Source organism: Palaemon carinicauda, chromosome 18 (assembly GCF_036898095.1).
Source record: "Palaemon carinicauda isolate YSFRI2023 chromosome 18, ASM3689809v2, whole genome shotgun sequence".
NCBI classification, from domain to species: Eukaryota; Metazoa; Arthropoda; class Malacostraca; order Decapoda; family Palaemonidae; genus Palaemon; species Palaemon carinicauda.
Window position 1 is genome coordinate 23,998,676 of NC_090742.1, and position 117,500 is coordinate 24,116,175.

The window sequence follows — 117,500 nt, forward strand, 5'->3', positions numbered from 1 at the left end:
TAATCCACCTCAGCATTCTCAGCTCTGTTCTCTCAAGCCCACATTTCAGATCCAGTCATTAACACTGGCCTTATTACTGTTCTATATATCTTAGAATTTTAGCTTCATTGGCATTTTCTTATCATATACAACTCTACCATTCTAATAAACTTCTCTATGAATTTCCTCTTCCTCAAGCACCAAAACATCACATATAGTATCATTATTATTATTATTATTGCAAGTTAAGCTACAGCCCTAGTTGGAAAAGTGGGATGCAATAAGACCAAGGGCTCCAACATGGAATATAGCCCAGTGAGGAAACAAAATAAGGAATCAGATAGAAAAGTGTGCATGAGTGTACCTTTGGGAAAGAGACCTCTAACCCAAGAAAATGAAAGACCATGGTACAGAGGCTATGGTCCTACCATAGACTGAAGAACAATAGTTTGATTTTGGAGTGTCCTTCTCCTAGAGGAGCTGGTTACTATAGCTAAAGAGTCTCTTCTACCCTTACCAAGAGGTAAGTAGCCACTGAACAATTACAGTACAGAAGAACTTTTTGGCTATCTTAGTATTAGCAGGTGTATGATGAAAGAGGAATGTGTAAAGAATAAGCCAGACTATTCGGTGTATGTGTAGCAAATAAACAATAAGCCGTAACCAGAGAGAGATCCGGCGTAGTACTAGCTGACAAGTCAAAGGCCCCACTAACTCTCTAGATCTACAAAAGAACAGGAGAGCTTCTGATTTCTATCTAGTCTCTTTTCATTTAGTTGCCTTACTATAAAGATGACATCCATAGTCCCCCTCTCCCCTCATTAATCCATACTGCTGTTTCCCAACTTTTACCATCTTTCTTCTAGTACCCTCTCTAAAATATTCAACCCTAAAATTGCTGCAATTAGACATTTGATCATATCTCTCATATAAACACAATGGTAATTTTAGTTAATATTTTCTAAGTTCTAAAATCTAGATTACAATATCTCTCTTTGTCCCAACCATGACTTCATACTACGACTGCCCTTACTTTATTAAAGAATATCATAAAAATATATTCACCATATTCTTAGTATTTTTTTAGTTAGCTTTAAACAAATTCAGTACTAAGAGTGTATGTCATCTTGATGATCTTAATGATGTAACTTTCATCAGTGCTTTAGGAATGCATGCTTATCGAAATTTCTAAACTGTTGAAATTATAGGATATCCCCAAATCCCCATCACCCTATTTATAACCAGTTCAGTTTCAATTCCACTTTGAGCTACATCTTTTAAGATTCATTCTGTGTTCTTTAAGTTTCAAAGCTAATATTTTATGGACATATAAGCTTTCTTAACTGAAGAGAAAAAAGCAAATGCAAAGGTTTCTCTAAATTCTGCAAAGTTATAACCTCCGCACCTCCATACTACAGAGAAAAGATGAACTTTAAAAACCTTACACTGTTATCTTGATGTATGTTAGATTATGGTACATGAGCTACATACATAAATCGTACAATTATGGTGAAGTAGCCTAATGATCTAGGCCTATTATGATGCTATTCTTTTATCTTTTCCAAACAGTTATGAAATCATTTGGTTTTCTGGTATATTAACTTCTTTTCAGGACTACCAAGGGTCAGCTACATTTACCCCCTTTGCCTATGCTACACTGATTGAGTTTCAGCATCATTAGATACAAACTATTAGTGGAGCATAATGAAGACACTTGGGGAAAACTAGCTAAAGAAAAAACTTAAATAAAGAAATACATACAGTATACTGTATTTTACTTTACATAAATCGAGTACTGTATATACATTTTAAATACTTTTGGTAATTACAGTACTAAACACATTAATTTTTGGCTAACTTCAAGAACCAATTTCTCCTGACAGTTTATTTAATGTTTTAGGCTTTTAGCCACTACTGTTAGAGATAACCACTCTATTTTCATAACCATATTTACAACAGTTATGGTGGGGTTGAAGCTTCAGCATGGACCCAATTTTTGGATGGTAAAAAAAAAAATAATTGTACCAACAGGAATAGTACAGAATTTATTTATCATAAAACTGTAAAAGTAAACAGAAAACATATTGTTCCATTACAGTCGGCTCTCTGGCACGAAAATCGAGAATCCGCAAATGCTTGCTCCCCTAGGGATGGGTCAACGCATAACCTAACTCACTGCCCATTGCTTAAGCGCGGTCGACTAAAACACTCAGTAATCCACTATTCTGCACTATATTGTATTTACATTGTTGCTATTGCAGTAAAAGTATTGTAATACTGTATGAACACACTTCAGTAACTGAACGTACAATACTGTGCACCGTACGACTACACAGAACAAGAGCCATCGCCACATTCATACGTGGATACTGTAACAACAAAACACTATTGTTCTTAGCTAACAACACTCGCTAATTCTATAGTGTACAGTACATTACTGTAATATATGTACAATACACCTTAATTAGCTAAGGTAACATTCATGAGTTATCTCTGTTTTCGGCTGGTCGATTTGTACCGTTCCAACTTACCATAAACATGGCCTATGGGCTATCTACATTACAACTGTAAAGTACAGTATAGTATTTTGTATACAGTATTGTACTGTAATTAATATAACAATAACACTAATACACAATGAATACGCTAACATAATAAAACTTAAAAAGAAAAAAGTATCAGTACTGTACAACACCACTAATTGTTTACATATGGAGTTCTAAGCAGTATATCCGAAGCAAGATGCAACTCTTGAGGCATCGACTGTTTTTCGTGTGGGGGATTGTAATGTATGTACCACACTTTAAACTAAAGTCATTATAAACACATTGGATATGTACAGTGGAGGCTTTTTACTTCACAGCGTGATTCTGAACAAAGTGGACTGAAGTGGGAGATACATATGCTAGGAGAGAGGATGTAAGAGTGAGATTGAGCCAGCGAGAGATGGGTTTGTGCTATGTGTTGAGAGGAAAAAAGCGCTAAGCAAGCCGAGTACAAAGGAGAGCAGTCAGCTAGAAATCATTGGGCCGCAAGAGTACTTATCGTGAAACTGTGAATGAATGAATCTTTATTTAATAGGCTATACGGTTCTCTGTATAACGAGAACAGAATCTGGGATGATAAAACCCACAAATATAGAGGGCTGACTGTACATCTACATGCGGCAAGGTTAATTTCAAGGTTACATTCTAACATAAATTTTCCCTGGTCTATGAAACTTGGTCCTATTAGGTAAGAGACCTTGCCACTTCCAAGCACCTATCTTAACTTAACCTGACCTAGAATGCTAATACTGTATATCATCAATATACCATAAATTACTGTAGCCTAATACTGTATGAGGATGCAACGTAACCCAGGGTACCAAATTTAACCTGGCCCAAATCCAATCTGAAACACCTCTAAAAAATAAATGACTTTGAGTATCAAAAACCTAAAATGCTTACCTTAATTTTCATGGGAATATCTTTGATGCTATTTAAGCTTTCAGAAATCCTGCTCACAGGAAACTTTAGCTCACGCACAGGAGTAAATTTCCTTCTTAAGAATTTCTTACAATATCAGTATAGCACTAAATTGTTTGGTGAGAAGTTGTACCTAACAAAATGTTATAGTACCGTAATGTGCAGTTCAGTATTAGTATATGTAATTGAAAATCAATTATAATGTCATTAAGATTTGATTATGAAGTGCAAAGATTTGCTTATTTTCACTAATTATGCTGTAACAAGGAAATCTACTTTTGTACTGAACACCAGCAAGGAATGATAACCAAGACTCTGTGTCTGGTGGAGAATAGAAGAAATCAAAGACTTTACTACTAAAAATGAAATGCCTCAGGAGGGTTACACATTCTATTTACTTAGTCAAGAAAAGGAAAATAGAGGTTTTAAATAACCAGGGCAAATTAAATTCAGTGGTGTATTCTAATTTGACACAACCTGAGGCATCAAATCCTCCCTGACTAAAGAAGAAGTGGGACACTTTGCATTGACCAACAGAATCCTGACCTAACCAAGGGAACCATAAATTATAGTAAAATATAGGTATACACCTTAACTTAACATAGGATAACACCTTAACTTAACATAGGATACCCCTTACTACATAACCTTAACTAAAAGAGTTTACTGCTGCCCTCTTAGAACCCAACACCCCCATCCCCTAGGTAACCTGAAGTTGGAAATCATAGGTAATTTAGCAACAAACCTACTGCCACTGTCATCCCATTTTTCAATATTCCCAAAGGAAATGGACATCCAATGTCTTTCCACATCCTAACCTGGTATTAGTTCTTATTTTCAGCATTTTCTATTACGAGTACCCAACATACCATTGGAAAAAAAAAAAAAGGAAGAGTAATTCAATAAAAAAAATAAGCTTGCAAGTACCCTCAAGCAAATGAACTCTACTCTAAGACAAGGAAAGGGCATTATACAGAGCCAATAACACTATTCAAAACTAAAGAATATCGATTTAATTTTTCGGTGTCATTCTCCGACAAGATATACTTATCATAGTTGAAGGCTCTCCTAAACCATCACCATGTGCATAATAAGCCATTGAACAGTTACAGTACCTAACCAACTGAGTGAGAGTGTAATGTGTAGTGTGCTTAGTGTTGTTGTTGTTGTTATTATTATTATCATTATTATTATTATTATTATTATTATCATCATCACTTGCTAAGCTACAACCCTAGTTGGAACAGCAGGATGCTATAAGCCCAGGGGCTCCAACAAGGAAAATAGCTCAGTGAGGAAAGGAAACAAAGAAAAATAAAATATTTTAAGAACAACAACAAGATTAAAATAAATAACTCCTATATAAACTATAACAAACTTTAACAAACCAAGAGGAAGAGAAATAAGATAGAATACAGTAGTGTGCCCGAGTGTACCCTCAAGCAAGAGAACTCAGTCTAGACATATTACCCCTAGATGTGTGAGGAAAGAGGAGAATGTGTAAGAAATATGCCTAACTATTTAGCATAGGTTTAAGCAATGACAAGAGGCCATTCAACACCCAAGGGCAATTTTTGAGAAAACCCCGCAGTTACACTATGAAGTAAAAGTTAAATGTGGTTTGAGAGCAAGATGGGAAAAAGGCAGCAGGAACAAAGGTAAAGTAGAATGATATAGCGTAAATGCAGTTAGTTGCCAAAGGAATGCCGAGAAGTCCCTTTAATAATACCTACAATGCACCAGGTGATGTATGACAAGAATCCAATACTGTACTAAACTCTATAACTAGCCTTTGAAGGAACCTATTTCTCAAGTGGTAGTAACTCCATGGGTGGCTGCTGTGTTGACTAACCTGCTACATTACACCTTTTGTTTACTCAATAATTTGGTTCCCCAATTGCATATTATGATTGATCGATTTAGAGTTCTCTGGCAACCTGACATCGAAGGTCATTGACGCCAGATGCATATCATGACCTAAGCTTTAAAATCTAGGCTATATGTACTTTTGACATCAGAATTTAACTTGACATCAGAATTCAATCGTTCAATATAATCCATCTGCTGGAATAACGGTGTAACTTTTTTCATGTGCTGTTCAGAGATACTTAGGTATAATATGAGTAAAGGCATTGCGCCCTAGGTTGGGTTAGGGAGGACATGGCAGACTTCAATATCTATGATACTAGTGATGGCGCACTGATGAAGACTTAGCAAAATAATGAGGGTATTAACCAATTCAACTCTCAGAGGTATCGCGTAGAATGTATAATGTAGGGATAGTCATAAAACTTTCTTAATGAATAGTGTAGGGTAGGTCAGTTAGGATTAAGTTTTTACTTATCTTAAGAACTGTGACCCACCTCCTACAAATGATACAAGGTACCCATATATCTGAATAGTATTACATACTGTAATCCTCTAAATCTAATAGGCATAAGGATACCGTAAGCAATGTTATAACTCATCCATCTAATAATAAGGTACAAAACCTGACAACCTAATTAAAGAATTACTATTGGCCTGTTACAGGGAGGTTATTAATTTCCATAGATAACACAAGTATAAATACAATATTATAATAAGAAAGTTTTCCGCCTGATATGTTACTTATACAGTATATCGTATAGTACATAAAATCTAAGAGGCACTACTTGCAATAGACATCGGTTTTATAAGTTAATCCGGAGACTTTGTATGTCAGCGACCAGTTCCTCACACGTTCATAAAAAATGGACATCAACTAACCTAAACTTTCCTCCCTAACCTAACCTACAAGCCCTGTCCTTACCTACTTACCTAACGGGGGGGAGGGGGGGGGGGGAGCTAACGCTCCCCTGCGAACCCCCTTACACTACCGTATTCTAAGTTAGACATAATAATACATACAGGTGGCAGCTATCATACATACACCCAGTTAATGAAGGAGCCTCTGCCGTTTATGGGGACAGCCCTTTGACCGGCCGAAAATCGAGGTAAAAAAGTCCGAAATCGGCTCTTTTTTACGGGAATGATTTGTTAAATAATGTAGATTGACGGGACAGTATTAAATTGTAAAACCGAATGTTTCTTGAAATCGAGTAAAAAAAAGTCCGAAATCGGCTTTTTTTACGGGAATGATTACATGACGTGTCCTTAAAAACTACAAACTTAACGAAGGGGTAAATATGTAGATTGACGGGACAGTATTAAATTGTAAAACCAGTATTAAATTGTAAAACCGAAGGTTTCTTAGACTGGGATGACACGGGCTCTATCTATCGGGAAAGTTGGAAACTAAGTAGGAAAATCTGCTCTTTTTCGCGGGAATGATCACGGAATGAAATATTAAATTCACTGGTTTTGTAAATGCTTGTCCCAACAATCTACATACTAGGAACCCTCTGGTCATGGATGTCGGAAATGTGCGAGAAAAATGGACAACTAACCCAAAATTCCCCTCCTAACCTGACCTACAAGCCATGTCCTTACCTTCATCGTGAACTAAACGGGGGGGCTGACGCCCCCCTGCGACCCCCCAAACACTGTTGCTAACATACAAACCCCACAAACCAAACCTAACCAATCCTAGTAGTTCCCAGGTCACTACCCCTACCCGGGGGCAAGCCCCCGGACCCCCTTCGTAAGTCTCTCTCCTACAGAAAAGAAGTTCCATGTCCTTACCTTCATCGTGAACTAAAAAGGGGGGGCTGACGCCCCCCTGCGACCCCCCAAACACTGTTGCTAACATACAAACCCCACAAACCAAACCTAACCAATCCTAGTAGTTCCCAGGTCACTACCCCTACCCGGGGGCAAGCCCCCGGACCCCCTTCGTAAGTCTCTCTCCTACAGAAAAGAAGTTCCATGTCCTTACCTTCATCGTGAACTAAACGGGGGGGCTGACGCCCCCCTGCGACCCCCCAAACACTGTTGCTAACATACAAACCCCACAAACCAAACCTAACCAATCCTAGTAGTTCCCAGGTCACTACCCCTACCCGGGGGCAAGCCCCCGGACCCCCTTCGTAAGTCTCTCTCCTACAGAAAAGAAGCTTTGGGCAGCACTCAAAATTATATCTTATCCACATGATCATATTATAGGTTACTCAGGCTTACCTTAAATTTCGTAGTCGCTAAAACCACATCAGGGCCACATCACCTGTTTTACACTTTTTACATGTACCTCTAAAATCCCTTAAGAGGCCTTCTCGAAATAAATAATGAAAGAATTCGGGGGTAACACGAGTGAAATCACGTAGATGTATATATCTGAGGGTCTTAATTGCATCAATCTGATCAATACGGGAGATAAACTCGAAAATATCACTCACAGAGAAACTATACGGAACAGGTCTATCCATCACGGCGGTTAGAGTTGGAAAGGGTCGGCTGTAGGTCAATCTCGGGTCATGGGGGGGATTAAAAATTTAAAATCACGCGGCCCACGAAAGGGTTAGTTCGATTGCTTTGTTTGACACTGGCTTTATCTGACGAAATATCTTAACTAGATGCTGGATAACCTAACCTTTGTTTGTATATAAAACAAAATAGTATTCGGCATAATTTTAGAACGATTTCGAAAGAAATAACAATCTTAACAAGAGATTAAAATGAAAATTGTTGAAATTAGCGAAAACATACGTACGAACATCGAAAACTGTTCATGCTTGCGCGACCAGCTGATATGCGAATCGAGCGCCGCCAAACGGGTGTTATTATAATCAGGCAGGAAACAATGATTGCGGGAAATTTTACGACCGAGTAAGTTGGCCGTGGCTTCAGCGTACGACGCATTGTAACGGCCTTTTTCTAACATAACATTTCATGATAAATATCCCAGCAGTATCAAATGTCACTAAACATGACGTGTCCTTAAAAACTACATACTTAACTAAGGGGTAAATATGTAGATTGACGGGACAGTATTAATTTGTAAAACCGAACGTTTCTTAGACTGGGATGACACGGGCTCTGTCTATCGGGAAAGTTGGAAACTATGCAGGAGCTACCCGTGACTTGCGTACGGACCATGCTGAACTTAGAAAATATTGCCGTGGTAAAGGTAAATTGTGTTATTAGTCAAAACGATAAATTAACATCATATTATGGTAAGTTAGAAAATTGTAAAGAACATCAACCCCATAATGAAATACGATTTGGCTAGTAATAAGAAAGATATCCCTGTCCCCATAAACGGCAGACACCCCCCATAATAATACATACAGGTGGCAGCTATCATACATACACCCAGTTAATTCTTACATAGTTTCATTAAAAATTTACCAAGATTTTACAAGGCCGTTAACTTTACACGGTTAAGAAAACACTAACATAATTGGAACCCCAATACACAGCAAACTAGCCTGGCCTCGTTAGGTTAGTCTGGTCTTCCCATAATTACCGTATAGATATATAATTTATTCATCTTATGTGGTTCTTAATATTCTAAATTACATTTCTTCATTATAAAAATAACTTTCTTACCTGAATTAAGCTAGTTTCCGTTTATAGCTCTCGTTATATTATTTGACACCTTTGTTAGTTCCTAGATGATGTAAACAAACAACAAAATACTAATATGCTCTATATTGAACATATTAGATTCTACTACATGGAACTAGAGTAAGTTTTAGTAGAGGTTCGTTATAAAAATTCTAAACAGAAAATAAATTAACATAACTACAGTTGTTTTTTTCAAAATCTCTAATAAAAAAAGATAATTTAAAAAAGGAAGTTTAATAGTAGACATTAGTCTTTTGTATTTTCACTATACGGTAATAATCGATTCAATATGAAGCATCACTATCGGAGTAAAATTCTGCAGTAAGGTAAAGTTCCAGAAACCAATTGTAATCATTGAGGAACTGAAACCATAATAAAAGATCTACTGTACTACTTACAGTGAAGAGGAGAGGAATTGGTTAATACATTCACAGACGGAAAATGTACTTAAAGTCTACCTGTAAAGTATATGAAAAGATGCACGAGTTATTTCATATTTCAGAAACTTACTGTGTGTAGGACTGCTTGTGCCATTCTAATCAGTGATCATGAAATTCGGAAAGGAATTCATAATAATGGAAATGAAATTGTGTAATGATAGGACACCTATGACATACGTAATACATATTATGCGTTACCTTGCTTCTACAAAAATTCATGGATTTGTGGCTATATTGAGAAAGAACATAAGGTTAAAAAAGTGATGGGAGAGTCTGTGGTAATTGTGCAATAAACCACGCAATAAAATAATGTATTTGTATTTTATAAAATGTGTTTACTTTTTAATACAGAATTAATAACATTATAAAAACAATCCGAATTAGAAGTGTGGCAAAACTTTGGATGTGGAAATATAGTCGCCACAAATACCGAACGTACACACACACACACACATATATATATATATATATATATATATATATATATATATATATATATATATATATATATATATATATATATATATATATATATATGATAATTTTTGCACATTTTTACGTGTTTTTCATATTCAATTAAGCCATATATATTTTGATATATTAATGTCTAGATTCTCTTAACGACCTCGGGATCAGAGCCCCAGGCGAAATCACACAAAGACAAGAGCTTGGCTCCGGCCGGGAATCGAACCCTGGTCGGCAAGCTTATATAGACAGTGACTAACCCATTCGGCCACGAAGAAAGATAAAAGTCAATGACAATTCTACTGTACTAATACCTGTCGAATTCAGGTATTTTGTACTTAGAATTGAAATCAACCCATCTTCACCATCGTAGCTAATTGGTAGTTTGTTACTTGGCATTCAATTAATGATAAATTTTGCACATTTTTACGTGTTTTTCATATTCAATTAAGCCATATATATTTTAATATATCAAAATATATATGGCTTAATTGAATATATATATATATATATATATATATATATATATATATATATATATATATATATATATATACAATTATTGATTTAAGCTGTCCCGGTTAGGAATAGTGATTATAAATGAAAAGAATTTTATACATTAATATTCTGTGTGATTATGGTAACCCAGAATTAATCGCTTAAAGCGCCGAATACTGATTTCTTACGGTTACAGATTTTCAATTAGAAACAGTATTCTCTTTGACGATGTCCAGGGCCCTGGGACATATTTTTGTTGTTGTTATAAATATAGATTACCAGAACCTTCAGGCCAGACACATATTCCTGCAATCCTGTAGCCCGTAGAAAACTACTACTGATAATATAAGTTTTGCAGGTTCTCTGTTGCTTTGTCAAACCATGTGGTCATAATGCGGTAATATTGTCTTCAGACTCAACCAAGAGTTGGCTGCTCATCTTTTCTCCTTATATGGAAGTTCGTGCAATATTGATGTGTTCATCCTCGTATTTAATTATCATACAAGTAGACTGGGCTATACAACTCTTCCTGTTTCTTTATAAGGTCTGACTAAACATTAACATACTTATTATAAGGTATATCTCTGTTGATATATGGTAAAACTACCGTTTTAATGGAAATACCTTTTTCTTTTATTAAGAAAATAAATTTACAGTTCTCACAATAAATGTTATAATTAACATATATTCACAATTTCACCTTTCACTATTCATCTAAATATGTACTGTATTCAAATTACATTCATATCGACTCGTGAATAGATTTTGAACAGAAGTTTTAGATCCTATTCCACTTAAATTAAAAGTATTTATCAAACTACTTTTTATTCATTTAAGTAATTTCGGACCAGTACTTAAAAATCCCAAGCACCTTCCCACGTATATTCCTGCAATAGAATCCGCTATTATTTTTTTTTTTAAATCTGCGTCAAAATCTAACTTTAAAATCCTTAATCTTTTACTAGTTTCCAGTTTACAACATTTAGGGTTTCAGACCGCTCATGAATGGCAGAGGAAAGGGATAGTGACAGGACAACGCCCTAGAAACTTAACAAAGTCCCCTCTCCACACAAGCTAGGACCAAGGAGGGCCAGGTAATGGGTGTTGATGACTCAGCAAGTAGAAATATATAGGTTCCCCCAAACACATCCTTAGCTTACAAGGATGGTGAGGTTGCAGACACCAAAGAAACTAACGAGTTAGCGCGGGAGTCGAACCCCAGTCTGGCAATTACCAGGCAGGGTCGTTGCCAGTAGAACACCACAACCCCAAGTTAAGAAGCAAAAAATGAAAATAATTAGGGGACAGAAATATACCATATGCATAATAGTTTCTAGTTTTTTAGTTTTTGAGGATAGCTTCGACTTCAAATACACTTCAAAGACCCATGCCTACATGACTGAGGACTATGAAATATGAAGTAGCAGATGAAGAATGGGGAAGTATTGAATTAAAAGTTCAAGCTTGACACGACTGGCGAAATCTAACCGATGTCCTTGCGGCGTAGGAGGAGATGATGATGATGATGATGATTAGTTTCTATGCATCCATCCTACAGGCATTTTATCTGTATAGAACCCGTGTATGATCTTAAAGGCCAGGCAATCTTGAAAGATGATCTGTCCAGCATCTAGATATATTCTTTCAGATGCCAAATTCGAGTATTTCTATGGGGGAAATCTAAAGGATGATCTTTGCTACGTTCCTTTGTGAGGATATATTATGCTGGATCTCTATCGTGTCACTTCGTGTGGACAAATGGTCTTATACTCTAATAGCTAGATGTATTCTTCTGGATCTTTATTTTCCATGCATTGTGTACACTTGCTAATTCTTAATTCCTCATATAGGAAATTCTTTTATGTTCACAAAGTAGTAAGTATGCTGTTGAATATTATAAATAGCATACTTGAATTGTGCTTTCTTATTCTTCTTCTTTCAACCTTATTAGTCCCGCTGTATAGCAGGGTCGATTGGTAGATTCAACTTTATTTATTTCTGCTCTTGATATCAACTCATAAATTCATGAAGACTTATTTCAAATTTGGCATTTGTGTTCCAAATGCTAAAATATGTAATTTTTCAGCCTCCAATGATTTACCTGGAAAGGTGAATATCAGTTTGGATAATTAATGAACCTACAATATATGAATTTTTGCTATATCCGGATATGATTTACTTCTAAATTATTCATGTCCCACTGGGATTGCTAATACAGTTCTTGAGCATTCAAGAGATGACCTGTTTGAAAGAGAATACTGTTTACACATGGTAGATTCTTGCAATTGAATGATAGGGTTACAAAGACGAGCTCGCTGGTATTATTATTCTGTATTTAAACGATTCGTTTTCGAATTCGATTTAGGCTACATACAACATGTCTTGGGTTAGAGTTCTGTTGCTTGAGGGTACACTCGGGCACATTGTTCTGTCTAGTTTCTCTTCCTCTTGTTTTGTTAGATTTTTTTATAGTTTATATAGGAAATATTTATTTCAATGTTTTTACCGTTCTTGAAATATTTTATTTTTCCTTGTTTCCTTTCCTCACTGGGCTATTTTCCCTGTTGGGGCCCCTGGGCTTATAGCATCCTGCTTTTCCTACTAGGGTTGTAGCTTAGCATTTGATAATGATAATAATAATAATATGCATCGTAAAAGATGTAAATGAGAAACTAAACAATGTTCCTGCGTAAGTTATGGTATTTATTCAACTAAAACAAAATAAGTTTAAGTCTAAAAATATGCTGGTTGGAAAGAATATTAAGATACTAAGATGATCGGGTGAATATCAGCCAATTAAGACGCAGGTCCGATCAGCTGATGAAGCTCATGACTTAAGTGTACTGATCGACTGTGATTTGTCTCTTGGTGTCTAATTAAATAATTATTTAAATGTGCCAGAATATCATATTTAAAATATCTTATTGGGAAGTATCTTAACGAGTGTTCTATTCGAAATTAGTAACCTAGTGCGTCATTAAAAATTGGACTATTGCACTCGACCAATTATGTATATTTCTAACATATCATATGAAGTTAAAAACTAAAAATACTTGACAGGAGGCAATGTACTTCAGAATGGGATTGCCCCTGCATTGTTTGAACTATTAATGACTTGTTAATATTTAATATATTTGTTTTATCACACCAAGCTGCCAACGCTTGGGTGTCTACTGAAATCAAGAGACAAACTTTGCATGATACGACAGAGCGGGCAGACAAATGATGTCAACATTCTCCCATATCAAAAAGGGTTTCAAGTCATCAGAGCTAAGATATAAGTTTTGGAGCATTCAAGTTACCTGCTGAAGGACAGTAGAGTAAAAAGAAAAAAAAAATACATTCCCACTCGGTATCAGGAGGACTTTCAAGAATTTTTTCTTTCTTTCTTTTTTTGGACATATAGCTCTAGGAGTCTAGGCCGAGGCCTACAGGTAGCAGAACCATTAACCAAACTCTCAACAGCGATTATAGCGAGTCAGCATTACTTGTTTATGATAGTTTTATTCAGTGAAATTTTAATATGTGAACGTTTATTGTGTATTCTTCACTGACTTGTTTTAGTTTTACCAATATTTCCTTGGTTGTTTAAATGAAAAAAAGAAAAACCCAATTAATTACTATTTCCTGTCTTTATATTGATCTACTTCCGCTCTTATCATGATAACAGAGTTAAAATGTGACAGAGAAACATAAAAGATACGATTTGCGTGGATAAAAAGCACCATGAAATTAAATAAAGATAAATCGTTTATACTGACATATGCTTCTGAATTTAATAATTACACCAAAGTCCTTGTACTGTCTGTCCAAGATTATCATTTTGAGTAAGCAAGGACAGTGCTATATAAAGCTCAGGTTATCCAACCTTGTAACCTTGGTGAAGATGACACTTTGAAGAACTTCCGTCTTCATTTACGCCTAACTCATTTCAGTTGTATAAATATATGAAGTAAACTAATATATATATATATATATATATATATATATATATATATATATATATATATATATATATATATGTATATATATATATATATATATATATATATATATATATATATATATATATATATATATATCAAGTCAATATAAATACCAGAATCAGTATGTCCCAGCTACCAAATTACACCAAAACCAATACACCAATTTCTTAATATCGCAAGAGGGTCTGCCCCTCTCTATTATTCTTCTCCTGTACTTCTCTTTCTCCCTATTTCCTTAATCTTTCCCATCCTGAGTACCTGCCTTTGAGCTATAAACTGGATTGTATCCAGGGGTACTCTTCCTTTCCCCATATTCCCCACTTCCCTATTCTTATTATTGTTGGTTGGTTGATCTATTAATTTAACATAAAATATCATCGTAATGAACATTTAAAAAAGTATACTTAACTCTGCTCATCCTAATGGTGATTCAGAAAAAAAAAATTACCTTAAGGATTTTTCTTTTTCATCTGAACTATTGAACATTTGTGAAACAACGTAAAAAATAAAGAGTCAGTACTAGTTAATGTCAAAACTTATTTCAAACAGTGGAATATGTACCTCTCCAGAACGTCGCTGAAGGACTGAAGTGTGATGCCTGAGGCATAATCATACGCAATGACCCACTTCCTGATTGCACGGCGTCCGTATTCTGTACGTCTTAGTATTTTAAGAAATGTTACATGTATTTCTGGTATAAAGCCCTTTTAAAATGCTTGATTTTAACGTAGAGACATATTTACTGGTCCTTCTTGGCCATCTATCTGTAATTAGTTTCCCAAATTGCAAGTAGCTCGGTAACTTTATTTTCTGAATATATGGCGTACTTCTATAGGCTTAGATTTTACTCGAAGACTGCGTTTAAGACCTCTTTCTTAAATAATTTTAGTTAACCTCTCTTGTTTTAACCATTTCATAACTGGAACGCATATTTTGCGAAAATGTCTCAACTTTTAGGTGCCATTACTTGTCATCCAGTATTGGTTTTTTTTTTTCACTTAAATTAGGCCTAACATCAAAATAAACGAACAAACACTGAGACCGTAGTTAATTTGACCTCGCCTTCATTATTTTTCTAGATAAAAACACTTTACGAAAAAAAACACGACCATTTTTAAATATACGGTAATGTTTCTCTAAAATTGATTAATACCTTGATTTAACATATGGTGAGAATATGCTACAGTACCATTTGACCCCAGATGGTTGCCGTCCGTCGCCTGCCGCTACAGTACTACACATGGGGATATATCATACAGATATGATGCAGGAACTCTAATTCATGTGTGATGAAGTAGAGGTAAACTAATTTTGAAATATTAATACTCTCTCTCTCTCTCTCTCTCTCTCTCTCTCTCTCTCTCTCTCTCTCTCTCTCTCTCTCTCTCATATGGGATGGCACTCGGCATGCCTTCAAGTCTACTTGTAAAATTATTCTAATTTTTCTGATGATATAGCAACACAGTAAACCATGAAGGGAAAGCACATGCAGTCTCAATGGAAACAAAAAAGTTTATATATTAAAAAAGAAGAGAGAAAAAAAACGTTACATTACATCTTAGTTTCACATATCTGAACCAAAGCTCGGTACACGAAGATTGTATCATCGTATCAGTGAATTGATTATCCCAGTTATCCCATGAGAGAGAGAGAGAGAGAGAGAGAGAGAGAGAGAGAGAGAGAGAGAGAGAGAGAGAGAGAGAGAGAGAGAGACGGGGGTCGGTTGCATTTGAAGATAATAATGATACATTTTATTTGGGAATCTGTAGAATTATGAGTATTTTATCATACTTCTCTCAAAAAATAAAAGCCATACTTAAAAAAACATAGGTTGGTATTTTGTTAAATATAAAAAGATATAGAATAATCATACATGATATGCAGACTGCATATTTCATAATACGTCTTTGCTTATTGGTATTAAATGTAGAGTAGACTAAATACAATACTGTTTTATACAGTGTGGTATTATATTTTGGGAGTCTTTCATTCCTCTCATATTCATTCATTTTGATTTTTCGTGATGTTGGAGAACCGACTTCTTTTTTATAATAGGGTTAGCGGGGAGAACTAGTTACACCGACAAACAGCTGTTATTTCGCCCTTTCCGTTTGTCATATTCCAGGAGGAAGATTAGCGAAGAACTTGAGACTACACTCGACAGTGGAGTTCAAAAATCCGGAGAGCCATGAGGCCATGAACAGGGAGATGTGACAGCAAGACCTGGAACTGTTGAAGCCGAAATCAAAGGATCGTTCGTTATCTGGAGGATGGCCATCGAAAGAGAGATAGGAACACGCCTTCGAGGAAGGACGACGCCCTTGGTAAAGTTGTAGCGTTAATTATGATTTCTTTGACCCTACCCCTGACTTACTGAGGGCACGCGAAAGAGAACGTTCTGGGCGCTCATGTGCAAGACAAAGCCTCTCCTCCAGGACACCAGAGAGGATAAAAACCATCCTTGCCTCCAGCCTCACCCGCAACGGCCCCAGACTGTTCAATACACTGCCGAGTAATGTCAGAGACACCACAGGCTGCTCGGTCACCAAATTCAAGAAAGCACTTGACACCTTCCTGCAGACGCTGCCAGATGAGCCTCCTGTGCCAGGCTACACAGCGTGCTGCAGGGCAGCCACAAACTCTGTGCCAGACCAGATCACCCTCATGAAGAAGGACTCACGGACTGGCGTCAGCGGTGGACCACCACAGCTGTGAGGAAGACCCTCTAAATTCACCCAAGTATACCAAGTAAGTAAGTAAGTATAAGTTTTACGTCACCTTTTCGTGTGTAGAGCTTTATTCGGCTTGTTGGGTATCTGGAGCTCGCATTGCGAGGACGTCACAAACTATAGTTTATAATTAGGCTTGTTGGTGGTGTCTGCCGGTATTTAATGCCTTGTTCCTCATTTTCTCTCGCTAGCATTCTTCACCGTAAATATGCCTTGTCAACGATATAGTTAGTTAATTTTCATACTCATTTCTGCTTGACTATATCCGAGTTTTTTTTTTTTTTTTTTTTTTTTTAACGAATTGAATATCCATTGTCAACGTTTGAACCTTAGTTAAGGTGTAAACTCCACTGAATATAGTTTTAGTGTAATTTCCCCCATTGAATTACAGAATTACATGAATTATTATTATTATTGAATGAGATATTTAAGACTCCTGCCAATGTTCATTTACAATTTACAAAATTTGTTTATATGTGCACGTACACGTTACACATGACCTACTAAATTTTAGAAAAATAAGAACGACAAACTTCGTGTTAGACAGGTTAATTTGGATTTAAGTATATATAATAGGTATTTTATTCTTTAATATATGGTAAATTATTTTACTACTGGTTTACTGGTAATATTCTATGCTTCTGAAAAGCTACAACCGAACCACTGTTTAGAACAACAAAAATCGTTTTGATCATCCTTCCCTAGTTCTCAAGGCGTTCTGGAATTGTAAAGCGTGGCATTTCTTGCGCAAATCACATTACTCAAATTTGTACAAACGGACAAATGACGTGAAGTAGAAGTATTATGGGCTCCTAGTTTCAATTGGGAAGTTTAACTTTTGCTAACGAATAAGCAGAGAAGCAATTTATTTCACGGAATTAGCGTCTTAATTGGTTTAGGTTACAATGTATTTTTCCACTAAAACTCGAGGGCTATTTTGAATTATACAATAGAAACCTTATGAAAGATGTAAAGCATATTTCAATCATTTGCCCTGCATGGATCGCCTGTTCTCTTCAAAGCACTGACTGTTTGATGGATTGAAATTACGTGTTCGCATGTTCTATGTTGATGCAGGTAAGCAGACTCGAGGTACTTCCCTTGTTTAATCTCTTCAGTAGTTTAGGGTATTGTAGAGTTTAGAGTTGTCTGGTTGCAGTTCCAGTTTCACCGGAATAGATGCTCACCAGAACGTTAACCGGGCAAGCCCAACGCCCTACTATGGTGCCCAACCACAGCAGTGGCCTCCTCAGTAAACAACTTAAACTCACGTGTCCCGGTCGGGGATGGGATCAATCTGCTACCATACGAATGCTAGGCGAACACGCTACAACTGTACTAGCCAGTTATGGGTTCCAAAAAGCCCTCCTTCCAGAGTGATATTCGAATTTGATAATAAACTATGATTAATGATGCAGTTAAGATATGGTCGTGCAATTAATCTTATTACATTCAGATATCTATTATAGAATATTAACAGGATAACAAATACTATGAAAGTGTCTGACATAACATATAAGGAATCGTTCTCTTGTCTTTTTTATTTTATAAAGCATAGTATTTCACACACATCGAATGCAATAGCTGCTATGTTTGTAACATGACCCATTGGACATTAGGAGTTATAATTTCTTTTTTAAAAACGGGATAAAAAGCAAATCTGGAGGCCTATAAATCCTGTCTTTCATGTGCCTCCCTAAGAAAAGGAAATAAAAAAAAACGTGCATGTACAATCACAATTGACTGAGTTTCTTTTTTCTTGTTAGTGAGAAAGCGTGAAATTTTTGTTCAACGGTGTAACGAGAAATTCTTAAACACAATCATGAAAAATTCCAAGTTTAATATCTCCTGTATATAATAAAGAGAAAGTGTCATATATCTGCATTCTTTCTATTTGATATAACGTGATAGGATTTAGTTCTTAGAGATATCGTTATACATACTGTCACTACCACTAACTCTATTTTCCCCCGAATGTCAATGTTTTGTTTTTTTCCTTCAAATTTCTTTTTCCATGATTCGTATTAAAAACCAGTTGTAAGTTTTTCCCAATTGTTCCATTTCACTGTCTGTTCACTTGACGAATTGTAGGTAGGAGGTTGGCCAGGGCACCAGCCACCCGTCGAGATACTTTAGCTAGAGTTACTGTGTCCTTTGACTGGCCAAACAGTACTACATTGAAAATCTCTCTCTCTCTCTCTCTCTCTCTCTCTCTCTCTCTCTCTCTCTGGTTACGGCTCATTTTGTTCTTGCCTACACTTACATCAAATAGTCTGGCCCATTCTTTCCACATTCTCCTCTGTCCTGACAACAATGAGATTACTAAATGATTCTTCTTTGTTCAATGGGTTTACGACTGCAATGTAATTGTTCAGTGGCTACTTCCCTCTTGGTAAGAGACTCCTTTAGCTATGGTAAGCAGTTCTTCTAGAAGGACACACCAAAATCAAGCAATTGTGCTCTTGTCTTGGGATAGTCATAGCCACTGTACCATGGTCTTCCACTGTCTTGGATTAGAGTTCCCTTGGTTGAGGGTGCAATTGGGCACTCTGTTTTATTTTATTTCTCTTCCTCCAGTTTCTTTTTTAATTTTAGTTTATATATGAAAGATCTAATATAATATTGCTATTTTTCTTAAAATATTCTATTTTGATTGTTTATTCTTCTCCTGTAGTTTATTTATTTCTTTGTTTCCTTCCTTCACTGGGCTATTTTTCCCTGATGAGCCCTTAGGCTTATAGCAACTTGCTTTTTCAACTAGGGTTATTTATAGCTTAGCTTGTAATGATAACGATAATGATGATTCTAATAGCAATAGTAGGCTAGTTAATTCTTACACATATAACAAAGCGTGAACTTGATACTTTTCATGCATTTCTGCTGTCCAAAATCTTTATTTTCATTTCAAAGTGCAACTGCAGGGGTTTCCGCCCCAGTTGTAGGCCTACCTATAGACACTAATTGGCGTAGGCCTACGCTTACCTGTGTCCTGGCCACAAAGGCCAAATTCCACAATTTATAAACCTCAAGAACGGGCGTGCGAACCGCATTATCTATACTATAATCTTTGATATCTTTCGACTGAGGTGTCTTTAGATATTCATCTTTAAAAGCAAAGCTCTTAACTGTCATTAAATTCACCCTTAGGCTGACATCTACAGCACGAGGCCTCTTAATCTCTTAGGTAAGAAGATTTATAAGAAGGGAGCCCAACTTTCAAAACTGATTTTGATAAATCTAGTTAAGGAGGCATTTTCCTTGGACTGTTTTTAATTGATTGCTTAGAATAAGCAATTGTAGAGTAAATATTATCATAGAAAGAAGATTGCTGTTAAAGTTATTAGCCATAAGTGACTACGTGACAAATTACTCGTGTGACAAAAACCAGATAATAAGAATTATTTACTGATTAATTCTTTGATGTTTCTAGAATCTAATCACAACAAATTATTCTCGGCCAGGGCTGTAGGTATGAAGCTTGTTGTTCATTAAGAAGTCCTATGTGAAAATGGCTCATCTAACACCACTAGAATGTGGATACTAACGAAGTAAGTATCTTTTATATATACCACCAATACCAGTGATGGTTGGGATGCTAGGTCATCCTACCATTATACCAGTGGTATATGTGTGGTAATCAGTGCTAAGGGAAACTAATTCCTCTGATAGGGCGGCTTTCGACTGATATTTTTATCTGCATTGTAGGAATAAATAGGTATTTGTTATTTACTCCGCTCAATAATGTTCATGGTCACCTGAAGTAGAGAAAAATATTTAATCCTTTATATTGATATAGCGTTTATACTAAAGTTTAACCTTATTAAAGAATCATATAGCTCTCTAACGCCAATGGAGAACTTAAAAAAGTTTCTCCTATATTTTACATTCTTTTCCGTTTTCTGTTGTCATCGTCTTGCATCGTTTTTACGCAAGTACGATAATCTTTATAAACACACGATATATTTCCCGGCGTTTCATAATTGGAGTCAATTCTTGTGTATTAAAAAGAACTCCTTATAAACCAAGTCAATCTCATCGTCAGTATATACTCATATATGCCCATATTATCATTACAGAAAATGAAAGACTATTTTATCATAGTGTATGATAGCCTACGGCATTACCAAAACATTCTTGTTAGTAGTAACTTGTAAGCCTCTGTGTGTCGTATAGTGGTTTGGTGATCAACAGTGGTCATGAAGTCACAACGTGAATCTCTCATCGTGTACAGAGTGTGATGTCTTGCCGGTTGCAAGTTCTTTCAGGAATTAGTGAGTATAGTGAAATAAAACCCAGAAGAATAGCATAAACTGTTTCGAGACCAAGCCATCTGTAGATCCCCCCCCCCTTTTTTTTTCTACACAGTCGTTAAAGAAAAGTTTTCGGTTGCCCAAACTTTCAAATGCTAGAAGTCTAGAAGTAAACCAGAATACGTGAGTAGCAGTAAAGGATCAGTTATCTGATACGGGAACTGTGAATTACGTATGACAAGCTTCTGAAACGCATTGTGTAGCGTTATCGATCAGTTTTTGAGATGGAGACGATGCCGGTCACGTGTTTCACACATGTTGAGGTTCTCTGGGGGATTTGTTGATTCCATTTACCGAGGATTCAATTGTGTGAAATATAATACTCGTTTGATAAATCATTGCATGTAGACTAGTATTGGTGTTGGATGGTGTAGAGGGAAAAGGCTAAAAGGCGTTTTGCAAACAGTGTACCCTGAGTGGTAGAACTCTTGCTGCACCCACTTTTTAGCCGTTATTCTCCATCTGTTCTAATTTTTTTCCATTAGTTGCAACTGATTTAATTTTTGTTTCACAGTTCAAACTGGTAGGATTTCTCCCCGTACCAAGGCTCTGCTCTGAATGTCCAGCCCTGTGCCATTTGGCCAAAATTCTTACATTCAAATACGGCTGGAGCTTTTAACATTTAAACTCTTTGTATGTGTGATGTGTAACTGATGCTTTACATTTTCGAAATCTATTACAAACCTTTTATTTGGATCTAAGGAGATATCTAAGAGAAATGGCTGGGACCTTGAGCAGATACGCTGGATATGGGAGAAATAACGCTTTCTATTAAACTTTCCTATCGTAAAAAGGTCGCGTGGAGAGAAATTCGCAGGGTCAGGGATTGTAAGGGCAAGATTGGGTGTTGCATGCGAAACATAGAATATAGGATGTATTTTATGGTAGAAAAATTGAGGGCTATGAAAAAAGAACTATGGTGGAAATGATGATAAAAGTAAAAAACAGAAGAGCAACATGGATACGAGAACAAATGAGAGAATATTCTAACAACATGTAAGAAAAAGAAATGTACATGGCCAGGACATATGCTAAGAGTGACATATTATAGATGGACTTAAAGAATAACATAATGGGTCCCTAGAGATTCAAAACGAAATAGGGGAAGGAACAGAAGACGATGGATTGTCGAATTAAGAAACTAGGTGGGTTTTGGCTAGCATAGAAATACTACAAACAGACAAAAGTGGAAGGATATATCTGAGGCCTTTGTTCTTCTATGGACTTTAATAACGATTGATGATGATGAACGGAAGAGTATGCGTAGATATGATGCATTAGTTGCGAGAATTGGGCAGTGACTATTGACTTTACCATTGATGAGCCATCCTAAAGACAGGATTGATGAGCCATTTGTCACGTAGGTTATTTGAGGTGTATGCATGTATATTGTATAACTGCGCTCTCGTATATTTACTTAAGGACATTGGAAACTGCCTACAGAGAGGATATGGACTAACCTTTGTATTTCATGTTCCTACAGGTACACAAACTAATAAAATGCAAGGGGTTCTCTCTCTCTCTCTCTCTCTCTCTCTCTCTCTCTCTCTCTCTCTCTCTCTCTCTCTCTCTCTCTCTCTCTCTCTCTGTTTGAGATTGTGTACAATGTATTGTTTGTTTCATGGGCATTAAGATGCCCAACCATTCGTAGAATAACATAGGCAATTACTAAGTGTCATGTGGTACCGCGGTCACTGTCTCCAAGGGCAAACAAGCTTGTTAAACTCTACGATTTCCTTATAAACCATGATCTCTTGAATGCCAAGCTGGTGTGATGTACTGATCTAAATCTACTCACGTTTTTAAGGAGATTGTTTTTAGATTTTAATAAAGGCTGATGAAAAGTCGCACTTCAAATTTCATTCAGTTTATGATAGACCCTAGCCAGTCTTTGTACCCATGGGCCCATCGTGAACTTTGCTTGGTGTTTTTTACTACATTAACCATGGCAATTAAAACTTAATTTGATATTCTTAATTATTTTATTTTTTGTTTTTGTACTAAGCACCCTGTGTATTTTGATCATTCAGTGCATTTTAGGGTATTAGTTTATTGCGGGTATTAGTAGAAAACTGATTTTAATTTGATTTTAAGAATGAAACGACCCTGCTCTAGTACATACTTGATTCTCTCTCTCTCTCTCTCTCTCTCTCTCTCTCTCTCTCTCTCTCTCTCTCTCTCTCTCTCTCTCTCTCTCTCTCTCTCTCAAGTCTAGTGTGATTCAGATTAAATTCGCACCAAGGACATATTCGATAATTTAGTAAAACTGTCATTCTCCCTATTTTCTTGTGATAGTCCACCTCAGGGATGGGGAACCTGCGGCCTATATGTACAGTATGTGTACTATATTTCTGCTTTGACACTGAATATTGTGTGTTTGAAATCATTCTACTGTATGTACACACATACAAATATGTACACACAGACAATAGGAAAGTTTTGTTCAGTAATGTACCTCCTTTAGAATGGAAGCAATTTTTCCTTGAATTCAATTAATCTTAACTGAATACAACTAGCAGTTTTTCCTTGTCAGCTGCAACAGCTGTTGTAGCTGACAAGGAAAAACTGCTAGTTGCAGTAAGTGAGTGATTTAACGTATGATGGACGAGAGAGTTCCTGTTTTGTCCATATCCTCACTGTGATCTATGTTAGTTTTAGATGAGTCAACAGGTTCCAGATTTTTGGCATATAAATATTTTATTTGTGCTTTCACTGAGTTTTGATTGTATGAAAAACAGCTTCCCTTGGGTAACATTAACACAAGTACAAGAGGAACAGACATTTTAACAACTTCAATAAGCAATGTCACAAAGGAGGACAAAATTTTACTTCCTTATTAGGACAAGTTTGCAGTGATGGTGTTCCAGCTATGATGGCTAAAAACTAGGTATTTATTGAATATCTTAAGAAAATAAATAATTTATTTGTTTTTTCAATGAAAACAGCTTAGTGTGTTTAAACAGATACAATTTTTTACTGGGATGTTGCATTTTTATGAGTGTGATTGTTTAAAAAAGTACCTACTTGCCAATATAAAATATTTGAAAAGGTTATATTGTTGATATTTATAAGCTATCTTTTCCAAAAGATTAATATTATATTATTTATCACTTCAATACAAAGAACCTACTTGCTTAACTAAAGTAATTTGAAAATGACATGCTTTCGATATTATTCATTTACTTACGGTAGTTTGAAAACTACCCAAACTTGAAATATTTTAAAATTTAGTTTTCAATGTAATTCATTTACTGATTACTTGTATAAAAAGTACTGAATTCAAATATTTGAAATTGTAAGGCTTTAAATTTTTTAAAACCTGTCACTCTTTCTTTAGATTACTAATAAATTACTTGGAGGATAAAATAACCAACAAAATTCTCTGCTGCCTTAAGGAGCATTGAGGAATTGCAAGATGGCCTTCATCCAAAAAAGGGTTCCCCACCCGAGGTCTACCTTATTCTACTATTTTCCAAGACAATTCTCTCTTGGGAAGATCCTGAATATTCTTTCGTTGTTTCTTTATTTTGCAATATTTCTCTTAATATTTAAGAAGTCTTTTCTATACTAATATTAATCATCCCATTTTTCATAAGCGCAATAAATTTTAACGAGATTTTATATCAAATTCTGAGGGTTTCTCAGACAATTTCTTTAAAGAAGTTACTATTGCAAGAATTTATTTTCCTATGCAATATAATTTTTGTTTGTTTTACTTTTTAGAAAAGCCATTAGTAACCTTAAAATCTGCTGCTTCTTCCATACAAAGTTGCGAAAATAATAACTGTCGTAATATAGCATACAAGCTTTATGAAAAATTACCTTCTTCGGCACCAGTATGACCTAACCCGATAACTATCCATTTAAATCGTTACTTCCTGCATTGTTAACTTTGATAAAATACTCTGGTTTTGTCCTCTTTGACGTCCATTTTTTTATCGCGACTATATCTTTGTTAGGAATTTTAAGTACAAGAATTGGTTAGAATTTTCATGAAATTAATATGCAAGATCATGTCTTGTTTAAAACCGTTATAATTTCATTTCCCCCGCGAGTAAACAAACTAGTACAGGGGCGAGGGGTGTTGTTTTTGATAGATTTCTTTCTTTCTTTGTTTGTTTTTAGCAACTTTACAAAAAAAAAAAAAAACTATATGACCGATCTACTTGAAATTTCGAGAAAAGATGCACTGTATTACAGAGGTACCCGGTTAAATTTTGGACCTCATAGGGTCAAGGTCACAGTGACCCGAAATGTCAGTCTCAATTTTGGACTATAACCAAATTAAATATTATCACATTTACTTGAAAAAAATAAAATTTATTCTCTATCAAAATAGCGAAAATGTATAATTTTGAAGATTGATTGATTCAGAGTTCAAGGGAATCGAATTTTCAAGGTTGCCTAATTTCAGGGCGACATAACTCCCAAACTGTATAAATACACACACTTAATATTAATGTCAGATGAAGTCGCGGCTTTAAAATGACACCATGACCTTTTACCTTCTCGGACCTTGAAAGGTCAAATTCAACATCACCTGATTTCAACAAGTTTAGATTCACGCACTCTTACTATTGCTATTATTGACGAAGGCTCTAACTCTACAAAAACGTTTAGAGCAATGGTAGTGTTTTCCTGAATGTTCAGGTGCAAGGGGCGAAGTTTGTCGTGTCTGACACCGCTTGTTACCAAGACTGTTTTTTTTTTTAATCTTTTTTTTTTCAGCTGTGATTTTTTTTCAGTTTTTTTTTATCCATCTTAAATTTTTAATCAGCTGTTAAGTGTCTGGTCTTTCCTTGCTAAGTCATTTCAAGTCTTTCCTTGCTAGGTATATTAAGTCTTTCCTTGCTCTGTAGTGCTAAGTCTTTCCCTGCTAGGTAGTGCTAAATCTTTCCCTGCTAGATAATGCTAAGTCTTTCCCTGCTAGATAATGCTAAGTCTTTCCCTGCTAGATAGTGCTAAGTCTTTCCCTGCTAGGTAATGCTAAGTCTTTCCCTGCTAGGTAATGCTAAGTCTTTCCCTGCTAGATAGTGCTAAATCTTTCCCTGCTAGGTAATGCTAAGTCTTTCCCTGCTAGGTAATGCTAAGTCTTTCCCTGCTAGGTAGTGCTAAGTCTTTCCCTGCTAAGTAATGCTAAGTCTTTCCCTGCTAGGTAATACGAAGTCTTTCCCTGCTAGGTAATGCTAAGTCTTTCCCTGCTAGGTAATGCTAAGTCTTTCCCTGCTAGGTAATGCTAAGTCTTTCCCTGCTAGGTAGTGCTAAGTCTTTCCCTGCTAGGTAGTGCTAAGTCTTTCCCTGCTAGGTAGTGCTAAGTCTTTCCCTGCTAGGTAATACGAAGTCTTTCCCTGCTAGGTAATACGAAGTCTTTCCCTGCTAGGTAATACGAAGTCTTTCCCTGCTAGGTAATGCTAAGTCTTTCCCTGCTAGGTAATGCTAAGTCTTTCCCTGCTAGGTAATACGAAGTCTTTCCCTGCTAGGTAATGCTAAGTCTTTCCCTGCTAGGTAGTGCTAAGTCTTTCCCTGCTAGGTAATGCTAAGTCTTTCCCTGCTAGGTAGTGCTAAGTCTCTCCCTGCTAGGTAGTGCTAAGTCTCTCCCTGCTAGGTAGTGCTAAGTCTTTCCCTGCTAGGTAGTGCTAAGTCTTTCCCTGCTAGGTAGTGCTAAGTCTTTCCCTGCTAGGTAGTGCTAAGTCTTTCCCTGCTAGGTAGTGCTAAGTCTTTCCCTGCTAGGTAGTGCTAAGTCTTTCCCTGCTAGGTAGTGCTAAGTCTTTCCCTGCTAGGTAGTGCTAAGTCTTTCCCTGCTAGGTAGTGCTAAGTCTTTCCCTGCTAGGTAGTGCTAAGTCTTTCTCTGCTAGGTAGTGCTAAGTCTTTCCCTGCTAGGTAGTGCTAAGTCTTTCCCTGCTAGGTAGTGCTAAGTCTTTCTCTGCTAGGTAATGCTAAGTCTTTCCCTGCTAGGTAGTGCTAAGTCTTTCCCTGCTAGGTAGTGCTAAGTCTTTCTCTGCTAGGTAATGCTAAGTCTTTCCCTGCTAGGTAGTGCTAAGTCTTTCTCTGCTAGGTAGTGCTAAGTCTTTCTCTGCTAGGTAGTGCTAAGTCTTTCCCTGCTAGGTAGTGCTAAGTCTTTCCTTGCTAGGTAGTGCTAAGTCTTTCCCTGCTAAGTAATGCTAAATCTTTCCATGCTAGGTAATGCTAAGTCTTTCCCTGCTAGTTAATGCTAAGTCTTTCCCTGCTAGTTAATGCTAAGTCTTTCCCTTCTAGGTAATGCTAAGTCTTTCCTTGCCTTGCTAGGTAATGCTAAGTCTTTCCTTGCCTTGCTAGGTAAATCTTAGTCTTTCCTTGCCTTGCTAGGTAATGCTAAGACTTTCCTTGCCCTGCTAGGTAATGCTAAGTCTTTCCCTGCTAGGTAATGCTAAGTCTTTCCCTGCTAGGTAGTGCTAAGTCTTTCCCTGCTAAGTAATGCTAAGTCTTTCCCTGCTAAGTAATGCTAAGTCTTTCCCTGCTAAGTAATGCTAAGTCTTTCCCTGCTAAGTATACTAAGTCTTTCCCTGCTAAGTATACTAAGTCTTTCCCAGCTAGTTAATGCTAAGTCTTTCCCTTCTAGGTAATGCTAAGTCTTTCCTTGCCTTGCTAGGTAATGCTAAGTCTTTCCTTGCCTTGCTAGGTAAATCTAAGTCTTTCCTTGCCTTGCTAGGTAATGCTAAGACTTTCCTTGCCCTGTTAGGTAATGCTAAGTCTTTCCCTGCTAGGCAATGCTAAGTCTTTCCCTGCTAAGTAATACTAAGTCTTTCCCTGCTAGGTAATGCTAAGTCTTTCCCTGCTAGGTAATGCTAAGTCTTTCCCTGCTAGGTAATGCTAAGTCTTTCCCTGCTAGGTAATGCTAAGTCTTTCCCTGCTAAGTAATGCTAAGTCTTTCCCTGCTAGGTAATGCTAAGACTTTCCTTGCCCTGTTAGGTAATGCTAAGTCTTTCCCTACTAAGTAATACTAAGTCTTTCCCTGCTAGGTAATGCTAAGTCTTTCCCTGCTAGGTAATGCTAAGTCTTTCCCTGCTAGGTAATGCTAAGTCTTTCCCTGCTAAGTAATGCTAAGTCTTTCCCTGCTAGGTAATGCTAAGTCTTTCCCTGCTAGGTAATGCTAAGTCTTTCCCTGCTAGGTAATGCTAAGTCTTTCCCTGCTAGGTTATGCTAAGTCTTTTCCTGCTAAGTAATGCTAAGTCTTTCCCTGCTAGGTAATGCTAAGTCTTTCCCTGCTAGGTAATGCTAAGACTTTCCTTGCCCTGTTAGGTAATGCTAAGTCTTTCCCTACTAAGTAATACTAAGTCTTTGCCTGCTAGGCAATGCTAAGTCTTTCCCTGCTAGGTAATGCTAAATCTTTCCATGATAGGTAATGCTAAATCTTTCCATGCTAGGTAATGCTAAGTCTTTCCCTGCTAGTTAATGCTAAGTCTTTCCCTGCTAGTTAATGCTAAGTCTTTCCCTGCTAGTTAATGCTAAGTCTTTCCCTGCTAGTTAATGCTAAGTCTTTCCCTGCTAGGTAATGCTAAGTCTTTCTTTCCCTGCTAGGTAATGCTAAGTCTTTCTTTCCCTGCTAGGTAATGCTAAGTCTTTCCTTGCCTTGCTAGGTAATGCTAAGTCTTTCCTTGCCTTGCTAGGTAATGCTAAGTCTTTCCTTGCCTTGCTAGGTAAATCTTAGTCTTTCCTTGCCTTGCTAGGTAATGCTAAGTCTTTCCCTGCTAAGTAATGCTAAGTCTTTCCCTGCTAAGTAATGCTAAGTCTTTCCCTGCTAAGTATACTAAGTCTTTCCCTGCTAAGTATACTAAGTCTTTCCCTGCTAGTTAATGCTAAGTCTTTCCCTGCTAGGTAATGCTAAGTCTTTCCTTGCCTTGCTAGGTAATGCTAAGTCTTTCCTTGCCCTGCTAGGTAAATCTAAGTCTTTCCTTGCCCTGCTAGGTAAATCTAAGTCTTTCCTTGCCCTGCTAGGTAAATCTAAGTCTTTCCTTGCCTTGCTAGGTAAATCTAAGTCTTTCCTTGCCTTGCTAGGTAATGCTAAGTCTTTCCCTGCTAGGTAATGCTAAGTCTTTCCCTGCTAGGTAATGCTAAGTCTTTCCCTGCTAAGTAATGCTAAGTCTTTCCCTGCTAGGTAATGCTAAGTCTTTCCCTGCTAGGTAGTGCTAAGTCTTTCCCTGCTAGGTAGTGCTAAGTCTTTCCCTGCTAGGTAGTGCTAAGTCTTTTCCTGCTAGGTAATGCTAATCTTTTCCTGCTAGGTAATGCTAAGTCTTTTCCTGCTAGGTAATGCTAAGTATTTCCCTGCTAGGTAATGCTAAGTCTTTCCCTGCTAGGTAATGCTAAGTCTTTCCCTGCTAGGTAATGCTAAGTCTTTCCCTGCTAGGTAATGCTAAGACTTTCCTTGCCCTGTTAGGTAATGCTAAGTCTTTCCCTACTAAGTAATACTAAGTCTTTGCCTGCTAGGCAATGCTAAGTCTTTGCCTGGTAAGTAATGCTAAGTCTTTCCCTGCTAGGTAATACGAAGTCTTTCCCTGCTAGGTAATGCTAAGTCTTTCCCTGCTAGGTAATGCTAAGTCTTTCCCTGCTAGGTAATGCTAAGTCTTTCCCTGCTAGGTAATGCTAAGTCTTTCCCTGCTAGGTAATGCTAAGTCTTTTCCTGCTAGGTAATGCTAAGTCTTTCCCTGCTAGGTAATGCTAAGTCTTTTCCTGCTAGGTAATGCTAAGTCTTTCCCTGCTAGGTAATGCTAAGTCTTTCCCTGCTAGGTAATACGAAGTCTTTCCCTGCTAGGTAATGCTAAGTCTTTTCCTGCTAGGTAATGCTAAGTCTTTCCCTGCTAGGTAATGCTAAGTCTTTCCCTGCTAGGTAATGCTAAGTCTTTCCCTGCTAGGTAATGCTAAGTCTTTCCCTGCTAGGTAATGCTAAGTCTTTCCCTGCTAGGTAATGCTAAGTCTTTTCCTGCTAGGTAATGCTAAGTCTTTCCCTGCTAGGTAATGCTAAGTCTTTCCCTGCTAGGTAATGCTAAGTCTTTCCCTGCTAGGTAATGCTAAGTCTTTCCCTGCTAGGTAATGCTAAGTCTTTTCCTGCTAGGTAATGCTAAGTCTTTCCCTGCTAGGTAATGCTAAGTCTTTCCCTGCTAGGTAATACGAAGTCTTTCCCTGCTAGGTAATGCTAAGTCTTTTCCTGCTAGGTAATGCTAAGTCTTTCCCTGCTAGGTAATGCTAAGTCTTTCCCTGCTAGGTAATGCTAAGTCTTTCCCTGCTAGGTAATGCTAAGTCTTTTCCTGCTAGGTAATGCTAAGTCTTTCCCTGCTAGGTAATGCTAAGTCTTTTCCTGCTAGGTAATGCTAAGTCTTTCCCTGCTAGGTAATGCTAAGTCTTTTCCTGCTAGGTAATGCTAAGACTTTCCCTGCTAGGTAATGCTAAGTCTTTCCCTGCTAGGTAATGCTAAGTCTTTCCCTGCTAGGTAATGCTAAGTCTTTTCCTGCTAGGTAATGCTAAGTCTTTCCCTGCTAGGTAATGCTAAGTCTTTCCCTGCTAGGTAATGCTAAGTCTTTCCCTGCTAGGCAAGGCTAAGTCTTTCCCTGCTAGGCAAGGCTAAGTCTTTCCCTGCTAGGCAAGGCTAAGTCTTTCCCTGCTAGGCAAGGCTAAGTCTTTCCCTGCTAGGCAAGGCTAAGTCTTTCCCTGCTAGGCAAGGCTAAGTCTTTCCCTGCTAAGTAATACTAAGTCTTTCCCTGCTAAGTAATACTAAGTCTTTCCCTGCTAAGTAATACTAAGTCTTTCCCTGCTAAGTAATACTAAGTCTTTCCCTGCTAGGTAATGCTAAGTCTTTCCCTGCTAGGTAATGCTAAGTCTTTCCCCCCTGCTAGGTAATGCTAAGTCTTTCCCCCCTGCTAGGTAATGCTAAGTCTTTCCCCCCTGCTAGGTAATGCTAAGTCTTTCCCTGCTAGGTAATGCTAAGTCTTTCCCCCCTGCTAGGTAATGCTAAGTCTTTCCCCCCTGCTAGGTAATGCTAAGTCTTTCCCCCCTGCTAGGTAATGCTAAGTCTTTCCCCCCTGCTAGGTAATGCTAAGTCTTTCCCCCCTGCTAGGTAATGCTAAGTCTTTCCCTGCTAGGTAATGCTAAGTCTTTCCCTGCTAGGCAGTGCTAAGTCTTTCCTTGCTAGGTAATACCAAGTGCTAGGCAATGCTAAGTATTTCCTTGCTAGGTAATACTAAGTCTTTCCTTGCTAGGCAGTGCTAAGTCTTTCCTTGCTAGATAATACCAAGTGCTAGGCAATGCTAAGTATTTCCTTGCTAGGCAATGCTAAGTATTTCCTTGCTAGGCAATGCTAAGTCTTTCCTTGCTAGGCAATGCTAAGTCTTTCCTTGCTAGGCAATGCTAAGTCTTTCTTTGCTAGATAATACCAAGTGCTAGGCAATGCTAAGTCTTTCCTTGCTAGGCAATGCTAAGTCTTTCCTTGCTAGGCAATGCTAAGTCTTTCCTTGCTAGGCAATGCTAAGTCTTTCCTTGCTAGGCAATGCTTAGTCTTTCCTTGCTAGGCAATGCTTAGTCTTTCCTTGCTAGGCAATGCTTAGTCTTTCCTTGCTAGGCAATGCTAAGTTTTCCTTGCTAAATAATGCTAAGTCTTTTCTTCAGTTATTAAGCTTACGAAAGTCTTCCCTCCAGTTGTGAAGTGTGATCAAACCTTTCCTTCTGCTTTAAAGTCTTATCTAGTCTTTATTTTTATGTCAATTCTTAAATCTTATCTTCAGCTATTAGGCCTTTCAAGTTTTATTCAGCTATGATATATAACTCTTTCTTTCTGTTGTAAATTTTTGTTAAGTCATTCCTTCAACTCTGAAATTTTCAAGTTCTATTCGGTTCTCCAAGTCACAAGTCTTACTTTCGGTTATTAGGTCTAATTTCCTTCAGCCATTGTCTCGTTATTCAGTTTTTTTTTTCATTCAAATAAGTCATATTAAGAGAGAGTTTATTTACTTGCCTATAACTTTTAAACTTGCTTTTCTTGTCAAAAAACGAAACAAAAAGAACCATAGGCCTACGTCGCAGTCTGTGTAATAGAAAAAGTGAAGATAAATTCGAATGAAAACTTGAAAAAATAAAAAAGTTACAAAGAGACCTTTACCCAAATTACGAAACTAAAACTTATCTTAAAAACAGGAAGTCTCTAACATATTCTAAAAAAAAAAAAAAAAAACTTTACACCATGTGTCCTAATGTGGAGTGGGAACTTGTGCAATCTTGGTGCCTCATATTTGAAAGTTATAGAACACAGTGGTGTATCTTGGCTCCAGTAACTTGAAACCAACCACAACTACTGTTGTCCCTTGTCGACAAGATTGTGTTGGCTTTGTGGTGTTTAGGAAATCTACTTATAGTAAGTATTTTAGACATCCAGTTCTGATAATTTGTTGAGTCATTGTACATAATCCTAGCATTAATAGGCAGCTAGTGCAGCTAAATCCGCGCAGGGTTATATCTTTTCTGGATTGGAACACCCCTTTTTATCTTGTTCTGCTGTTTATTGTGTTTAGTTGTACCACTTCTTGAATTGTACTATTGGTTAAGCGTAATATAGTTGGGATAGTAAATTCTGGTAATAACATATTGATATAGTTGGAATAATCAATTCTGGTAATAACGGAGACTCACAAGTTTCTTAATAGAAATTTTGCCCAAACATTTCTTTATGTAAAGTTGTAAACAGTGTTAATGAAAATATATCCTGTAATTCTTTTTTAATTGAACACTCGGATAACTTGAATTTAAGAATTTTTACGAGATATCAGGACGAGATTGTTACTTACATCACTTTATGGGCTGCTTATCTGGTCCTGTACAGTAGAGGAACCCTACACCCTACAGGACCTGTACGATCGTTTTTTTTAATGATGTTCATTCTGGAGCATTTAAAATTTCTCAATGCTTATTGTTCGCTTACTGTTTGATTATCACTGTCAAAACTCGCAGAATATGAGTCTTCAGTTCCCTCTTGAAAGCCTTAATATCTTCAGTTTCCTCTTGAAAGTCTTAATATCTTCAGTTTCCTCTTGAAAGCCTTAATATCTTTAGTTTCCTATTGAAAGCCTTAATATCTTCAGTTTCCCCTGAAAGCCTTAATATCTTCAATTATTCGGATGTCACGTCATAGCATATTGTATAGACTTGGGGCCGCATATGTTAATGTCACCGATGTTTTTTTTTTTTTTTCATATTTTTTAATGCCGTCCTTATTTCTGTTTAATTTTAATTTAGTTTCATTATTTCCTGTAAGTTTTAGTGTCTTCTACTGGTCTAATGGGAAATATGAATGAAGAAGGCTATCAGGCGGTTATAGTAACTAAGAATTAGGCGATATATTTCTAGAATTCTTTAAAAGCAATTTAGAAATTCTATTAGGGTATTTGGGTCTATTGTGGTTATTTCGAATAGGATTTGTGCTAAACCACACTTGCAAAAATATTATTGAAGAGATTTAACATTGTAACCAGTGATGTTATGTGTGTGATTAATGGGGCAATAAAAACAAATTGTGTGGTTGACTTGTTAATCCGATTCCAATCTCTGAATATGAGATAAAACTTAGCAAGTCTGACAATTTACCAACTTTTACTAGGCTGATGGATATAGTTTAAAAACTAAATACTAGTATATTCTTAAGTATTTTAAATATGAGAAAGTGGCTATAATTATACTAATCCTGAAAAATGCAAGAATTACATATTTTTACTTTTTAAGGGCTAATTTCTTACACTTGCTATGCTCGGAATAGACCAGTGGTCTGCAGAACTAAGACTTGTTAGTAAGTAATTATTGAATCATATGGAGTAGTCCGCGTTAATTGTCGTAGCCTATTCTATAGACCTTGATCATAGGCAAGGTCTATAGAATACATACATGTATTCTATAGACCTTGGTCGTAGCATTGCGAGAAACTTAAGTGTCTTAGACTAATTTTCTTGAAAGTCTCTAGAATTATCAGTCTTGATGTGTAGTGGGAGTTTGCTATATATTCTTGGGGCCGCATTTGTTCTGACGCGCATTAGAAAGCTCTAAAATCTTCTAGATACTCTAGACTAGAGTGTAGAACGCAGGCGAGGTGCATCTTGTCTCAAATATCTAGAAACCATGGGGTAACAAGTCTTCTCGACACGATTTGTTGACTGCCCAATGTGTGTTATTTCTCTTAAATATTTAGATATCTAGCATAGATATCAATGAATATTTTGGACGTCCAAATTTGATACCTTGAGTCATTGCACATATCTTTAAAATTTATTTTACCTTTTGATAGTAGTCCAGTGTATGCCAATCAGTACAGGAGTAATCCTTTCTCGGGTGGTACACCTATCAGCCTTGCCCCTCTTTTAAGTAGTACTTTGGTCAAGTTGTAATAGTTACAGTAGTTAGTTCTGACTTAGTAGAGTTACAGTAGTCAATTCTTATAATAGTTGATGACAAGTTTCTTGACAGACCATTAATTCATCCAGCTATTTCTTAACAAAAGTAATGTTTCTAACGCAATATCCAATGATTCTTACTACGCTATTCATTTGAGCACCTAGAGACAAAACACAGCCCAGTAACTACCTAGTTCACGAACTCTACTAGATATTCGGAGGAAGTTATCATTAATATCTAAAGTTTCGTAAATAAGATTTCCAGCATCATAAACTAGTTACTATAGTCAATTCTTTTTTAGTGAGGCAGATTTGGACCGAGTCGCAGGGGTGCCCTTTTAGCTGGGAAAAGTTTCCTGATCGCTGATTGGTTGGACAAGATAATTCTAACCAATCAGCGACTAGGAAACTTTTCCGAGCTAAAAGGGTACCGCTGCGAGTCGGTGCAAATGCGCCCCATTAACAACACGAGTATAGTTAGTTTCTATGCATCTATTCCCTAACACCGATAAAGAAGCAGTTTAAAATCTCCTGTTTAATACTAACAACTGTAAGGAATAACAATGTTCTTTGTAAGGATAATGACACCAGTCCAGCTTGTAATATATTCTGAGGGGTCAGGGGTTTTCAGGGTTCAGTTGTGTAATCTTATGGAAATGCTGAGCTTTTGAGAAAATACTCGAGAATCTAGACCATTGATCCCTTGCAGCCAACATGCATTATGCAAGACACCATTTGGAGTTTGCGGTGGCCTTTACCACATCTAACCAGTTATGAACATGACACCTTTAATAATGACTAGAAAAAAAATTGCGAGTCCACATTGTTTTTTTTTTTTTTTTTTGCCTTTTTTATTTTTAGGACTATGAAATTTGTAATTTGTACCAAGAAAGCATTTCAATTGATCCTCCTTTTAAGATGGTCGCGTGCAGTGGTTTGTCATAGATTTTAGAAAGGTGCCTCCTTGTGCGAGTTCTGCCGCCAGTGCACCTCACATAGTACACTGTAGGCGTTAGAAAGTTTCTTTGCAACCCCCCACTTCTTCATTTTATAATTGCCATCCAACCTAGTATAAGTTACATTTCCCCCTAGAGGCATATTATTATTATTATTATTATTATTATTATTATTATTATTATTATTATTATTATTACTTAGTGTAATTACTTTTATATTAAAATTGTTCCCATTGATTTAAATAAATGACACTTTAGATAGTCAATGAATAATCTCTTGTTTATGTATTGATTGTCATACATAAGTGCGAGAGTGTAATTTATGAACGTTTCAGATAAGGACACTGCAATTCAAGGTCTTTCCTCAAGCTGGCGAATTATAGTATAAGGTCGTGTAGATAAAAGCTAAATATAAATTTATGTTGACACACAATATATATATATATATATATATATATATATATATATATTTATATATATATATAAATATATATATATGTGTCTGTATTTATATATTTTATGTGTATATATATATATATATATATATGTATGTGTATATATTATACATATATATATATATATATATATATATATATATATATATATATATATATATATGTATATATATATGTATGTGTGTATATATTATACATATATATATATATATATATATATATATATATATATATACATATACATATATATACCAAGGCACTTTCCCCAATTTTAGGGGGTAGCCGACATCAACAAATGAAACAAAAACAAAAAAGGGGACCTCTACTCTCTACGTTCCTCCCAGCCTAACAAGGGACTCAACCGAGTTCAGCTGGTACTGCTAGGGTGCCACAGCCCACCCTCCCCCGTTATCCACCACAGATGAAGCTTCATAATGCTGAATCCCCTACTGCTGCTACCTCCGCTGTCATCTAAGGCATCGGAGGAAGCAGCAGGGCCTACCGGAACTGCATCACAATCGCTCGCCATTCATTCCTATTTCTAGCACGCTCTCTTGCCTCTCTCACATCTATCCTCCTATCGCCCAGAGCTTCCTTCACTCCATCCATCCACCCAAACCTTGGGCTTCTTCTTGTACTTCTCCCATCAACTCTTGCATTCATCACCTTCTTTAGCAGACAGCCATTTTCCATTCTCTCAATATGGCCAAACCACCTCAACACATTCATATCCACTCTAGCTACTAACTCATTTCTTACACCCGTTCTCACTCTCACCACTTCGTTCCTAACCCTATCTACTCGAGATACACCAGCCATACTCCTTAGACACTTCATCTCAAACACATTCAATTTCTGTCTCTCCATTACTTTCATTCCCCACAATTCCGATCCATACATCACAGTTGGTACAATCACTTTCTCATATAGAACTCTTTACCTTCATGCCCAACCCTCTATTTTGTACTACTCCCTTAACTGCCCTCAACACTTTGCAACCTTCATTCACTCTCTGACGTACATCTGCTTCCACTCCACCATTTGCTGCAACAACAATATATATATATATATATATATATATATATATATATATATATATATATATATATATATATGTGTGTGTGTGTGTGTGTGTATGTATATATATATATGTATGTGTGTACATATATGTATGTATATTTATATATGTATATATATATATATATATATATATATATATATATATATATATATATATATATATATATATATATATATATATATTTATACAGTATATGTATGTGTATGTATACATATATATACATACACACACAAACATATACATATATGTATGTATGTATGTAGGCTATGTATGTATTCATACACATACATATACTGTATATATATATATATATATATATATATATATATATATATATATATATAAAATGGGTGTTTCAACATAAATATATAATTATCTTTTATCTACTATAATACTATAGTGCTTGAACTTTCCCTAGCTCTATCGTATCTTGTATTACATATTGTACTAACAGGTAACATCATTTTGTATGCTGTACCAAGCAACACTGCCCTGTTTCATTGTTCTTAGTCATGGTGAGATAATGAGATACAATACCTGAGTAGAATGATTGTTTATTACTGTGTACTTTTGAAGATAAATACTTCGATAGTGTGGATTTGACAATAAACAAGCAGTCGAGTGCTTATATCTATAGACCTTGGTCAAGTGTGTGATACATAAAATACGAGTTTATACAAGAAACTGATTTTTTAGGTCCTGTAGTGCAAAGGGTTCCCTAGTGTGATAGGACCAGGCAAGCATCCCTGAAAGTAAGTAATCCTCAAGAGGATAATGGAGAGGGAAATTACATTAAACAAACAGTCTAAAGTCTGAAAATTATCTAATCAATGGGAGCTAAAATTAGCCATAGCTTATCTTGCTTGAGGGTACATTCAATTTCACTTTTCTATCTAATATCACTTCCTGTTTTGTTAAAGCTTTTATAGTTAATGTAGAAAATATTTATTTTAATGCTGTTTTTGTTTATAAATTATTTTAAATTTAACTTTTTTTTCCTTTCCTCACTGGGCTATTTTTCTGTTGGGAGCCCTGGGCTTACCATCCTGCTTTTCCAACCAGGGTTGTAGCGTAGCGAGTAATTATAATTTGATACTGATTCGAAAATTTGGGTGTTCAATTTGTCAAATTGAGGGTTTCACTGTGCTGTAAGAAAAAAAAAAGTCTTAATTTTTGTCATACGTAAGATTATACCTCAGTATATAATGATGTCAAAAGTCCGCTTTTATCAACAAAGAGAGTGCGTAGAGTTTCATTAATAAATATTTTGACGAAGAAAATGATTGCACAAGTCATGGCCGCTGGTGGTTTGAGAACATGACTGCGTTGTTTTCACCGTGTGGTGAAGTAATTGTTTCTCAAATGAATGATTTACTGTATTCTTCAACACAGGCGGCGTGATTCAGCAATTATTATAAATTATATTTCTTATTCAAGGCCATTCGAGGTTTAGTATTCTGTGAACTGATAAAACAAGATATCTCTCTCTCTCTCTCTCTCTCTCTCTCTCTCTCTCTCTCTCTCTCTCTCTCTCTCTCTCTCTCTCTGTTTTGTGTGCATATTTTAAGTAATAATTATTATAGGATTTTAGCAAAACAGATAAGCTACTATAAATATAAAAAATAGATTTACAGTTAAAATGGATATTATTTATAGGCCTAATGATTACGATTCTGTATTATACCTTATTCTTCCTGCATCAACTCTCATATTTAACTAGTTAACGAAAATAATCTTCATAATTCCAGGAACAAATTTAATGAAGTGACCTTCAATATGACTGATTCCAAGGACGCTAAGGTTGAGGGTCGGACACACTCTCTGGAGAGTGCATCGGCAGACGAACCTGGAAAATCGAATGATAGTTTGAATTCTATACAAAATGCTGATGGGGCAGAATCCTCGCAGCCGAGAGCAGACGGTGTCTCACTACTTCAGGAGCGTAAAGATGGGAATCAAGAAACCTTGCCAGTCACGAAATCTAAGGAACACAGTGGCATTGGTATGTGTATTTGATATTTACATGGATGGGCACTAGCTTTTCAATATTTATTAGTTTTTACTAACAAGGGGGGAGGGCAGGTAAAAATTAAATTTTCTGTGCCACATTTGTGATTTTCATTGCTGAATTATGAATGACCCCTCATATGTGAAAAACTTCAATTATCCACTCCATACCACTACACACAAAGTCCCAATGCTATTAAGCTGATGTCTGAATCCTTCCACTCACACATTCCTTCTGGATGTTGCAGCTTTTCCTTCATAGTACTCTTTTCATTCATTTACATTTTCCATCCATCTATCCACTGCTTTATATGTCTTCTCCTCTCTTTCCTAACTCCTGAATCAAACGATTTCCATCAAACTGTCCTCTGTCTTGTTTAAAACATTTCTGTTACACTATAACCAAGCTATCTTCTATAACCTTACACCCTTCATTTTGCCTCTATATCTGTTTCATAATAGGGGGTTTCCAGCAACATGGTGCCACAACGCTTTTTACTTTTGCTTTTAGACACCTTATAACCCATAGCAAACTCTATGTTCCACACACCCTAACTGTTCAACCCTACAACGTTCTTTTATTCATTCTTTCATCTGGCTACCTTTTTCAATCAACTTCATACAATGCATATTTCTTGGTATGTTTTATCTTGATTATGTATACATTGAATGAACACCTTCTCTGTTCACAGTAATATTAATCATTGAGTGCAATATTAACTGTTCTGATATGTTGCTAACATTTATTTTGAATAATGTTAGTGCTATTTTATTTTGTATGTAATATCTTGCAGTAAGTGCTGAAAATTTTAGATTTTAAGATTATTCTTTCATCTTTTCATGTATTAAGTGTAAACCTTAATGATTCTTCATGATTGTAGATTTTTTTTTTTTTTTAGTATACTCTATGTAAATTCTTGCTTGAGGAATGTGTGATTTCTTGCTTGAGGACTATATTCTATGATCTTTCTTCTAATATTTAACTGCTGGGGTTAATTGCACAGTTTTACTAATGCTATCTTTGCTGGGGGATTTATCAGTACACAGTTAATTTAAGTATACTTTTATTGAGTGATGATCAGCAGGTACAATGTTACATGGACTATCTTTCTTGAGGTCTTTAAGCTAAATACTCTTTTTTTTTGGTATCTACTTTCCTTAAGTCGTTGCCTTGCAAATTTAACAGCCAATTTGTGTTTTGGCAGATGATGTAAACCCATCTAAGTATGAAGGATGCCTTAGGATCTTCAAGACAGCACGTTTCCAAGTGTACCTCTCTCACTTCCTTTCATCGTGGGGAGACAGAATGTGGATGTTTGCAGGAGGTCTCTTTCTTTTTGAAGTAAGTATATAAAGGACATGTTGAATTGTGGGAAATATTATTTTATTTCTTGATGGGCAATGATAGTGGTGACACCCTTGTAATATCATTGGTGTGTGTCTGGCTAGTACTGAAACCAGACACCTTTACCTTTAGTTTTAGAAAGATGGCTGTAACATTAATTTTTAAAGGTCATAGAATTTATGCTGGTTGTGTATTTTGATACTAAAACTATGTACTACATTAATTTTAAGTGGTTGAAAATTCAGGAAATAAAATAAAATTAATAGATTCTTAACATTAAAGCATTCTTCTTGTTACTGTGTGTAGGTAACCCCAGGGTCATTACGTTTGGCAGCTATTTATGGTGCTTCTCTTGCATTAACAGTCATCGTTTTTGGATCTCCTGTGGGGCGACTAGTTGACCAAACTAATAGGCTTAAGAGTGAGTATTAAACAGCATTTGGATTACTTGTTGGCCTATTATTGAAATTTTAATTTAACATATTGCATGTTCAGTTAATGGGCACTATTATGGAATACAGAAATGTATGTATTATTTAGTGTTTATTGGGCAATCTTCATGGGCCTATACTTTTGTATTTTATAGTACTTTTTCTAAAGTACAGTATGATTGTTAGTAGTTACAGTATAGGATATCAAATCTTTCCCACCCAGCTCTTTTCATTGGTATAATTTCTTAACTATTTGGAAGCAGCTCTTTTATAATTATTAGTGCCCTTTTTATAGCAGATTCACTTTCATAAACATGTTTAGTCTGCCTACTCTTCAGTTTAAAAAAAAAAAATAGTATTCTTAGAAAGTTTTAAGAGTTTTATGTGACCTATCCTGAGGAAATTTTTAAAATACTGTACAGTACTTATACTCTGCCATGTTTTGAATATTATTTTTCTATCTGTCTTTCAGCAGACTACTCTCATTTTAACTTAGTCTAATAGTTTTCAATTCTTGATTGGGAGTTATATCTAGCAAAGAGTTCATAGAACAAGCTATAAAATATTTTTCATAATTCTGATTGTCCCTTGCATTCTATCATCCCAGACCATAATACTATTCATTTATTAATAGCATTACTAGGTGCTGTATGTAGTTTAGTTTTTAATAATTTTTTCTATCATAAAGCTCCGCACCACAGAGTATTCTAGAAGTTTTAATGAAGCAGAGTCCAAATTATAGAATAATCTTCCTAATAAAATTCTGTATGGTATTTGAATTGGTAGGGCTTCAAACTTAGAGAAAATGTTTATTTGTTGAGCAGGTTGACATGTGATTGCATAGTTTATTTTTTTTTTACCTTTTTATTATTTTTTTCTCGACTTCTTTTTGATACTAGACTGGTTTTCCTATGGGGGTTCTAGGGTTTGCAGCCTTTTGGTTCTCCAATTAAGGTTGCAGCTTCACTCTTATTGTTGTTGTAATAATGTTGGTCTTAATAATTACAATAATGAAAATGTTAATGATAGTAGTAGTAATAGTACAGAAATACATTATTGTACTGAAACAGCTATAACTATAACATTGATTGATTTTATTGTAAGCTTAAGATTGAATATTAAATATTTGGTTTACTTTGAGTGCAAGTAATTGATTTTATAAGGAGGATGCTTTTCATGACAGGTGATATAAAGAGTGAATGTTTGAGCGACAAATATGCAGTTTTTAAGTAGCCTTTATACCCCTTTTCTTTCATTTCAGTGGCACAGGTGAGCTTGTGTGTGCAGAACCTAATGGTATGTGTATGTGCTGCCATTTTGGTGGTGATGACAACTCGGCGAGACTACTTTATGGCTTGGGATGGCTGGGCTCTTATAGTTGCTGAGGTAATGTTTCAGAATATACATCAAAGTACATGGGAAATTATTTTTGTGATTTTAACCTTATTTTATGGGTTATGCATTTGCAGATTAATTTTTGGAAATTTTAAAGTTCTGTCCCAATGATTATTAGGTTCTTTTTGTTTGGATTATCATTGGACTGGTTGAAAGGTATCCACCCTGAGCTCTAGAGGCATAGTTGATAAGCATTTGTATGTAAGCTAGTGAGATTCATATCTACTGTAATGTAGTTGTTATTGACATCCAGAAAGGATTGAAACGAGTTGTCTGGTGCTTTCATGTTTTCACAGACCTTCTCAAGGCCTTTGAAGAGTGGGAAAACACAAAATGACTTAGCAACTCTCTTTGATCCTTCACCCAGTGCTATGAAAACTTGAGACATCATAGGTTTTTACTGATAGTCATCTAATGTAAGACTGTTGTGTTCACATAAAGCTGAAGATATAGTAATGTTTAACACTAGCATGTAATTGACTCTACTGTATATTATACTAGATAGACCCTGTTAAGATCTAGCATTGAATTCATTGCCTTAGAAAAACAAGTAACCATTTTGATAATTTTACCCATATGCTATCATATGGAGGTTTACAGGCCTTCCTATTTCTCTTATCTCGTCTGTAGTGTGAGCATCTTTTACAGTACACACTTGCATCGTTTGCCTTGCAATTTCAAAGGGGCTTATATTGGCTGTAATTCTTCTGTCATTTCTATTCAAGAATACAAGGGGCTTTTTACTCATGTTGCAATACAGTATTTGTATTGTTTTGTATGTAAATATCTGTAGTACAGTAATTAACTTTTCAAGGTCTGTGGGCTAAACTTTATTATGCTAAATCTATACTGGACATAATTAACTAAACAAATGGAAGCTCCACTTTATAGGGATATTTCCAGCATCTCTGATATTGATGTAAGTGAATCAAGATAGTGCCTGGTAAATCGCAAAATTTCTCTTGAAGATCACTTCTGTTTTAATGGTGCCAGAGAATATTTTCAGAAATTTTCTTCCATTTTAGTGAAGGTTTCTTCTCTTCTCTCAAGTATGACGATCTTACATTATTCTATCTGTCAGCTCTAGCAGAACAGACAAGCACCTATATTTGATTTTCTGTTGAAGAAAAGGCAAAGAGCCAATTGTCTTTTAGTTTAGCTTTTTGGCAATTACTGTGTACAGTTTTAATTTTCTGGTACGTGATTCATTCTATGGTACAAAGAGAATATCTATATGCAAGAGGATACCCATATGGCATCTGAGGAATAAATTGCCAAACTAGATTACTATTAGGGAATTTAATATTCTTTAGTTTCAATTATAGCTCCAAATTGCTGAATATACCCGTTGATATCTCGGTAAGCCAGAAGATTGTCCTGAAGGAGTATCTTTCCATGGTTACAATGCAATTTGTTTTGAAAACTAACCCGACACCTTACATGGATCAAACTATTCTCCTTTTGAAATTGTATGAATTACCTTTTGAATTGGTGATGAACAAAGTGCATTTCATTCTTATTCTTAAAATGTACTGTAGTATCAATGAAATCCTGAAATACCACATTTTGTTATTAAAATATGTAAACTTCTGCTTTTATTTTACATTTTGCAGGGATTTGTGATATTAACTGCTTGTATTGCACAAATTGGAACACTTGGATCAAAGTTAACCATTGAGAAGGACTGGATCCTTGTTATTTGTGGACAAGACCAAGCACTCCTAGCTGGTAAGCAATATTTTTTTTAAAAGATTAAAACCATAATTATAGATACGTAAGGCTATTTGTTTCATGGATTCTTTTTGAAATTTCAAAGAATTCTAATCCTAACTTAATGGTCCTGTATGAGGATGAAAATCCTTATTTGTTCCATAACTGGAATACAAACCAGGCTATTTAATAGGGGTATTACTTTCGGCGTAGCTGAAATGACGAGCCATTAAAATTTAACGAGGGTTTACTACCCACACCGCTAGTTAGCGGGGGTAGGGGAGTGTAGCTTTCTACCCCCCCCCCCCCCCCTCACACACCTGTGCTTGAGCTCACTTTACTTTTGGCCCGGAGCGAGAGCGGTTGTTTCTTCTCTCCCTCCTTGCCTATTTTGGACTGCCATTAATTTTTGTCTTTTAATTTACTTTTTCTTGTACTTGTATATATATATAAACATTCTTAATGTTTATGTATATATATGTGTATAGAAATGTGGTAAGTTTCCTTTTCAGTGTTTGTGCTGTGTGTGTGATACATATACGACAACGACACTTGCGTAGTAGCAAGGCCAGCACAGTTCCACTTCGTGGGGAACGACCTCTCCCTCTCTGGTCTATCGGTCTTCCCGTCGGCATATACTGTATCAGTTAACTCGGCCGCCACAGGGGAATCGATCTTCCGCGCGCGGGCGCCGATGGTCTCCCATGCGCGCGTCGATGATTTTCCGCGCGCGCGGGCGCCGATGATTTTCCAAGCACGCAAGCGCTAGTGCTCTTGCGCGCACGCGCCAATAGTCTTGCATGCGCGCCAATAGTCTTGCACCCGCGCGTGGCAACAGTTGTGTGCACGGGCCGACTTTCTTCCCTGCGCGTGCACCTAGGGTCTCCCGCGCGCGCCGACTTTCTTCAGCGAGCGGGCGCCGACTTTCTTCAGCGAGGTGGGCGCCGATGGTATCCTGCACGTGTGCCAACTTTCTTCAGCGAGCGGGCGCCGATGGTATCCTGCACGTGTGCCAACAGTCTACCGCGCACGCGCACCGATGGCCTTCGCGCGTGCGCGCTCCCATAATCTTGAGTGCGCGCACACAGCCTTCCGCGCGGTCCGACGGTCTTCTACATGCGGACACCGATGGTCTTCCTCACGCACGCGCCAACAGTCTCCACGTAGTACTCTCACACACGCGCCAATGCTCCCACTCTGGCGCAACCAGTCACACGCTTCGGTGCATTTTAGGGAGAACGCACAAAACTACACAGTGCCTTACTGCGCGCCAGCGCTCTTCCTCACTTTCCTGCACCCTTCTGTGCAGTTACGGTTCCGGATCCATGCGCCAGCTCTTGCCAAAGAGTCAAGGCTCACAGATCCAATGCACCAGCTCTTGTCTAAGAACCAGCGCTTGCCTGCTCTCCAGGCAGATATTAAGCACCAGCATCGTCCTGTGTGCCATCGCTCCAGACTCACCTACACACGTGCAATTGTCAGTAAAAAGGAATAAAACTTTTTGGACAGGTCACCATTGCCCCATTCCTCCCCGCAAGCACATAAACATTGCCACCGGGAAAAAAGGAATAAGGCTCCACAGAAGGATTCAAGATCCCGAAGATTCCATCCTACAAGGGAATCGAATCGGGGAATCCTTGGTCCCTGTCTCTTCTGAAGTTTCTTTTTTCCTTGACAGACCACCGGCAGCAAACAGGAAAGCTTCAACAGACTGATCTCTAGATCACGGTTTGCTGATGGCTAGTTCAGTTTACTAATCGCTAGGTCGCCGATCACCAGATCGCCAATTGCTAGCTCAATGCTGATCTTTGACCTCTAGTCCCTCCAATGACTAACGATCTCCAATTGCCAGCATTTCCAATCATCGATTGCTAGTCAATAACCAGTCATCAGCTTGCTGATCACTAGATCACCAATGGGCAGGTCATCTTTCTTCGATCATTGAACTCAGCTCGCTGATCTCTGACCAGCCCATCTTCAGCTTGCTCATCTCTGACCAAACAGGGGGGACCGTAATCAGCTTGCTGATCTCGAACTCACCATCGGCTCACAGACCACCGATTCATTGGTCATCAGTTATTTGCCAGCAGTTCGTGACTCGAACTTACTAGTCAACCGCTTCCTGTAGTTCCTAGATCAGAAGTTATACAACATACTTCTCGCTACTGGCCGTTCGCCATCACACTAAAGTGTTTGGTAAACGTTCGACAACCCCCATCAACGGCTTGCCAACAGGGAACTACTTGCGAGTACTCTCCAACTGCACAGTAACCATGATACCCAACGTTTAACCATTGAATAACATTCGCCAGATAGATTCTGTTCTAAGGAATAGCATCAATCCCATCTGGGCGCGTGGTAAGGCTAAGCGTGGCCTTCCTTTTAAAGAAATTCTCTCTCAGAGAAGAATTCTTATACTGGGTATTGCACCTGATCCTTTACGACACGAGTCAAGACTCCAGTGTTGACAATCTTCCATGCAAAAGGATCACCAAGGAGCTGTCCCTTTGGGTCGATGTCCACACCATGTTGGAGTTCGATCAAGGGTTAAGACCTACGGAAATCTTCCCTACTTCCCTCGCAGGAGACTGGTGTATCTGGGAATGATTCTAAACACCAATCTCCACAAAAACCTTCTCGAAACGAGAACGACTTCCATTCCAGGAGACTTGAGTCGGAAAAAGAAGAAAGGAGGGACCATAGTGCCGCACCACACGACCTTAGCCTTCTGGACAGAGCCCGAAGGTACCTTCACTTAAATCTCTCAGAGAGATGAAGGCCAACTTTCCGGTCCTACAACAGCCTCATCAGTTCCTAACAGACCACTCAGTGATGTGATGGACGACACACCACACACCACATAGAGACTCACATCGACAAGCAAGTAGGAACTGGCTTGTAGTCTCTTCCCATCTAATAGTATAAACACTAAGATGGGCCAAAGTCCGTTCGGTATCACTTTCAGCCCGCTTCATTCCAGACTGGAAGAACATGCTCGTCGACAATCTGTGCACAGCATCTCAGATAAGGTATACCGAATGGACTTTGGATCGCCAGGTAGCCAACAAAGTCCCGACTTTACGAGGTCCTCCATCTAGGGGGTCTGTTCGCAACACTCCTGAATCTCAGGCTACCGTTGCTCACCAGCCCTAGACCCCAAGGCTCTCTGGCAACAACGGTGGGTACAACAATGACGTTCACGTCTAGTCCCTGTTTTATCTGGAGAATGGCACTCAACAAGGCTAGAACATCGGTCAACCTCTCAAGGACTCTCTTAGCTCCGCTATGGCATTATGCAGAACGGTCTCCAAACCTTTTGCAACTCCTGATAGAGCCTCCAAGAGAACCCCCTCCGCATATCAGACAACCCACTTCGACACCTACCACAAGCTATTGCTTTGCTATGATTGTACGCCTGAAGACTACCCAATACCTCTTAGCGAAAAGGTTTTCTAGATATCTGAGGAATTCCTCAGCATCAGTCTACCAGGCAGTATCAAGTCTTGTGTGGTTGGCGTCATGTGAAAGTGTCTCTCCACTCGATACCTCGATTTCAGCAATAGCGGAATCCTCGAGTATATGCAAGAGGAAAAGACCCCCTATTCAGTTTCGACAGGTTAAGATGATCACTCAACCTTGATCCTTCACCTTCAAACTGAAAGAAAGGGACACCCTCTCATCGATAGACTTTTCCTAACTCATACAGACTTACAACTTGCCTTTCCCCAGTCGGAATTGAGACCTTCCTCTCAGAACATGGTTCAAATCTCCGATCCCTAAAGGGACCTCCTTGGGTTCCACTTCACCAGGCAACAAATTTTCTCCTTATTTAAGAACACAATGTTCCTACACACTCGGACAGCAACCATACGAGTCAAGGAACTTCATGGTCTCTCTTTCGACATCGCCCATTATTGAGAAGGGCGAAAGACAATGTTCAGTCTCGTCCCTGAGTATATCATCATATACAGTCTCCAGAGCTGACGGATCCTACACAAGTCTCAACTAGGTAACGGACGATCCAGATCATCCGTTACTGTACCCAGGGTAAGGTATGAGACTTTACCTAAAGAAAACGGCAACAGCTTGCCCGGGTCCCTCCTCTTGTCAGCACTGGGAGAGACTAGAGGAGGATCACCGAAACATCATCTCGACATGACGACTCACAGTGTCAGGGGCATAACTATTCCCCTGGTCCTTCTTAGCAGATTACTCTGTGACGCAGGTTTTACAAGAAAGGATGTGAATGCTCCAGGTGACTTTCACAACCTTTCTCCTGCAAGACGTGACCCACAGGAACTCGATACGATCTCTATCGGTCCAGTGGTGGCTGCACAACAGCTGGTTGTATACCTCAAGCTCCTTATTGGACAAGTAGCAGAAGGGTGAAGGCACTGTTACCCGGTTTTAGTCTGCGTGAATGAAAAGATTTGACTGGCTCTTATTCTTTTCTTCATCCTACACTCTCGTGGGGAAAGCAGCATCCTGGGTTCTCTGCATAGCTGACCTCAAACCACTGCAGGTAAACCATGCTTCCTTGTGTTCCTAGTACTGTATTAAGATTAATACTGTTACGTCCCCATACCTTGACGAGGTGGCATTGGGAAAGTCCTAGTTTACAAGTTTCCATCTAAAGAACTTCAGAACAACTTCCTAGGACGAGTCACACTTCTTCATACCTTCACACACAGCTTGTGTAGGCTGCAGTCCTTGCGTAGCAAGGTTCTAGCGAGGTGCAGGGACTCCTTATTTCTTGGGTGCTTACACACTCAAATAACGAGCCCCCGGGCAAAGCCAAAAAGCCAGACTGGCAGGGACGTCCACCCTTCCTAATGGCTGAGTCACCCCTATTAAATAGCGTGGTTTGTATTCCAGTTACGAAAAAAATTACAAATTCGTAGATAATTTGTATTTTTCCTAACTATACAAACCTTAGCTATTTAACCAAACTTGCCCGCCAGCCCTATCCCCCTTGAAGTCCTACCTCCAAGCAAAGTGAGCTCAAGCACAGGTGTGTGTGTGAGGGGGGGGGGGGGGGGTAGCAAGCTACCCTCCCCTACCCCCGCTAACTAGCGGTGTGGGTAGTAAACCCTCGTTAAATTTTAATGGCTCGTCATTTCAGCTACGCCGAAAGTAATACCCCATTAAATAGCTAAGGTTTGTATAGTTAGGAAAAATACAAATTATCTACGAATTTGTCCTTTTTACTTGATTGATATGAGAGCTGCAATACTGTTTTGTATTTTAGTAGCATGTTTTAGTTTTACTTACATGGTCCCTCCTATTTAGCCCTTAAGGTAAAATCAACATGTTGAAATGAATTGAAAAGAGGAATCACAAATACCAATACAGTATAATATTTCTAACATTTAAGTGTATAATAATGACAGATGGTCTTAGATTTACTTAAAATTTAATTGCTATTAAGGGTGGCTAAACCTAGTGTTAAATAATTACTAGAAAAAAAATTAGTACAGCATGTTGTATATCTTCAAAAGTGACCTTTACTGTTTAGTATTACTCATCCATCCGTTGATTCGGTTTAATCAAGAATATTTAGTTCTCTACCTCATGTCTTTGTTCTGTTTCAGGTATGAATAGTGTGTTGAGATCTTTGGACCTCAGCACTGAAGTTTTTGCACCTGTAATTGTTGGTGCAATCATGACTAATGTAGGATTTGCAGTTGGAGGTATTGTCATTGCAGCTTGGAATGTAGGATCTCTTCTTGTAGAATATGGAATGCTTCATTATCTCTATTATTCGAGTGAGGATCTGCAGAAACCAAAGCCAGCAAATAATGTAAGTAATAAAGATCTTAAAGTAAAGAGAAATGTGGTTGAGGTGAACAATTAAAATTAGCATTTTATTTACTAGTATTTTTTAAATTAAACTTTAGGCTGTAAAATAAAAAAAAATACCTTGACCATAAATTTTAAAAAGAAACGATGTAAGCAAATTTATCAATTAAAGAAAAGAGAACAATATATATGCTATTCATAATGAACTCTCTTTGGTCATCAAAGAATTATTTATTAATTTTTGTGCAAGCCTTGTACAGTATATCCAATTAATGAGATTCTTGGTTTTGTAATTCTTTGAACTATTAGATTAAAAGATTTTAGTAACTGTTTTTGGATGGATAATACACAGATTGATAAGGAAATGAAGGGGAATGATTGCGAGGTGGTAGATCCTAACAGAAATTCAAAGTGGAATGCTTTAAAAGGCCGTCTTATATCTTCATGGGGTGCTTGGCTTGCCTACATGAAGCATCCAGTTAAGGATGCTGGTCTTGGACTTGCTCTCTTGTATATGACTGTCCTTGCATTTGATAATTATTCTAGAGGTAAGTAGGTCATACAAAGCAAAATAAAACTGCTCTTTTCTTTTTTAATTTTTGGGGATAATGTGCTGTGTGATCTTGAACTCTCATGTACAAGGCTAGAACAGGGAATCCACTATGACAAAACAATACCAAAATAATGGTCTTTCCTGCTTGGACAACCGAATAACATGTCATTACAGAGAACCAGTCCTGATACTGGAGACTATACTACGTGGTTGCTTGTTTGCGCTCAACTACCATCTTTCTTATTCGTCGGATAAAACAGTTGGATATACTTTTCAGCACGCTTGTAGTACCAGGCTGTCTGGGCATCCTCCTCAATTTTTAAGTATAGTCGAATAGTTTCCAATTTTGTTATTTGTTATTCTTACTGATAGTTTAACATAATAAACGTACCAAATTGTTCTTCTCAGTGTGTTTTTACTTCGATTTTTTTGCTACTTGCTGTATGATGCCATATAGATTTGGTTTATCATAAAAGCATGGGAAGTATTTATCTTTAAAAGTTTGTCTTCTCTTTATTTCATTTTAAATATTAACATAGTTTTTATATTTTTAACCTAGTCTGAGTCTTGGTTTTGGATTATTGTAGCCTTTTTTTAGGTGTACGATGCCAGTAAATACAACTGCAGGCTTTTCTCACGTCAGTTTAATAAGGGTTTAAGTTTAGTATTGTATCACCTCTAAATTTTGAAAGTCTTTTACCAATTTCATTTATATTATTAGCCTTAATTTAAGTCTATCCTAGTGGTAAATTTTTAGGCCAAGTAATAGCCTTACAGTTATTGGCATTTACGCCTTTACTGCCAAAGTTTTTGTGAGTGCAGGGGAGTGTTTAGGTTAAAGTATTTTGTTATTTGTTACCCTCAGCTGTTTAAATGTTTTTTCACAAGAGCTTCTGTTGGAGTGATTGATAGACCTTGCCTTCGTTTAAAGAGTTTGGGGTTTGATCTCAATGTGAAGGATTGATTGTGGCTTGATCCAAATTTGATGTATAAATTGCATTAATGAAGCGCCGGAAAGTAAGTGAAACTACGGCGCTTAAAAACAAAAATACATATCTGTAATATAAGAATAATAATAAAATGAAATAAAATCTAAAAGTAGCGATAAAAATAAACATAAAATATAATGTTAAAAGCTCCGCCGCAATCGCCCTCCCCGACACTTAAAATACTAACAAATATAGGATAAAGAACGGTAACGGAACAGAGTGAAGTGTCCGAAACCGATCAAAGAAACACAACTACAGTACGCAGAAATGAATCTAAAATATCCCAACCCTCCGGGACGGGAGGATAACCATCCTCCGGGATGGGAGGATAACATCCTGGATGGATAACACGAGGGGGGGAGGGGGAGTCGGGGGAGGGGGAGTCGGGAGACGAGCGCAAACCCAGTCTCGAACGCCTGGTGGCCAACCAAAGCGAAACGAGAAGAGAGCCCTACCCGAACTGATGTAGGGAGCGTATGGCCAACCCCCCCACCTCAAGAAACTTCCTGTGTACTACCATAGAGCACGTGACCAAAGCCAACCCCCTCCGAAGAAGAGGGAGGCGAAGGCGTAAGGGGAAGGGACCCAAGAGGTGGGGAGGGGGGAGAGACCAGAACAAAATCAGGTGACCATCGTTAACGAAGGGAGGAGAGAGCCACCCACCAAAACACAAAGGAAAACCTAAACGGCGGCAAGCATGTAGCTCCCGCGATCGACTTGTATTTATTGATATATATATTTTGTATGCAATAAAACAATGACAGACGTAAATGACATGATCAAAATAAAAGCGAATACGCAAAATGAGAACGTTATGTTGAAAAAAACGGATATAAAATAAAACTAAACTTAAACCTTTGGTTATCGGGAATAAGCCGAAACGGAAAGGGGAACAGGCAAAAATAAAAAACAAAGGTCTTCCGAAATCGGGAAAAAACGATTCAGAACAACCATAACGTATACTTTCCCCGAAATGGACTCAATACAAAAAGGCTGGCAAGAAAGCTACCCACCGAGCCGCTTACGGATCGACTAAGTAGGAAATCAAACACAGCGCTAACAAACCTGAAGGGTATATCGCTAAAATGATAAAAATGAATAAAAAGATCATGCCAAAAAAAGAAATAGATGTCCAAATCATATATCAGGGTTACAAATAGTATAAGGAACTAAATGCAAACCCGATAAACAAAGAGATCACTAGTAAGCGACACCATGGCCATAGCGAACCCCGGAAAGGGAATATACATAAACAAAAGGCCAAACACGATAAAGAATAAAAAGGTGTCGCTACCAAGAAATCCCAAACAGACAAATATAATACTCAACTTGGAAGCAGGGATCTCTAAAACGTCGGACATCTTCCAAAAATAACACAAAGCACACGAGCAAAACAAAACACGTCTGACTAACGCAAGTGCTGAAGAGGAATGCAGATGGGGGGTGGGAAGATGTAGGGGTAGAGATGGGGGTATGTTGATGAACGAGAGGTCTAATTGGTTAGGGATCTATGGTCGTGGTTCAATCACGCCCCAGTTTTGTATACCGACACTCAATGAGTGAGCGAGCTAGGTTTATTCCTGGCATTCCATGCATCTCTTTTTCTCTGGTATTTTCAGCAATAATTATGCCTTAGAAATGGTGCTAGAGGAGCATTTCACTGGGCGACACAGGTTCCTCGCCCAAAAATAGATTTTTCCTTCGTCAAAATCCCTTAATTAACCTTTACAGGATACCTAGTAGGTTAACACCTGTATTACAAAAACATTTTGACACATCCTGGGTCTAGTTGTTGCCAGCATCAGTTAGGTTAAGCAATGGGTATGGAGTACTGTACAGTATTTTTGCTCTTGAACCTATGATTAACACCACACAACACTTATTATGTAGGGGAATGAACCCATGAGAAGGATACGATTGATAAGGAAATATCCCTCTTATGCATTGGTCTTTTTCTTAAATTTTATTTTATATTTACACTGTAAATGAACTAACATGATCGGGGAGGAATTGGCCTCCTCCTTCTCTAAAGCAGAATATGCTTACGTTGGGAATTTTTTTTCCCCCCACTCATGACTGGAGCCTCCACCTCTCTATATTTATTTTTGAATAGATTGCAGGGTCTGGGATGGCAACACTCTACTTGATGTTGGCATAAGCCATGATTTTATTCTTACCTACTCAAAGGTTACCAAGCCTTCGGTTTCGACTATGTGGTTAGGGAGAGAAATTACTCAATTTAGTTTTGACTTCTTTCCCTACTCTTTGACAAGTCGGAGAGTTTTGATTATCTAATGATAGTTAGGGGAAAGGGTTAGCCCTCCTAGTTTGATTTTTTCTATTGAGTTAACCTACCTCTGGATATTTTTTCCATGTTCAGATATAAAGCCTAGTGGTAGTATGGTCTCTTGGGGGTGGAGGAAAGTAAGCACCCTTCCTTCTGGGTATTACTGATAATATTTTCACTTAGAAATTTTCCATTACAGGTGAGTGAAATAAAGGTTAATTGTAATGAACTTTGGTGCAGTAACCCTACCAACCCAAGATGGTGCTATGCCCATTGGTGTTATCATAGCACCTGTTATGCCCCTTCAGGCTTGGCTTGGGACCCTGTCAATGTTTATTTCATGCAATGGTTTCATTCTTCCTGCTAAGAGTAGGGATCCATTAGCAGTAGAATTGAAGGAGCTCTATTTCTCATTTCTATGTAGGGGAATGGTTTTGCTAAAATTTTTGGTTCCTCAGTATTTACCTGGTAAGGAACTCTCCGAGATCTCTTTTACCCACCAGCATTGGATTTAGCAGTTGGGGGTTTGGTCAAGTGGTAGTGGTGGAGCAGGGGCCAAACCAAGTAGAAGAGCTTGGGTCAGAGGTTGATCTAAACCCAGATGAGGTTGCTTTACTTTAGAGGCCCTTGGAGGAGACTGGTCTCTCTTAGGTGGCAGCCATTGGATTCTAACCCCTTGGTTTAGCCAGCTAGCCAATTCAATGTAGACTTGAGCTTCCGCTAGGGAGGTTACCATACCTCAGTTCGGTCAGTCTTATGTAAATGCCTGTACAGTATTATACTGTACTGTATCTTAAATAGTTTAAGTATGAGTCTGCTCCCTCTGTGTTGGCTCCATTCAATGACCTACAGTTCTCATATGCTCAAGCATTCCTCTTTGCCCCATTAGAAGATTTTGCAGTGTCTGGACCTTTGGTTTTTCAGGCTCGGGAGACAGCTCCAGTAAGTCTTTCTTATGATTTCAAGTCTTCTGGGCTTAGTAACATGGGAAGAATCACTGGAGGCAATGTCTCCTATGGATGTTGAGGAGGGAAACCTAATGAGAAACCCTTTGCAATCTGGCCTGGTATGTTCTTTCTGGCCCCAGTTGAATAATTTTGGCACGAGAGGCTACCATATTCCCTTTAATGATGTGGAGTTTGAGAATTGTGCTTAATTTTCTGAATCACACTTGTGTATCAAGGAACCATTCCCAAGGATTTGTCCCCAGCTTACTTCCAAAGAGGTTTTACAGTCAATACACAAGTCTGCTCTTTACAATCTAACAGAAACAGTGTTAGATGCTGGGGAAAGGCCTCTTATCAGTCTTGTAGATTCATCTGTGATCGGGATGACTGTGCCAAGCCAAGGTGGTAAAGTTAGGTTTGGGGTCTATGAGGAATGTTGCTGAAGGGGATTCTTCCTTACCAAAAGAATACATCCCCTTCTTAGGAGTAGCCTTGTTTAGAGAAGGTATATATAAGTCTTATGTAGCGTAAACAAGCACCCAGGTATTATTGTCTCTTAATATCGGTATTGGATCACAGTTTGGTTGTCTGACTTATTTCAGTTTAAGAAGTACAGTTCAGTAGAACACACTTGGGTTTTCCTTATGCTCACTGAAGCCATGCTATGCATGTTAATAAAATGGCCCTGGGGCAGAAATGACAATATTCCTTTGGTATTTTTATTTTTTTCTTGTAGCTTTCTACAAGAAAGGTCTTGAGACCACAGCATCCCCAAAAAATAAATTTTGCCTTTGTCAAAACCTCTTGTTTTAAGCTTCAAATCTGTTCTAATATTCTTGCTTACAGTATTTATAACCTCTTAAATTAAGGTATCTCTTGAAGTACTCTGTATTGTCTCAGCTACTTGATGTTAGTTTTTCATAGACTGCATGTATATCATCTCTATTCCTCATCTCCTGTTTTTCTTTTTACACTTGCATGCCTTTTTATCATGAGAAATAGTATATAGTCAAGATCCAGGTGTACAGGTGGTGTTTAGATATACCATACCTTTTGTGGTACGTGGTGTGCCTTTTGCATATCTCTAGGACTTTAGATAAGTTTTGTTGGTGCAACAAAAATCTTAATTTATTTGTGGTTTCCTTTCCTAAAATTAGCGGTATTTTCTAAAACGTTCAGCATAACTGCATCAAGTATAATTTACTTTACGGCTGAAGAAAGATTGCTCTGACTTTCTGGCTAGTAACATGTGTTTGTGAGTTTCTCAAGTTTAAGAGAATTCCCCAAGGGCAAATAAATTCATTCTTACCATATATAAGTTTTAGTAAACTTAATTTTTTTACGCTCTTGTATTTACATTGTAAGTTGGTATCTTTCTAGATCTGTAGCCAAGGCAATTACACTTATGAATTTTTCAGCATAAAAAGTTGCTACAGTATATGGACAAAGGCTATTGTAGTGTAGTCATTTTCAGTTTTTACAAGTGACCTATGCGTTTTCCTTTAGTAGTTTACTTCATATGTTCATGGTAGTTTTGATTATGTTGCAAATAACAAAGGTGTCCATATTGAAGTCATATTGAATTGGAAACAATTGATTTTATAAAATTGATTTCAGGGTTTGTGTTTGAGTGTGGTGTCTCGGAAACTATACTTGGCATACTGACGGCAGTAGCTTCTCTCTTTGGAATATTTGGTGCTTTGATCTACCCTGTGTTAAGAAACAAGGTTTGTTTATTTTATATTTTATTACTTTTGAATATGTGAGTGTATGAGATTGACCCATTTTGAGTATAAAGCATGTCAAAGTAATTTGGGCCGAGTGCACCAAAGAAATTTGAGGTTTCAATTGTACAGTAGTCTCCAAATACCACAAATAAGACTGAAAAAAGGAATTTACTTGTTTTAAGGGAGAAACAGACTATCGTCATTTTAAATTAATTTTGACTTTTTCCACTGAAGAATTTTATCAAAATTTCCTATTCTTCTCTTTCAACAATGCTCAAAATTGTTACAGCCCAAAACCATCCATATATTAATGATTGATGATGTAATATTTTAAATTCTTTATATACAGTATAAGTGAAATTGCTGTTGAAATGGACACAAGATAAACACCACAATGCAGAAGAAATAGTATTTTTAAAATACATTAGTGCCTAAACTATAAATACTGAAAGCTGTTTTCAAGTAAGAATTAAAGTCAAGTACATTGATTTAAATCTCATACTAGTTTAGTAGACATATTAGATATGTTTATATTTCATAGTTTATAACTTCCTAGTTTCTTATCCATAGTCGACTGATTTACCTTTTGCAGACCCTGGGCTTTTAGCATTCTGTTTTTCCAAATATGGGTGGCATCTTGGCTAGTAATGATAATAATAGTCTAAATTTTAGGAAGTTTTTCGACACTAGTTTTCATAGTCGTTTTAGTTGATAATATATTAAGGAAAAGGAATTCCAGAAATATTACACATGTAGATGTTTGAATAATATGCCTACTGACAGAATAGCATTTAGTCATGACTCCATATGCGATACAGTACTGTAGAAAAAAATAGCTTTTTATTTGGTCATTCAAGGGTAAAATCAGATGCTGCATTACTGACTAATGATACAACTGACTTTGGTTTATACTTTTCAGACATTCTACTAATACGGAAATAATCAATTTATTTCACATTTTTGTTGTTATTGTTTATTCTCGTGTTTTTTCATCCTCCTCATTCAGTGTAAATGTTTATATGTTGGCTGTTCCCTTTATGGGATTTGATATGAAATGAGTTCTCTCGGTGCTCCTCTATCCTATGCTCTGCCTGAACTCCCGTCAGGCCTAGGTCTTCATCCCCTATTTTCTCTGATATCTTGGGCCACCCTGTTGGTCCACTTCCTGTAACTTACAAATCATCTACTCTTCAGACACTGATTCTCATTTCTTCTTACCATATGCCCAAATCATCTCTGGATACTACCATTCTCCACTACTTCCTCATTTGTGAAATCTTTCTAAACTCTGAACATGAATTTTAATTGTATTGTCTCATATTTTAAAAATATCCCCAATCTTCTTGTCGATGTTAATGTTTTTTTTTGGTGAAAAGAATATTTCAGGCCGTGTATAAATCCTAAGTCTTTTCTCCTTCTACTAATATAGTCTATCCCTAAATGTTATTCATGCTGCAGCTGCTGCTGTTTTTTTTTTTTTTTTTTTTTTCATTGCCTTCTCAACTCCTGCTCCAGTCCTGTTTTTACCAAGGTAACTGCAATGCTCTGCTTCTAAGACTTCCTCATTTATCATAGCACCTTTGCATTTCCTCTATTTTATCTGCTCTTTTATTACATTTTGTGTATTGAAAATCTTACCTAATGTATATTTCATAACACTGTGCCTTTATTGTAACAATGAATATTGTTACACCATTTATTATAATAAGTACTTGGTACATGTTTAACTCGCTAACCTGTCCTACAATACCCAAATGGCCACTTTTCTTGACATTTTTCTTCCTCTCCAATCCCCTAAGGTTCTTACTTTGATATTATTTTCTCTTTCTCCCTTCTGGCCTATTGCTTTTGAACATTTTTATAACCCTCTCCTCAGATTCTTCTACAATCCTAGGTCATTTACATCTACTGTAGTAGCTCTCATGGCTGCCTTTGCCAAGTTGTTTTGCAGCTTTGTCCAAATTATGATTATCTATAAAGGGCTCAGTACTGATCCTTAATGGACACCAATATTTCCCTCAATCAACTGATATATTTACCATTGTCTTCCCTCAAGATAGTGTTATGATAAAGTAACATTACTCTTTAATAATCTTCCTGCTACCTTTTGTTTTTTAAAATTCTATTTTATTACTTATCATGGTAGTCCGTAATTCAATTTTAATTTAGTATACCTTTCCCTTTTGGTATTTTTTGGGGAATCACTCTACAATCAGATATATAAGTGGTGATTAGTCATATTATATTGTGAATTTAGTTTCTCAATTTACTGTTTTAAAAGCTTCCTTTTACACTGACCTTCTAGCATAGGAAGTTCATGTAACGCATGTAATTTGTCTGGCTGTCAACCTCGCTATCAATTTATTTATATTTCCTTGAAATAGTATTCTATGAAGATGGAAAATTCTATCTTCGTATTCTCCTGGGACCTTCTGGGACCTTGTTGAATCATATTCACTTTCTTAGTAGAGTAGGACTTCTTTATCATCTAAAAAGTAATGAAAGGGACTAACCTCAAATTAGTTTCTCGAAGTTTATTACAAGATAATTTTCATTGGTAAGCATTTGGAATTCACTGCTCCCTCATACCATACTAGTAATGAATATTGTTTGTGATTACTTTCAAGAGTAAATTTTCTTGGTATAATGCTCTGAAGTCATTGTATATATAGTATTTATTTGATTGTCATAAGCTCATATCCTCAAGTAGCAGTGAAAGTTGATTGGATGCGTTTTAAGTTTTGCAGGTTACATTTTGTTTCCTAAATGTCCTTTAATTTTTATCTGTGCCAGAGTAGTTTTTGTTGACTTTTACTGCTGGAAATCTTGTTCAAGCGAGTTAAGTTAGGCCTGCCCCTAGGCCAAAATTTAACAATTATTGACTTGCTAATGGCTTCTCAGAACCTATTGTGTTCATAAGTTGGGTACTGCTTATGTAATTTTAAGAATATTTAAATATTTATTTTGAATGAAATCAGTTTTATACTGTTCTATTAAATTACTTGTGTAGATCAGACTAGACAATTACATAGAATCATTAATAAAATTAAGCCTGATTTAATTTCCAGTAGTGTCTTCATACCAAATAAGGAAAATAAATTCAGTCAATTTGGGTCATAATATTTGTCATTGCTCTTTTTGTCCATTTCTTCGTTGTTAAGCAAATTATTAAAATTTAAAGAAAATTTTGTCAGTAATAATCTCTCCTAATTTGAAGTCTGATTTCTTTATTACAGTTTGGTTTGGCAGCAACTGGCCTTATTGGTTTTGGTTCAGAAACAACGTGTTTGATTCTCTGCCTTGCCTCAGTGTTTGCTCCTGGCAGCCCATTTGATGCTTCTGCTTTAATATATAGCAAGTCTGCAGCTAATTCAACTGAATTTCCTGTAACTGCCAACCCAGTCATCATATATGATACAGCATCTCTTCCTAATTCAGTCAACCACTCCATTATTATTTATGATCAAAACATCACAGAAAAACCAATATTTGAGAAAGAAAATGGAACAATTGTGGAAGAAGTAGAAAATGACTTTACTTCTGTTATTCTGCTTTTAAGTGGTATAATCACATCAAGGACAGGTAGGTGCTGTTGTAAAGGCTAATCATTAAAACCATTTATATATTTTGCCCAATTGAAGTACAGTGGTACCTCTACATACGAATTTAATCCGTTCCACAACCGACTTCGGGTGTAGAAAATGTTCGGATGTAGAAACTAATTTTCCCATAAGAATACATTGAAATAGGATTAATCCAGGGTTGAGCCCAAAAACCTATGATAACTCCTTAATAAATTACTACACATAATTACACATAACAATAATGCACTCTAAATTAGATAATAGACATGTAAAAAAGAATAATTATAAAGAAATAATAAATAAGAAACAGGTTTTTAGCGTCGCTTTACCTTGGAAAGTCCAGCGCAGGTGTCGGTCTTGCTACGCAGAGAGAAGACGGATGGGCGGCGAGGAGGTAGAGAGGGTGACTACGATAAACGTACACTACCGTAAATTATTCTAACTTACACTAAGTGAACTTTAACCTAACTTAGCTTATTTATTTTTTTTTATTTTTATATTTTATATTTTTTTTTTACATTTTCTTTTTTTCTTTTTGATGATTTTTAATCACTTTCACTCTCTACACTTAAAATTGATTGAATTTTTTTCTCTTCACTCTTTGCCGTTTTCTTTGAACCACTTCCTTCCTCTTCATCACGAGTTCGCTTCGTAGTTTTTTTAAAGAAGCTATCGATAGAAAGTTGCTTGGTATGGCTTTTCAGAATGTTTCGAAAATGAGTTAGGCAAACATCATCGAACTGCGCAACTACACGACAAACCTGCAATTTTTTTGGATGGTATTTGTCGATGAAGTCGACCACGTCTTGATATTTTCCTAACACCTCTTTTATTTGCGCCGAACCTAACACATGTTCTACCTCCTCGATCCCTTCCTCGTCATCACTCATGTGCTCAGACATAGCATGGAGTTCCTTGAGCTCCTCTGTAGTAAGCACGTCGTGATGTTCGGCGACGAGTTCCGTGATGTCATCTGCATCGACCTCCAGACCCATGGACTTGCCAAGGGAGACGATTTCCTCTACGTCTTCCGCTGCACCCACCACGGGATCAGGTTCGGGGTCAAAACCTTTGAAATCTCTGGGAGAAACTGCATCAGGCCACAGCTTCTTCCAGGCAGAATTGAGGGTTCGTCGAGTTAATCCCACCCAAGCCTGATCTATGATCTTCAAGCAGTGCACGATGTTAAAGTGGCTTTTCCAAAATTCACGCAAAGTTAAGTTTGTGCTTTGCTTGACATTAAAGCACTGCTTAAATAGGTGCTTGGTGTAGAGCTTCTTGAAGTTTGAGATGACTTGCTGGTCCATGGGCTGGAGGATAGAGGTGGTATTCGGTGGAAGATACAGCACCTTTATGAACTTAAATTCTTCGAAGATATCATCTTTGAGTCCGGGGGGGTGAGCGGGTGCATTGTCAAGGCATAGCAGGCACTTTAAAGGCAATTTCTGCTCATGAAGATACTTCTTCACAGAAGGACCGAAAACTTGATTAACCCATTGGACAAAGAACTGCCTAGTGACCCAGGCCTTCGAGTTGGATCGCCAGAAAACATGAAGCTGGTCCTTATCCACATTCTGTGCCATAAAGGCCCTAGGGTTCTCCGAATGGTAAACCAGTAAGGGCTTGACTTTAAAGTCCCCGCTAGCGTTGGCATATAGGGCAAGAGTCAACTGATCCTTCATTGGCTTATGCCCAGGCAATTTCTTCTCTTCGGCAGTGATGTAGGTTCGACTGGGCATCTTCTTCCAAAACAGCCCGGTTTCATCACAATTGAACACCTGCTGCTCTACGTAGCCTTCTTCCTGCACGGTCCTTTCAAAGCTCTTCACAAAGTCAGCTGCAGCCTTTGTGTCCGCACTAGCAGCCTCTCCGTGGCGAACAACTGAATGAATCCCGGACCGTTTCTTAAATTTTTCAAACCAGCCACGAGATGCCTTGAAATCGTCTGAGGAACGTTCGGTTGAACTCTCCCCAGCATCACCCCCAGAGCTCGCCTCCTTCAAGTCAGTGAAGATGGCGTGCGCCTTCTCGCAGATGATAGTTTCGGTGATGGTGTCGCCAACAATCTCTCTGTCCTTGATCCAGATTAGCAGAAGTCATTCCATCTCTTCTATGGCAGGGCTACGACGTTTTGAAATGATGGTGATCCCCTTAAAAGGTTTCACTGTTTAAATGGCTTCTTTCTGTTTCAAGATTGTCGAGCTCGTCGACATGTTTCGGCCATAGTGTAGAGTCGAAAAATTGCTCGAATTTTACTTCTGGTGTTGGAAAATTCGGATGTAGATACGTTCGTGTGTAGAGGTTCCACTGTAGTGCTCAATGGATCTTAAATGTACATTAGTTAAGATTTTGATAGTTGAATCATTTTGCTATTAAAATTCACCACTTGTGGATTTTTTTCCTTTAGCTATCATTGTTGCAATATTTATGACATCTTTAGTCATTGTGGTAAAAGGAATGATTGTCAACATATTAGGTATAACCATTGCATTTTTATCTGAATTTAGTACTAATTTGATAAAGAAAAAGATGATAAAAAAAAGATTCCAAGAAAACCATTTTAGATTTCATGTATAGGAAGATTTAAAAAACTATATTTAGGAATTGTTGATTTTATAACTATCAGTTGTGTGATTATCTGTATGCTTATCAACTATTGATGGCTTATATAAATTATTCACTTTATATCAAGCTACAGTATGCCAGAAATATTTTTTCCATGGGAATAGTCATCAAAACATGCCTGCCAGTAAAAATACTAACGAGGCACAGCACTAGTGTCTTGTTGAAGACTACAGTAAAATTGGTTTATTAAAGAGCTTGAAACTAAGAATTAGGTTAATATGCCGTTATAGAGCATTTGATGGTGGTGAGAAGGAAGTTTTTCTTGATTGCAGTAACCAGACTGCTGAAATATTTGTCCATATGTGCCAAAACAATATTTAACATAAGCTTGCTACAGGTAATCAAAATTGAATACAGTTTCATATACAGTAGTTCTTTCTGCATTTGAGGAGCATTGGTACTCTGCCTACTTAAAAAGTTAGTTTTGTCAGGGTTCAACTTGATACCCAATAATTTGCACCATGTACTAATTTTAGCTAGATATCTATTAAGGGATTCAGTTATCCCAGATGTACATTCAAATCTACAAAGAGAGTAGCATTGTCTGCATATGCTATGAGCGAGCTTGTTTTCTAGGCAAAACTGTATATCAATTGTATATACTGTTGTATGAAAAGTAGTGGGCCAAGAACACTACCCAGAACATGAGACATTACAATCCTAAATTAGTATAGCGGCTATCAACAACTACCTTTCAATCTATTACGTAAAAATTCAGTAATGATTCTAAGAAAAAACCCACTTACTCCAAACTATTTAAGTTTGAAAAAAAAGTACCTCATGATTAACATAGTCAAAGGCAGCACTAAAATGATACGACGACCTTGACCACAATCAAGGGATTTTTGTTCATAACTAGAAATTGTAAGAATGGCAACACATTTCCAAGACCTTTACCATGGTGAAATTCCAAACTAGGGAACATATTATCTTCAGCATACCTGTTTAGACGGTTTGTCAAAAGTTTTTTCAAAAACTTTAGATAATATAGCAGTTATGAAAATTGGGTGGTAATCAGCCAGACTAGAATTTATCTAATGGAATAACATCAATTCTCCATTAAGTGCAAAAAGAATCTCTTCATGCTAACTTGCGAAAAGTATCAGATAACTTAGGAGCTAAGAAGTCTGTGAGTTTTATAGAAAAAAAGAAAAATGCCATTTGGGTCTACACCTCCAGAAACATCAAGGACCATCAAGTTTGCTTTAATTTCATGGGCCCAAAAACCTAAGCTAGTTGGTTTAGCCTTGGGAGGGCAGGAATGAGGAAGATAGTTTCCCAGATTCGGCCAGAATCTGTGGAACCCACTGATTAACCTGAGAAGTGACCTTCATGTATGAACCTCCACCTGAACTAAACTCTGCAAAGGGTCCAGAACTAAAGTCTTAACGACACAATAGGTACAAATGTACAGGCTCTTAGACTCAAGATACTGTTATGTATGTAGAATTGGTACTGTAGTACAGTCTAGGTACCAGTCACGCAACCTGGGTTGTATGTTGGTCTGGGGTAACTGTTTTACTACTGAGTGGGGTAGAATGGTGGAATGCAGAGAAGCTTTAACTTAAAAGGTAATTAGACAATGAATTTCAGTGGAAAGTTCCTTGAATTAACCAATAAACAGGAGACAAAAGAACTGCAACCATTAAAAAGACTTGAAAATTATGGAAACTCTGAAAGTTAAAACTGAGATCTGAAAATATTTCAGTTAGAATACATAGGGTGCTGAATTATAAGGCCTTTGCTTTTCATAATTATTTTCATTTTATTGGCCACATTCATTGAAAAAAAAATTATGCTGGGCTAATACTTTTGAATAATTAAAAGTGGTTATAGAAGAGGTTTATTTGAAAGTTCTTGTGAATTAAACTATGTTTAAGTATTTACTTTACAATTTGTAAATTAATAACTGTTCATTATACCTGGGTTAAGATTGAAAGAGTTGAAATACCACTTATAAAAATAGAATAAAGAAAAATGAACGAATTCATACCATCAGAGGGATCTTATTATCTTGACTGGCTAAACCACTTTCTACTTCTAGTCTGGTTTGCAACATTTTTGTTTATAGTATTCAGTTTCACAGTGCTAGCTATTACCACTACTACTACCACCACATTTGCTGGGTCTGTTTTTGAGCACATTTAGATTTTGTAGCCAGGTAACATGTGTTGGTGATTTCTAGCTCTTAACATATGGACTGGTTTCGAGCACACTTTAACCAGCCAAAATAGCATCTGTGAAAAGTAATAGGCTTGCAAATGAAAAATAAAAAGGTTGATTTCAATAGAACAAATTTTGTATGCCTATCTGTAATCAGGATTTTAATGCTTTATTCTTATACCCTTTAGGTCTGTGGATAGCAGATTTAGCTGTGACACAACTCCTTCAAGAGAATGTTGAAGAAAAGGAAAGAGGTGCTATTAATGGAGTACAAGCATCATTAAACCAGTCACTTGACCTATTTCGTTCGATACTCCTTATAATTTTACCGACAACTAAAACCTTTGGTTTCCTAATAATAGTGTCTTTCTTGTTCGTTGCAGTTGGGTAAGTTATATCTTTTATACTCATAAATTCAGTATTAGCAAATAGTGTACTTTGTCATACCACATACTGTATTCAGGACATGCTGATGTATTAATGAATATATGATAGATAAGGAATTATTAATGGATGCAAAAGGCTTTAAATGGTAATTTTGATTTAATTGTTCCTTTGTAATGGGGATATGTCTTCGGCTCAGGAATGGCCGTTGAATTGTTAACAAGGTAGTAGGTACAGTAGTTGGTAATGACAGCTGGCATGAGAGAGGGGAACACTGCCCACCCGCCTGTCACAGAATAGTCGCCTCCCTTTTTTTTTTTTTTTTTGCCGTGGAGGGCACAAACATGCCACTGCATTCCTTTCTCAACTGTTGGATCATTCTTAAATTCATTTGTCATAAGTCTTTATTTTTTGCTTTTTATTTGTGAGTATGCTTGTTTGTAAGTTGGAATGAACTGAAAGGCAAGCATGTGGTGAAGTGAATTTTGTGTCTTTTAGGATGCAAACCTTCCAAATCCCATGTGTTGTGTACTTTTGTGAAGGGAGCACACCTCCCCCTTTGGAGCATTGTTCTCACTCTTCCAATCAGGAAGGTTAGAACTTTTCTCTCTTCTGTGTAGTTTCTCTGCTTCGCGAGGGATTACCAATTAGTACCGAGTTTTCCTTATCTGTATGCCAGAGTGAATATTATTCATCTGGCAGCCTCACCTGGTGCCAACATTGTTCCCTAGATGCTGTCGGTGAGTGTTTCTTGTGACAAATCCCCCAGTGTTGTGGTTTGTGTTGCGGAGGAGTAATCTCTTGTAGCTTCTTCCTCAGAGGGTGCGCAGTCCCTATTAGTCGCCCTGACGATGATTTCTCTGTGGTAAGGATGGTGGGCAAGGGGAAGGAGAGTAAAACCCTTTTTGTTCCGTAACTGGAATACAAACCACGCTATTTAATAGGTGTATTACTTTCGGCGCAGTTGAAATGACGAGCCATTAAAATTTAACGAGGGTTTATTACCCACACCGTTAGTTAGCGGGGGTAGGGGAGGGTAGTTTGCAAACCCCCCCCCCCCCCACACACACACCTGTGCTTGAGCTCACTTTACTTTTGGCTCGGAGCGAGAATGGTTGTTTCCTCTCTCTCTCCTCGCCTATTTTGGACTGCCTTTAATTTTTGTCTTTTTACTTACTTTTTCTTATACTTGTAAATATATATATAAACATTCTTAATGTTTATGTATATATAGGTGTATAGAAATGTAGTAAGTTTTCTTTTCAGTGTTTGTGCTCTGTGTGTGATATACGACGACACTTGCGTAGTAGCAATGCCAGCACAGTTCCACTTCGTGGGGAACGGCCTCTCCCTCTCTGGTCCATCGGTCTTCCCGTCGGCCGTTAACTCGGCCGCCGCAGGGGAATCGTCATCGCCTGGACCTTCTTTATTCATCTATTATCTTCGCTTTTCCTCTTTTCCTACGGGAAACTTGGATTCTGAGCGAAGGGAATGTGGCCTTTAAAGATTGCCTACGGTCTCTCTCTATTCGAGGTCGTTCACCCTTACTACAACAATGTACTATTACGGAAGCTCCTTTCCCGTTGCGGGTTAGGTTGCTATTCCGTTTGTTTGTCTCAATTATTTTTAGTGAAATCTAATTGTATTTTAACTTTTCAGCTTTCTCCGTGGGGTACACTTCCCTTGCGGGGTCAGTGGTTCTCACTATTAGTGAATATTCTTAGATGATTTAGATAATTATAATTCTGTTATAATTCTGTTTTTATTACAGTTACTCCGCTCCCCCCCTTCTCCCGTGGATGTCATCTGGGGAAGGAGGGCACATACTTAATTCTTATTTTATGTTATTCCCTCAGGGTTCCTCTTCGGAGTTCCTCCCTAGGGAATTTCTGTTAAAATAATTATTTAATTTTATTTTCCCAGTTAACTATGCAGTTTTTCAACAAGCCCGCAAGCGCCAATGCTCCTGCACGCGCTTCATAGTCTGGCATGCGCGTGCGGCAACAGTTCCGCGTGCACGGCAGACTTTCTCCCCCGCACGAGCACCTGGGGTCTCCCGCACGCACACCAACAGTATTGCGCGTGTGCGTGCCGACTTTCTTCTGCGCGCGGGCGCCGATGGTATCCTGCACGTGCGCTAATAGTCTACTGTGCAAGCGCACCGGCGTCCTTACGCGCGGGCACGCTGCGACGGCCTTCGCGTGTGCGCGCTCCAATAATCTTGAGTGCAAGCACACAGCCTTCCGTGCGCTCCGACGATATTCAACGTGCGGGTGCCGATGGTCTTCCGCACGGACGCGCCAACAATCTCCACGTAGTACTCTCACGCACGCGCCAACAATCTCCACGTAGTACTCTCACGCTCGCGCCAACAATCTCCACGTAGTACTCTCACGCACGCGCCAACAATCTCCACGTAGTACTCTCACGCACGCGCCAACAATCTCCACGTAGTACTCTCACGCACGCGCCAACAATCTCCACGTAGTACTCTCACGCACGCGCCAATGCTCCCACTCTTGCGCAACCAGTCACACGCTTCGGTGCATTCTAGGGAGAATGCACAAACTACACAGTGCCTTACGGAGCGCTAGCAATCTTCCTCACTTTCCTGCCCCCTCCTACGCAGTTATGGTCCCCGGATTCATACTCCAGCTCTTGCCAAAGAGTCAAGGCTCGCAGATCCAATGCACCAGCTCTTGTCTAAGAACCAGCGCTTGCCTGCTCTCCAGGCAGATATTAAGCACCAGCACCATCCTGTGTGCCATCGCTCCAGACTCGCCTACACACGCGCAATTGTCAGTAAAAAGGAGTAAAACTTTTTGGACAGGCCAACATTGCCCCATTCCTCCCCGCAAGCACATAAACGTTGCCACCGGGAAAAGAGGAATAAGGCTCCCCAGAGGATTCAAGATCCCGAAGATTCCATCCTACAAGGGTCAAGATCCCGAAGATTCCATCCTACAAGGGAATCAAATCGGGGACTCCTTGGTCCCTGTCTCTTCTAAAGTTTCTTTTTTCCTTGACAGACCAGCGGCAGCAAACAGGAAAGCATCATCAGACTGATCTCTAGATCACTGTTTGCTGATGGCTACTTCAAAGTTTACTGATAGCTAGGTCGCCGATCACCAGATTGCCAATTGCTAGCTCAATGCTGATCTGTGACCTCTAGTCCCTCCAATGACTAACGATCTCCAATTGCTAGCATTTCCAATCATCGATTGCTAGTCAATAACCAGTCGTCAGCTTGCTGATCACTAGATCACCGATGGGCAGCTCATCCTTCTTCAATCAATGAACTCAGCTCGCTGATCTCTGACCAGCCCATCTTCAGCTTGCTCATCTCTGACCAAACAGGGGGGATCATAATCAGCTGGCTGTTCTCGAATTCACCATCGGTGCACAGACCACCAATTCATGGCATCTGTTATTTGCCAGCAGTTCGTGACTCGAACTTACCAGTCAACCGCTTCCTGTAGTTCCTAGATCAGAAGTTATACAACATACTTCTCGCTACTGGCCGTTTGCCATCACGCTAAAGTGATCGGTAAACGTTCGACAACCCTCATCGATGGCTTGCCAACAGGGAACTACTTGCGAGCACTCTCCAACTGCACAGTATCCACAATACCCAACGGTTAATCAGTGATTAACATTCGCCAGATTAATTCTATTCTAAGGAATAGCATCAATCCCATCAAGGCGCGTGGTAAGGCTAAGCGTGGCCTTCCTTCTAAAGAAATTCTCTCTGAGAAGAATCCTTACACTGGATATCGCTCCTGTTCCTTTACGACACGAGTCAAGACTCCAGCGTTGACAATCTTCCATACAAAAGGATTACCAAGGAGCTGTCCCTTTGGGTCAATGCCCACTCCATGTTGGAGTTCGATCGAGGGTTAAGACCTCAGGTCTTCTTTTGCACACTGGACCTTAAGGACACTTACTCCCAGGTCCAAACCATCCATCTAGGAAGGTTGGGAAATTCAGTGTAGGCAAACAAGAAACACCAGTTCAAGGCACTGTGCTTCGGTCTTTCCATTACACCCATCCTGGTCTCACAGGATCGGCTTCCGTCTCCGCTCTCTCGGGACGACTGACTGACCTTAGCAGACTCAGTGGCAACCTTGCATTAACACGGGAATTTCTGAAGTCTTTTTACCGAGATCCAGTGATCAGGGTAAACCTACGGAATCTTCCTTACTTCCCTCCCAGGAGACTGGTGTATCTGGGAAGGATTCTAAACACCAATCTCCACCAAAACCTTCTCAAAACGAGAACGACTTCCATTCCAGTAGACTGGAATCGGAAAAAGAAGAAAGGAGGGACCATAGTGCTGCACCACATGACCTCAGCCCTCTGGACAGAGCCCGATGGTACCTTCACTTAGATCTCTTAAGAGATGAAGGCCAACTTTCCGGTCCTTCAACAGCCTCATCGGTTCCTAACAGACCACTCAGTGATGTGATGGACGACACACCGCATATCACATAGAGACTCACATTGACAAGCAAATAGGATCTGGCTTGTAGAATCTTCCCATCTAATAGTATAAACACTAAGATAGGCCAAAGCCCGTTCGGTACCATTTTCAGCCCGCTTCATTCCAGACTGGAAGAACAGGCTCGCCGACAATCTGTGCAAAGCATCTCAGATAGGTATACCGAATGGACTTTGGATCGCCATGTAGCCGACAAAGTCCCGACTTTACGAGGTCCTCCAACTAGGGGGTCTGTTCATAATGCCCCTGAACCTCAGACTACCGTTGCTCACCAGCCCTAGACCCCAAGGCTCTCTGGCAACAACGGTGGGTACAACAATGACGTTTACGTCTCGTCCCTGTTTTATCTAGAGAAGGGCACTCAACAAGGCTAGAACATCGGTCAACCTATCAAGGACGCTCCTAGCTCCGCTATGGCATTATGCAGAAAGGTCTCCAAACCTTTTGCAGCTCCTGATAGAGCCTCCAAGAGAACCCTCTCCGCATATCAGACAACCCACTTCGACACCTACTACAAGCTATAGCTTTGCTATGAGTGTACGCCTGAAGACTACCAAATACCTCTTTGCGAAGAGGTTGTCTAGATACCTGAGGAGTTCCTCAGCATCAGTCTACCAGGCAGTATCACGTCTTGTGGGGTGGGCATCATGGGAAAGTGTCTCTTCTCTCGATACCTCGATTCCAGCAATAGCGGAATCCTCAGGTATATGCAAGAGGAAAAGATCCCCTATTCAGTTTCAATAGGTAAAGATGATCACTCAACCTTGATCCTTCACCTTCATACTGAAAGAAAGGGACACCCTTTCATCGATAGACTTTTCCTAACTCATACGAACTTACTACTTGCCTTTCCCCAGTCGGAATTGAGACCTTCCTCTCAGAACATAGTTCAATCTCCGATCCCTAATGGGACCTCCTTGGGTTCCACTTCACCAGGCAACAAATTTCCTCCTGATTTAAGAACACATTGTTCCTACACACTCGGACAGCAACCATACGAGTTAAGGAACTTCATGGTCTCTCTTTCGACATTGCCCATTGTTGAGAAGGGTGAAAGACAAGGGTCAGTTTTGTCCCCTGAGTATGTCACCAGACACAGTCTCCAGAGGTGACGGATCCTACACAAGTCTCAACTAGGTAACGGTCGATCCAGATCATCCGTTACTGTACCTCAGGGTGAGATAAGAGACTTTACCTAAGGAAAACGGCAACAGCATGCCCAGGTCCCTCCTCTTGTCAACACCGAGAGAGACTAGAGGAGGATCGCCGAAACATCATCTCGACATGACGACTCAGTGTCAGGGGCATAACTATGCCCCTGGTCCTTCTTAGCAGGTTACTCTGTGACGCAGGTTTTACAAGAAAGGATGTGAATGCTCCAGGTAACTTTCACAACCTTTCTCCTGCAAGACGTAACCCACAGGAACTCGATACAATCTCTCTCGGTCCAATGGTGGCTGCACAACCGCTGGTTGTATACCTCAAGCTCCTTATTGGACAAGTAGCAGAAGGTTGAGGGCACTGTTACCTGGTTTTAGTCTGCGTGAATGAAAAGATTTGACTGGCTCTTATTCTTTTCTTCATCCTACCCTCTCGTGGGGAAAGCAGCATCCTGGGTTCTCTGCATAGCTGACCTCAAACCACTATGGGTAAACCATGCTTCCTTGTGTTCCTAGTATTAAGACTAATACTGTTACGTCCCCATACCCTGACGAAGTGGTATTGGGAAAATCCTAGGCTACAAGTTCCCATCTAAAGAACTTCAGGACAACTTCCTAGGACGAGTCACACTTCTTCATATCTTCACACACAGCTTGCGTAGGCCACAGTCCTTGCGTAGCAAGGTTCTAGCGTGGTGCAGGGACTCCTTATTTCTTGGGTGCTTACACACTCAAATAACGAGCCCCCGGGCAAAGCCAAAAAGCCAGACTGGCAGGGACGTCCACCCTTCCTAATGGGTGAGTCACCCCTATTAAATAGCGAGGTTTGTATTCCAGTTACGGAACAAATGAAAAATTCGTAGATAATTTGTATTTTTCCTAACTATACAAACCTTAGCTATTTAATCAAACTTGCCCGCCAGCCCTATCCCCCTTGAAGTCCTACCTCCAAGCAAAGTGAGCTCAAGCATAGGGGGGGGGGGTAGCAAGCTACCCTCCCCTACCCCCGTTAACTAGCGGTGTGGTTAGTAAACCCTCGTTAAATTTTAATGGCTCGTCATTTCAGCTGCGCCGAAAGTAATACCCTTATTAAATAGCTAAGGTTTGTATAGTAAGGAAAAATACAAATTATCTATGAATTTGTCATTTCTCTATTTCCTCCTCCATCCCCTATGTTGGTCATTCCATCATTAAGAAGATGATGGTCAGGGAGATCATTGCATGGGAAGGCGTTTTTCTAGAAGTTCCTTAATACTCTGAGCAATCATTCTCCTCCTTTGGTACTCGCCTGGTGAAAGTCACTATTGGTGTTAGTGAAGTGAGTATAAGCCGGTATTATAGTTACTGATGTTGCACTGGTAGCAGGCGAGTGGTCATACTCGAACCAAACACTACAACTGTAGGCCAGGCTAGGATGGGAGCGTATGAACTCATTATTGTCACAATATGGAGGATTGTTCCTTACCATGGTGTGCACTCTTTGCAGAATTCACCTGCCAACTGTTTCCTTCAGTGTTGATTAGCAATTCTGAGCATAGTGTTTCAGCCACTGTTGTCTCTTCAGTTCCAGGTGAATGATCCTATCAGCACCAATCTCGAGCACTATATAGTAGGCTATAAGGGAGAAAAAGGTGGAAGTAAAGCGCAAGGTACGTGAGGCAAAGAGGGCAGCTGACCTGAGGTGGGGTCAGGGACTGGGTCAGTCATATGAAGAGAATAAGAAGTGGTTTTGGAAAGAAGTGAAGAGAGTAAGGAAGGCCGGCGCAAGAATTGAAGAGACAGTGAAAGATGGAAATGGAAGGTTGTTAAAAGGAGAGGAGGCAAGGAAAAGGTGGGCGGAATATTTTGAAAGTGCTGAATGTTGAGGATAATAGGGAGGCAGATATAATTGCTGTTGCAGGTGTTGAGGTGCCAGTGATGGGAGATGAGAATGAGAGAGAGATTACAATAGAGGAAGTGAGGAGAGCACTAGATGAAACGAGAGTAGGAAAAGCATCTGGTATGGATGGTGTGAAAGCTGAGATGTTGAAGGAAGGGGGTGTGACTGTACTTGAATGGTTGGTGAGATTGTTTAATATGTGTTTTCTGTTGTCAATGGTACCAGTAGATTGGGTCTGTGCATGTATTGTACCACTATATAAGGGTAAGGGAGATGTGCATGAGTGATGTAAGTCAAGAAGTATTAGTTTGTTGAGTGTAGTTGGAAAAGTGTTTGGTAGAGTACTGATTAATAGGATTAAGGATAAAACAGAGAATGCAATCTTGGAAGTACAGGGTGGTTTTAGAAGAGGAAGGGGTTGTATGAATCAGATTTTTACAGTTAGGCAGATATGCGAGAAATATTTAGCAAAAGGTAAGGAGGTGTATGTTGCGTTTATGGATCTGGAGAAAGCATATGATAGAGTTGATAGGGAAGCAATGTGGAATGTGATGAGTTTATATGGAGTTGGTGGAAGGTTGTTGCAAGCAGTGAAAAGTTTCTACAAAGGTAGTAAAGCATGTGTTAGAATAGGAAATGAAGTGAGCGATTGGTTTCCGGTGAGAGTGGGGCTGAGACAGGGATGTGTGATGTCACCGTGGTTGTTTAACTTGTATGTTGATGGAGTGGTGAGAGAGGTGAATGCTCGAGTGCTTGGACGAGGATTAAAACTGGTAGGCGAGAATGATCATGAATGGGAGGTAAATCAGTTGTTGTTTGCGGATGATACTGTACTGGTAGCAGACACAGAAGAGAAGCTTGACCGACTAGTGACAGAATTTGGAAGGGTGTGTGAGAGAAGGAAGTTGAGAGTTAATGTGGGTAAGAGTAAGGTTATGAGATGTACGAGAAGGGAAGGTGGTGCAAGGTTGAATGTCATGTTGAATGGAGAGTTACTTGAGGAGGTGGATCAGTTTAAGTACTTGGGGTCTGTTGTTGCAGCAAATGGTGGAGTGGAAGCAGATGTACGTCAGAGAGTGAATGAAGGTTGCAAAGTGTTGGGGGCAGTTAAGGGAGTAGTAAAAAATAGAGGGTTGGGCATGAATGTAAAGAGAGTTCTATATGAGAAAGTGATTGTACCAACTGTGATGTATGGATCGGAGTTGTGGGGAATGAAAGTGATGGAGAGACAGAAATTGAATGTGTTTGAGATGAAGTGTCTGAGGAGTATGGCTGGTGTATCTCGAGTAGATAGGGTTAGGAACGAAGTGGTGAGGGTGAGAACGGGTGTAAGAAATGAGTTAGCGGCTAGAGTGGATATGAATGTGTTGAGGTGGTTTGGCCATGTTGAGAGAATGGAAAGTGGCTGTCTGCTAAAGAAGGTGATGAATGCAAGAGTTGATGGGAGAAGTACAAGAGGAAGGCCAAGGTTTGGGTGGATGGATGGTGTGAAGAAAGCTCTGGGTGATAGGAGGATAGATGTGAGAGAGGCAAGAGAGCGTGCTAGAAATAGGAATGAATGGCGAGCGATTGTGACGCAGTTCCGGTAGGCCCTGCTGCTTCCTCCGGTGCCTTAGATGACCGCGGAGGTAGCAGCAGTAGGGGACTCAGCAGTATGAAGCTTCATCTGTGGTGGAAAATGTGGGAGGTTGGGCTGTGGTACCCTAGCAGTACCAGCTGAACTCGGCTGAGTCCCTTGTTAGGCTGGAGGAACGTAGAGAGTAGAGGTCCCCTTTTTTGTTTTGTTTCTTGTTGATGTCGGCTACCCCCCAAAATTGGGGGAAGTGCCTTGGTATATGGATGGATAAGGGGTTCATTACTGCCTCGTGTATCAGTTGGTACCTTCGGTGTCGGTGAGCGATTGTGAGCCTAGTGTGTGCTACTGCCGTTCCACTGCTATTTCATTAGTTGCAGGTGAATGTTCTGAAGACAGATGTTCAGCAATGTTCTGTTTGCCAATAGGGGTATCGCTCACAACTACAGTACTCCCTTAGCCATCATGGAGCATAGCAGACCCAGCTCACTTGCTGTCAGTTACCTGTGGGGTTGATTAGCAATTGTAAGCTTCGGGCAACAACTGTCACTGTTGATCATCAAGCAGCTATAGAATCTTCTTGCCACATGGTACCTTCGGAGTCGGTCAGCAAGGTGAAACCAATGGGTCATATAATGATTTGCTGTTTGCCTTGGTATCAGGGGATTGGTCCTCCTGATCAAAATACCAAGTCATTGGTGATTGAGGGTAAGGATATGCTGTCATGTATTAGTACTCCATCCTCTATGCGGTATCCCTCAAGGGCTCTGGTCTTCATGGGAGACTGTGGCCATGTCAATTGGCTTGGGTTAGAGAAAGTTCCTAGCCTTCTCCAAATCCCAGCAATGAATACCAACAGCTTCTTTGAGAAGGGGTTTGACCCTACTCCATCCATTCTTACCGCTCCCAGTCCCAGTCCAGGAGGGTTTTAAGCCAAAGAAGTTGAAGTGATGCATGGGTATTTTCCCTGCTGGCAGTAAGGAGATGCCTTACCTTGTGCATTCCATCCCTTTTCCATTCATATCTGTTCTATAACTACCTTCCAGGATATATATTTGAATATGCAACAGAAGTAAAACATCCTTGTTTTTTTCACCTTTCCTTGTAGGACTTTCTCCAGTCCTCTTCTGTTGTCTCTTCAAGAGTTGTCACAGGGATGAAGCACAAGTCTGCACTCCTCAGCCTAACCAGTACTTTTCAGGCCCTGCTCAGTTGGAGCTTTTGTGCCATACTTAGCTTCAAGAGGGGAAGACCTTATGCTTTTGATGACTTGGGTGACTTTAGTGCATTCAGCCCTTCAGTCAGTCCAAAAGGGCCTCTTGTTCCTCATGTGTTCCCACAAGTGTCCACCCAAGTCTTTACGCTTAGGCCGCTTATAATAACCCTTCCGTGCCTTTCAAGGACAAGAGCAAGACTTCTCACTCTTACTTTGATCAAAAGATTGTGATTGAGAGAAATCTGATCTCATGACCAAGTAAGGATGAATACCCGGGAATGGTGTTTGATTGGGAATATTTCCCTTTTGCTAGTATCGGCAAATGCAGGGAGGTAACATATGTTCTTGATCAGTAAGAACCGCTGAACTGCTCTTAGTAGCAAGGGGAGAAGAGTGAGTTCTCTGTTCTCTTCCTCCTTTACCAACTCCTTCTTTCCCAACCTCCTCTTCTCTTCAGACTCATCTTACCAGAGGGAAGAAGCATAAATCCATACACAAGAGACCTCTTGCAAATTTTCTTAGGAATTGTAGCTCAGGCCCTTCTTTGGGAAGGAGGGATAGATTTCACCCACTAACTGTTCTTTAGGGTCTGGTCAGGTGGATCTGTAAGCCAGGTGAAGATGAGCATTGCTAATACCTTTTTGAAAGTGTGTAGGATAGTTAATTCTTTGCATATCTGTTTCTTTCAACTTGGTTACACCAATAGGTGATATAATGAATTAGTATGGCCTATAATCATTTACTGTATTGGTGCTGTCACCTTATGGGATGTAAAGTGCTAATCAGGGTTTGGCTTGTACCTGTAAAGTATCACATTTAGTTCCCTTGAATGGAACTTCATACGGATGGGTGAAGGCGAGTTTTAGGGTTGCTAATGACTACAGGAAATTTTTTACTTCATCACTGTGCACCAGTGAGGGAGAATGCATGTTTAATTTTAAGCAAAGTGTAAGGCATGGTTTGTTTGGACAAACTACATTACTGTGAATATTTCATTATAATTTTTTGAACTAATTATTGTAAGATTTTTTTAATTTTTCTGAAATATGTTTATTTTATAGCTTTAAATTTTTATGGGTCTATATTTCTGTTTACTGTATATTTTTTTACAGGTGGATGCTCTTTGGTGTTTATGCTAAAAAGTCTTCAAAAACCATACCAGTTGAGGACCTAAAACCTGAGCCAGTAGCTGTGTAAATTCTTTGTGAAGTCATACTTTATATTTAGGAATAGCATCCAACTGATTGAAAAGATTTTTGTTTCAACTCTTGAAAAACCATATTTCTATAAACCTCCCCTCACAATCATGTTGCTTTTCTCTAGAAGCTGTTTTTTTTTTTCTTTTTTTTACTGATATTTACCCCTAAAATTTGAAAAGTTCTTGTTTTCTTTCCATTCAGTAGAGTTAGTCTTTAGTATAATAATGAAACAATCTAGTGGTCAATGGCAACCACTGATCCACTGATGGCTTTGTCAAGCCACAAGTCCTTTGTCTTTTTAGTTTCATGTCAGCTTTAAATTATTGGTACTCCCCATCTCCTAATTGTTGAACTTTAGTTGTTCCAACACAGAGTACTTGCCTCAAACTACTTTCTTAGGAGGATCTGGGATCTCCTCATTAACCGACCAAGAATTTTGTGTAGTTCCCCGTTATCTTGTCAGGGCGCTCCGGGGCGGAAGGATACTCGCCCTGGGGCGCCCCGGGGTCAGCGTGTGAGGAAGCGCTGCTAGGTCGTCAGTAAGCGTCTGGTCGTGGCGTAGATATCATCTCGCCGCGCGCTCTCACTTATCCCGTCCGATCACCTTGTGTACCACGTGTTCCTTTGTGTTCCTTATCCCTTGTGCACCACGTGTTCCCTTTGTGTTCCTTACCTTTCCCTTGTGGTCTTGTGTTGTTTGTGTGTTCGCTTTTCATTATCATGGAATCTCAGCGTCATTGTCCCGGGCCCAATGCTGGTAAGTCTTGCGGGGCCTGGCTGTCCAAACTGGAGGTCGACCCGCACACGCTGTGCGCCTCGTGTCGAGGAAATAAGTGCTCCCCGTCCTCCACGTGCCCGGAGTGCGAGGCCTGGCCAAAACTTCAGTGGTCCTTGTTCGCCACGAACAAGAAAAAGGCGCCCAAGAGATCTCCCAAGAAAGCATGCCTCACCTCGCTGCTAACGTCGCCCTCAGCGCCTTCGGTGAGGGGTTCTCCTTCACCTTCTCCTACCCAGAGTAGGGGACGAGGTAAGTCCGTTGCGGGGAAACGGCCCATTGCCGTTCCCCATGAGTCTGATGTCGGGGAATCTGTGAAAGAGGGGCCTACGCAGACGAGTGGGGGGTCTGCTTGTGTGGTGGAAGTTTGTGTTGTGGACGAAGGCCTCGTGCCCGCAGGACCTGTCTCTAGTGAAGACCCGGTGTGGGGGAAGCCCGAAACAGCGCCTACCCCCCCATCGTGGCAGTGTTTTTCAGGTTCAGTGAGTTCCAGGGCGGTCGGAACAAAGAAAGGCGGGCCATGTGGTCTTCGGACCCCAACTCCATTGTTTGGATAGCACCTAGGATGCCCTTCAGGTCCCCTTTGCAGCAGGAAGAGGAGTTCGAGGGATGGTTTGCATCTTGAGCCGCTTTCCACGCACCCCCGACGCCCACAGCTACACTTCCGCCGGACTTCATGGAACCCTTGACCCTGGTATCCAGACTAAGGGCCCCTAGAAGACTTGTTATAGAGTCAGAGGACTCAGACAGCTCTTTCTCCTCGGACAGTTTCTGGACCTACAGCTCTTTCTCGTCGGAGGACTCCCACGGCCGGGACGCCAAGAAGAGGTCGAAGTCCTCGAGAAGGAGGAATAAGAAGAAGAGTTCCTCGAGGAGGAGGTTCGTTAAAGTGGTTTCCCACCATCGTGGGTCGAGCAAGATGGCCGCTGGAGCTGCCTCCGTAATCTTGCCCAGTGTCTCTTCGGCTCCGCCCGCTCGTCGCGTGCAGCCGTTGGCACACTTTCAGTTGCCCGTACCTGACAAGTCGGCAGCTCCATCCGCTCGACGGGAACTTCCGCGGATGATACCCGGCGGCTCGGCCCACAGCCACTTCGTCGCGGCGGCTCCGTCCAAGTTACGGAACCTGCCACCGCCGTGACCAACAAGCAGCACCATCCGGATTCCCCCAGGAGGGGGTAGACACATGACGGCGACCCCTGCCCCGGCGGCTCTATCCGAGACGGAGGCAGCCACTCCACCAACCCGTCAAGAGGGAAGGGCTGCCTCCGCTCCCATGGATCCTCCGTGTTCGAAGATGCTGCCGCCACGGAGGGGCACACAGTTGAGGAGTTGCTGGATACAGGCGAGTGCTCCCTGGACAAGGTCTTGTCATATAGGAAGGTTCTGGCCCTAATTCGTCACCACCATAGGCTGGACGAACCTCAGCCTTCGTCGGAACAGGCTTGGCTGTCAGGTCTGTGCAGGATGGTTGACAATCCTGTCCAACAGAAACCATCCCTGACCCTACCCTTAGCACCCGACGTCGCCCTGGGAATGGAGCATGTAGATCGCTTCGTGTCAGGCCCGAAAAACTCGCTAAGAGCCCAGGGTCCCTTTAAGCTCCTGCCGGGACTTAGAACCCAAAAGAAGTTTTACGTTTCGGACAGGCGGCACTCGGGGCCCAGCACACCTGAAGAGACCATCGTTACCCTGAACCAGGGCAACACCGATGAGCGGAGCCTGAACGCACTGGTAGTGTTCTCGCAAGAAGAGGCCGCCATGATGGAGGACACGGCCCAGGACATAGTGAACGTAACCTCATGGCTAAACTGGTGGGCGTGCACCCTAGCAGGGTTCTAACTGGCGCACGACCTATCAGTTCCAGAAAACCAGGCCTTGTTACAAAGAACTAATCGGCTCGGGGGGCAAGGCGATGAAATTTCTCACCTTCCAGTCCCTTACCCAGACAGCGAACTGGGTTCTGAGAAGGGACACGGTGCTGAACAGGCTGCCCCGCAGGCTCCCTGAGCGAGAAGCCAAATTCCTAAGGAACTCCCTTGTCTGGGGCGAGACCGTGTTCCTCCTTCAGCAGTGCAGAGACAATAGAGAGGGTCGGAAAATTAAAGAGTTCGGCCGAGCCCAGGCAGCAAGTGACAAGGCGGCCCTCACATAAAAGATCGTCAGCGGATGGGGCCTACGCCTCCGGTTAGGCAGGAGGCCTCCTCTTCTTCCTGGCACCAATCCCCTCGGCCCTCCAGAAGGAGCGGTGCCCCAACCCAGGCCTTCTTTAGACCTAGATATTCAGGCGCAAGGAGAAGCCGTTCTAACCGTCTCCCCAGAAGGGGATAGGGAGAGAGGCCCCTACACCTTCCCACGCCTCAGGTGGGGGGATGCCTCAAACGATATTTGCAAGCATGGCGAGACAACGGTGCGGATCCGTGGACGGTGACAGTCCTCAAGGAGGGATACAGGATTCCCTTCCTGTCAGATCCTCCCCCTCTGATCCCCGAACATCGAGAGGAGAGCAACCCTGTAAGCAGAAGTGGAGGCCATGTTGAACAAGGGAGTCCTACAGCCCGTCACGAACCTTCCCCGGGATTCTACAGCAGGCTCTTCCTGGTAGAGAAAGCTACGGGAGGCTGGAGGCCAGTCATCGACCTCTCGGCTCTGAACAAGTTCATCAAGAAGACCTCCTTCAAGATGGACACGCCGAAGTCTGTGCTGGCGGCCTTGATAGAAGGGGATTTCATGATGTCCCTGGATCTTAAGGATGCATATTTTCAAATCCCCGTACACCCCTCCAGCAGGAAGTTCCTCAGAGTAAAGTGGGGCTCCCAGTCCCTGCAGTTCAAGACCCTCTGCTTCGGCCTGTCAACAGCTCCGCAGGTGCTCACGAGGGTGTTCACCCTGGTCTCAGTCTGGGCACACAAACAGGGCATCAGGCTGATCAGATACCTCGACGACTGGTTGCTGCTTTCAGCCTCAGAGGCAGTCTTAAAGGATCAGGGTACTCAGCTCGTACAGTTCTGCAGGGAACTCGGGATTACAATCAACCTCGAGAAGTCCCAGTTAGTCCCAGCCACCAGGATGACGTACCTAGGGATGGTCCTGGACTCCCAGATGGCGAGAGCGTTTCCCTCCCAGGAGAGACTGGACAACCTGGACCAAGTGACACGCCTGTTTCTAGCAGATGCTCCAATGAGAGCCAAGGATTGGCAGAGACTCGTGGGACACCTGGTCTCGTTGGAAAAATTGGTTCTGCAAGGGAGGCTCAAGCTGAGACCAATACAGTGGAACCTGAAGGACCTCTGGTCAGCGGAGGAGTCCCCGCAGAAGGTAGTCAGGGTGTCCCCGTCCTCCAAGGACATGCTCTTCTGGTGGTTCGACAGGAGGAACACTCTGAAAGGGATACCGTTCGCTTCCGCTCCTCCGCTCTTCACGGACGCATCGAAAGAGGGGTGGGAAGCTCATCTCCTCGAAGAAACAGCAGGGGGAAAGTGGTCAATGGAGGAAAGAACCCGACACATCAATCTGCTCGAGCTCATGGCAGTACAAAAGGCCCTGGCGTCATTCGCCAGTCTTCTTCGGGGAAACTCGGTGGCACTCATGTGCGACAACGCCACGGTAGTGGCATACATCAAGAAACAAGGAGGCCTAAGATCAAGGGAACTGTGCGACTTCACAGCTAAAATCCTGGAATGGACCGAAAGGAACCACATTCTGCTCACGGCCAGGTTCATTCCGGGGAAGAGAAACGTCCTGGCCGACAGCCTCGGCAGGACAGGACAGGTAGTAGGGTCGGAATGGTCTCTTCATCCGCAGGTAGCACAGGAGGTTCTCCAACTTTGGGCTCTCCAGTGATAGACCTGTTCGCAACAAGGCTCAATGCACAGCTACCAGTATTCTGCTCCCCGGTACCAGATCCGACAGCAGCGTTCGAAGACGCCTTCCAACACTCGTGGGACGGTCTCGATGTTTACGCCTTTCCCCCCTTCGGGATCATCAGGCAGGTGCTCAACAGGCTAAGGCAGTCGAGGTCTACAAAGATGACTTTGGTAGCGCCCTGGTAGCCGGAGGGGGAGTGGTTCGCGGATCTACAGGACCTGTCCACCCTTCCTCCGTGGCCCCTTCCGGCAAGAGAAGACCTGCTAAGCCAACCTCACTTTCTAAGGCTACACGAAAGCCCCCAGAGTCTGAGGTTACACGTGTGGAGGTTATCAAGCACCTGCTAAAGAAAGAGGGATTCTCGGATAAGACTGCTTCCAGGATGTCGGGGTATCTCTGGAAGTCTTCATGCGTAGTGTACCAGGCCAAGTGGGCCACTTTTGTTAAATGGTGTGTCACACGGAATCTGTGGCCCTTAGACGCTTCGGTCCACAACATTGCAGACTTCCTGGTTCACCTGAGGGACGACATGGGAGTCTCCATTCCAGCCATTAAGGGACTCCGTGTGGCACTGGGACAGGTTTTTCAACTCAAGGGCATCAACCTAGGGGTTTCTCGCCACATCTCCATGCTCATCAGAAGTTTTGAACAGTCTTGTGACCCTCGCTCCTCAAGGGTTCCCCAGTGGGATGTAGCCAAGGTCCTCAGGGCTCTCTCGAGGCCTCCCTTCGAACCTCTTAAAGACATCCTAGACAAGGACCTCACTCTCAAGGCTGTTTTCATGCTAGCTCTTGCTTCAGCCAAACGGGTGAGTGAACTCCACGGCTTGTCCTTCGAAGTCTCACACTCGAAAGGGTGGAAGGATTTGTCGTTTAGGTTCTTACCGGAATTTGTGGCCAAGACCCAGAACCCAGCAATTGCTGATCCTAGGTTCGAGGAATTCTCGATTCCAGCTATTCTGCGCTCGGACAACCCAGAAGACCTGCTTTTGTTCCCCGTGAGCAGTCAAGAAAAGACGCCTAATTCCATTCTACGGAGGACAGTGACTTTTTGCCAACCCCAACCTTTGATGTCGATACAAGGAAAGCCTTCCAACCAGCCTGAAGACCAACACAGAAAAGAGGAGCTAGCCCACAACAGTTGATCCTTAAGACTCCATTTTCTCAGCCTTTTCCCCTCTCAACAGAACCAGGGTTGAGGTAGAGGTAGGAGAAAAGGAAGAGGTAAACGTCTTTTCCAAGGAGGGCGTTCCTACCATTCCACCAAAGTTAGGGGAATGCCGGCAGACCAACTGAGGGAAGTGGTGGTTCCATAGAGCAGAAAGATGGATGGTGGAGATTCTACGTTTAAGATATCTCCTCACATTCATCAGCTCTCTCCTTCTAATTCATCCCCCAGCGACGTCGTCGTCATATTGCCAGGGTTCGGTAGATTTTGCAATACAGAAAGAATGCAAGTGCAGAGCATGCTACAGAATTGTTGCACTTCAAGAGGTAGAAGATTTTTTTCCTGTTTCGAGAAAGATCGTCACAGTTGTGGAAGGCAGCTCTTATCTTCTTGCTCGCCAGTGGCAGAAGCTTCTGGGACACTTGACGTCTCTGGAGAAGTTGGTGCCAGGAGGCAGATCACTCCTATGATCCCTACGTAGAAGCTCAAGTTAGCCTGGACACATCTTTATAACCCATATTTTCTTGTGAGGATAGAAGAATCCAAAAGAGATCTGATGGTGGATGGAGGAAGAAAACCTTCTACAAGGATGCCTGCTCTCACTGCCACCTCCCACCTTAGTTCCTTCTATTCTTGGATGCATCCAGAGAGGGGAAGAGCCCACATAGGCCAATGTATGATATGCAGCTGCAGGATGGAGGAAGATCGCCGGGATCCCATCAACCTTTTGGTGATGTTGAGCAAAAACACTACCTTGGTGTCAGACGTCAATAAACCAGCTGCAACTCCGGACAGATATTGTTTATGAGATCTGCAGTGACTTCTAAGGCAAGTATCAATACAAAAATTAATATGCATGTAGTTCACATATACCCAAATTAATATGCATGTAGTTCACATATACCCATTAAACATTGTGAAAATTATTTGGATATTTGTAAAACTCATAAAGGAATTAACTGCATTTTACTGATTTTTTAGCTAAAAATCGTCACCTACAAACAAAAATGATCGCCAGGGCATGCCTTTAACAGGTATGAACATGAAAATTGGCAGAAACAAAGCTGATATATATCTAAATAATCCCTTAAAATTTCATTTGAATATATTGTTATTGACCCCGCTACCAAAAATATCAGCTGCTCCCCCACCCGGTGAATAGCCCTCCCACCATTTTGAAAAATGTCTGCAGTGGCTCTTCTATGGCAATAATCAACATGAAATTCGGTATGCATATAGTTCACATAATACCCGTTAAATAATGTTAAAATTATTTGGATATCTGTAAAACTTGTGAAGGAATTAACTGCTCTTCACTGATTTTTAGCTAGAAATAGTCACATACGAACAAAAATGACCGCAAGGGCATGCCTATAACAGGTATGCACATGAAAATTTACAGAAACAAACCTTATCTATATCTAAATAATCCCTTAAAATTTTATTCGAAGGTATTTATTGGTATAGGAGTTATTGACCCCGCCACTAAAAATATCAGATGCCCTCCCACCCAATGTTAATTATAAAAGGGAATGATTGGGCTATGGGCATACCTATAACAGGTATGAAGATTAAAATTGACAGAAACAAAGCTTATATATATGTAAATAATCCCTTAAAATTATTGACCCTTTGCCAAAAATATCAGCTGCTCTCTCCCCCCCCCCCCAGCGATGATAATAAAAGGGAATGACTAGTCTATGGGCTGGGCGAGCTTTGTTCGTGAAAATTTTGGCATTTCATAAAAGGTCACTCACTTTATTCGCGACAACAAGGCGGTACTTATGTTTCTTCAGCTGTCAAATAGCATTGACTCGAGTTGGCAGAAGGCAATGCGTTATGCTTTCTGCAAGTTTTATTCTGGCCAAAAGGAACGTGATGGCAGACACGTCGAGTAGGAAGACCTAGGTAGTCTGCTTAAAGTGGTCTTTGTATCCTCTTGTAACAACTGACTTAGAGGGATTGTCCGACAGTGAAAATCTTCATAACATTGCTGAACAAGAAGCTCCCAATAAACTGCTCTACCATTCCAGACCTGGAAGCAGCGTTTGAAGAAGTGTTCCAGCACCCATAGGACCGCTTGAATGTATATGCTCTTTTGCCGTTCCACCTACTACAAAGAGTCCTGAATGGAATAGGACACATTCTCAACCTAGTGTTGACGTTGGAAACTCCAAAATGGCCACACATGGACAGGTATCTGGACCCTCTGCTCCTCTTATCAAGAGACTCGAGAGAATTACCAGCTCTCCCAAACCCTCTATGTAAACCTCATGCCAGGATTTTCCACATTGTACCAGGATACCATCATCTTCACAAGTGGAGGTTATCCAGCATCTCCTCTCTGAGAAAGGCTCTTTGCAAGAGATAGCACAACAGATATCTGGGTACCTCTGCAAATGCTCAGCGGTTGTCTACCTAGCCAAGTTGACCAACATCTGTGGTTGGTGTCGTGGGAGGGTTATCTCGCCTCTTGGAATCTGTGTCCTTCATTGCCGACGTTTTGCACAGTGTATTTTGAGGAGGTGAAAATCAACCAGTCCTCTAGATAATCTGGAGACATATCTCTTGTTAGTGGGTCTAAGCAACAGCTTGAACTTCGCGGGAGTAGTGCAGTCTGACCACTCCAAGGAGGAAGAAGCAGAGGTACTTCCTAGAGAATTGATATATGGTTTCTTCACTTCCACTGAAAGCAGTCTTCTTCTGATGTTAGTTAGTACAGTTTGTACCATTTTTCATCCTGAACGTTGTTTGCTGAATTAACAGTTTCTTGAGAAAAGTTGACTAGTCTCCAGCCACCAGTTGACTTTTGCACCAGGAAGAGTGTACTATAGGAACTGGAGATCTGTCTTGAGCACATCTTTCTACAACATCCCCATCACTTGTGCTAACAATGAGGCTTTAGGTAATGTTTTAAGATATGTTGAAAATGCTATTTGTTTCCTGAAAGAATAGTAAAGTAACAGTCCCAAAGGAAACTCTACCCGGGACTGCAAATTGCTAAATGACAGGACAGGTATCCCCTACTAGTGACAGCAGGATATGGGAACACCTACTTCTGCATCTCACTTGAACTGATCAGGTGGGGGCCGTCATAAGTGCTACCTTGTTGACAGATTCAATCGAGAGGTGAAATTAAGGTCTCTTTATCATGGCAGGGTAGGCTTAGCAAGCAAGCTATCCATTCAAGTTCACACCTAAGTATCATCCACATCTGATTCATAGGGCCCTCAAACCAGTAGCCTGCTGGTCAAGCCTACCCAGTTGAAGACGAGAGTCCACCTTTTCACCAGCAGGTTGTACGTAAATTATTTTGTATTAAAAGACCTTTATAATGTGTACATATAGGCTAATAACATTTACATAAACTCGGTGATTTATTAAATAAAACCCATTCTCTTGTTTATGCTACAATAAAGTAATTTTCTATTTGAATATTTATATGTAGCTATGTCAAAAGCACATGACAGGTATTTATTTTCACTTCTCTTAGAAAGTAAGGCTTTTAACTTTAAATAAAAACAAATTTAATATTCAGTAAATATCAACAATGTCACAAAATATATTACTAGAGCAAAGAATTCTTCCAGCAAAATGGTATTCGATTACCTTCATCTCATTTTGTGACAGTGAAGTAGTTTATATTTTGTGTACAGTAATCTAAAATAAAGAGCAAAAAACTTTGTACTTGTAAATTAAACATTGACAATTGTGTACATGAATTAAATTTTTTATATTATCAATACTTTTAAAATTAATAAAAACATTTCCATATATATTCCATAATTATCCTGTTATTGTTTTATTACCTGATGTATTATCAGAACTTTTGATATAATTGAATTGATTTTCTTATATGCAAGGCAAATGTACTTGAAAATGTCCCAATGGGCAATAACTGTTTCTTCACTGTTGCATTACATACATTATACTGTTAATACAAGAGGTAAACTCCTACCATGAAGCTACTCTACAAAAATAATAACAAAAGAAAGTTAACGTACTGTACACACTTATATTTCTAGACACAAATTTAATATATTAACATCAGCTTCCACAGTTGGAAAATATACAAGGTGATGTAATGCAAGCAACAAATTTCCACGATTAAGAAAGATTCCTGTTGAGATTATGTAATTTATAGAATTTCGCTATTGTCGCCATTCATCTTAATTTACGAACAATTCTCATTCCTTTTAGTGGTATTTGTTTAAACTGCATTCTGTACAATATACATTCCAATCTATGTGATCAATGTATAACAGATTTTCCCAGACTTTATAACAAAAAGAAGGACTTCAAAATGATACTTCAACTATCATACCATTTCAAGGCTCTCCATCCTTTGTACACTATTTTTTAATATCTATAGTCATTTTCTCGCAGCAATAAGTGTGCCAGCTTGTATACTGTACATTCGCATGAAAATTTACCATTTTTTCAAAATTGTCTTGTTCCAAGGGTCATTACCCACTCAAAAAAATTAAGATATTTATACAGTATATTGATACTAAAAATAATTCAAAACCTTAAAAGACCAGCCTGTGAATCATAAATTCAATTATTTTTGACATTCTTGAACAGTCTTAAGAACAAAAGCTTAACTCAATTTTGTTTAAATTTTCTTATAATTCAAGAGGTCTTTTAGTTTAATTTTTACTGTTTAACATACTGAATGTCTGGATTATCTATAATAAAATAAACATTCATTTTGAATCAAATCTATAATAAAATCAAGTAACTAATTAAATTATTCACTTAAATCTAAAATGAACAACAACAACAACCCATAGTATAATGCTATACTTTGTATAAATATTTAACAAACACTTTAGCAATCAACATCTAATTCAATGAATAATACATTATACAGCCTTTTAAACTTCCCTTACAAATTGCTCTCACTAAGGGTAGTCAAACGAATGACCTGTAAGTTTCAAGATCACAGAAAACCTGTCGGGCAGATTTCATATTGTGGAAGTATATAGGACTACAGTACATATGAGATTTCTGTTAAGTTCTTATTACCAAATCTACAAACTGAAAAATTATTTGATGAATTTCATGCACTAAAGACAATGAGTATGAATAAAAATAAAATTTAAAATGAATTTTAAATTACTTTAGTACATTATACTAATGTATACAGTACTGTAATACCATATCCAAATACTGTAATACCATATTCATCCTCTCTTAAAGCTTTGAGCATGAACCATAAACTTTTCAATAAGTTCCAGTAACAAGTGCCTTTATGTTAACTGATGATTCTTATGTCCACACAATTCTTGCATGCTATACAGGCCATTGGAAGTCTGAGGATATACATACACTCAAAAAGAAAAAATAATTACAAAGAGCCAAGTCGCCCAAAAACATACACTGATTTTGGTGCTGAGATCAATCTCGCAGTGTCACCACTGATTAACAACTCAAAACTTGCAGATATTAATTTTTAATATTGTAAATTATTTTTGTTGAGAAAATTAGTTATTGCAACAGATATAAATGTGGAACTGCACTAGATTGGAAATGAACTTGACATAAATTGTCTTGTGGAATTTGAAGCAAAATAGTATAAAGTACACACAGTACACATAGTCTGCTTTTCATTTTCTGAAGACCAGTGATTATTTCTGATTTTTATACTGAAGCTTGCATTATATAAATTTCAATAAAGAAGAAAATGTTGAAAAACTAAAAAAAAATTTGGGTGACCTTAGTAATTTGATAAAGAGAAATTCAAGACTCTCCAAAATAAGGTCTACTAAACTAGTAAACACAGCTCTGACTTGCAAGTTGTAAATAATAGGGATTGATACCTTAAACTTAGTAATGCATAAGAAATTATTCAATAAAATACAACAATTACAATGGATCACAAAGATAGTTGCTAATTTCAAGCCTTCACTTGTTCACTTCAAATTTACATATTGAGCACCATTCCTTTTTTTAATTGGTTAATTTTTCCAGCCTGAATTTTTAAGCTACAGTAGTTCCAAAGCAAATTCTTCAAACATTATTACAGATCATATGCATACTTGAGAAATAACAACATTACTCAGTTGCTGAAAAATTTGCTCCCACCAATATTTTCCTGAATTGGAAGAAAGACTTGTCTTACAAGAAAACACTTGAACATCTCATTAAATAAGTCGCAACATACAAACTCCATACTTCTGGCACATTTCTTAGCAGTGATAGACAATACAAATGCAAGCACATATAGATGGAAACATTTTCGCACTAAACATTCTTTAAAAACTGCAATCATTAAAAGTGACGAGCTGGCACTGCATTTAATCAGTTATTAAATACAGTACATAATTTCTTTATTACCTAAGTGTTTGTTTTCTAATGTTTAATTTTTATAATTTCATAAATATCATTCTTTGATATCCTTGTCGAGCATAGTTTTTTCCAACCATCAAATGGCCAGTTCTTTTCAATGTATAGACAAATTAAATGCTAGGTTGCTTCAATCTATTTCTTATGATGTAATGTAAACACACAGGAAACTTACTAATAAAATATTTCTTTAGCGAGTATAAATATTTTCTGGTAAAACTTGAAAGAGAAAATTATTGAACTATAGTACTAACTATAATCTGCATCAATGAGAATTGAAACACATTGGTTACAAAAGAAAAATTTTTGAAAATTATTAAAACATTTCATATGGTTTCACTGCTCACTACAAAACAAACTATTACCTTTCACACTACCTGCGTTATTACCAGTAACAAAGATATTAAAAAGTGGTCTGTTAGCACTTGATGCAGTACCAATAAACTGTTGCCTCTTACTTTTGTTACTATTATAGCTTTCATAACAAATAAATTGAAGTTCATAATTATCATTACACTACTTTGGTAAAACTGTCCTTGGTTCCATTAAATTAACCTACCTTAAAAAACCTGTCTTTGCTATAATTGTTTGACAATTACTTATCCTTGTAAGTTAAGCTCTTACCTTATGGACATCAATATTCAAATAATAATCACCTAGATAATGTGAAACCTGAAGAAAAACAATCTGAAGAGGGAAGTTCTTCAGGTATCCCGGCAAGAATGAGGAGTAACAGTAGAGAAGGGATTTCTAAAGGCAGCATCCCCTATTTTGAGACTTTAAAGCTTGATAAGGCAGTAAAAGATGAAACAAGAAGCAAGAGAAGCTGAACAACAAATACTAACATGCTACTCCTAAATTATTGCAAAAGCAACTTTATAAAACTATGAGAATTTAGATATAAGGGGGCAAACAGCCAAGTTGTAATTCCCTTTCTAGGTTAGAAATTACAATAAATTATAGTTGTTATCCTACCATGACTGATAGCAATTATCAATGCATTTTTTACGCAACTCGTAAATCAATTGACAAACCGAATGTCCTTATGACTTTCTACGGAATCCTCAAGTTAACAAAAGATCAGGCTTCAATACTAAACCAAGGTATTAATTATTCGAAAGATCAGCTTTCATTTTTTCATGGCAATTGAAAAAATATCTCCATTAAATGCTCCCAAAAAGATTTGTATGGTTTGAAAGACTCCATGGGTCTACAAAGATATCATTACACCAACTAAGCCAGCAAAGAAAAAATTAGATTCTTCCCTACTGATCCCACCCCAGATGGTCCTATAGCAGCTGCTCACTGCTTTGTAGTTGTAACAACAATCTGGATGGCCTAGCACAAAACTGTGACAAGCAGTTTAAAGGCTTATGCAAAAGTATAGTTTGTATTTGTAATAAACAATTACATACAACAAAAATCATTTGAAAAATTTTGACATTTCAAGAATTCCATATAAAAAAAGAAAAAAAAGTGTACAGTACTAGTCTTTCTACAAATCACTCATATTAGGAATACAACTCTAATATTACACTCCCTTATTGCACTTGGTTGTTACTTTTCATGAATGAGCAATCTTCACACGGTTAAAGCACATTTAAAAATCTTTTTGACTCAACCTCTACCTGCAATATTCTAAGATGTCTGATAGAAAAATATTTGCTTAAACTCGGAGTATCAATGATATGAATCCCTGCTAATGACTATCAAATTTTTTTATACCTTTGAGATAGTTCATTGTCTTAACAAGAATATATAAATATGGTTAAGTGGGAGTACTGTACTTTAATGCTCTTTCAATACTTATTTTTAGGCATGGGAGAGGAAATAATTATTACACATGTTCAGTACTGTACATCAATATATACATATTGAAACTAATAAGAGCTAACATATCCCTTGATTACATTTAGAGAGATACCTGTACTGTAAAAGATATACACATAGACAACTGTTATCAATTCTCTCATTAAAATAATATAAAATACTTGTAAAAGACTGCTGTAATTCAACTTCAATTTCAAGATGTACAGTGTAGAGGTTGCACAAGAAGAGATTTTCACCTAAAGCACTTTTCACATGATGCAACTTTTATGCTAGTGGCCAAGTAATGACTTCAAAAAAATTTTTTTAATACTATATGAATTATGAATTAAGGCATTTAACAAATACACTAGTAAAAATCCTCTTAATTTATGTGGATGATTTTTCATTAGAAAAAAATAATCAATAAATTGCAGATGCGTAAAGTGGCTTAAAATACTCTTGATTAATGCGCATAGCTACATACATTATAAATTACTTTTCTTTTAAGAAGTTTCAATACATCTATTTTTAAGCTAGATATTTGAGTACTTACTGCCATGTTCTTACCAGTGACATTTGATATGATGTAATTGCACAAATTCTCTCTCTCTAAGAGAACTGCATCTGAATCACATTTTTCCATTTCTTGGAAATTCTGATAATACTGAAAGTTAACCAAGTCAAAAAGCTGACTAGAATGAATGAAAGAAAACTTGGGAGTTCTATTTGTTCACCGTAATATGAAAATTTTAGGTTTCATAGACAACAAACTTTGTATTTTCCCATCATTTCTTAAATGAAAACAAGAAGACAAAACTCAATATGCTATGGTAGCATAATAGAAAATTACTTTACTATATAAAGTACTGAAAGTTTACAACCATGAATTGCTTAGCTGAAAACAGGACTAAATTCTAATTTCTAATATCTTACCATACTGAGTTGCATGTATCATTACTGGTGATGGTGGGAGATATTTACAGTCGATATTTACATGAACTAATAATTTAATTCAAAATAAATAAAAGAATGACTTTGGTTTCAGCACAAGAATTAATTTCTAGCAGATGTTGGAAGAGGCAGCTTACTACCAGATGTTCTACCCCTGGACCCAGATGAGGGTTTTGGAATAGAAGATCCCTGGCGATGATTTCGTGACGAAGGAACTGGCGAGGGTGGAGTGGTGACATGTTGATCTGGTGTGGTACTTGAAGAGCGATGTCCAGCACGAGAGACACTTGAACCAGTTCTTGAAGATGATGATCTGTGCTGAGAACTGCGAGATATAGAACGCATGTCATCTGGACCTGGTGATGAACAACGTGAGGAAGCAGGAGACGATGAAGCACTTCCTGCTCGACTACTGCTTCGACTTCCTCTACCAAAACCACTAACAGGTATTTCTATTCCTGGAGATGAGCACCGAGATCCACCAGGAGAAGAACTACAACTTGTTGGCCTTGACCCTCTTCCTCTAGGAGTGCGAACTTGGGGTTGTCTTAACCGTGATCCAGAAACAGCTAGAGTTCTAGGTCGCTCATCTGCTTCCTGGGGCGAAGTGCGCGGAGAAGGGGCTCTAGACGAGGTTGGAGACTCTGAAGGAGATGTTGGAAGAGCTAATCTGGAAGGAGAAGTTCTTAGATTTTCATGGCTTAGAGATTTTGAGCGAGATGGTAAAGGGACGCGAGATGATGTTGAAGCTACAGTGGATACTGGTCTATTAGAGCGTGCTGGTGGCCGCAATCTTGTGATAACATTGCTATTAGACCCAGTACTACCAGAACTATCTCTTCTTCCCCCAACTCTACCATCTCTCTCCTGATCATCTTGAATAAGAGATGAAGATACCGAGCCAGGTGCAGGAATTCGGCTTGACCCAAGAGAAGATGGCTGTCGTAAACGTGAGCTATTATAGCTTCCAGCTCTGTTTTTTACATCTAATCCGGTTCCTTCACTACTTACAGATGAATGGCTGCTGTAACTTCTACCAGGACCTCTCCATCGAGAAATATTGGAGTGACTGTTTTGGGGAGTTGGCAGTCGACTTTTGATGACAGATTCATCTATACGTATACCGGCATCAACCAAGAATTCATCCGTGGTAGGGTCGAGTGTTGACATGCTGGGGAAAGAAGCATGATGAGTAAGACGCCACGGAGGGGAAGCAAGAGGTGCATGCGGTCTAGGACGAGAATAAGGGGTAGGGATAAGGCAAGAAGGAATACGAGCTAAAGGATGTAAGCCATGCTGAAGCCAAGAGGCACCGAGTGGTCCAATTGGATATGCTGGTGGAGAAGACCAAGGAGCCAATTCAGCTGTGTCAAGTAAAAAATAAGAATGAGGAGGATGCTGCTCCAATAATGTCGATTCATGCTCACGGGAACCTCTGGATCGTTCACCTTCATACCTGTATTGGGGATACGATTCTCTTGTATAAAGTTCAGCAGCAGCTAACATCTCTGTATGATAAGGATCAGGACTGTAGGGTTCTGTAAAAGCAAGAGAGGATAAATATTCCTCAGGATGATCATAGGAAAAATGGGTGGGTAAGGAATGTGGAGAATATACAGCAGAAAGGTGGGTCGGTGCAAGAGTTGGGGTAATACCATGATAGATATACGTATCATCTGTGTCACGTGGATGGACAATGTGATGAGGCTTATTTTCACGTAATGGTGGTGGGGATAAACCATACTGACGAGCCCCAGTGCCGCTATTATCTTCATCAATGTTTTCGATGTACTGCACATGCAGAGGCGTTTGAAGTGAAGTTGGGTCTGCAGAACGTAAAGAGGAGCGGAACTTTGGAGACCGAGATCCTCTCTTTGAAGAACTATAGTAGGCATTTGCAGAGTTAACATAAAGCTTATTTTTATTCTGGTGTCTTGATTTTTCATAATCAGAGGCAGATTCATAAGATGGCGAATCTTCCCTCCTGGAGGTTAAGTCATAACGCCTTGAAATATGAACTGCTGCTGTATCATAATGGGGTGTAGCATTGAGATGTCTTTCAAGTGAATCAAACTGATTTTGCTCTTGTTGGTCTTCATATTCTTCAGCTTCCGCTTCTGATGCACTATGGTGACGGTGTCGTGTGTGCTGGGGAGGCCAAGTATACATTCCATGAGGGCTAGGAGGGCTGGGTGTGATATGGGATACTGAGACTAGTTCTTTGGTTTCTTTTCTACTATGTCTACGACCATCATAAAGAATGTCAGGATCTTCTGTGTCTGAGTGACTTCCTCGACCGTCTATGGAAAGTCCACGGCCAAACTTACTTCGGCGTGGTTCCTCTGGACTTGTATCTGCTGAAGCAACTTTCCTGTGCCATCTTGGACGAGAGGTTCTCAGCCAAAATATTTCTCTTGCTGAGAGCCTATCTCCATCCTCATTATCATCAGTTTGCAAAGCTGGTGGACGACGAGAATGTCTCCCCCTGGATTCTGAAAGTCTGTCTCTTGCTTCTAATAATCTATCTCTTGAGGTGGAGAGATTCTCTTTAGAATTAGAGAGAATATCCTTTGCATCAGAATGCTGTCTGTCCCTTGATTCTACGTGTCTATCTCGTGGCTGAGGTGATCTGGATAGGGATGAGCTAGAAGAGGGGGGCTCTCTTGTCATTCTTGGAGATTGAGGAGATAACTGTTCTTCCCAATCAATACTCGGCTCTTCTGGACTTAGTAAAACTTCATCACAAATGTCACTAATGTCCAAGTCTTCATCATCATCATCGTCATCATCAAGAGACCATTCATTTTTGTTAGTAGTGGAGTTAGATGTATTAGTAGAAGAAGCTTGATACCCAGCACCTCTGGAAGGCACATGTACATACATGTTAGAATATGATTCAAAATAATTTATTGGTTAGATTCTATTACGCATGCAAATGGAATGCTATTTGGGTTATCTTCGTTAATACTTATTGTATCTCAACTTAATCTAAAACAACACCAAAACATATTGCATATTAACGTTTGAAATAAAAAAATAATGAATGGAACCTTAATCATTTTTCTTATATCCATTTCTTATTTATATCACAGTTTTGCTATTTAATTTAGAGAGAGAGAGAGAGAGAGAGAGAGAGAGAGAGAGAGAGAGAGAGAGAGAGAGAGAGAGAGAGAGAGAGAGAGAGAGTGTGTGTCTGTGTGTCTTTAAGCCTGTGTAGGCATATATAACAGTACATATATAACATTAAGCCCTGGAAAATTAATAATTTTTTCTTATACAATACAAAGTGGAATTTTGAGTCAATAATGACCAATATGAGAGAGATAATGTGCTAAAACTTTCTGCAATAATTACTAGGCCAGGGTACACGAGAGAGATGTGCCAAGATGGCACAAGGTTCAGAAATGTTAAAACTTCCTAAGTAATGCTCCAGCCATTACATCTTAGTATGATTACTGATCTAAAGATAAAAGAGGAAAACCCAAATAGCATTCACTTATTTTTTGCAGTATATTTACAATGAAACTGAATTATTTTGTACAATATTCAACAATTTACAAAAAAAATTCCTTCTTAGAATCTGTAGTTAATACTAGAGGCTTAAGAACTATAAAAAGCCATTTTCAATGTGATACAGTATATAATTTTCTAATCTGAGGAATTACTGCCATACTCAAGGCCAGAACTAAGAAATATTATTGTTAAAAAAGAAAAAAAAAAAAAAAAAAAAGGAGAGGTATAACTAATTTTATGAGCTCTTTACTTGTTGAATTATATGCCACACAATTTGCTGAAGATACTTTTTGATACAAAAGGAATAAAATAACGAGTCATACATTTTCTGAAAATTTAAAAATCCTTCTTAGTATCGTGTTAGAAATTATTGTGCAGTACACCCTTTACTTATTTTTCATCAACTGTTTTGTTAATTTACCATGTTCAAGTGCAAGGTTGAATTTTTTTTTTCCAGAGATATACACTAACTTATAAAGGCACAGCACTTATATTTAAACCCCTTCAAAAACACAACCAAAATTTGACAAAAATTTAAGGGCGAGTTTCATTCAACTTTTCCAGTATAACTAATTCTGTGTTGGCTCCCCTTAATTTGTTTTCATCACATAATTTAAGTCCAACCTCAAGTTAACTTTAAAATTATTATTACCATGAACCTCCTCTGATGTTCATATTACTTCTCCTCCTGAAGTTTGGCTTCATAAAATTTTAAAAATTTCTAATTTTCTTCCCTTCAAGAAACTCATACAATTAGTGAAGGAATGAAGTGGTATCTGATGTACCATTCTCTCTGTCACCTCAGTTTCTTCAGTTGCTGGCTACTGACAAGACTTACTTCCGATTGTTTGCTTATCACTACTCATTAAAATGTCTTCCGCTCGTTTTCTAAACAATTACTACGTAATGTGTGCATGGAAATTTTTTGTTAGTTCATTATCTCCATTCCCTTCGAGCGATTCAATTTAAATCGTGAAAAGACTTTTCTTTCATGCTACCTCTCATGTGATATGTTGTAATAGCTGCCAATCAAGTTGACAGTGCAAGCACTAAAATTAATTTGCTGTTAGTTCAGAGGAAAAGCCAGGAAAGGCTAGGCTACTTGAATTGTCGCAGGGATGACAACAATAATGACAAGCCTCCATTTTTAGACAATTCACATAATCGGCTAATTTTCCATAGTAATTGAGCTTCACAAGTTCTTGACATCACTAGCTTTCTTTGTCAAAGAGTCCAGTGAATCCTCTCTTAAAACCAACACTAGTCTACCCGCCCCATTGCCAACCTAACCTAGCCTAACTCCCCAAGTCGAATCTAGGTTTTGAAGCATTTCTTTCAGTAGTGGTTCTAAATACTCATTACTCACTACAGATTCTAATTCCTCTCACAAAACCTCAAATTCTCCTCCTGTCACAAAACCTCATATTCTCCATTTTCTTTAAATCCTTCTGCTGCTACATCCTTGCATGCCACAATCATAGTCATTCTATTCTGCAAGACCCACAATCATAGTCACTCTGCAAGACAAGTAAATTGCAAGGCAGCAAACAGAGTGGGTAGTCTGCATTTTAATATCCGCCCATTTGCTAAAGTAAGTGCTCTTAAATTATATCGTATTATATAGGCGGATGGCACAGCATATCGTATTATTCTCATAAACCTTGAGGGTGAACAAAGTTTCAACTAAACTCAATTGTTTGCATCATGTCTTGTTAGGCAATGTGTTACACTAACTCATCGCAAGTTATTTCAGCGAAGTAAATGTAGGCAATAGTACATTATATGATTAATATTTAATTTTATATCTAATTTAATGTTTATATATTTTATATGTATCTATCGAAAATATTTTTACAAAAAATCTCTTATTCTTATACTAACAAAGGAGTCTTCTGCACACAAGAGCAGTATCCCCCTATTCACTCCATTTGAAAATAAGCCAGCGAAACCTCTTCCCCTCCAAACAACCTACAATACAGGAAGATGAAGGAGGCTCCCTTTGAAAGTGAGGATTATCTCCCTTTCAAACATTATTGCTGAAAAATTCCCTAACAAGTTGAGTACAATAAGTTTGGAAACTTAAAATAGCCTTTTCTAACCGATATATACTATTGTCTCAGAATCAGAAAAGGCTAGTAATTCTGAGTCCCGTTTGAGCCTTTTATAACGCAGTGATATACTGACTGGTTCAAGATTCATCTTTCACATCATTATAGTATGGTCTTATTTTTTAATTTGATTTCCAGTCTTGTCCCAATCATTGTACCTCATAAATTAAACACTTCTTACGAGTTGGTTGACTAAAGAGATGCTCTTTATGGATAATTAAGAGGGAGTGCTCTAGAATCACTTTACTTAGCAATTTTATATGTTCTGAATGGTCTCTGCACCTTTACAGAGTTGATATTCTCGTAGAGTATCCATTTCTTTTAACTAAATGAAATTATTCTGTAGCTAAACCGTTGTATTTTCCACAAAACTAGTCGCTCTTTATGACATTTAGATTACAAGGCAAAAGGCCAAAAGTAATATAGATCCTTACAGTATATCCTTCCTCTCACTTAAGCAAGTGCCCTTAAGCAACATTCACTACAGTACAGTAGTTATTTTCTGGGAGTTGGTATTTCAGATTGTAGATGCTCTTAAATTTTCAGCAAAATTAATCTATAAATATTTCGTTGTGGGTGATGTGATGACATAAGGGTTTTAGCAGTTGCTGAAATAGTCAACTGGAGCTCACAAAACTTTGGAAGAAATACCTCTTCTTTTACTATGTTTGTACAGTACCAATTTAATGTTAGTTTGTTGTATGATATTGTATAAAATACTAAAATGAGTATGGCAGTGCCTAAAAAATTGAGATATATTACAACAACTAATCTAAAAAATTAAAAAATATATTACGCATTCGTGAACTGTTACCAGTTATTATATTATCAAATAAATTAAAATGTAGTGTTCATTCGGACAATTACAGAGGAACCTCATAATATGGAAATCTTGAGCACTGGCTATCTGATTTTATTTATTTGAATCATTTACTTAATATATTATATCACAAATATTTTTAAATAAGAAATATATTAACATAAATATGCTTATATTAAACATGACAAAAAGTGATAAAACTGCCCCACCCATGAAAAATTTAATACTGTACTGGTATGTAGAATTTCAATATTATAAACTTCATGATACCATAAATTCATTTTGTCATCAAAAAAGCAATTGATATTCAAAGAAATATCAATTTATTAGGATTAATGTCTTCTACGAGTAAATAATTACAATTGAAAATTGACAGGAAATTGAATGAATGATCATTTAATTAGTAAAACTGTTCCCAAGTCCAAATCCCTTCCATAAACCTACTATCACACAATGTATGAAAGTAAAAATATTAATTTAACAGTTTGGCTCTCACTTACAATAAGCATACTTAGGAATTTTGTTGCATAAAAACGGTAATTTCTTTTTACTTAAAATATGTAGCAAAGTAATCCCCTTTTTACCACGACTATGACAAAATGCACATGTTATGCAGTAGCATGTAAGAATCACTCTCCAAAAGATGCAGAACTAAGGCAGATTGGCGATGGAAAATTTGACAAAATAAAGCACTGCTAAAAATTCACGATAGCCAGAGCTACATTAAATGAAACAAATCTTTCTAACAACAGTGAGCAAGCTTACCTATTTGCCTTCATGCACATACAGTAATTGAGGACATCATCAGCAAGCAACATACAAAATCAGGGCAGTAAAATATGAAAAGAAAAATTTCCTACTTTGCCTTTTCCATGGACATAAAAATAATATAAGCCATATGATTACACAACAAACTTTATGCTCAAAGAAAAAAGCAAATACAATAGTGTGCAACATAATAAATCATAGAGGATGAAATTTCCTTCACTGTGTTGTATGCAATATTTTGCTAATAGACAGATGCAACAATAGAAAAGATCTGTGACCAAATAGAAAATGTATTAAGATATAATTAAATATAGCAAGGCATACTGTATATTAATAAAATACTCAATTTATAAGTAATAAAGAAATAAGGTTTATAGCAAATCATATCAACTCTTCTCTAAATCTGACAGTATTAATTCAAGCAGTAGATGATATGGGTTCTCAATGTGGAAGAATCAAGTTCCTCAATCTATAATTTCAGCAACAAATTTCTAGTTTTTCCTTGAATAATAGACGATCATCTTATCTATTAATTCATATATAAAAAGACCTTTCATCAAATTAACTACATTGTCCTTAGCAATGACAGAGGTTTATGTTTAAAATTAGTTTGGAAAAAATTCTTTTAATGTAGAAAGAATTATACCATCTGATGATTAGTAAAGAGAATTCTGTGACAAAATCCTTAATAATAAACTTTTGTATTATGATATACTATGTTCACAAATAAGAAAAAATATATTGTAAAACAAAATTATGTAACATTTCAAGTTATAGAATTGAAACTATTATTCACACACTAGGAAAGCAAACAAAAAAACAAGTATATAGTTCTACTAGGTAAGCCACAATGTAAGAGGTTTATGATAGGGAATGTACTTTTTCTCTCAATTAATGAGAAAACTACATCAACATCTATTAATGTAAAAACACAGTAATATCTCGTATTTACCAGGTGCGGAATAGGTTTGTAATGCCCGTTACAGATAAGCTGACTAAGTTTAGATTTTATCAACATTGGCATGAATGTGACATGTATGCATATCTTCACACCGAATATAAACCTTTATTCCTCTCATTGGATACCTGGACGACATAAGCTACACCAAGCTGTTCCTTTTCCCATCTTTATCAATAAATGTTAGATATTTAAATTCTGACTTTTTATTTAGATATCTTGCATTATATTTATATATTTATGAGATTCAAAAATATTACCAACAGCTAAGTAACTTATTTTGTATTGAGAATTTCATCATCATAAAATCTGTTACTTGGAGGTTTGATAATGTGAGGTATTACTATATTTGGCCTGAATATATGCATCTTGACAAAATATAAACTTATTTAGTAAAATAAACAAATACTGTACTAAAAATTAAAAAACAGAATAAACCTCACTATAACAGCAATACTGTGCAAGGAAAAAAAAATATTAAATGAAAAGGGAAGATACTGAACAGAAATATACTGCTCAGGCAGTAAAAAATGTATAAAATTAAACAAATCTGAAATAAAAGAGAATTACCGATATGGCCAAGTAGATATTCTGCCATACTTCTTTAGATATTTACTTTCAGTAGAAAGGAAACTGCTGAAAACAAAATAAATCAGAAAAGGAAAATGTTTATAAATAATTGGCACATAAAACAAGGAAAAATTATTCATAATGCTATGAACAATAAATAAAATAATAGATTAGAAACTAAATTAAATATCAATTAGTAAACTCAATTATTTGAGTGAAAGAAAAATATATTCAACTTATTCCAAAACATCTAAAAAATAAGTGTGAAATACAAAAAGAAGAAAAAAAAAAGTTTTAAGTGGTAACATTTAAATGCAAGTGATTACCACAACTGTTCAACCAACAAATAATAGGGTCAACTTTAGTGAAAGCATGCAACACTATCCATTCCCTTTCAAATAAAAGTTTAATAGAAGAAATTATTTGCCATTTAGTACTGTACCTTAAATTTTCAAGGTTAAATAAATCATTGGTTTATCATATTTCAGTGTAGCAAAAGATTGAAGGTTGTGAGTTAAGAATTTGCAAAAGCATAAACATAATTAAAAAAACTTATTTAAAAAAGATGCATGTAACACAAGGCTTGACATATATGACTACTGTACATTAGATGGAAAAATTATAAGGAATTTAATAAAGGATCATGCACTTCATAAACATATTCAAAAATATGATTACTAACATATATGCAAGAAATTTCTGGGATATACTGCATGAGAATAGAGGGTCATACATATTTTTCAATTAAAAGTTCTTGTTTTGTCACATCAAAATACACAGAAAACAACTACAAAAATGGAATTCTAACAATAAAATTCATCATCTATATACTCATACAGCTTGTCTCTCGAAGCTTGGCTCATATTGACGTTTACAAACCCAAAAACTATTTCCCGCTTTCTTTCCCTTCAATAGGTTTAGGCTTCTGGTCTAGTGTTGAGACAACCTAGTGGCTAATGGCAATAACCATGGAGTAGGTATACTATAATGTCTCAAGTCTTTCAGTCTCTAAGCCAAAACTGACCCCTATCCATTTGACACAACTAGTCAGTGAGGAATAGGGTGGGCATGTACTGTATATGAACATCAGGCAAGTATAAAAATAAAAATAAAATATTATTAAAGTTCCGTTTTACTATAAACCTTCCATGTTTATATTTCTGACTCCCACACTCTGAGGGAGGTTGGTCAGTGAAGGAAAGAGAGGCCATTTATAGTCCTAAAATAATAAAATACCCTAGATTCACCTCTTAATCTTGTATCCTGATAACAAACAATCTCAAACTGAAGTTTGCAATTTTGTAGTGAGATTCTCCAGATTGTGCTCTTAAATAACTCTTCATAATGTGATCCAATATTAATATAATTTACCCTGCACTGTGATTTCCAAATAAAAAATTTAATCCTACAATCAATTAAATTTACTTACTGAACCAAATCAGCTTTTAGTAGACCATGTCACCAGCAGTCACTATAGCACCTAAAGCCCAGCTCATCATATCAAAACTATACTCAGTAATGGCTGGAGTGGCATTATCGACATCATCCTCACTATCATCAAATAGCCTAATCTTCCCTGAATTTTCCCCAGCACTAAAATTAGTTTTCTTTTATGATTGGAACATTTCATTTAGTCAGCAACTATTTGAACACATTTTTCCATAAAAAGAACAGTAAGGCTTTTGCATTCCTGATAATCATTCATTAGTTTAGAATACAATGCCTGGCAAGACACAAAGTGAAAGTGGATTACAATTGGCTCGAAACAATTCCTTGAATAATCTTTTCAATAATTACAAACAAATCCAGGTGAAGACATCCCTTATAATCACTAATAACGTAAATAATACTTGTAACAATCTGGAGACGGAATAAATGCACAATTGACCTCATAACCACAAGATCAACACAGAGAGATTGATAAAAGATGGTAGGGTGTACCAACGTCACGGTTATTGCCATTACCCACTATATTGTATCATTTTTTTTTTAATTGGGTGGGGGGGAGGGGGGGGGTTAAACATCAATATAAGCTAAGCTTTGAGAGAGAAACAATATGAAAATCAGGGGAGGTTTATAGAAATAATATATCCTTGTTCTACAAACATATACTGGTACTACGCATGCTAGAATAGATAATAACTGGCAACTGATTCCGAGATGAGATTCATTTACAAACAAGATAGTTCAAATGGAAAACACCTTTTAACTATCAAAACTGTAATGTCAATGTTTATTTAAGGGAAAAATAAAATACTAAATGCTGTACAGTATATCCATAAATCTGATTACTGAAAGGTACTACTGTACACTGTAATAAAAAAATTCATCAAGAAGTTTTCTAATAATAAATTATCCATTAATTGATTCTTTTTTATTTAAAGTCAGATTCATTAAACACTATACCAACTGGCTCATTATTTTCACTTTACTTCTTAAATATTCTTTTTTTTTTTTTTTTTTTTTTAAATACACAGCAATACTACTGGAAAACCAAATGCAATGTCAATAATTTTAGTTATAACTAAACGACAGGCTAAGGGAACTGAGGAAATGCAATAATGATATTAATTACATTATTAATAATAATGACTTATTATAATATATAACAACTAATGTATCGATAACAATAGTTATTATAATACTGTAACAACAATGTCTTTTCCCCTGTACAGTATAGTACTTCAGAAAATTTTTTTAACAGCATGAGGGCTGCTCAAAAGGGAATAGAGGTATTACTAGCTGGCATAAAGTTAACTTGATCTAAAAACAACATACTGTACTTTTTTTCTAATACGTACCGAAGTATTGTACATTCATCGGGAGGTTGCTTCGGTGCGTGAGAATTACTCCGTCTTCGCTCTAAGTATGCCGGAAGTCTGCCCAAACCTGAACTACGACGATTTGATGATCTTGAAGTTGTATGTCTCTCGCCTAAACTTGTACTTTCCGTTCGACTTCCATCTTCAACATTAAAAACAAAATGAATGAGACATGAAATCAGGGTAAAATCAAGATTAATGAAACAATATAAAATTAAGAAAAAAAGAAAATGGTTGAAGTCTTGAATTGCTGCATAAATTAACACAAAAACATGTCCGAATAATTACAATAAAGGAATACAGTTGGTCATCTTAGGGGATTACATCGATTACTAATAAGAAATAAAAAATCAAATTAGGATAAAAACAATCAATTTATATCTTATTTGAAAATAAAATAAAATGTTTCATAGACACACTGAAAAAAGTCCAGAGTTATAAGCCTTTTTCTTAAAAAGTCTGTAACTTTAAAGATGAATGTACTACTAAAACTTTGAGAAACGGTTTATTCCCAGCTGTGAGTTAGAAATTACTGCCTAAATGAAAAGGATATAGAGTGAAATGAGTGATGGGCTGGAAGAGGAAGGAAACGTCTACTGTCATTTTTAATTTGAAAGATGTTATATTTTCTTAATCAGTAAGATTTGCTTGAATATGGCTTAAGTAGTTCAAGCATAAACTTGATGCACTCCTAGTGAGACTGCAGCTGAACTGGAGAATCTAAAATAATGCTGTAAATGTATAATTCATTACTCAATAATACTATACTGACAAAAATAAAATCCATTATTTCAATAATTACCTATGGTTCACCCAGCTTCCTCAGTGAAGTGCTTTCTTTTCAACAAGTATCATTAAATAATTAAAATCAAAATAATTCTCTCCCCCCCCCAGTAAAATTACCTTCTTCCCATTATGTTATAGTTGGGCAAACCATCAGAGGTGCTCTATGATGCATAATCTTGGCTTGGGTAATTTTCTTATTTGAAGTTGACCTCAAATTAAAAAAAAACCCTTATCAGGGAAGGGGCAATTAGGCAAACCACGGTTAATTATTAAAATCCAAATGTCTTGATATAACTGAGGGGGAAGCAACCATTCTTTGGGCAACACTTGTTCCTTCCTGCTTAACTGACCTGCTAAAACTTTCTCCTTCCCAGGAACAAAACATTAGTATTGATTTGTCTTTCTTCCTGCCAGCATAGTACTGTAGTTCCGAGTCAGAAAGAACAAAATCTAGATTTAGTTCCTCCCCTTTTCCTTGATGTAGGACAAGGCTGTTGTGGTGTCTAAATGTACAGCAATTACTTTTCCATTTAGTACATAAACTGATTGAAGTAGTGCATTGAACATTGCTAGGAATGCTAGGTAATCTATGTGCATCTGTGACTATATCCAACAATGTTCCTAACAGATGAAGATTCTCTACAACTGCTCCCCATCCTGTGAAAGAAGCATCTTAAAAGAGGGACAGGTCCTTAAATCTCAGTTTGGGACTCACTCCTTGAATAAGTTGCTGGCAAGACTCACACCAACTGAGTAATTTTACCCAATTCTTGATGCACAGGACAGTTACAGCTTTTGGAATTAATGATCAGCCCCAGGTCTGGCTGTGATGAAATTGTAATGGTCTCATACTGAGCATTACAAGATGACATAACTTTTTCCCTCATTCTAAATGCTTTTCTCGGATGAAGCCAGAGAAGGACCTGAGGCTATTGTCATTCCCCAGAAAAAAAAAAACTGATTGTGAGGGAATCCAGTTGACCTGATATTGATTAATATCCCTTTTGGTTATTGAGAAGGGCTTGCTGACTGTTGTTGAGGTCTCACCAATTATCCAGATTAAGAAGTATTCTTATTCCCAACATATGCAACCACTTCACTAGTTTTGACATAACGTGTGAATACTTAGGGGACTACGATCAATCCAAAATACAGGCAAGTGAATTGGTAAACTTTTCCTTGAAATATATATCCGACATATATTAGTGAATCTTAATGGACTGAAACATAAAACAGACATGTGATTGGTCGATTTAAAACAAGCAATCGCCCTTTTGAACTGACTTTAAAACTGATGATGGGGGTCTCCATGCAGAACCTGGCTCGAAGAACCAAAACTTGAGGCAAGAAAGATCTAAAACTCTTCTCCAACCCCTTGTAGCTTTTTGTACCAGAAACATGCGGTTGTAAAACTCCAGTAAAGGAACTACAATTTGTTATATTTTTCCTTCAATAACAGATACTTCCTTTGGAAAAATATCTGTCTTTTCTGGACTATGATGGTAAGTAGAAAAATACTTTAGCACGACCAATAACAGGGAGAGTAGTTTGAAAAGTAGCTGGTAGTCTTTCCTTAGCACTAACACTACCCACGGATCTGGGAGTAGGTCACTCTACTTTGCAAGAAATAAGAGTCAGTCCGGCCCCTACTTTTCTAGAATTGCCATTTGTTTGCTTTGTCCATTTTGCCTACATTTTTCTGACAAATTAATCTATATTTATTACTGATATCAACAAGAATGCCATTATTCACTACCAAGTATTATCATTCTGTATATAATACAATAAAGCATTATGTAAAATATAACACCCTGATTACAATCAGAATACCTATAACATTAAAAAAAAACATACACAAAGTTTCAACATGTCAGTTACATTCACTGACTTGGGTGTTTAATAAGATAGGATGAAAAATTAAACTCCAGTCAAGTTATTGCACAAGATTCCAATGAAGATATTATAACTTACCTGGAGATTTTACATCCAATGATTTTGAGTCACCAACAGCTCTCCTTTCATGTCGCTCTCTCCGTTCATCTTCAGTCTCTTGGCCCCCAGATTCTCCTTCTGGAGACCCACGCTTAAGATGGAAATAAGTAGTTTAGTAAAATGACAGAAAATTTCATAGCTAGCTAAGCTTTGTTAACAGAATATAATTTCACCTAAATTGAGAAACGACTCCTTCATTTTATTCCAGTATAAACCAAATTTATAGCTGGTCAATAATGAAATTCAGAAATAACCTTAATAAATCTAAACATTATTATTTTCTCTTATATTACTTTCAACTATATTAAAGATGCATAAAAAAAAAGCATCAGGTACTATTAAAAGGAAAACTAACCAATCAAAAAAAAAAAAAAATTATTTGCACTCCTAAAACAGTCTTCCCAATCATGGTGACATACAGTACCATGATGGCATACAGTATTTATATTGGACATTTAAGAGCAAAAGGCAAAACAGTATCCTAAAAATAAAATTGATACAAACAACAGCTTTAAGCAGACTTGTCTTCAAATTTAAAGAAAATGGTCATGTATTGAAAACCTCCGACTTTATACTGCAGACTAGCTACTGCCTTAATAGTTGAGTATTCACTTATGGGGACAGATAATTGAAACAGCAAAACTCACATTACTGTACTAGGATTACGCAATAAAATAAGACATTACAATGCTGAACTCTACTGTACACAAATCTGTCCTGATGTCCACCCTTACATGGATGCAGGATTACACAGGAATTGGGTTGTGTATTAGGTCTTGCTAGCTTGAAAATTGGACAAAAAAGGATGGTTTATCTATCCTAATATGTCAATGATAATCTGGGAAACTCATCAGGATTAGAATGAATGTTGGTCCACGGAGAGAGAGAGAGAGAGAGAGAGAGAGAGAGAGAGAGAGAGAGAGAGAGAGAGAGAGAGAGAGAGAGAGAGAGAGAGATATATATAAGAGGATGAAGTATTGAACGGTAGGGAAGAAATTATCATACCCTTTCAGAGCCAAATACACGGTTTTGCAAGGTAGAAGAAAGAAGGAAGAGTTGATATCTCCCACAAGCTGAATGTTGGACTTGGTTGTTGAAAAATTTGTTGAAAAGACGAACAATCTGAATTTGGAAACAATAAAAAATTCCTTACCTGGCTTTCACACACTTCAATCTTATCTAGCTGGGATATAGTCGCCGATATAGCTGCCGAAACATCTCTATCTCCCTCACTCATTAATAGACTTCCTACTACAGTTTCAAGTTCCTGAAAGAGAATTAAAATAAAATTAAGGATTGTGGAAGCAATGTCTTTTATAATTGCAGTTAAGATTTGTTATTCAAAATAAAGAATTACTTTTTTAAAGTAGATCAACTAGACCACTGAATACTGTATAACAGCATTTATAACCTCACAACATTGGCATGAATGATTTGGCTTTAATTACGAGAAAATTGAGATTAGACAAAGTTTAAAAAGACAGACAGACATTTGAGCAAGAAATGACAGGGAACAGGTGATATGTACAAGATGGAGAACTTATAAGATGGAAAATATGGCACTTTGAATGCTGAAATTCCCTAGTAGAAATCAATTACCCTAATATCTACTCTTAGGCCCTAATTGCAAAGGCATGTATCATACAGTACCAAAATACCGTATCTACTAGCCTACAATGAAGTCATTTACATTGATACCAACCTGAAGTCTTGTCTTATCATCAGGCAAGGACAGTGTAGCTTTCATTTGAGGCAACATAGTAACCAACTTCAAACGAATGTTTGGAACTCGATCACCTACAAATATTTAAAGATTTGTACAGTATAGCATAGAAAACTAATTATTCTTCCATATTCTTTCAATTAAAATCCTTTATAATGATAAAATACAGTGAGGTATCTTTCAATATTGTTTCAAATGCAAAATGAATTATTGGCGGCTTTACTTACTATGCAAGGATAACAGAGGTCTATAGAAATAAGTCTTAAAGAAGGACTTTGAAAACATTTCAAGCACCATAGTAGATATATTCAAGAACAGCATACGTTTGTGACAGCTACTCCCTTCACAGAATTCTGAAATAAAGGTAAAAGTTATTCATAAAAACATCTTTGAACCTAATCTGCCCTTTATACAGATAAATTGTTTCAAGTTTTATACAGTAATCAAAATGTGAAGTACAATAAGGTTAACTAATGGAACTTAAAATATTTCTAACTACAGTACATATCAATTATAGAAAGCATTGTCGATAAAATTGTATATCATTATAAATTGCATTGACGATAACATTCAACTTTTTAAATGCTTTTAAGATTTTGAAATACTACCAAGAATACTACACCTGTTTTTTTATGTTCTTACCTGATACCATAGTGTTACTAATATGGTCTCGTTGTTCTTGAGTACTCATATGACGGAGATACACAAGTAAAGTCCTAGCTGCTGCTAGTCTGCAAGGTATTGGTCGCTGAAAAGACAAGGAGAAAAAGTGTTGGCCTCAGGAAAATCTCACTACAAACAGGAATCTCTTTCAAGTTTATATTCTTTTTTTTTTTTTAAACAACTAAATAGTATGTTACTTACTGCAGTCTGCATCCTAACAAACATGAGGGGGACAAGTTGAGTAAAGATGAGATCTGCAGGTAGACAAGGTGCCAGGGCAGCTGCTTGCGTGAGAGCCTCGGCATGAACTCTCCAAACACTCGTTACGCTGACTGTTTCCTCACCTTGCTTGATTGCTCCAACCAGCTCAACTAAGTCCTCTCTCTATTAGATAAATAATTGAGTAATAATCTAATTACGAAAAACGTTATACAAAAATGCAATAGGAAAACAATGCAACAAAAATTTAGAATTTTTTTTTACACAAAACTTAACATTCATCCAAAATGTGACATTTATTTTCAAACAATAACTAAAAACCAGATATATATGATGAACAGAGATCAAATAAATACCATGTAAAAATACTCATCACTATTAATGGATTCATTTTCAAGCTGTATCATGTAAGCTCTAAACTTTTAGTTATTTACATTAGTTCCATTTTATGGTAAATGAAATATTCTTGTTACCCTTACCGGAGTTTGTGGGGTTACTGCATTATGTCTGTGCATTGTTGTAATGATATGTGGCAAGTTAGGCATAAGAGCGGACAAAATATCCAAGTTCTCTGATCGTAGTAGCTGTAGTAACCCTTCTTTCAACAAGCCGACTTCTGCACCAACCAAAATACATAACTGAAAAAAATTTGTAATTCAATGCACTGAAAAAAACAATACTATACATCAATTTCAAAATTACAAATACTTATTGACCTAATATTGGAATAGTTAAGGAATAACTTAAAATTATCATAAATTTTGTTGATACTGATAAAATACACAAATTACCCACGACTCAAACCACCACTTAATTCATGGAAAATAAAATAAATTTAAATTATATTACTTGATGGAATGCAGCAGCAACAGTTGTCCTCACAAGCTGGCTTGGATCATTGATGAGGGATAAAACTGTTGCATGTAAACTTGATCGGTAGTTAACGGATCCTCCAGCAAACGCTACCATACAAGGTAGATTATAAGCACACTGCTGTCGACATTCAGCTTCATATTCACCACTTCGCACCTCAGCAACTAGGTCTGGCATCTATGAAAGAATTAAACAGATTTTTATCTAGTACTGTATGGATATATATTCAGCATCATGTATAAAAAAAAAGGTTGAACTTTGATATAAAAATAGGAGCAAGAGAATACAAACACAAAAATAAAAGCATTCAACCATCTCCTAACCATTTCCTTTGTATGATAAACAATTAATAAGGTGCTGTACTGTTGATATGAAAAGGAAATATAATAAATTTTTTACAGCAAAAAGAATATGAATAACAAATTCAAAACATTTCTTATACTAATCCAGTTCTAAGGGTTGGTCAATATCTTTCAATTTGAAAAACAGTAAGATTTATGAAAGGAGTACCAGAATTTATATACCGTATAAAGTACGAAACCTAAAGATAATGTGGGTGATTTCATAACTGTTATCCTTTGGAACTTAAAAAAAGCCTCACCTATTGAAGCTTTCATGTCTAATTTTAATTTTATCTCACCAGGCAATGGTGCTTTTCCTATTTCCTGTTCGTAATACTAGGCATGCAGTTGATTCTAATAGTCAGGCCTTCTCCTTCATGAGGCTCAATGCTACACAGTATTCTAGATGTTTTATTTCAGCTATGACCAAGATGTGGAATGATCTTCCTAATCGGGTAGTTGAATCGGTAGAAATTCAAAAGTTCAAACTTGCAGCAAATGTTTTTATGGTGAACAGGCTGAAATAAGTCTTTTTATAGTTTATATATGAAATATCTATTTTAATGTTGTTACTGTTTTTAAAATAATTTATCTTAATTGTTAACTACTTCTCATATTTATTTCCTATCCTCACTGGGATAATTTTCCTGGCTGGAGTCCTTGGGCTTATAGAATCCTGCTTTTCCAACTAGGCTTGTAGCTTATCTAGTAATAATAATACTTTATTACTTCCCACCAATACTTTAGCCTTATTTCCAAACCATACTCTTTCCATACAGTACTGTATTTCCAAACCATACTCTATCCATACAGTACTGTACTTCCAACCAATACTCTATCCATATCTATAACCAATGCTCTATCTCTATTTCCAAACAATACGATCCCTAATTATAACCAGCATTCTATGCCTACTTCCAACCAATACACTATCCTTATTTCTCACCAATACTCTAGAACTATTAGCTAAAAGCTCTTCTAAGAGAAGGACACTCCAAAAAGAAACCATTATTCTCTAGTCTTGGGTAGTGCCACAACCTCTCTACCATGGTCTTCAACTGTTTTGGGTTAGAGTTCTCTTGCTTGAGGGTACATTCTTTCTTATTGCTCTTCCTATTTTTTGAAGTTTTTAAAGTTTATACAGAATATGAAGGCTATAATCTAATGTTGTTACTGTTCTTAAAATATTTTATTTTGATTGTTCATTACTTCTCTTGTAGTTTATAAATTTCCTTGTTTCCTTTCCTTACTGGGCAATCTTTCCCTGTTGGAGCCCTTTGACTTACAGCATCTTGCTTTTCCAACAAGGGTTGTAGCTTGTAATAATAATAATAATACACTAGAACTATTTCAAGCAATACTCTATCCACATTTCATACTAATATTGGAGGTAATTCCCTGATCATGTCCTTAACCATTCAAAAATGAGAATTGTTCCAACTATTGGCAATAATTTGATATACTCCTGGATTGAATTTTTCCTTTCTTAAAAGAGAAAGAACATTCATATAACATGAAACCTTGAATGCAACTTACAGGAAGCTCTGTTTTTTTCGAATCGGGTAATCCAAGCTTTGCTAATGTGCAGTAGAAATTCAAAAACCACGTTTTTTGTTCTTCGTTAAGCTCATCTGCAAAAATAAATAAAAAAAGTTAAAACCACTTAGTAGTACTGTTATGATTACAAATTGAAAATTATGGGCAGCAACTATTATTACCAATGAGAAATTAGGGATAATTTCAATGTGACATGGATTGAAATACTGTTATAGTTACTTCAACTAAAGATAGTCCTAATTATTAAAATGGAATAGACTTACCATGAAGCCCATGGCATATACGGCCAAGCAAATGTGCAGCAACAGGCAGAGAAGCATCTTCAACTCGCAGAGCCCTTTCGCAAACTTTTCGGACCAGGGGAACCAACGTCCCAACTCGAGTTTCTGTTTTCATAAATTGCACAATATAATGCATTCTTAGTAATGCGAGTACAGTATATAAAACAAAATATGAAGGAAATATATAGTGTTCTAGATATTTTCATAATGACATTCATAATGCAATTAAAATTGAATGAACAAAGGACTAGCATATGTACCGTCATCTAAAAGGGGAATCATCAACACAACAGTGTTGATTCCAGCAAGTCTGACATTGGTCTCTTCATCGGAGCACAAGTCCACGAGCTCAGGAAGTATGTGCGTTTTTGTGGCATCCAAACCAAGCCCTCGTGCCACAGCAGCAAGCTGACTGCACATGCTACCACGCACTTCGCCACAAACATCTTGACAGAGGCTCTGCACTACACCTACAACTTCAGTTTTTAACCTGCAGAGGTAATAATGATAGTAAGTACAAATGTTGATCATAATTACAGAAGCAGTAATGCTGATGGTTTGTGACAATCCTTTTGCAGGAAGATACTCCATAATGCAGATAAGATATCCCTTAAACTCATATCAGCACGTACACAACTCTTGTAAATGGCGATCATTATTCATAATAGTAATACGAGTGAAATATCGCTGGGTAAACGACAAAACTACGATAATTATACTGTCATGTGACATATATATATATATATATATATATATATATATATATATATATATATATATATATATATATACATTAAATTGGACTTGTGTCTCTTAGCGACTGAAAAACATTAAAACTTAGATTTCCAACTCACAAAAAAGGCTCAAATTTAGTTGCAATTTTTCCAATGAGCTTGCAAGCTGCCAAGCGGGCGGATACCTGCTGTGACTGCCCTTTACTGACAGCTAAACTAAGAATCTGAAAAAAAATCATTATTTAGCTGAAAGAAGTAAATAAAATACTGAATGTACAAGTCTGCCCCAAATATATATAAAATATTTAGGAAAAGCAATTATTTCTGAGACATTAATATTCAAGCAATCATCATTTATTAAAACTCTAAACAAAGCACATACAGAAACCTAAATAATATTTCTTATAATTGTTCTTGGAAAGAATAAATGAACAATGTAATGAGATACTCACCTCATCTTTTATCACTTCCTTTGGCAGCAGATCTATAACATCTAGCAAGGTCTCGAGCCACGCGTTGGCTACCACTGGAAAAAAAAAATAATTTATCTTACAACACAATCATCATCATTTGCTGATAACTAAAACATCCAATAGGATAGGTTCTAGAAAAAACTGGTAATTATATATATATATATATATATATATATATATATATATATATATATATATATATATATATATATATATATATATATATATATATATATATATATAGGTAGATTATATATATATATATGGATAAATATCAACACAACATCGTGTTCAAATTGAAATAAATTTCTACCTCATACTTGGGATCGAATGCTAGCCCCTTCTAATGAAAGGCCAGGTCGAAACCAACCATGCCACGAGAGACCATAAAAGAAATTGGAACCTGACACTATCTAGCTGTCCGAGGATTTACCTGGCGAGACATCAGTCTCTTACCAGCGAGTTTTACCCAATTTCCCGGCCCACCACGTGACACAATTGGTAGTAATTCATTCAAATTACCCCTAATGAGTCAATATGGATAAATATCAACACAACATCGTGTTCAAATAGAAATAAATTTCTACCTCATACTTGGGATCGAACGCTAGCCCCTTCTAATGAAAGGCCAGGTCGAAACCAATCATGCCACGAGAGACCATAAAAAAAATTGGAACCTGACACTATCTAGCTGTCCGAGGATTTACCTGGCAAGACATCAGTCTCTTACCAGCGAGTTTTACCCAATTTCCCGGCCCACCACGTGACACAATTGGTAGTAATTCATTCAAATTACCCCTAATGAGTCAATATGGATAAATATCAACACAACATCGTGTTCAAATAGAAATAAATTTCTACCTCATACTTGGGATCGAACGCTAGCCCCTTCTAATGAAAGGCCAAGTCGAAACCAACCATGCCACGAGAGACCATAAGAGAAATTGGAACCTGACACTATCTAGCTGTCCGAGGATTTACCTGGCAAGACATCAGTCTCTTACCAGCGAGTTTTACCCAATTTCCCGGCCCACCACGTGACACAATTGGTAGTAATTCATTCAAATTACCCCTAATGAGTCAATATGGATAAATATCAGCACAACATCGTGTTCAAATAGAAATAAATTTCTACCTCATACTTGGGATCGAACGCTAGCCCCTTCTAATGAAAGGCCAGGTCGAAACCAACCATGCCACGAGAGACCATAAAAGAAATTGGAACCTGACACTATCTAGCTGTCCGAGGATTTACCTGGCGAGACATCAGTCACTTACCAGCGAGTTTTACCCAATTTCCCGGCCTACCACGTGACACAATTGGTAGTAATTCATTCAAATTACCCCTAATGAGTCAATATGGATAAATATCAACACAACATCGTGTTCAAATAGAAATAAATTTCTACCTCATACTTGGGATCGAACGCTAGCCCCTTCTAATGAAAGGCCAGGTCGAAACCAACCATGCCACGAGAGACCATAAAAGAAATTGGAACCTGACACTATCTAGCTGTCCGAGGATTTACCTGGCGAGACATCAGTCTCTTACCAGCGAGTTTTACCCAATTTCCCGGCCCACCACGTGACACAATTGGTAGTAATTCATTCAAATTACCCCTAATGAGTCAATATGGATAAATATCAACACAACATCGTGCTCAAATAGAAATAAATTTCTACCTCATACTTGGGATCGAACGCTAGCCCCTTCTAATGAAAGGCCAGGTCGAAACCAACCATGCCACGAGAGACCATAAAAGAAATTGGAACCTGACACTATCTAGCTGTCCGAGGATTTACCTGGCGAGACATCAGTCTCTTACCAGCGAGTTTTACCCAATTTCCCGGCCCACCACGTGAAACAATTGGTAGTAATTCATTCAAATTACCCCTAATGAGTCAATATGGATAAATATCAACACAACATCGTGTTCAAATAGAAATAAATTTCTACCTCATACTTGGGATCGAACGCTAGCCCCTTCTAATGAAAGGCCAGGTCGAAACCAACCATGCCACGAGAGACCATAAAAGAAATTGGAACCTGACACTATCTAGCTGTCCGAGGATTTACCTGGCGAGACATCAGTCTCTTACCAGCGAGTTTTACCCAATTTCCCGGCCCACCACGTGACACAATTGGTAGTAATTCATTCAAATTACCCCTAATGAGTCAATATGGATAAATATCAACACAACATCGTGTACAAATTGAAATAAATTTCTTCCTCCTCATACTTGGGATCAAACGCTAGCCCCTTCTAATGAAAGGCCAGGTCGAAACCAACCATGCCACGAGAGACCATAAAAGAAATTGGAACCTGACACTATCTAGCTGTCCGAGGATTTACCTGGCGAGACATCAGTCTCTTACCAGCGAGTTTTACCCAATTTCCCGGCCCACCACGTGACACAATTGGTAGTAATTCATTCAAATTACCCTTAATGAGTCAATATGGATAAATATCAACACAACATCGTGTTCAAATAGAAATAAATTTCTACCTCATACTTGGGATCGAACGCTAGCCCCTTCTAATGAAAGGTCAGGTCGAAACCAACCATGCCACGAGAGACCATAAAAGAAACTGGAACCTGACACTATCTAGCTGTCCGAGGATTTACCTGGCGAGACATCAGTCTCTTACCAGCGAGTTTTACCCAATTTCCCGGCCCACCACGTGACACAATTGGTAGTAATTCATTCAAATTACCCCTTATTGAGGGGCTAGCATTCGATCCCAAGTATGAGGTAGAAATTTATTTCTATTTGAACACGATGTTGTGTTGATATTTATCCATATTGACTCATTAGGGGTAATTTGAATGAATTACTACCAATTGTGTCACGTGGTGGGCCGGGAAATTGGGTAAAACTCGCTGGTAAGAAACTGATGTCTCGCCAGGTAAATCCTCGGACAGCTAGATAGTGTCAGGTTCCAATTTCTTTTATGGTCTCTCGTGGCATGGTTGGTTTCGACCTGGCCTTTCATTAGAAGGGGCTAGCGTTCGATCCCAAGTATGAGGAAGAAATTTATTTCTATTTGTACACGGTGTTGTGTTGATATTTATCCATATTGACTCATTAGGGGTAATTTGAATGAATTACTACCAATTGTGTCACGTGGTGGGCCGGGAAATTGGGTAAAACTCGCTGGTAAGAGACTGATATCTCGCCAGGTAAATCCTCGGACAGCTAGATAGTGTCAGGTTCCAATTTCTTTTATGGTCTCTCGTGGCATGGTTGGTTTCGACCTGGACTTTCATTAGAAGGGGCTAGCGTTCGATCCCAAGTATGAGGTAGAAATTTATCTCTCTCTCTCTCTCTCTCTCTCCTCTCTCTCTCTCTCTCTCTCTCTCTCTCTCTCTCTCTCTCTCTCTCTATATATATATATATATATATATATATATATATACATACACTGAAATATTTTTTTTAAATATGCAGTTGAGTGTCATTATTAATGCTCATGAAGTTGTCAATGAGCAGATTGACAAACCTCTCGTTCCTAGCATGTTATTCATATCTAATTTATTTGTTTGCTTTTCTTTCTCATTTACGGAATGTTCTTTACTTTTAAAATTCTGTTTTCTTTGGGCTTGTATACACTATTTCCCCATACAAGGCAGATACTTTGATGATAATATTAATAACAAGTAACAAATGATAGTTATAACAATAAATAAATTGAACAACAACAACAACAATAATAATAATACCTGGATCCTTGCTATCGATGGAGGTGAGGATGGACTTGAGAAAGGTGTGCGTGAAATTGGTGTGCGGCACCAGCTCCCCCTGGAGTAGGGTAAGGGCCTCCTGCGGGGCCCCGTGAGGAGAAGGGGACGTGGCATCTTGCACGGTGGCATCCACTCCAACTCCTCCCTCGCCCTCCGCCACATTCGATATACTGCTGTTGCTGTTACTGTTGCTACCACCGCTGCCACCACTCACACCGCCCGTCAGAAGGGACAGGCCGCTCTGCACCCTGTAACCATAGACATATGTTATACGTTGATGTCCTTGTGATTGGCATGTGCACATTTACATAAACAATACCTATCTATCTATCATATATATTATCTATATATACATGTGTAGATGTTTCTCTGAAGTAATTTCTTATTCAGGCAAACAGTGATCAGCTTTGTTTATATATATATATAATATATATAATATATATATATATATATATATATATATATAATAATAATAATAATAATAATAATAAGGCAGCACATATTGCTACAATAGTGCTACTTTCACAGTTAAGTCACAAGTGATTACTTTCACAACGGTTAATAAAAGATCCATCTTAAAAATGTGACAGTACTTCATGATCAGATATGGATAAAGTCGCCTCTTGTATGGAAAATCCTTTGCCATCTGGCTGAGAGAGAGAGAGAGAGAGAGGAGAGAGAGAGAGAGAGAGAGAGAGAGAGAGAGAGAGAGAGAGAAATTTGCTGTTCATTTGGAGAGGTAGCACAATTATTCGAGAGAGAGAGAGAGAGAGAGAGAGAGAGAGAGAGAGAGAGAGAGAGAATCTCTCTTCTCTCTCTCTCTCTCTCTCTCTCTCTCTCTCTCTCTCTCTCTCTCTCTCTCTCTCTCCATGTAATCTCATTTCCCATCTGGTTTAAAGGAGACCATTTGCCATGTTTCC

The 117,500-nt window shown here is 38.2% G+C and overlaps 3 protein-coding genes across 6 annotated transcripts in view; 1 reads left to right on the forward strand and 2 right to left on the reverse strand.

Annotated features, from left to right (window-relative positions):
• Window positions 1-9,017, reverse strand: part of LOC137657719 (kelch-like protein 26) — a 52,473-nt gene extending 43,456 nt beyond the window's left edge. Inside the window, exon 1 of one of the 2 annotated variants that reach the window (XM_068392152.1) lies at window positions 8,913-9,017. The gene's annotated coding sequence lies outside the window, so the exon portion shown is untranslated. Of the gene's footprint in view, window positions 1-3,428; window positions 3,450-8,912 lie in introns of those variants that run through there. The other variant, XM_068392154.1, reaches the window with a different exon arrangement.
• Window positions 9,018-16,487: 7,470 nt separating this feature from the next.
• Window positions 16,488-80,248, forward strand: LOC137657721 (solute carrier family 40 member 1-like). 3 transcript variants are annotated; one of them, XM_068392156.1, is made up of 12 exons: window positions 16,488-16,643; window positions 38,999-39,252; window positions 40,463-40,599; window positions 40,909-41,023; window positions 42,295-42,419; window positions 44,042-44,156; window positions 49,730-49,938; window positions 50,290-50,485; window positions 56,331-56,440; window positions 59,677-60,022; window positions 65,001-65,199; window positions 76,635-80,248. In XM_068392156.1, the coding sequence occupies exons 2-12, from the start codon at window positions 39,027-39,029 to the stop codon at window positions 76,717-76,719; spliced, it is 1,863 nt and encodes a 620-aa protein (XP_068248257.1). In that variant the 5' UTR covers window positions 16,488-16,643; window positions 38,999-39,026; the 3' UTR covers window positions 76,720-80,248. The 3 variants fall into 3 exon arrangements, with proteins under 3 accessions (XP_068248257.1, XP_068248256.1, XP_068248258.1); XM_068392155.1 differs by lacking the exon at window positions 16,488-16,643 and adding an exon at window positions 21,196-21,319; XM_068392157.1 differs by lacking the exon at window positions 16,488-16,643 and adding an exon at window positions 32,590-32,735.
• An 11,155-nt stretch (window positions 80,249-91,403) lies between these two features.
• Window positions 91,404-117,500, reverse strand: part of LOC137657226 (serine-rich adhesin for platelets-like) — a 36,268-nt gene continuing 10,171 nt past the window's right edge. Inside the window, exons 3-18 of the mRNA XM_068391567.1 lie at window positions 116,560-116,828; window positions 112,816-112,889; window positions 112,484-112,587; window positions 111,890-112,119; window positions 111,612-111,734; window positions 111,328-111,422; window positions 109,427-109,627; window positions 109,057-109,215; window positions 108,560-108,742; window positions 108,338-108,443; window positions 107,923-108,048; window positions 107,675-107,769; window positions 107,126-107,239; window positions 105,952-106,063; window positions 103,174-103,336; window positions 91,404-94,495 (exon numbers count right to left, since the gene is read on the reverse strand). Coding sequence (XP_068247668.1) covers window positions 91,738-94,495; window positions 103,174-103,336; window positions 105,952-106,063; window positions 107,126-107,239; window positions 107,675-107,769; window positions 107,923-108,048; window positions 108,338-108,443; window positions 108,560-108,742; window positions 109,057-109,215; window positions 109,427-109,627; window positions 111,328-111,422; window positions 111,612-111,734; window positions 111,890-112,119; window positions 112,484-112,587; window positions 112,816-112,889; window positions 116,560-116,828 — 4,912 coding nt within the window. The 3' untranslated portion in view covers window positions 91,404-91,737. The remainder of the gene's footprint in view (window positions 94,496-103,173; window positions 103,337-105,951; window positions 106,064-107,125; window positions 107,240-107,674; window positions 107,770-107,922; window positions 108,049-108,337; window positions 108,444-108,559; window positions 108,743-109,056; window positions 109,216-109,426; window positions 109,628-111,327; window positions 111,423-111,611; window positions 111,735-111,889; window positions 112,120-112,483; window positions 112,588-112,815; window positions 112,890-116,559; window positions 116,829-117,500) is intronic.

Coding starts and splice junctions, on each gene's coding strand:
- LOC137657721 (XM_068392156.1), top strand. CDS start 39,027: ATGACTGATTCCAAGGACGCTAAGGTTGAGGGTCGGACACACTCTCTG. Junction 60,023..65,000: donor TATAATCACATCAAGGACAG/GTAGGTGCTGTT, acceptor TATACCCTTTAG/GTCTGTGGATAGCAGATTTA. Junction 65,200..76,634: donor TTCTTGTTCGTTGCAGTTGG/GTAAGTTATATC, acceptor ATTTTTTTACAG/GTGGATGCTCTTTGGTGTTT.